Genomic DNA, 121,896 nt, shown 5'->3' with positions numbered 1-121,896 from the left:
TCAAAGAAGACTTTTACAACTCTTGTTTATAGTTTGTCGGGAGTCACCTGACCTTCCAGCAGGACAATGACCCTAAATATAAAACTACAATGGAATGTTTTGTTAAATAAAACAGATTTATATGTTAGAATGGCCCAGTCAAAGTCCAGACTTAAACCCAATCTAGAACCCGTGGTAGGATCTGAAAGCTGCTGTTCACAAACGCTCTCTATCTAATCCTACAGAGCTTGAGCTAAAGAACAATGGGCAAACATTTCAGTCACTAGATGTGCAAAGCTGGTAGAGACATACCCTAAAGGACGTGCAGCTGTAATTGCAGTGAAAGGTGATTCCACAAAGTATTGACTCAGAGGGGCTGAATACTTTTGCGCAATGCCATTTCATTTATTTTGTAAAAAAAAATAAAATATATATCATGTACAAATGTATTTCTACTTCACAATTGTACACCACTTTGTGTTGGTCTTTCACATAAAACTCCAATAAAACATGTCTATGTTTGTGGTTGTAATGTGACAATATGTGGTAAAGTTCAATGGGTGTGAATGATTCTGCAAGTCATTGTATCTATAAAGAAGTGTATGATTTTGAAAAAGTACAAACTGAAACGGATTTACTTGCCAGTGACATTCTAATAGTCTGAGATGGAGTTTCCTACTGGTTAAAGGTTCTCTGCACAAAAAGAGATAATGCTCCTCTCAAATCACCAAAGTGACATCTCCTTTTTCATGGTTCTTCCGGATTTGACATTTGTAAATATGAAATGTTAAACTGTCAATATAGAGCCGGCGGCTAGAATGACGTGACAACACATGTCCACATAATGCCATTAAACTATAAGCGGTCACAATTCTTACGAATCGTAATAATCTCAGTTTAGACACGCATCGCAGGTGATAGATGAGGTGATAGTTCGTTCAATGTTTCATGCATGCCATTAAAGCCCCCAGACAGAGCTGCGTCGCATAGATCAGCTGCTCTCAGCCAAGCGGAGCGCCTCACCTGCGCCGCCTGCCTGCGGTCACGTGGTTACCCGACATGATGACGTGTGCCTGGAAACTTGCTGCCTACATTATGTTCGTCGCTCAGAAACCTCACACATAAATAAATATATAAAAAATACAAGACAAAATGTTTGAATGCGTAAGTCGTAAAGGCTTTATGGAGAGCAGAATAAGACAAACTGAAAAAAAAAAACGCCGCAATTATGCAGCCTTTTTCTCTCCCTGTAAACACAACTGTAGACGTTTGAGTTATGAACTAAACAATTGGCTTTTTATTGAGACTTTTTTTTTCTTTATGTGTTTATTCAAATAGCTGCTAGTCTTCCCCAGTTGTCCCGAACGTGTGTTGGCTGGATAAATGGGCGGAGTCATCACAGTGGGTCCTCTTGTTGACGTTTTCTTTTTTCACATTGGCAATTTATATATTGTTTCCATTGTTTATTACGTTTTTTTTTTTTTTTTTTTTTTTTTTTTTTTTTTGTAAGTAAAAAAAAAAAAAAACTTGTAGTGAAAACGTGTAAACAACTGAATAGGAATATTCATATGTGACTATTCACGGAAAATGGGCAGGAATGTTACTAGAAGTTAAGATAGTGAGCTTTCGTTTTCGTATTTTTTTTTTTGGGAACGCTATCGGAGGTTACTGCCTTCTGTTCTTACAGGTGGCCATGTTGGAGTCAGTAGGGCTCTACCTTTACGGGCAGGTGTGCCGCCTGTGACTCCCCCGGAGGAAGCGCTTCCGATCACCCAGCCCGCTGCAGCTGACCAGTAGAAACACAATGGATGGAACGATGGAAACAGTTTGCCTCGTCATTACCGAAGATATAGTCCGCTAAATTTTTCGGAGCCAGTGGGACTACAAACGGGCCCCGCATAAGGCAGCGTTCTTTTTTTTTTCTTTTCTTTTTTTTTTTGGGTGGCAGACGGACTGACGGAGGGAAGTGCTTCCTGATAATGAGGAGGTGCGTCTTATTTCCATTCCACTGATTGACTGCGCACGGCTTCCACCGCCAAGAGCTGCGGGCATTGACGCATTGTGGAGTCGACAACAGGGAGGGGGCGAGCATCGCAAACCCCCGGCTTCGCCACACATCGGAGGCATCTCTCGGCGTAACCACCGCGATGGCCCTGGTGCAGCTCGAAACGGGGGACCACCAGCCGGAGAACGGCTTCGTGACCCCCGAAACCGCGGCTCCGGAGCTGCTGACGCTCATCGACGCGTCCGTCCTGCCGTTTCTCGGGGGGTTTGGGAAATACCAGAAACATCTGATCATGCTGACATGGCTCCCGGCGTTGTTTATCGGATTCAGCCAGTTCTCCGACAATTTCCTTCTGGCGCAGCCCAACAGCACATGCATCGAGCCCCATGCGAACGCGACTCGGCACACTGCGGATCATTCATCGCTGCTGGACGGCATGAACATGAGCGCCCGGCCAGCTCCTCTGTATGCCGGTGGGAATTACAGCGGTCACAATGACAACGTGCAGTGCAACTGCAGTAAGTGGACATTCGAGCTGCACACAGGACTCGCGGAGAACGTGGTTACCAAGGTAAGCTGTTCTTCTTGAGGATGGGGATCCTCTCTGTGATGCTATTATGCCATGCATCACTGACATCCCACCCTCTTGCTGGGATCGATTTACACTTATGAGCTGAGGGAGCGACATTCTAGCGCCAATTAATGGCAATCATTAATATGCATCCCCCCCCCCCATCAGGCTGCAGCATATGAGCCTTTGACAGTTTCAATGTGGCGCCTATGGCAATGCCTCCGTATTGCCCTTATTTCCTTATGATGCAGCGTGTAGGATCGGTCATTTATTTCACATGTGATGGTATTCGCAGAGGTTCAGAGTACAAGGATTCAGAGCATGTGCCTTGCTGACATTGAGTCATTTCAGCAGCTGACACAATTGATGACCTGAGCCACAGATTCTGTTTGGGCATAGCTGCAGAGGCCTGGTTGAACCTGGTGATTGTAGTAACGGCATCAACAGACAGAGCCTATGATTTGGAGCAAAGGTCGGGAGTGTCTAGAATAATGGAGCTCCAACCCAGGCCAAACATCACCCACCCCGCTGCAACCCCTAACCAAACAGGAGTGAGAGATCCATATCCGTTTTAGTGGGGATAGGCCTAGTTTATTTATTTATTTATTTTATATCTCACACGTACGTGGGGTTGGATGCAGTGATACATTTACATATTTGACATTTATAGGGAACAGCTTGAATTGGGGCCTACTGTAAGATGATCTATTAATGCAACGTTTACATCAGGATTGTCAAGACTCTTCTTCTCTAAACCAGTTTAGGAATAAATTATTAGAGATGCACCAATCCAATTTTTTTTTTTTTTGCCAATACCAAGCTTGATCAGAGCTTAGAATGGTTCAATATTGCCTTGATCGGTGTTAATGGATGATCAGCGGGCCGGATAACGGCTCATATAAAGTTTAGGGATACGTTGATCTGTAATTTGGGATAATCTTTTGATACCTGCATTTAGTTTCATACTATTCATGTGCGTTTCTGTAGCTTAATGAAATTAGTAGAAAAGGCTTTTGTTTATTCTGCACCTTATAATATACTGCAGAATGACTGGAAATTAAGACGCTTCATGTCTTTGAGAGCTTCTAAATTGATACAGAGGAGATTTAAGCTTAATTCCGTCTTATGCACATGTTTTTCTTAGTTTGGTAATTTAAATGTATTTCATGTTCTTATGCCTCTAATGATCCATGTGGGTTTCTTGGCCAAAACTCTCTTTTGAAAATATATAGCTTTTTTAACTTTGGAGGGATCTTCCTTGTAAAATAAAGGTTTAAATAAATCAAAAATATATCTTCTGCATTCAAAACAAGGAACTCTATTGAATCTGTTTCAGCCTGGTAAAGCTTGGTCATATCAATGTGAGGAATTATGGACTAACAAAAAGAAAACAATATACAAACTGATGGTGGAAGCATTTATAAATCAAAAATAATGGGAGGTTTGGGTTTTAATGTATAATGGATTTTTTTCACTATTTGACCTGCTGATTAAAGGAAAATTGTCTGATTTCAAACCCTGGCCATTTGAGTGCCTGGTTCTTTATAAATAGTCAATACAGTTTCTGTGAAAATAATATCCAAGAGAGCAGCATAACGTCTTAACTTGCAAGCTTCTAAGAGTGTGTCGAGCTCCACAGCGGCTCAGCTGTTGCAGCTGATGCCTTCCATCAAGAAGGTCCTGGGTTCAAATCTTTCTGCATGGAGTTTGCATGTTCAACCTATGCATGCTTGGTCCCCCCAGGTACTCCCCAGGTACTCTGGCTTCCTTTCACAGTTCCTGTTAGCTTGAAGGTCTCTTTAAATTGCTCTTAGGTGTGACTGTGGACATTGGGTGATATTGGTTAGAGTCATTATAGGCATGTTTCCTATAATGAGAATAGTTATTACATTCAGTTTAATGTGAACTTGGACTTTGTAGTCTGGGATATAGAAAAGGTCTTCCACCCTCAGTATGTCCTCCTGCCTTTACCTGATAGTGTCATAATAAAGCACATCAAATGCAGATTTGACATTTTAATTTACCTGTAGGCTCTGGCACAGTTTATTAGTTTATTTCATTTACCGTCCACAGGGGACTTTTGCTGCATAGGGATGCATTACTGGCAGGGGTGATAAAGATTTTACAGGGTTTCGTTCTCCTGAGCGAGCATTGATAATGAAGCCATCGGTGAGGTTAATTGATTGAGCGGATCTGTATTGCCGGCAGACATTTTGTTTTATGATGTAAACAAAACGCGGCTCCCCTATGAAGGCTGAGGTATGGAAACATAACTCTAGTGCTTGCTCTGCAACTTGTGGTTACAGACATCTGTCTCGCGTCGGCACTCATTTTATTAATGTCATGTTGACACTACCAACATGGCAGACAGGTGACTGGGCTGAACGGCTTATTAAATCGTCTGGTACTATTGGTGTTCCATGACCCACAGCCTCCACATTCTGAGATCACTGGGCCCGCTGAAACCCAAAACAGGACTGTGCGTGGAAGCAGAGCTGATCGGCAAACATGTCACTGGCCTTGTCTGTTTTGACAACCTGCCCTCCTCCCGCTGTCTCCCGAGATTCCCTTTTTTTCCCACCGCAGCACAGGAACTAGGATGTGACACCAAAGCAGGAAGTGATGACCTGGCTTCCCCCCCCCCCCCCCCCTGTTTGGACTGCATTGGCAAAATTGCACGAGTGGCCTCAGCTCCCTGTGCCACGCGATCCCTGAAAAGCAGAGCGGTGTGCAGTCACTGCTGAAATGTGTCAGTGTGTCTGCGAAAGTGTACCAACACATGTAATATCACAGTGATCTGTTAATCCCACTATGCAACTTCTCTCTTTGCTTTCCTTTGTCCAAGGGTGACACAGAAACGAGGCTGGCACGGAGGCAGCAGAGGTAGAAGTGGTTTGGAAGGATCTGATGTGGTTAATGTGGATACCCATCCTAATTGAGTCAGAGCTCTCCTAGGAGTCCCTCGTAATTGAGCTGCACCTAAGAAATGAGGATTTATCATTACAGAGAGGCAGTCTCTCTGCAGGTGCTGAGCGGCCATTCAGATGGGTAGCAGTTTCCTGAAATAGTGACCCAAGACCCTCTTGGCAGCACGTATTGACCTCCTTCCAAGAATTTACTTTGTGTCTGATGGTCTGATGCGCTTGGCAGCTAAAGTGTTTCACTTGTTTATTTTCTGCTTTTTACACTTTAGCTCATGTAGCTTTTGACATTTTTTAAGGAATGGTACACAGATATGTGTAATGTTGAAATATAGGGGAAAAAATAGTGTTTAGCCTCTAAAATGAAATACGTTTTAAAAAGAAGGCGTCAGAAAGGCATCAAACAGGATCAGTTGTTGCGATTTGGTGACAGTTCTATGATAATTAGCGTTATCTGTTAACTCAAAAGTTGTTTTAATCTTCTTGCAGTTAGTAGAAAAAGGGATATTTGAGTAGAACCAAAAAAAAACTGATTAACTTCATCAGGTGTCGGTGTAAGTATATTAAACATTATTCTATTGTTTAATAGCATGAATGGAGATAAAAAACTTTGATTAATCTATTTTCCCCTTTCTCTTCATTTCACAAAAAGAAATTAAAGAAATTATTTTAAAAATGTGCTTTTATTTCAAGCATTTCATCTGACTTGACCTGAATTCAAAGTGCAACTAAATACAAGCTGTAAAACACGCGTGTAAAACAAGATGGCGGTCCTGCCATTGTAAACAGTGAAAATATAGCAAAATGTTTGCCGCTAGTGGTATTACACTGTGAGCTAAAAATAGGCTTCACTGCGCTTATGTAACTTCAAACTAACTTAAAAAAATTAAGTAAATGAGTAAATTAAAGTGTATCATATTATGGTAATAAAAAAGTTTCCTCTTACAATATATTTTCCTAAACTTATATTCAACATTGCATGCTATTCTCTTCATGGAAGCCCAAAGAGTGCATTTGCAAAATAAAATCCCAATTTTCCAAAAAATGTATCTTAATAAATTGTAAATTCGAATGAATCGATTCAATTGATTTATCTCCCAGGTTTTTCCTAAACATGCAAAGAAAAGTCAGCTGATAGATGCATCACACGTAAGCCTTTCCAAAGTCACGCTGAAAACACTTTTCAGTGTGGATGCTGTGACTAAGGGGAAGATTGATGGTCATTTCCCACCTTTTGTATCTTGCATATTTGGTCTTACTGTACCTGTAATCTTTTTGGAGATACAGATTTCAGTCTGCAGGAGAACCTTTTGTCCATACAAGGTGCAGTTTTGTGTAGTTTACAGTAAGAAAATGTGGGTATAAGACTCCAATAAGTTATAAATGTCAGCAGCATAGATATTGTTCATATGTAATAAGCGCAAGCTTGCCCAAACGATGATCTGAGGCAAAATAAATGGAAGTAGGGTGTGATATGTGTGATGTTTGTTAATGATGGTTTATTTGCTCAAATGGAAGTAAAAATGGATGAAATGTAAATGTGTATTTATGAAATGAGGGTATTATTTACTACAGCCAAGAGGACTCGTAATTATCCATTTTCAGTGTCAGCATGCTGTTTTCAATAAACTCTGAGGAAGTATGGAGATCTTGGAAGAATTTCTTTAAGGTAATTGTGTTTTCTATAACATGTTAAGAAATGTTGGAAGGTGGAAGTGAGCAGGGCTTGAGGCAGTCAATGAGATGACTGAACAGAGTACAAATAATAATGTTCTATTTCATTTCTTTGACTTCTTTTTACCAATGTCTGTCATTGGATTTATAAATACTGGGAGGCTTTGAAAATGGAGTTAAAGGTCTACATTCTCTAGGACTTTGTTTCTCAAAATCTGGCGTGTACACCACAGGTGGTACTTAGGTGTCCTTTACTGACAGTTAAAGTAATTTTACATTGACACACCATAGAAAGATGTTTAGTCAAGGAGGTTGTATTGTGTGACAAAGATTTAAATGGAGATAAGTAGTCTGACGTTAAAGAAAATCTAACAAAAACATCCAACTTTCCCAATAGGTAATGCAACTTCTAGAGACAGAAGAGTACATGTTCTGTCGTGAATCTGTTTTTAAATGTTGTCAGGATGGTGACATTTGGAAAACCTGGTGGTGTTTGTTATTAAATGTTTGAGAACCGCTGTGCTAGGAAATAGCACTGCTGTTTTGTTAATGCTAGCCACGCCAATTGCTAACAATAGATGCTAAAGACAAATTTTAAACTCAATAAAAATATTTATTCGCCGGGATGACAGACTCCATGTTGAATAACCTTATTGTGTTATAGTTCTTTCAAGAGAGAGCGCAATTGCCAAAATTGGTATTTACAAAAAAGTGGAGATCTGAAATTGGTCACATAATACATATTCGTTCACCTTTATTATTTCCTAGTGTTTTTGCTCAATTGCTCCTTTTCACAAATGAAAAGTGGGCTTCGTCTGCATACAGAATCTCAACAAGTTCCTCTCTTGAACATGTTTTTAAAAAAAATGAGTTCTTTGACTAAATATGACATGGAGTGTGTCAACCCGTGAATACATGTGCCTGTTTCTCCGATAGTATTGTATCTATTGGACAGGGCAGATAAGTTGTGAGAGCACACTGGTGGGTACACCCGGCCTCGGTATCACTTTACAGTAGATTGCACACCCATGGTTCTGAAAGATGATACTGTAGGTTGACACCCTCGCTGGCCTCCCTGCTCCGTGTCCCCCACGCTGTTTACCCAGCTGGTTGACTCGTTCAACTGACCCTGGATCAGTGAGGGACCCTTTTTGAAAAAGGGCTCAGCTGTGGAAAGACGATGACCCCGCTGCAGTTACCCGACCAACACACAATGACTGCCTCTCACTGTGTCAGCTGCAGGGGGGGGCGGCGTTTGTGTGACCACAAGATAAAACTCCTGTTGAGGCTCTGGAAGTGTGTGTGACAAGAGTGTGTGCTGCAGGCCTGTTTCTGATAAGTGCTGTTTTGTAACAAGCAGGCCTGAACATTGTGGGGTCTGACCCTTGGCCATGGTTTAGTGTTGTTTTTGAGGATTGTGCAATGGAATTTAGATCAGGTTTGTGAGTCGCTCATGCACAGAAAGTCTTTTTGGTAACAGAGATCGTTTAAGCATACCCGTCATCAGCAGAAGGGTAAGCACACAGGAATGACAAACCAAGGTTTTTTTTTTTTTTTTTTCTTGTTTTGCCACCATCTGTCACAGCTGATAGCAAGAAGATCTAAATGCCGTCAGACAACCAGTTCTCAAACACGTGCCTCATCAAGAGGCTTGTTTTATGACAATCTGACCTCCGGTCGCCTCAAAAGTTAGTACTCTGGAATTTGAATAGCATGATTGCTAATTTTTCCCATATAAACGCAATATGAAAATGTGATCATCTCATAGTCCTATAGTGCCTTGCTAAAGTAGTATTGCCGTTTGGATTCTTCAAACTTCTGTTAATTTTATTGTTTGGTGTGATTATGGCCTACTTTAACAAAACAACATAGTGCATATAGTTGTGAAATGAAAGGAAATGCATTAATATGTTTATTGTAAAATGACGGGCAGGATTTGTATGCAGCTTACTCTGTTACCCCTAAATAAATGTGGTACAACCAACCGTCTTCAGAAGTCACTGAACTAGTGAGTAGTCCACCTGAGTGAAATATAATCTCAGTATAAATACATTTTATTAGGTATTAGCTCATTTGATGCAGTCAAATCTGGCCTTTACGGGGAAATGCCAGTGGCATGCAGGGGGCACAGCACACACGTGGCAGAAGGTGCTCTGTTCAGATAAGACCAGAACTGTACTTGCTGACCTACATTGCAAAGTACTAAGTGTGGCATAAAATAAACGCGTTCTATCACCCTAAAAAAAAAAAAAAAACACTCCCCATGGTGATCCATGGTAGTGGCAACATGATGTTGCCACTACCATGGCCTAAAAAAACCTTTAGAAGCAACAAAAGACTTTAAACTGGGGTAGATATCCACCTTACAGGACAATTGCTTTAAATATAGAGCTAGACTTACAATGGATTGTTTTAGATGGTTAGACTAGTGTTGTACTGGTACTGATACCAGTATGGGACGGGGCCCCAATCCAGCACTAAAATGGTGGTATCGGTATCGGTGAGTACCAACAAATAGGGCACCGATACCATTTTGATGTTTGTATGTCACTTGAACGCAGCCTTCTCTCACCCGACTAGTATTATACATGTTATATAAGTTCATGAAAGTTGCACTATTTTGGCATTTGAGAGCGAAAACTCAGGGTCTAAAAGAGATTATTCAATTATTAATGTAATCTTACTGTTGCACTGTTGCACTACTATTATACATTTTATAATTTCATGAATGTCTATTTTGACCTTTGAGAGCCAAATGTTTATTCAACTATTGTTAACCATTCCAGGTAGGCAACAAAAAGTTCTACTACCCTAAGTAGCATGCAGTTCTTCATATATACACACACACATCATTTTCAAACAGATGGTATCGGTATGGTATCGGTATCAGCCAATACTGCACAGCCAGGTATCGGGTATCGGTATCGGGGCCAAAAAATGGCATCGGCGCGACACTAGTTAGAACCACAAAGTCAGTCATTGATGCATGCCAAAAAAAAATCCTAATAAATTACACTAGCTTGTGGTTTTAATGAGACAAAACACTTTTAAATAACTACACTGCACATATTCTGGCACTGCAATACGGGATTCCAGCCCCTCTGTGGCAGGTGAGCTTAGACCAACACTAGGAAGCAGATGGAGTCAGATAACCTCTGTTGCTAGGCAGTAACTATGCAGCAGCCTCCTCCTTGTGTTTTCTGCCTTTTCCTCACGACTAATTTTAAGCATCCCCTCACTCTCTCTTTTGCAAATTTCTGGAGTCTATTCATCGATTCTTTACATTTTCCTCCTCATCCTTTCACAAGTTTGTTTTAGCCCTAGCTGTGTCTCCTTTCTCCTTCCCTCCCACCCACTATCTATCCAGCTGATCGAGCTCGCTAGATCTATATCTCGAGCTATAGCTCGCTGCTCGCGCGCTTCTTAGATCTCTCGCTCTCTATCTCTCATCTCTCTCGATAGTCTATCTCTCTCTCTCTCTCTCTCTCTCTCTCTCTCTCTCTCTCTCTCTCTCTCCACCCACCACTTTGTAGTTCAACGAGTGCAGAAATGTGCAGCTGTGGCTTCAGAGCGTCTTCTGTCTGAGTTCTGCTGGCGTAGACTTATCGCATCGACGGTCCGCCATTTGAGACGGGTCAAAAAGACTCTCAGGAGAATTTATTTACTCTGCTGTCTTTTATTTTCTTTAAGGTCATAAATTTCTATGCGCCCAACCCTGTTGAAGGCTGTCACTTCTGTTAATGTATGCCCAAATGGACAAGACTATGGAAAGTGATGGATGAGATGTAGGGATATGTCTGTTATGGAATCGTGGCTTTCTAAACCGGTTAGATATTTTCTTTCCCCTAGTTTGGATCCTCATTAAGGCTTTGTATCTGCTGGAGTGTGGGTTTTGCAGAGAAATTTTTTTGATGGTTCAAGCTAATTGGCCGATGCTTATAAACACAGCAAGTTAATGAAGCTCAGCAGTAAAAACCTGCCATACTCTGCTAATCCGGTAGCAGATTTGAAGACCACTTAACACTTGGGAAGAGGGAAATACTGCTGCTCTTAGCGTGCCATGTGACTGAGGATTGCTGGTGCCGGTATTGCGCCTCCTTTGATCATATGTCTGTGGTGTGGAGCACATGTCTGATTTGCACAGTCACCAAACTTTAAGGGAAACAGTGCTGATTCCTGTGCAGTCACGCTCATCATTTCATATGGGTGTATATCAAGAATCAAGAATATTTATTTGTCATTACACATAAGGAAGGCAAAAAACGGACAAACAGACAATGAACAAGGGTTACATTTTTTTTTTTTTTTTTTAGTGATCAGGAAAGTCACAGATGATCTGTTACATAAATATATATGATCTGATAAAGCATCTTAGGTATGAAGCTTCCTTCTTTTTTTTTGTTTTTTTTTGGTCGGCATTCTTGGCTGTCCTGCGATTGCGCAACAGGAACTTGTTTTCCTTGCGTCTTTCTTTTGTTTCAGCTGACATCAAGACTGAAACCGTGAATGAGCAGAATGTCTTGGTCATGTGAGGACTGCTCTGGCCCAGGGGTTATTCCCGAGCATTTCATTCTGTATGTGTCACTGTGCATTTACAGAGAGTGGGAAGTTGTTTCTGAGGGATACAAGGGAACACCATCAACAGACCTCACTTTGTTTGTCAGCGTGCGGTAGAGTTGTTCCGTAAAGTATCTACTGATGTTCAATATCTGCCTATGCTGTTTCTTTATCGTCAGAGTCTGTGGTGGCGAGGCAGGCCTGAGATCTCTGTATGCTAGGCAAACACATAATGAACCTGTTATGGCGACCACGCCCTTGTTTAATTCTGTTTTTATCAGCGTAGACATCTGTGACACCTATGTTACCAGGAACCCTACGTTACACATCCTTTTTGATGTTAGTTAATCACTGTTTTTTTTTTATTTCTTTCTCCTCCAGACAGTCTGCAGGTGCATCTTGATAGATTAGAATATGAATTAAAAGTTGATCTATTTCAGTTATTCAATTAAATGTAAAAAAGCATTTTACACACACACACACACACACACACTTATAAATATGTGTGTGTCAGAAGATTGTTAGGGGGAAAGGACTGGACTGTTATTCAGTGGTTCATAAGCCTCGTTTACACTACCCTTTTTTTAACCGTGCCGAGAACGGTCCGAGCTCGGTAACTGAGATAACTATCGAGCGTAAATGGAATCCAAACTGAACTTGACCGTGCTAGACACAACCGATCCGCGCTAAATCTAGACCAGTTCGATAGGTGGGCTCGACACGGTTTTCCACTGGCTCGGTTCTCTGATAACAAAGAGCGCATGAGCAGACCGCGTCATCTCCTTACAGCCAGCTGACTAATTTTGCGGTTTCAGACATTCATAAAAATACTAGCTTCCCTACCGTGCCACATGATTTCCAATGATGATTCTGTTTAGCAGTGTGATGAACCTTGACGTCTGTCATTGTTTCCTGCGTCTGTAAGCCCTGATTAGACGTTTGTTTCTCTTATCCACTTCCCAAAAGCCGACTCTGTCAAGTAAATTTACCAAAGTTTACCTTCTTCGCCTGACTCTCCACAAAGAACGAAGTATCACAATTAGAACCAAGCATAACTACCTGAATGTAACGGGCGCTGCCATTTCTATTTGCTTGATTCCCTCCTACAATCCTAGAGAGCAGTAGTACCGTAGATTGTCACTAGGAGGTGAGGAACCATGCTAGCGTGATGTGTAAACGGTCGTAAGAACCAAGCTTGGCACGGTTAACTGATCCAAGCTTGGTCTGGACTCGGCATGGATCGGTTAAAAAAGGGTAGTGAAAATGGGGCTATAGTTGTCTTTTCAGATGAAAGTAGACTTTGCTTTTCAAATGGAAGTCAAAGTCCCAGAGTTTGTGAGGAAGGGTGGAAAGGCACACATTCCAAGATCCTTAAGGTTTAGTCAAAGGTTTCCCCAAACAGGGAACATTTGGGGAGCCACATCATCTGCTGGTCTTGGTCGAAAACATTTTGGAGCGCTTCATGCTTCACTCAGTGGACAAGATTTATGGACATATTGGTTTTCAGCACGACTGGGCAGATGCCCATACAGTCAAAAGTACTGATACCTGGCTTGATGAATACTGCCATCAAACCTGAACCCCAAAGAGAATATAAGCGGTGTTCAAAGAGAAGAGGAGAGAGAGAGAGAGAGAGCATATAGAACAATGCAGGCAGGATGAAGTTCAAAACGTTTCACTCAGTTTGATTTGAATATATATGATATAGTAGTTTCACCTTTTAATTAAACTAATGGAATAAATTAACTTTTTAGAATTGTATATTCTAATTTACTGATATGCAGCTGTATCTTTGATGCACTACTTATTATACTAATTCTGCCCTTAAGGTGGTAAGACCTGGGAATGTACAGCATTTCTAACCCTTGTTTTTGTTTAAATAAGTAATTTGATAAATTAAGATGGTGCAAAGAACTGGACAATATATTTTATTGCAAAGTGAGTGTGTGCAGTGTTATTCCAGTGTCAGTGGATTGTACTTTAATAAATTCTATCTGGTATTTATCTAGTTATGAATCTGGAATATTTTAAGTCAAAAATATTAGAGGTCGTGGAGAGTGTTGAAGCATTGTAATGACAAATGAGGCCTGGACAATAGGGGAAAGAAAGTGAATTTAACACAGAAGATTGTAACATTGCAGCATGTAACAATAAGATTACCATTGCAAGGTTTTCTATAACGGAGCTCTTGTGTACAACATTCAGACTTAGTATAAGGTCATATTCAATAAATTACAATATGTGTTGTATGAGGCTTGCTTGTCAGATTGAAAGTACCCTTTGAAAATAACAACCTTAAATCGATAGATTAAACAGACCTTTCATTTAGTTCACATTTCTTTATTGAAAGTAATTCTTTTATAGGTCTGATGCAATATTGTGACCTACAATGTTGTGTTTTAATTAGCTAAAAAACATAATAACGAACAGAAATAATGGCTTGAAAACATCATTCTGTATGTAATTTGTCTATATATGTTTCACAGTTATTTAGATAAGCTTTTTAATAAAAAAATGTTGAATATAAAATCCCATTCAACAAATGTGAATATTAAATAGACAAGAGAAATCTGGCCTTTGATGGAAGTTAAAAATTGGCAATTTTCAGACTGCTTGTTTTGAGCGCAACAACAAGCACCTGCCTGATTGTCTTTTGTATCAGTATTTTTGACAGATATTGTGCAAAAACGAGGATAGTTAGTATGTGATCTAAAATATTTCCAGAGGATGCTTAAATGCACAATATTAAGCATTTTTACTGGGTTACTGAATTAAGAAAGAAATCCTTTTTTATCACCGTGTTTTTAACGGCATATTGTATTTCTGTTGTCAGGACAAGATTATCCTTATAGCTTCACAAATTAAACATAAGTAACCACTTTAATTCCTTGTTTGAATGTGTTTTTAGTGATTATAGTATTTCCTTCTTTTTTCTACAGTGGGATCTGGTGTGTGCCAATGCATGGAACGTCCATATTGCAAAGTTTTCTCTGTTGGTGGGATCCATCTTTGGATATCTCGTATTTGGGATACTGGCTGACTGGTAAGATGTTTGCATTATTTCTTAACGATCAATGATCTTCAGCTGAAGCCATGTTTACATCAAGCAGTAATATTTGTCTTTGTCTTCAGGTTTGGTCGACACCCAGTGCTGATCACATCAGTGCTGTTTACGCTGGTGTTTGGTCTGACAGTGGCCTTCTCTGTCAATGTCAACATGTTCAGCACCTTGCGTTTCTTCGAGGGCTTCTGCCTCGCAGGGATTTTTCTTTCTCTCTATGTCCTGAGTAAGTGATTCAATAGATCTCAACTTAATAACCCAGCGGATCCTTTGTTGGGGTTGGGAGGTCAGTGTGGTCAATGTTTCTTCACAGCCAAAAGGTCATAGATTTAATCTTCGACAAAGCCTTTATATGTGGAGTTAGCATTTTATCCCTCTGCAAGCATGGCTTTACTCTTGTTTCCTCACACAGTCCGGACACATGCACAATTTTGAATTGTGCATGTGTGTTTGAGTAAGTCATTGAATTGGTTGTTTGTCTAGAATGTGTTGATTCTCAGTTAGACCGGTAATCCATCCAGGATGCACCCTGTTTCTTGCTGGATTGGAAAGAGTACTAGCTCACCAGCTAACCTGAATGTGACCGCTGTCTTCTATTGGATTCATGCACAGCATTAGTTCATCTCTATTTCATCTCTAGTTCTTTAAAGTAGAACATGTAAATTTAATATGTCATGATTTTCATAAGTCAGGAAATGGCTACAAGAAAATACCTGCTTTCCAAAACATTATCTACACTGTAACTACAGCCAGAGCCGTAATTAAAAAGTTGAATAAATGTGCTAAAATATTATGTTTTTTTGTAAAGCTTCTAAGACATCTTTGGCAGGGATGCTAATAAATGTGTTGGTTGCCATAGATGATACTAATCAAGGATGGCTAGTGCAAAACAGTTCCTCTTAAAACCTTCTAGAGTAAATATCTCCATGCTAGGCCCACAAAAAAAGCTTTTTGGATATTTAAAAGCATCTCGCCTCACTTGTCGTTCTCTAAAATTGGCACCGCTTTATAATAATTTGGATAGAGGGATGCTGGCATTTGCAGCAAATGTAAGAGCAGCTGCTTATATTTTCATGTTTCCCCCCCCATAAAGATAAAAAATGAAAGAGGCCCAGCCTTTAAAATCCTGTTTATCATAAATTTTGAACTTGCGTCAGTCCTTGTTCTTCATGCGGTGCAATACTGACTCAGTGATGTTAGTTCTGAGTGCACTGGTGGGCCAAAAAAGTGCTGCTCCCATATGGTCCTCGTCTCCGTGTACTGATGATAGAGGGGCGAGCTGGATAATTCAGCTTTTACTTTCATTAGAATTCATGCAGTGTGGTATGCTGTCTGAGAGGCCCCAACCAATTACAGAGTCCAAAATATTCTCAAACTATGATTTGTTCTCAATATTTTTACTGACTTTCCTGTCATATCTCTCACTGACGAAGTTGACAGTACTCAGCCAAATAAATTTGAAAGTTGAAGATGAAACACAACATATATGAACCTAAAGAACATTAAAATGAGCTAGTTTGATTAGGATTAATTAAAGTGACTGGCCTCCCTTTGCTGCCGGCAATATGTTTATATTCAGTATCGAATGGAAGGTAGATGACCTCTAAATATCACTGGTGGCGGCTGGTAAACAATCAGAGTTTAATCTTCTCACCTTCAGACCTTATTCACCTTGATGTTTATTTCCATACATGTTTTCAGGCCTGTTATCAGCACTTACCTTGTGTTCAAACTGATGCCTGAAGGCAATCATGTGTACTCTATCTCCCTTTAGAGCCTGCAGACTGCTGAATTTCACTACTGCTGCCTCGCATGGCAACATGGCAATAACAGTGGACTCTGGGGGGGGGTTCTTGTTAATTGACACGATTGGATGGTTCCAAGGTGGACTACACTGACGTTATCTTATAAAAAATCTGGGAACAATATTGAAGGAAATAAAAAAATGTGTCATAGATAAATAATGTGTTACAGATAATAAATAAGTGCTTACCTGTTTGATATCTATCTATCTATCTATCTATCTATCTATCTATCTATCTATCTATCTATCTATCTATCTATCTATCTATCTATCTATCTATCTATCTATCTATCTATCTATCTATCTATCTATCTATCTATCTATCTATCTATCTATCTATCTATCTATCTAGACAAATTCAAAAGATTTTGGTCAATTAACACTAAATTAATGGCATTTACTTTGATGCACATTATTGAGTTGAAAAAATCTGATAAAAGTTAGAGACTCTGATTCGTATATGAAGATAATGATAGATAATTTCCTCCCATTTTTGATGAATTCCAATTTCAACCTGTTACTTTTCTCTGACTCTTTTTTTATTAGTTGTAGTTTTTGGAAAAAGGCTGAATGAATGATGCAATTCGCACAAACTATGAAAAATACTTGCAGTTAGAAAATGACTGTAGATAAAAAGCCTAAATACAGAGAGGAACCGTAACAGAATAATGCTTACCCGTAGGCTTATGATTTTCCGTTTGTCAAAATGTTTTGGTGTTCGATTTGGCTAAATTTGCAGAAACCAAGAGTGGTTCTTGTCATTTTACATCAACATATTATGTGACAGGGTTCTATTAGAAAGACAGTTAATTTCATATAAAATGAATGGAAGCACTGCAAGGGAATGTACCCCTCCTGTTCCTTCCTTAGATCCCTAAACAGTTGTTCTCTTCATGCATAAACAGTTCTGCAGTAATTCTGGACTCTGAGTGTAGCGTCAGCTCAGCAACAAGTAATGTTGTTCTTGTGACCTCCTAACACTTATTAAAACAGAAGGCCTGTGTTGTGTGCTCTCATTACTGAGATGCTGCCAATCGGTTTACCGTTGAATAAAACTTTTCATTTGAGTCCGCCAGTTTGTTTCATACTGCCATTGTGTTCCTTGTCACTGCTATTCGGTAATCTAATAATGACAGAATTAGCAAGTTTCAGGGATGAAGTAGTAACCAGAGTGCCACCTCTCATTGCCTGAGCCTACTGTAATGTGGGTTCAGATTAACTCACTCTGTTAATGTGACCTTCTGTCGTGACAGAAAAGGTTTAGATGTTGCACAGAAAGGGAGGGGAAGGGACTTGTTGATAGCAACCTTATAATTGCTCTTGCATTTGATGAACATTCTGATCTCGCCGATGGATCCTTAAAAGCCTCTTTGGCCGCAGTAAATGTCCATTGCAGAGAGCGGTTGGGAGAAGTGCGGAGGTGGGGGCGGGGTGTTTAACAAGGACGATATGATGAAGTAAGGGGCCCCCAGAGTCCTTGTCATTCTAATTTACTCCTCACTGTATACCTTGAAAAGCTTTCATGCTCCCCCCCGAAATAGACCAACTGTTAAGCCCGCTCTCAGGACAAAGAAGTGGCGGTGTAGGCAGATGGAGGCAGAAAGAGCTGAGGGGTTAAGTGTAATGTTTCAATAAAATGATCCGGACATCTGCATCTATTGTCTTCACATTAGACTGCAGTTTATGCTTGAGTAAATAAGCTGTTGAAGGTGACAGGGTTTCTTGACTGTGCTGAGGGATCAGCATCTAATACCTTTCAACAAACTACTTTCTGTTTTTCTTTTTACTCGAGAATATACAATATATTTAGTTATTTAAAACATTATAGGCTCATAGACTGTTCTGAGCACTGCATTTGTTAGTTCATTCATCGAAATGAGACTCTCTTGCCTAAAATGTTTCCGTTCATCACCTCACCGTATGTGGCACTTTAACGCAACAGTTCTTCTTGTTATTTTGTGGGTGTAAAGTGCAGATTGTGCCTAAGTAACGGAAAAGTTAACTTTCCAGGTGGTTGAGAGGAAATGGTTAATTTTTCCATTGGAGCTGTACCGAAAAATCTGGTGACCAGGATAGTTGTTGAATCGTCCCTAACTGCTTGAAACAAGACTCAAATGTACCTATTTTCCGTATCACTGAGGTGTTTAATATGCAGTCAGAGGAAGCCTAGAGATGTTAGAAGCTATTTGAGTTTTCTGTGGTTTCTTCAGGCTGCGAGAAAGAGCATTATCTAAAGAGAATAACAGGAAGACGTTTGGACGTAAAGCACAGTTTACCTTTTCTACCTTTCTGAGCTCTCAGTCTCTGCCTATTAAAGAACATGACAGCTTTGGAAATGTTGGTAGCCTTTATACAGTAGAAATCCTATGTAAGGATCCACACTCACTAGGAGATGCACACTGTCACAAATGGGAATTTTTGCAATGTTAGCAAAGCTAACCATGCTAATTGCTAAGATAAGATGCTAAAGACAGATTAAAATGTTCAAAATAATTTTGTCTTTGGTTTAAGATTGATATGTTTTTGGGAACTGCTCTTTCTAAAATGCTGTGGGATGTAGAATCTGCTGGTAAGACAATTAAGGCTAGAAACAAATATTTACATTTCCTGTCTTATTTCTTTTTATATAGTTCTTAAAGACAAGCTAAAACAGTCCAAAATGAGCTTTGGCATGACTGCATTCTAAATTACATTTATATACTTTAAGAAAAATGTTCTGTTTTGCCATGCCCTGCATGGTTCTTTTCCTCTTATGTTTAAACCACCTTATTTCTTTCTCAGTTGTGCTTTCACTTCTTCATTGGCTTGTTCACTCCTGCTTTCATTTCCTTATGCATATATATCAGAATTTTTGTTAACGCCATTGAAAAATGACATTTGCTAAAGTCTACTCTATTTAGCAGACCAACCTTAAAATTCATCAATTGTAAACTCAGCGCTCTAGTTTGCAAACCAGATGTTTCTATGAGGGATTGTTTGATTTTTGTTATGGTCGCGTTCATGTACCGGTTCTGTGGTGAAACACTCGGAGCTCTCGACTTTGAAGTCGACTTTAAAAATACAGAATGCCGGCACATCTGTAGGCCCTCGAGATCGTGCGGGAGTGTTCAGGCTACCACATGAAAGCCTTGAGGTTGGTTTTTAGTATCACTTGCTGTTGGCGGTGATTATTACCATCAGAGTACTGGTTTCCCATTTCTAAATTAAAACAAGTTATTACATGGCTCCAGTTTCCTATTCTTCCAGGGTTTCTAATTTCATACATACATATACATATATTTCCACCAGATAACAGCTTCACTGTTTAAGCAAAATAACTTCCAAAAATCTTGAATCTGTTGTTCTACATTGTATCTCCCCCCCACGTTTGTATTTGAATACTCCCTGATCAAGCAGAGTGTTGCTGCTCGCTGCTTGTTAGGAGTTTCATGCTGGCATGTTGTCGCCCTTATTTTCAACCAGGCGTGACCTCTGCCTTTGTCGCATGATATTTTCCCTGTAGGCTCTGTGTATTGACAAAACTACACTTGTGAACTGCTCCAAGACAGCAGGAACAGAGTGGTCTAATAAGACCTCACTAGAAGCAATCACTTTCATATTTGCGTGGAAATTGCTGGCCACATGAGAGGTTTAGAAAAGTGTGTATTTATGTGTTGATTGTTAAAAACGTGGCCCTCGTATATAGTTTTTTTTTTAAATATGCTTTGTGTTTGCCTGCGTTTAGAACGGAAACTGAGCTAAATCCCTGCTTCAACTGTGTTTGCACTGGAGAAATTACTCTAATCCCTCTCTTTCTTTCCAGTCCATATTCAGTGCAGCTTTACGTCACCAACCCTGAAGACTGCACACCGTTGTATGCCACATTAACCTAATGAACAACTAATATGGGAAACTTTACATAAAATTTTCTCCAAATTTGAAAACTAAATTGTATCAAGTTCAATTTGACTTTGGAAAGTGCCTTGAGATGACATGTTTCATGAATCGGCGCTATATAAATAAAATTGAATTGAATTGAATGCATTAAGGAAACTGAGATTAGGTGACCCTCTCCTCAATCGCCTTCCATTCTATCAGGATGGCCTGACCTACAGATAAATAGTAAAAAAATTATTGCCTGCAAACACAAAAAGTTTTTGGTTAAATAGACATACATTTAATCAAATATTAGTAAGAACTTATATAAGTATAATTTTAAATCTTGCCTGATTATGACCATGTGTAGATTAGGGCATAGCCACAATATATTCCTAGCTTCATGATAACAGTTCTTGTGTTTGAAACTTTGCAATCACTTGTCGATGATTATTTCACTAGTAAAGAGAGGATTTGAATGTGTCTATGATTTTCACAGATGAGTGCATGTGAACTTTTCACTAGTACTACAACACCTGGTTTATATCATACGATTCCGTCACAACAGAATCGCATGCATTCCATGCATAGTTGGCCTTTTTCCGTGGTTTCAGATGATCCAGCACATCCTCATTTGTGTAACAATCTCCACGCAACGCACATGGCACTTGCCAAACAGGAACAGCAACAAGGTAGAGTCTGCAAACATGTCAATTTCCAAAATAAAAAAACAACCCCAGAGGGAGTGGGGGATATTTCATGCAAAACGTTACTTGGACTTCTAAAAATCATTAAAACGTGCCACACACAAGACCATATTTGTAGTTGTATTAGGAATGCACATCCTCTTCAGGCTCTTCTCCTGCATAACAGTCGGTGAATACAGGCAGGTTTTCTACAGCACCGTCGAAAGCTTAAAATAAAAACTGCAGTGAATGCAGTGTGCCTCGAGCAAGGGTATAAAAGTCAAAGGGTGTTCTTCATGTCCAAATTTTCTCGAGACATCTGGTGCATGAAAGTTTACCTGAGGCTTGTCCCCGTTTGGCCTCCTGTGCTGCATTGTGAGTGTTCAATGGAGAAAGTAAAGAATGGGAATGTTGTGTGTGAATGTGTGTGTGTATGGCTTGAAATGTAAGGCGCTCTCAGGGGTCAACAAATGTGTGTATATATATATATACATACATACATATATATATATATATATATATATATATATATATATATATATATATATATATATATATATATATATATATATATATATATATATATATATATATAACATTTGATGTTATTGGACATAACTCCATTATGAACATGCTACTGCTTGCAAATGGAAAAGAGTGCTTTAAGGCGTGTACTTGCATGTAAAACTAACAGATGAAGGGTGAGGGTGGGGGAATCTTTAACGACTTTTGAAATAAACAATCATGAGGCTGCTGAAAACCAAGAGGAGCAATGCCAGTAACAGTTAGCCCATATATATATATACAGTTAGCCCATATATATATATATATATATATATATATATAATATCTCAAGCCATTACCCAGATCAACATACTGTAGATAATAACATGCAGTGTATGTACGTCTGAGTTGTACAGTAGAATAGCTAAGCAAATAGCCATGGGAAGTCATATGACACCAGGCTTCTATTTATACAACAGAGCCCCATCGGTTTGAGTTAACCTGTTTTTTATCGTCACAGCACAAGGCTGACTGCCTGTAAGTCAGGATCATCGCTCAGCCCCCTTTCATTTTTCCGGGTGAACCCCCACTACCCCCCTCCCTGCCACCCACCCACCTATAAACACACTACGTCCACTTTAGTGAGCTGAGTCATGCTATCTGGCTGCGTGAGGTGTTTGTGTGAGGAAATATGTGTCCAGCTCAAGACACAGCGATTGTGCTCCGTGGCAGGCTTCCAGATTCCCTTTCTGAAAGAACTCTTGGTCAAATTGTAGTTTTTCTCATTGGCTTCATGTTTCATGACACTTCAGGCATAATGATATGACATTAGCTGTAAATGTTGTTTAAAAGGTGGGGCGTTTGCTTCGGTTTAACTTGGGGGGGTGGGGGGTAAACGTATTTGAAGTCTTTTCAAGGAGGAGTGCTCAGTGACTGCTCTGTTTTGGATGCGGAACGGCATGCTTCTGCTTGTCATGGGTGTGTTTGACAGAAACCTTGTAGAATGTAAGAAACAGCCGCCATGCAGAGAAATAGAAAAGCATAGAGATGCTCTTTGGTGACAGAGACATGACTCGGGTCTGTAGTTGAGGGGGTTTACAACTATTCTCAGCTAGTTAAAAGTGATAAGCTTTGCCGCATGCTTAGTCAGACAAAGGGTTGCCTGGCAGAGACTATAGTGGGGGTAGGGTGGCATCTGGATTCACTTTGGAGATACTGGAGTTGGGCAAAGGATCAGTTCCAGTTAGCTTAGAACATCAATAAAACCAACAAGTGAATGTTAACCATCATAAAGTGTCCTGCTTTTATCCTTAGTAAGGCTGTTTAATCCGTTTCCGTCAGATATATGATGCTTGTGTGCAATGATGTATTTTGATGCCAGGTTTTAACCGATGAGTTGGAGCTGTCCGTATAATTAGATCGCCTAAGGCAACAGATATGAACACGAGATGGAATATAACCTAACAGGAAAACCAAATATTTGATGGTTCATGTTTGCTCTAGCTCCCTCTTCTTACACATTGAAAGTGCGTATTCTGCAAGGTGTTCTTTCTGTATATAACATTTCAGGTTACCCATTGCAGCTGGGGTACAGGTACATCTGAAAAAAAATTTAAAAGTTCTTTCCACTCATAAATTAATTCCTTGCACATACAGTGAAGTATACTTTTAACCATTTTTTTCTTTTAATTACCATACAGATAAGTCTTACAGATTATGAAACTGCAACATTCAATGTGTCAGCAAAATTAGAATATTACATAATATCAACAAAAAAAATTATTTTAAACCGAAATGTCTGGCCTATGAAATTTTCATTTCTATGAACTCAGTGCTAGATTAGGCCTCCTTTTAAATGAATTTCTGGATCAATTTGGGATTGCATTGTGGGCCTTGGTACTCCTGTGATGTAATTGAAGATCAGAATTATCTGACAGCGGTCTTCAGGTCATCCACACTGTTGGGTTTGATGTCTTTCATCTTCCTGTTGAACATAGAGGTGAGTTTGCTGGCCAAGCAAGTACAGTAAGCAGCTTTGGTACCTTTGGTCATGGGGACAGATGCCAAATCCTGGTGCAAAATGAAATCAGCTTTGCCATAAAGCTTGTCAGCAGCAGGAACAATTAAGTGCTCTCAAGTTTCTGGTAGTTTTCTGGTAGATGGCCCTGTTTAGTGTGACCGTCAGAAAACAGAGACGACCAACACCAGCTCATGACATGGCACCCCAAACAATCACTGGCTGTGGAAACTTTACGCTGGACTTCAAGCAACGTGGAGTCTGTCTCTCCACTCTCCCTCCAGACTTTGTGGCCTTGGTTTCCAAATGAAATGCAAACTTTACTTTTGTCTGAAAAGAGACCTTTGGACCACGTTTTTCTCCTTAGCCCAGATAAGACATCTGTACCTTTTGTGTGAGATTTGCTCACAAAAAACTTTGCATGCAACCAGAGTGAGCTACTGCCATAAATAAATAAAAAAGTCAAATAATGTGGCAATGCACCTTTACTTTTTTTTTTTTTTTTTTGATGCACAAGTAGGGGTAGGTATAAACTGACCAGGTTAAGCATAATCAGACCCTTTCAGTGTCAGCTTAAACTTCAAAAACATTTAAAAAAAGTTACCTGTATGTGCAACAGAATACCTGTGATATAGTTTGAAAACATCATTAATTGTTGTTTCTTATAACATAGTATGAACTAAAGCCATTTGGAGCTGAAGAGACCTTGATTTTCAACAAAATTATAGAAAGTGGTTGTGTTGAATCCAAGCTAAATAATTATTCCTGTTATTCAATTAAATTATATTAATATATTATGTCTTTTCTGAGACAGTCACTGTGAGTCGAGGAGTTTAAATGGAAAGCTATGGACATGTTAGATGATGCCAGGTGAAATAGTGTGATTAAAATAAATAAAAAGGAATTGTTTCTGACACACCTCTTTGCACAGGTGCAAATCCAATAGTGTGTTTCATTATGCTCAGAGAAGGGAGGTACATAAGGTTAGATAAATAGCAATATAGCAATATGCAGGACATATCCATGTACTGCATGGAATTTTATTGAACATTTTTATGCTTGCTAATTTATTTTATTAATGACTTTTCATTTTGGAAGTGATGTTCTATTAGCGTAGACGTAATGTAAATAAAGCATTAAAAAAATCTTGTATATCTAAATAAAAAATGCCAAAGAATGTTGTAGACGTAAAATTTCTAAAAGCCTACTGTTTAAGTAAAATGTACTAAAAGCTTTTGCACATGCATAAAATGGCACCATGTGTGTTTTCTTCTGTGAAACATAAGAACAGACCATGAAAACAGTAATAAAATGCAGTTTTTCTCATATAAAAACATATCGGTTACACACACTGGTTCGGAAAGTTCTATGCTATGATCAAAAATATACTAAGCAGCACAAACTTCATCTTTATCCAAGTTTGCCACCTGCTTATTTCTGGACCGATTCTTGACACTGTTTGTTAAAACTCCATCAGTTTGCTTTTCATGTCACCTCTTTAGGATTTCACAGTTTCAGTCGCTGCTGCAGCTGACTTTTTCAGCTTCAACACGGTGCCGCCTCGCACAGGATGCTTCATACCTGTGCTGACAGCGGACTGTTCAAAGTGATTTTTTTCTAATTCACTCAGTCTACTGCAAGGAAGGCACTGGTTATTGTATTGTTTTAAAATAACCTAATTAACTTTATTTTAAGACAATGGGTTTAAAAAGGGATGGAGGAAAATGCCATTTAAGGGTAATGCAAATCTTCACATAATTATTCAATTATGTGGCATTAAATATGATATTTTATCATTTTTCTGTCAACATAAGTCCATGATACATAAAGTTTTACAGAAGAAAAATTAACAGAGTTACCCAGATTTAAGTATATGGGTACAAAATGGTTTTGTTTATAGGTGTGAAAAGGAACTAGCAGGAGACGAAATGGCAACGTGTTGGTGCAAAGTTGATGTGAAAACTGCTAAACGGGAGGAATGACCCAGACCCTCCTTATCCGGACAAAACGCTCAAATCCCTTCCATCAAATCCAACAGATGTGATAAACTTTCCCCTGTTGTTGCGTCAGCTGGCTGCTGTCCTGTCTGTATGCCAGAATACAGCTGGCACAAAATAGATGAAAGAGTTGGAGAAAAGTATTTCCTCACACTGAGCTCCAGATCCCAAACTGACCGAGCACTCCTCAGATCTCCAAACCCTTGCACTTTCTTTACGGTGTTATTTTTACACTTTCTAAATGTGCTCGCTGGTCACCTGCTTCTCCCTACCACTGGCACAGATTGTATCTGTGCTCACATGCAGAGATTCCTCAATGTGCTTGCATGTTGCGCTGCGAAATAGATCTTCTTTACTGGCTAACACTAGTTTAATTCCATTTAGTAAATGCTGCATTAAAAGCAACATTGGAACGTGCCAAAACAGTAAGGTTTGTATTTTCAAATAAAATTTAAATTAATTTGTAAGCTTAGACAAATTATTTGATTGGAGAAACCCTATTTGGAAATATCTGGCACGCCTCTTTTTAAAAGAGGACCAATTTTATCCCGAAATGCATGAAGAATGCCTTATTTGAATGTGGGCAAATTGCATTGGAACACAGTTAAGCTGTTTGCTTGTCAGGGCTATTTTAAGAGCATATCTGCAGTTACATCTGCTTTCGGTATTCGGTATAACATTTTGCACATTTAGCTGGCAAATAGCTTTAGGAATCTGACGTTACTATTTACTCTTATTACACAAATAGTCCAGAGGTGTTTTAACAACGGATTGCCCCAAATACATCTTGAAACCTTTCCAAATTGTCTGGACGCATATTAAAAGGCAAATTAAAAACCTAGACATTGGCTTCTTTAAAACCAATGAGTGTCCACATCTCTAACCTCTTAGTTTAGAGATTCATTTTGTGAGCCTGGGGTTATAATTTTTTTCTAAGAAAATAAAAAAATCTATCTCACAGTGGAATAAGGCTGTTTTTTTGGGGGGGGTTTTTTTGGTCAAATTTAGATTTTTTTTTTCGTCTTCTGTAGAACCGGTTCAGAGCAAAAGCTGTATTGTGATGCTGTGCTGTCTTGTCAGCTTAGTCTGGTCTCATCTTTTTCTTTATTGACCATAATGAGATGCTTTCTCTCAGGAGTGCTGTCCGCTTACCTCTGCCAGTAATCTATCTGGACACAGGTAAGGCTTGCGTGGCATTGTGGAAAAGTAGAACCTCGATCTCGTTAACCTCTAAATGTCATAATACTCTTCAACAGTCTGAAATACTGCTAAGGCTGCTCGCGTGTTTGCTGCTAATGGTTGCTGTAAATTTGCTCCAACCTTAGTTCATTCTGTGATGACGTGAGTTCAGATTTACTCTTCGGGTTAAAAATAATTTCAAAGTATGGAGGGAGTGATGCATTATCCAAGGAGCCATGGCACATACAGGGCATACTATGTCTAAAAGCGCTTCACCTAAAGTGAAGCATTTTTCCATTGTTCAAGCACACTTCCTCTTCCTGACTGCTCCAACTGTCTGCTGATAAATGGGTTAAGGTGCAGAGTTAGTCTTTTTTTACACTTGGCTGGGTTAAAGTTCTTTTTCTTGCAATGCTTGCATTTTCTGTTGCTCAGCAAATGTCCTCTCCTAAAACACTCTGCGTGTTTTAGTTTTGTTACTCTCATATTCCAATAGCTTTGCTTTGAATGGGAACTTATGTATTGTGTATCTGTGCGAGTGAAATACATAATGACCTAAGCATAAATTATACATTTACCTGCACAAATGCCTAATTAAAGATCTGAGATTTGTTAAAACAGCTTAGCCACCATTGCACTTTCTTCCTATTAGTGTTTCATTTGACAGTTGACAGGATGTGAAATATGTTTTTTTCCTTAGTGTGGATGTCAGCAGTTTATCAGTAACCAGATGGAAACTTCCTGACATTTAATATGTTTGTGCTGCTCTGTCTCTAGGTTGGAGGATGCAGATTCCAGTTGTGGAGTAGGGAAATATTTGGGCCACTAAAACACACTAATAATAATAATAATAATAATAATAATAATAATAATAATAATAATAATAATAATAATAATAATAATAATTTGCTTTCACTAGACTGGTTGGTAAGAATCTGTCCTCAAAATGATCAAAAGAACCAGTTGAAGTTAGCTGAGGTGAACTGTAAATAAGAAACTGATCAATAGTATTGTCTTATTCTGTCCTTTTATCTTTGACAGAATGCAGAAGTAGAGATAACTCAGGGAGTTCCTATATCAGCACTTCAGTCCGTCTTATTCCTTTAACCCATGACTTTTGGACCTGCATTCTTGCACTTAAGCAGTCTCTTACATATGAAATCTGGATAAAAACATGCTAGAACATCAACTTTTACTCTTAGCGGAATAATGTCCTTAAAGGCGCCGCTTGATATTAAAAGTGCCCTTCCTTGGACTTGGGTTCTGTTGTTATTTACAGAAGAAATGTGTACCTCTTTGTTTCAGTCTCAGGGTGATACCTCAAACATGCACCTAAAATAAAAATTGACATTGAAAGGCTAATTTAGTTTAATATTGATCTGCTATTTTCTTTCCTTTTAAATCTTCTAAGAGCACAAAAATTAATTTACTATTTGACTATATGGCTATTTCTCTGTTGGTTCAGAATGCAGTCAAGAACTTATAGACTTGAATATCGTGCACTGATGAATTATTCCCAAGTATGAAAGAACAATAGTTATTTCTAGAATCTAAAATCATTCTTGGTGTGTTCACAGAAGTACTGTTAATCATTTTCAGAAGGTGATATTTCTATTCAGATTCTTGTAGTAGTTGAACCAAAATGCAAGGATTTTCCTCTGTAGGTAAAAGTTTTCAATTGTCACTTATAATTTAGATTCTTTAGCCGAATTTGTCTTAACTTTTCATCTGTTGGTAATAGATGGAAACTGGCCAACCAATTGCTGAACCGGTCCTGTCTGAGTGCATGTTTAACACACATTTGTTGAAACCATTCATTTATTTATTTTTTCCTTTTCACTCAATTTTATTTATTTGTGTGTGGAAAGAATAGCTGGGAGAAGAATGTTATGTGTATAGGTGCCTTTGACAGTGTACAAAGTACTAAATCTACACGGGGAAATATTGTATCTGCAAGTGTGTGGTTTTTGAAACTGTCATAAAGCGACACCACAAAATATAATGGGGATATTTTAGGAAAGGTTGGGCCAAATACAAAATGTTTTTTTTGTAATTTATTTGCTGAAGTAGCTGTAAGTAAATAACAATTTGTCACAAAATCTGTGACTAGACAATAAACTTTCTACCACCACTACAATCCTTCTAAAAGAAATACCATTAACCTTGACTTAATTGACCTGACAAAGGACTTTGACCTTGTCAGTACAAGGACTTTCATGCTCTACCAGTGCACTGGCTTTGTTCCAGGACCTCTCAGGTGGTTATGTTCCACTTGACCTGAAGGGTAACCTTAAAAGCAACGTGTCTTGTACTTTCAGACAATCTTTGCTAACCATGGTTTACATTGTGCTGTGCAGTCACCCTGATACTGTTACAGATCCATCTTCTTTGTAGCTAAAAAGCTACTCATGGTTTTCTGTTTGCCATCACTTAACACACATCAAGCAAAGCACAAAGATCATTGGACCCTAATCAGAGAAACAATGTCATTGAGAGGAAGGATTTTCTTCCATGTATTAGTTTAGTTTGAACGCTTTATGATTTTAATAACATGTTGCGTTCTAGGTATGGTGCAGAGAAGACTGGTATAAGTCACCAAAATAAGTTACCAGAGCCTGTGCACTTAAACAGTGTTAAGTTCATGAGGCTATTTCAATAGGGTAAATAAGAATGGGTCATTGCCACAGTGTGTGTGTGTAAATGAGAGTGTACTGTTTTATATATCTCAGTTGACATGCAGTACAGTATGGTACCCTGGAATGAATAATGTGACACACATGCTTTGACCTTTAAAGGGGCCCGACCAGACATATTGCTTCACTTAAACCTCATTATGGGAAGTGCTTAGAACATTTGAGAATGGCACTAACAATCGACTTTATGGTGTTAAATTCAGTGTTCATCGTCAGCTAGTTTTGTACCTTTTTTACAACCAGAAACAATACTACCAATGCCATAAATACAACTGTCAAATGTTATATGCCTACTTGCTTTGGGATTGCTATATTAATTAGTTAATCATTGCACTTTGCAAGTGGCCTTTCCACCTCCAGAGAAACCCAATTTGGGTAGATGTATTTATTCTAATCTCGCTGCTTGCAGATATCCTTGTGATCTAAGTCAGTTCAGAATTTTATGTAAAGATTGATTGCATTAAAGGGGCCATATCTGCATATATGGGAAGGTGGTGGAGCGTGTGCACAGCATAAAGGTCTTGGGCATTCACATTTCCTCTGACCTCCCCTGCACTGAGGACCTCTGCCACCTAGTGAAGAAAGCCCAACAATGGCTCTTCTTTCTCAGGAAGTTAAAATGGACTGGTCTCTCTATTCAGCTGCTCATAAACTTTAACAGGGCCACTCATCGGGACAGTGTGGTATGGGAGCTGCATGGCACATGAGAGGAAGGATTTAGCATGTGTGGTCAGGACAGCACAGGGGGTTGTGGGACGCCATCTACAAGATCTGGACACGGTTTATGCTGCAGGAGACCAGAAAAGGGCCAGATGTATTGCCACATATCTTATCCACTTGGACCATGCATGCTTTGTCAGATTTCCATCAGGAAAATGATTCAGGAACATTAAATCAAAACCAAATAGACTTTAAAAGAACTTTTTCCCCAAAGCTGCAAAGGCAATCATCCCCTGCTGAAGATCAAATAATCCACAAGCCCAATTCATAGTCTGTTTACAAACATGCTAGTGGTTCCACAGCTTCTTGATCTGACTGAAAATGATTAAACATCTTAAACTATGCTAAGGTCAATTTGCACACTTAAGCTTCTCATGGAGTGTTTGTCTAGTACAGGGGTGTCAAAGTCCAGTCCTCAAGAGCCGGTGTCCAGCAACTTTTAGATGTGTCCCTGGTCCGACACACCTGAGTCAAATAATCAGGTCATTAGCAGGACTCTGGAGAACCTGACTGCATACTGAGGAGCTAATTCAGGCGTTTGATTTAGGCGTTGCAGTTGCAGGACACCAGCCTTTGAGGACTGGAGCTTGACACTCCTGCTCTAGTACACCCATGCAAATTGCACAGTGTGTGCAATTTGTGAATTGACCGCTGCTTCTCTTCTCCTTAACATGAATACCTCATTATTATCTGAATGTGCGCTATTATCTATTTGTAATTGCACAGTATGTTTCCCCTTCTGATAAGTCTTTCTCCTCTGTTGTACAGCTTAATCTTAAATTTAGCTTTTTTTCATATTGTGTTTTTTTTGCATTTCTGAGGGTCTTCTCAAGGAAGGCTCATTATTCATTTTTCAATGGGTAGTTAGGATTTAGTCTCTGTGTTATGTGTGCATTCAAAGCTGACTTCTCAGCAAAACTTCATTATGGCTGCATAATGACAAAAACGATTCTTGATTTAATGCAAACTCAAATTTCTAGCCCTTTAAGATATATAGCCATGTGATATGGTTATAAAAAAGACCAAGAAACATTTGATCATGATAAAATAAGGTTGTATACACAAAGCCTACATCTTGATAGTGTTTTGAGTTTTTTTTGAGCCAAAAATCATTTGCTCTCAGGTGCGATTAACAAATAAACCGACGTGGCGGCATCTAGCGACAGTATCGCAAAACTATCATAATGCCGGTTTGCTTAATTTATAAATCAATTGTAAATAATGCCAGACCAAGCCTGACTTTCTGCAATGCTTTGCAGTAAAGAGGCAGCTTGGCGTGATCGAAGACCAACAATCTACTTTAGAAGCCTCATATCAGAAAATGTGCTTGCGTCAATGAACTCTGCGGTCACATCTGAGCCTTGGCAGTTTTAGTGTTCACTTCAGTGAACACCAACGTTCATACTGTATTCCCAGCAACATTCCAGTCTTTCCCTCTTCAATCATATTTTTTTTAGCTTTTTTTTACTAGATCTTGGACCTTTCTTCATATTATTGCTGGGAGATACTAATAGCAATTACCCGCTTCCTTGATTTAACCCCTGCTACGCATGCACAGTACGTACTTCCGTTAATATAGTAAATAAACCAAAAAGGCTTTATTTACTAACAAATTGAGCAAAAATAAAGCATAAAACACTAAAATAGCAGCTAATAAACCAGCAGGATGTGATAATCTTTCACAAAAATGTTGTGTGCAACCAGAGTGAGCTACTGACGTATGAATAAATAAAAAAGTCAAATAACGTGGCTATGTAACTTTAAATATGTTTTGTTGTGTACCTACAGTCTCTAGGAGTTCAGAAAAGTTGAATGTAGTATCTCAGATATTTTAAAATTTTATTTGGGTAGTACTTTTCAATTTGTTTCAGGTTTCTCTATCCCTTATTTTTTTGAACAATTAAGTCACAGTATTTGTTGCAGAGCAGCTAAAAAAGGTCATGGACATCTGGCTAACTAATTTTGCGAATACGCCATTTTTATTTTTCTCTGTGGTTTTGTGGTCCAAGCTGAAGGACACTGAAGCTACAAGTGGATAAGTGAAAATGTTCAGTTGTTGGGGGTATTAACCCACACAATTCATTACACCATCCCTAGCATACTACAAAAATGGCTCAACGGGGTAGAGTTAGAACACTCTCCGACCTGAAAGGGGACGACGTGTGCAGTGCCTCCTTTGCATTTAAAGAGATCGCACCAAAACGAGTTGCTCTCAGACACGGCTAAGAATAATGAGGAATTCAGACCAAAGCATTGCAGTTCCACTTTATACAGACCACAACTGAATGATTTCAATGTGAAAAGAGAGACCTTAAAAGCATGATAAGCCCCCTTTAGATACCAACTTGAGTGTCATAAGGCCTCAATGACACAACCCTTGCGTTATTTGTTCATGCTGATTTATTTATGGAATGCGGTGGCATTTTGTCTTTGCTCTGTTGTGTCTAATCAGATGCAAGTGATGTTTTGCCTGTGCCATTAGATAAAGTAACTCTCTCTCAACACAAGCAGATACCATACATATTCAAGCTATCACATGTACATCTGTGTCTGTCCACAAAAACAACAACGGTTGATATCTTTGCCATTAGGAATTTCTTTAATGTTCAAATGTGTGCAATCTGTGTTCTATTTTATTTTCCATCTGAAGTCAAAATATAAAAGTTTTACGTTTCCCCTCTAAAGCTTAAATTTAATCTCGAGTTCTCCCCACCCAAACATTTATACTCAACAGCCATGTACTGAATTAATGTCCCTGTACTTTTTATTTTCCCTCTCCTTCAGGTGTGATTGCCTTTCCTGTGTACGTTTGCCTGTTCACTGATGCTGAAACAGTCACTCCTACCTGTGTGTTGTTGCTTCAACTTCTATGATCTAAGGGTATACATTTCTGCCTGCTACAAGAGCAGAACTAAAATAAAATCACTTGTTACTTGGAGAATATTTTGTAAATAGTCAAAGTCTCTTAAAGAAACTTTAACAGCACACAGCAGCACCATTCTATCTTTCAGATGTGGAAAAACATTTAAACTGTACTCATTCTTGAATTAAGTGCGTTAACTTGTTTCTCAGAACATAAATGTTGTAAAATCTTGAAACGTTACTGGTTTAAGTCACTAAAAAAAGTTTCGGTTCATCTGTTACTCCTTCAACCTGAACAGAAATAACACATGTAATGTAATTAATATTTATCTGATTATATTAAACCATTTGAGTGTGAACACTATAAATTACCATGATATTAAATACGGCTGGCTAGATTTGAATGTTTTTGTGCATCCATAAGTACATCAACAGAGTACTGCCTTCCTGTCAAGGCTGTTTTCTAGCGTTATCTTCTGATTTGGCCTTGACTCCTGCAGTGCAAACAAACGGTGTTAAAACACTGGCCCCAGACATGACCCTGGTTCCTACCGTGGATCTAGATATCATCTCATAATCATTAAAAGTCATCATATGTGGAGTAATAAAGTAGATGTTGGAATTTTTTTTATTTCAATTAGTCAGTAGCACACAATGTTTTCTGAGTCCTAGATCCAAGCTTTGCAGCATTAGAAGACTGGCATATAGGAAGACCTATTTGCAGGGCTATTGATTGTGTTTCCATCCATTTGCTGAGGAGATACATTTCCTTTCATTACTGAATTAATCCGGAAAGTGTACGCTCACTCAAATGAGGCTGTGTACCCTTCGTTGTTTAAATTAATATGCATTGTTGAATGAGTCAATTGGATGTGGAACATTTTAGGACAATCATGACAAATACATTTATTTATTGACTTGAATATCGTACTTTGTATTGTATTTATTTTTTTTTTCTGAGCCTTGCAATGAAATTTCACTCAAATGTACATTGTGAACGTGCTACTGAATGGCAGTAAAGTGTGTCTGAGTCTTAACTGTTAACTCCCGGAAAATAGCCAGAACCTATCTGTAAAGTTTATGCAATTGTTACAAGTCGTAAATACTAAATGTACCCTAACAAGTATCTCATATGACCATCTGTTTATCATAAATTGGTAAGCACATAACCAAAATCAGTGGCTTGGTCGGTTAGAGATACCATAGCATAAACTTATGTATGCCTCATGTGACCAGTAAAAGTTCTGAAAGGTCTGTTGGTGCAAAGAGTGATTGCTATCCTCTAGTGGAAATCCAACCTCTTTCATGTTTGACTGAGGACTAGAGGGTTTCATCTGAGGGTGTAGCTCATATTGCTGTATTGGCCAAGTCAGCAAACCAGCCAAAGCTTCTTTGAGGATTATTATTGTTACTAATTGGCTATTGGCCTGAGCATTGAAGATGTTAGTTATCCATGCACAGTTTTCAACATCCCTTTTTTTTAATATATATATATATATATATATATATATATATATATATATATATATATATATATATATATATATATATATATATATATATATATATATATATATATATATATATATATATATAAATAAATAATTATTTGGGGGATGTGGGGTCAGCTTAAATATCTAACTTCTTTTGGGCCTCCATTAACCCTCCATTAACTGTTGGTTTGCAACTTTGGACCGGTATTATCTGGCTTCAGATTAGTTATCGGCAGATTTATGTCATTGGGTAAGTAGGAGCAGCGGAGCGTTAAGGAATGCTGAGCTAGTTATTTGCTATAAGATTAGGGTCACTGGGAGTAAGGAGCTCTGGGCTCCTTTTTTTTTTTTTTTTTTTTTTACAAGCTAAGGTCATCGTGCTCTAATTCCATTTAGCTCAGTCATATTAGTAGGTGACGCATTGAATAAGAAGATCAAAAGAAATATTTCACAGTAAGTTGCTGAGCCCATCTGGGATACCAGAACATTTTCCCAGTTAGGAAGAAGTTGAACTCGTCACAAATCAGCGGGCTTTTCAGCACAGTTCACTTCTGATACAAAGAAACAGTGAACTGGGATGTTTCTCTCACAGCAGCACACAAACTGGAAGCCTCGAGGTTACTTGGTTCACACCCAGCAGGTCTTGCACCCATCGCCCTGCCTTTCACTCATTGGCTTTGTCATTCCAGCTGCGATCGTGTCTGTGAACAGAGAGCATTATTTGTGTCCTCAGAGGGGGCAAATCCTAATTTAAATTCCAGTCTTTCCCACTGGAATGAAGTTGGACCCGAGAACACCAACTGTATTATCCTTGCCCTGTCTTCTTGAAAGGCCCATCTGAGGAGTGTTTCTTGGCAGCACAGGAAACCCATTAGACAAAAAAAAAAAGCCACGTATCAGGAAAGAAAAGGGGAAATGAAGCAGGACAGGATTTAGTGAGAATTGCAGCATTACAGTTGTGCTCATTTTGAGTGGTTTAATGTGGACCTGTCTTCTGTACTGCATTTAAATAAAGGGCTGGACTGTCTGGTGTGGTGTGCATACTAATGGCTGGGTGAATGAATCGCTGGTATTCTGATAGTGAGGAAGTGAGTACAAGGAAACCCTTTCTTGTTACTGCACCCTCACAAAAAGTTTTCTGGTTTCATTTGTCTGCAGCTTCAGAACAACAACTGCACTTTGTCATTTCTTTAGGAGATTAAGAGTTTTTGTGTTGATCAAGCGGTGGGTTTTGTAACAGTAGAAAAATTTTGGAAAATGTGGACAAGAAGCTTAACGTCTATAGCCCTGTTTTTTTTTTTTCTTCCTTTTAACCTAAAATCAGTCCAACATTTTGTGACAGTCACTGTTTAAATGGGCTAATATGAGCTGCTGTAGTTGTCATACTATATGAAGCCTGTGTTGCGTTAGAAAATATAAACCCGTCTTTGTGTATTACTGGCAAGTATCTTGCTCTGGCCTGTCCGTCTCACCTTGTCTGGTGTGTTCTGTCTTGTTGGTTGATTAATCATGTTTAGTCTCTTTGTGTCTGCATCATGAATAATTAGATACTGTTGCTCTCCTTGTGTTCTAAAATCCCCTGACGGCGCTGCGAGTCCAATCACAACCATGTGTGCATGAGGTAAAACAGGAATCCGCTGATCAAACTTACTTGAGCCTTTCTGAATCAGAGGTGATATCATTGTTATAAGAACAAAGTATACTGTGTCGTTTTCATACATATTAAAATGTATTGTCCATTTCTTAGCACAAAGATAGTATTTTTTTCAGTATGTACACGCGTCTGCAGCGTTTTGTCAGATTTTTGCTGGCAAAATTAATTACACTTGAACTAATATGCTGAGAACAGGTTTAAATATTTGTACAATCCATCCACATTCCACACAGCCAAGCTTTAATTCTTGAAATCACAGATCAAATTAACAGGAATCATAGTAACAAAGAAAGCTGCGCTAATCTTGCAGTTTATTTACATAGCGCAGATTTACAACACACGTCATATAAAGGCACTTTAAATGTTGGTGACCCCTGATTTAAATGCTAAATAGCGATTTTCCTAGCATGGAGAAAAAGTGGCTAGGTTTCACTAGTTATAACAAAGCAAAAACAAAACTGTAAACAATTATTTGATTTATTTAATTAAAATTTTAAAATCAGTTTGTTATTATTATACTTCATATTACTTACTGCTGATACAAAACTATGTATAGAATGGACTACTTGTAGATTTTGTGGTAGTAAATATGTGGTTGTAAATCTTTCCAAAAAGCTGAATTTAGGAGCTTTCTTTCAGCCACCAGTGTGCAGCAACAGGCTGGGCCTGGGGGAACCTTGTATAAATTTACACTCCATTCAGCCAGGAAAAACTCTTATCACTTCTGTAATTTCTCTGCAATCTATAAAAAGGATGTTAAACCATTTGAGCATTAGGAGGGAGAATATTTCTGGTGACAGCATGTCTTAATTCCAGTAACCAGCCATTTCCTAATCCTAAACCCGCTGTCACAGTTATCTGTCCTGTAATGTATACTAGAGTAATGGACAGAAGTATGTTATTTGGGTCTAAATGTCTGCAATAGGAGATTTTCTGCAATATTAAGTGCTGTCACATCTTTGAAGTTTATTTTGATGTATTTCCATTCTTAGAAGGTCCTGTATATTGGGATCAAGGGTGTGAAAGTTAGTGTTTTGCTTTAGCAGTGGCTCACTTTTGTTATATACATAGAATATGGAATATGGAACATTTCAACATTTCCAAAACAGCATTCATATCAATCTGGCTCATCTGGGCATGCTATGTTGTCAAATGGTCAGGAAGCAAATGACAAAGAATAAAAAGGTCGTATATACAACATAGTGACAGGGGCTAAAGTATCACAAAAAACTATTAATTTCAGTTGATCATGCTAATTAGTTAAAAAGGTTATTTAGTAACAATATCTAAACTGACATAAAATTAAATTAGTAATCCAACATCCAGATGATATACTAGTTTTCTTACATAACCTCTCTTTTCTGTCTTTTAGGGATTGAGCTGTGCCTGCCAAGATGGCGGTTTTCCATGACCATGGTGGCCAGTTTTGTGGTTTTGGGTGGTCAGCTCCTCATGCCCGGAGTGGCGTACCTCTGTCGCGACTGGCAGGTACTTCAAGCTGTCATCATCTGTCCCCTGCTGCTTATGCTGTCCTACATTTGGTAAGAAAAAAAGAAAACTTAGCAATATGCTCCGGAATGGTACAAAATTCTCTGTTTTTGTATTGCTTTAGGTTTTAAAATACACAGTTTACCACATTATTAGAATTACCAAATAAATTAAGTATTACAACAATATGGGTCGGATTGATTTTTTATTTTTATTTTCATGAGACTTTGCCCCATGTGTCTGTATGTAAAAGCAGCTAGAAATAAAGTACATTGCCTTCCAAAAGTATTCACCACCCAGGGTGGGATTATAGAAGTATATGGAAATGTTTGATGTTCTCCGGGAGCACCATCAAATCCGCAACAAACCCATCACGAGAGGGCCGCCCACCACAGCTCACCGTCTGGGCAAGCAGTGCATTTATCAGAGAGGATTTGCAGAGCTCCTCAGCAGAGAAGGGAGTATCTGTCCATAGGTCCAAAATAAGCCGTACCCTCCATAGTGCTGGAAAAGAAACCATTAATTGGTGTTGAAAATAAGAAGGCATGTTTTGATTTGATTTAGCATGTGGGCAACTCCCCAAATGTGAGAAGGAAGGTGCTCTTGTGAGATTAAACTAAAATATTTTGGCCACCAAGGAAAAACACTATTACTGGTAGTGGCAGCATTTTGTTGTGGGCATGTCCTTTGGCAGCAGGAGTTGGGAAACTGGTCCGTGTTGAGGGAAAGATGTATGATGCTAAGTATGGGGGATATTCTGGAGCAAAACCTGTTCCAGTCTGCCTGTGATTTAAAACTGGGGAGGAGGTTCACCTTCTAGCTGGACAATGACCCGAATCACACTGCTAAAGCAACACTTGAGTAGTTTTAGAGGAAATATTTAAATATGGTGGAATGGTCTAATCAAAGTCCAGACCTCAATTCAATTCAGAATCTCTGGTTAGACTTTAATATCACAGTTCACAAACAAAAACTATCCAACATGAAGGAGCTGGAGCAGTTTTGCCTTGAGCAATGGGGGGAAATAAATCCAAGTTGCAAGATGTGGCGAGTTCATAGAGACTTATACAAAGTGATATACAGCTGTACTGGCTGCAAAGGGTGGCTCTATAAAGTACTGACTTTTCTGAAGTTTTCTGTTATTTTGTCCTATCTCTTGCTTACTTTACAATAGAAAAACAGACACATCTTCAAAGTTGTAGGTATGTTCTGTAAATTAAATGCTACAAACGCTCAAAAATCAATTTTAATACCAAGGTGTGTGGCAACAAAACATGAAAAATGCCAAGGGCAGTGAATACTTTTGCGGGCCGCTATGTTTGCTGTCTTTATCCCGAGTGGTTTATTTATAAGTTTTTGCTATTACATACATCACATAATGCTTTTTATAATTTTGCAAAACTGTCACATGGGCTCTGTGGCTGCCTTTCACCTTCAAGTCTGGTCAGAAGGAAGTTATGAGGAGCATAGTCGATATGTCAACGAATAACTGCTGTAACAATACTATACTGGCAAATCCATTAATATCACATATCTTTTTGTGTAGAAGTCCCTTAAAAAATTAAGACCTAATCATTTATTAGTAATTCTTATATAAGAATTTCCCATCACTGTAAGGCGGGGAGCAGAAGTTACTGGGGTTTCCAGTGGCGAAGTGAAACCTTAAACCTACATGACCATAGCCACCTGTTTACAGCTTTGTTCTGTACTTCTGTTTTCAATTCTGCTGTGGATTTGGCAGCAAAAACTTTGCCAGCACTTGTGTGACTTAGTCATGGTAAAAACGGGACATCTCATGAAAGGATGTTTGTCTGAAATTATTTGGATATAAAGATGCATATAATCAATAGTCAAGTATTGTTACACAAATCAATAAAACAGAAGATTTCTTCAAAGTTCATTTATTTTTTTTTTTTGCCTCCCCTGCATTTAATCCCACCCGTCAGCTGGACATGATTAAAACAATGCTACTCAGCACACTGAAGGGACTTTGGCCTGTTTAAATCTCAGACATTTAGTTTTTTTTTTGTGCCCCTGGCAGCTGAAGTGAGAGCGAACAACGTGGTGGGATTAAAGAGCTCCTTGAGGCCTTCCAAAATAGGATTTTAGCTGCATATGAGTCTGGTCAGGGATTTAGAGGGGTCTCATAATAATGAGTCCAATCGTTCCACTATAATAGTAATAAAATAGTCCACAGTTGGAGGACAATCAAAACAAAAACAAACATGCAAGCTCACGAGGCTTTAAGAAGTCTAAAAAAATGTCATCACAGGACCTACAGTAGATTCCTCCCATAGCTGATATAGAAGAGCATAACTCTGTAGTCAAAAAGAGACTTGTCAAGTTCAGCTTACATGGGAGGTGTATATGTAGAAAACGCTTGCCCTCTTGAAATAAATAAATAAATGCCAGACCAAGGTTGGTTAGAGTGAGCAAAGACCAGGACTGTTATTTTAACAGATACATTTTACAATTGCATTATTTAGAAATTAGAACAAAAGACATGTCTGGCTTAAACCAATTGGAGCATTCTGGGGCTGGAAAAGAACCTTTGTACCATGTGTGAAGCAAAGACCTGAAAGTGTAACGGTTTGGATATTGTGTATCTGAATTCAGCCCAAAAATATTGAGATAATATTTTTGGTCCATATCGCCCAGCCCAAGGGGTGACAGACTGTACCTGCAAGGGTCAGGGTTGATTTTAAAGAGGAGTGTGTCACGCTTTCCACAGAACAATGTCAGAGACTGGTAATTGGTGACCAGAAATATCTCTCTAAAGTTATTTCAGCCAAAGGCGTTGATCTTAGCTTTTGGGGCTATAGTGTCTTTCTCAGACAGATTTTGTTGATATTTTATATTCAGAGATTAAAAATTGCGATCTTTTTTCCAGATTAAAAGTTGCGTTCTTTTTTCCAGATATAAAAAAAATATGATTGTACCACAACCGGATAACATTTACAAGACTCTAAGGTTCAATTTTGTCTTAGTGAAGTCATGTCCTCTTTTGTAAACATCAGAAACAGGTTAGGAGACTTAAGAATGCAAAATTATCAAAAGCGGTCCAGTAAAATAAGACCGCAAATATCTAATCAAGAGGCTGTCAGGCTTTCTTAAGGACATGTAGTAAACTTTAAAACAAAGATTAAAACATTTTTAATTTTTAATAAGTCAACCTTTTGTTGAGAAAACAAGTTTTTTTTTTTTTAACATTGCTATTTGCCAGCTGTGCAAACTGACCTATGCAGCTGACCGGGCAAAAGATCTGAAAGCCGCCTTTGTGCAAACAGTTAATCAATCTGGGGCTAAAAGATTAAAGCTGTGCTTTGCACATGTTAGACGACCGTCCACTGGAAATTCAGCAACAGCAGTCCCATAGCTTTGTTCCTCTGCCATGGTGGGAGCTGTGTGGATGTAAGTCAGCACTGTACTACCCTGCAAAAATTTGCTAACCAAATTTTTTTTTTTGGAACGTGGGGCAAAGATGGGACATGAGGTTTTTGCGCCATGCCGCCCCTCATGAGCATTTTCTAAAGTTCTGAAAGCGGTTCCGTTAGGCCCAAGGTGTTGTTACATCTAATGTTGCTGTTTTTGTGTCAAGATGCAATCGCTCTACTAGCAGACACCAACTTTTGCATATGCATTCGTGCAACATGTAGTAACACAAATATATCAGTTAATGGAGCATATCAGATGACAACAGCTGCAGCAGTAACAATGGTTGTGAGGCAGTACCACCTGTAGGCAGATGATACTGTACTCGCTGGAACAATTCTGGTGGCGTTTGCACAGCACAGTAGTTGACGGAGGGGGGGGGGACGTTTCAACCAGCCTTTAAAGGCAGAAACTTTCTAATTGCATTTACCTTTTGATGTTCTCTAATAACAAAAACTTTCCCCGCCTATTTTACAGGATTTTCCCTGAGTCGTTGCGTTGGCTGCTGGCAACCCAGCAGTACGGACGGTCCAAATGGATCATGGGACACATAGCAAAGAAGAATAATGTGAACACTGACTTTGATGTCGATAACATCCTCACAGGTAAACCGAAAACATTGTTAGTTCATGTTAATGCAGTTTTTTTAGGTGCATTTCCATGAATCGGAATAAGATTAAAAAACTACTTTATTTCAGCAGTTCAGGTAATTGAAAAAAAGTGCCGCTCATTTATAGATTTTTTTTTTTCTTTTTTTACATGCAGTGGAGTATATCAAGTATTTACTTGTTAATTTTGATGATCTTATCTTACAGCGAATGAACACCAACAAATAAGTTTAACATATGTCAAAAAAGATCATTGCTCTAGAAGTTGGCTGGCCACAGAGGGCTGTGTAGGAGCATACGAATAGAAAATTAAGTGGAAGGAAAAATATTTCGGTCTTGTTTCCTACATAGACATTGGCCTAATAAAAAGTGTGTCGATATGCTGTGCAGTATTTGGGGCTATTTTTTTCATGAATTGATGCATTAATGAAGCAAGTTCAGGCTCTGTTGATGACTTAAAAATACATTAAATGTTAAAAAAGGTTTGCTTTACAATCAGCTCAAAGCTGCTGTTATCTATGTTACTTGTTCCCCTTGTTTTAACCACACATTTCCCCTCACTTAACCTTCCATTAATATCCTTTGATACAGCACTCTGTAAAAAGCCAGCTTCTTTAGCAATTATGTTTTGTGGCTTACTTCCTCTGGAGAATGTGAATGACGGTCTGCCGGCTAATTTTACAACCGGCGCTCTTCCCTGTAATTGTGCTGGCCATGAAACAAAATTTCTGTTGTGAAAATCTCCTTAGTAGCTTTAACTTTCTGAACCGGAGTTAGGGTTTTCATCAGCTTTAAACTTTAATCGTGAAAATTAACAGCAATAAAAGTTTATTACTCTGTGTGTAAGGAATCGATACAGGAGTTACACTTTTTGAAGTAGAGATCTGAAACAAATTAACTTTTCAATGCTATTCTGATATAAAGAGATGCACATGTGTAATAAGAGAGATTTTCAACTAATCATTCAGTCAATACATTATATTCATTTCCATCGTTCAAGCTGAAAGTCACTCATTTCTGCAGCTGCGCGTTCCCAAATTAGACAAATTGACAAGGTTATATGGATATCCTGTCTTGTTGCCATAGTAACATGCCACTAAAGAGGTGGCAGCGGGAGCTGACCAATCACATTAGGACACTCTTAAGTGTTTATTAATTTTATTACAGCCTGCACAAGTGAGCATGAGCCCAAGCAAATGGTCAGATGACAGATGGGAGCGGGTCAGGCACTTTGACCGCGGTGTAGCGTGTCTGTTCTCAGGGGACCGGTCAGGACCAAAGCAGAATGAATCGTGCAGATGCAAGGGTACAGAGCATTTGCATCTGTAAAACTGGAATACGGAATAGCAAGCTGTCTTTTTGTAGTAAAAATCAAGAGATGTTTAAAACGTAAATAGATCCATTCCTGGAAAAGAGCCCAAAGAGGAACCATTAAATGTGAAAATAGCAGCCCCCCCCCCCTTTTTAGAACACATTGGATGTGAGCTGATGCAGCAGAAAATACGCTACCATACGCTTAATTTTCCCCCATCTCAGACTAATAGGCTGTCTCAACAGAAGAGGAGTTCCAGCACATCCGCGCATGCATTGGGGCTAATTAGGCCGTCTTTGGAAAATCCGCTCGTGGATTTGCTCAGACGTGAGCCGGAATAACCTTACTCAGTGGTTTGCAGCCCGGCGGGGGAAGTACCGCAAAGCCTGCGAGGCTTCGGTCAGAGACAAGTTTCAGGAGGCGGCGTGGAATGCTGAAAACGTTTCTGTGTCAACATGAAAGTGCCGCGCAACATATCAGAGTTGTGTTTCCGTGGCAACCTTCAATCTGATACCAAAACATCCCCTGTGCGGCGTCACATGTAACAGGGCGTGTTGCTTTCGCAGAAACCTATTCTACTCACAGTATTGTCATCTTAAGGTAACACGAAACCCACACATGTTGAATACAGTGTCGCTTTATAATCAGACCGACGTCAAAAGTTTTTATCGTATTAGAAGACTGATGACAATAAAAAAAACTGTGTTTCAGCATAAGAAATGTTTGTACATGGATCACTGGTCTGCATCTAACAAGCTCAACAAGAGTGTTTTTGTAAGTCTCTTTTTTAGGAAAGAAAATAAGTTTTGTTGTAAATTTACTATCCAAGTGGTTGCACTAGACTGAAGTGCGCACGTGGGTCAGATCCGGGAACCACCCAGAGAAGAATACATGACAGAATGTAAAATATGCGTTTTCGGACACAAACAAAACTGTCACACTACACCCTTACTTACATAAGTTTTAATCTGCAAGTATGAAATTAAATCTACACCAAAACCTCGTCTTCCTGGGGAAATGGAAAAAGATTAGACTGATATATTTTTTTATATATAAATCCTCAATGGTCTGGTTGTTGATATCCATTTGTCCTCTTCATCTATTCACATTTTTGTAAATCTATGGACCTCAGCTCAGTCCAGATGGCCTTGATGTTTTATGGTGCTGCCACCAACTTTTATTTATATAGGCTTTTATTTATTTAGGTAATTTTTTTTTGTTAAAACAATTCCATTTAGATACAGTTAGATTTGTACTTTAAATTACGGGTTATATGAATTAATTGCCACTTCCATCGTGGCAAAAATAAATGTAAATGAAACCCGTATTACTTCATTACTTGTATATGTAAAACCCTGAGTATTCAGAATATCAAATGAGCTGAAAAAACAAAAGCAGACCTTAGATCACGGATGAGTGCAAAAATGTAATAAGACAGACGGCACGTTAAACTTCATGGACTGCATTTAGCCGCTAAAAAAAAAAACGAACTCGGGTTTTTATTATGTTTTAATTGTCGGCTCATCAGTAGCCCAATAGCTGTTGTATTTTAATTTGCTTATCAACGACGCTGCTTGTGTTGCGACAAAACCTCACAGTCTGTCTTTAATATAACTTTTATGAGCCGGCTCATTCGATAACAGAACAGACTTGTGTTTATTTTGAAACTGTAGCTCAGACGTAGCTGAGCAGAGCTGAGCTGAGCGTAGCCCGCAGCCTGCTCAGTTATGCACAAGTACTGCTGTGGGCTAAAGCCATTCACTTTGCTGCTCATACGACAGTTCGCAGGACAACAGTCGCTACATTTAGTAAAATGATAAGAAAACAAACAAAAGAGAAAGGCGTAAAAAGAAACGAAAGTACGTGTTGACTTAAAATACTGATGTCGACTACTTGTTGTGGAAGAGATAAATCCCATCCAACTTATCAACAATCCTTTTAAAAGTTTGCCCTTCCAGATAGTTTAGGGAGGGAGAATATTGCTCAAAGATGTTGCTCCGATCAGAAAGTCTAAACCTTAAACACAAGTTTCTAACTGTAGAAATAGTTTTCTCACTGTTGTCGAACAATTCTAACAATGTGAGGCGTTATATAGGTTATATAGCGCCTGAAATAAACAGGCAGTCGTACGGGCACCACTGAACCACCAGCTACAGCCAGGTTTAAGAGGTGTGATGGGGGAAAATCTAGGCTTAAGTTATGGCTCTCAAAAATATTTATTCATAGAAAATAATGATTTAGTTGAAGAAAACAAAAGAATGCTGCATAATATAGCATAGCAATGTCACAGCCTGTCAAATTACTTATTTTATAGTTCAGTTGGCTCCAAACAACCACCAAAACAGTGCAACTTAAAAAAAAACAAATACTATAAAACAATGTTTGGTCACATTAAGCTTTGCAAACGTTCTCCTAATTTGTTCTCTAACCACGACGGCGTCTTTTAAAACTCACTGGTTCATTTGTTTAATCAATTGAACCGTTGTGATTTCAGCATTGGCCAAATTAATTGTAGTTGTGTTTTGTTTCAGCATAACCAAATAGCTCTAACTGACCTACGTAACAGCGTGTTAATTGCTTTGATGTACAGCCTGGTTTGTTTGTTCCCAGAACTACAAAATGCTCTTCAAAAGAAGCCCAAAAGGACGTGCATCGTGAAAATGGCCGGCACGAGGAACCTGTGGAAGAACATCGTCGTCCTCTGCGTCAACTCGTAAGTGTTACTTGCATGCTGATGCCTGAAGAGACGTCGACGTCTCGGGGTTCTAAAGCAGCTGCGTATGTGGATCTAAGAACAATGAAAGGAGGAGTCGGCGCTCACGTAAACAAGTGTCCGAGGGTGGGGGGGGGGGGGGGGCAGTGCCAGTCAGAGCTGCCATTTGGTGCACTCAAAATGCCAATATAAACCTCCCGGTTCAATACAGCATTGATCTTTAGCTCTGTCTCCTGCATTGCTGCTTCTCCCTGTTTTTATCCCTGATGGGGTTTCCTCGTCTCCCCGTCTCAGATCTCATCTGTAGCTTTAGCCGTCCTTCAGTGGTGCGGTGTCCCTGGCTCCCTCAGTTGGCATAAATTTTACATGAGTTCTGCCTTTAGGAAACATTAGACAGCCAGGAGGGAGGATGGGGATGTTTGGTTTTAATGCGAGCGCCTATGAGCTTTGCTCTTTTGTGTCAGTAAGCCAATGTTTACATTTGTGGGTTTCTTTTTTTTTTTTCTTATTATTTTTGTCAGCAGTATGATATTAAATGTGTTATTTCCCAGTGCACTTTACTAACAGCCTGCTCTTCTGTTTACTCTTTACTCAGGCTAACAGGCTATGGGATCCACCACTGCTTCGCCCGGAGCATGATGGATCCAGACTCTTCAGAAACCACCATTTTCCACGGCTTCTATGCAGACTATTACACTAAGGCAGCTATAGCGATGGCATCGTGCGCAGCGCTGTGCCCGGCAGTGGTCTATATGGGCCGGCGTGGTGGGCTTCTGATGTTCATGATCATCACCGCGCTAGCATCGCTGCTGCAGCTGGGCTTGCTGAACTGTGAGTAGTCCATGGGGCAAAAAGGAAGTTCCTCAATCTATTGTAATGAGTCATTGTTCTCATGTGGTTTACTGAATTTGACCATAAATATGAAGCTCTTAATGTTGAAAAACGTTAAGATATTTCTAATAGCACACTGTCCTCCGCAATTATTGGCACCCTGAGTAAAGAGGAGGGGAAAGCCTTCAAATAAATTCATCTTTCATATCAGTTGCATCATCTGACTGAAAAAAAAATAGCTGCAGTTCTTTCACAGGGATTTCTGGGGGCCTGTTTGACTCCTTCGTCGTGTTTTTTACTGTGCATGGTGATGGGAACAGGCACTGGTTAGGTTTAGCTGCTCTCCGTAGAACAACCCAACATAATTACATGTTTTTAGTCACTGTGTGTCTAACGTCCTCCAGATGATCCAAACTGCACAGCGCTGTTTATTCAGTAACACACAAACTGGCCCTAATGTTTAACTTGAGTCAACATGTCAAGGTTATGCTCATGTTCCATTTGGAGCTGTGTGGGTTGTTAAACTTTTGACATATTTTGCTCGACGTGTCTGCATGTTTCGCTTTTTAATGTTTGACCTGACCTGGTTTTAATTTGTTGTCTGGTTGCTCATGGTGCCCCCCCCCCCCCCCCAGTTTCTCATTAATCCATATCGGTCTTTCTCTTTATGTCTTTCCAGTGCTTTGGAAGTACAGCGAACATCTAAATATAGGTAAGTCTGCCTGCTTATTTCTTGACTTCTTACTTGATGTGTTTGCTGATACAGTGTTGAGGAGTTGTTGGTGACTAAATAACTGCCTCTGCTTGGATCATTTTTAAACATAAAAAAAACATACTGGCATGGGATTTTCCCATTCAGCCAATGTAAAAAAACAAGCAGATCATATAGGTTAATGCATTTTCTCGACCGGTTCTAGAATAAAATTACTGTCTGCACTTTAGTGCACGTGATTGTGGTTATTTTATTACTTATCAGTGTTGGGAGTTAGCACCATTAGTAACTGTGTTATTCTTTTCATCCATCCATCCATCCATCTTCTTCCGCTTATCTTCTTCCGCTTATCTGGGGTCGGGTCGCGGGGGTAGCAGCTTCAGTAGGGAGGCCCAGACGTCCCTCTACCCAGCCACTTGGGCCAGCTCCTCTGGAGGAATCCCAAGGCGTTCCTAGGCCAGCCAAGAGACATAGTCTTTATTCTTTTCAGTAACTCGTAATTTAACAAATTAATTTTCTCATTCTGGGAACACTGTTGCGTTACTTACAAAATAGCGCGGCTCTTTACTACAATTCTATCAGCGTTTTCTTAAGAGCATGCTCTCCGCTGCAGGAGAGATTATTTGTAGCCAGGTAGTAACTATAACTAGTTACTTTTTTTAAGTAACTTGCCCTACACTGTTACTTATTTACTCAATTTGTGCTGTGGGAATTCTTGCTTGTAAACTCTGGTTTCTATCAACTTTGAACCGAAGCTGGAAACAAAAAGATCACGCAACAGTCTTATCTGACCTCCACGCTACCATCTGCATTTCCAGTTTATAACACCCTGCATGTTGCCAGGTTAACGTTTAACTAAAAGACATTTATTTCTGCAGCTTCAAAGTGTTTGTGATTTATTTTTTTATTCATTTTTTTTACCACATTGTAAAATGCAAGATACCAAATGGAACTGCATCCAGTTCCAGACTCTAAAACTTCAGGTTTGCTTGCAGTTGAACCATCAGGTTATGTCCCTGCTGTTATCATAGCCGTGGTATCCCTGGAAGATAAGTTCAGTGACTGCAGACTTATCTTCTTTTTTCTGTGTTTCTCCTCTTACATTCCAAAAAAAGGTAAAAAACAAAGCAACTGGACTTGTTTTCCGTACGGATGTATTTTAGCAGTACGGATGTATTTTAGCAGTACGGAAAACAAGTCCAGTTGCTTTGTTTTTTACCTTTTTTTGGAATGACCATGACCTGGATGACTGAGAATCTTCACCAGCATATTCTCCTCTTACATTCAAATGGTTAATTTTTTTTTCAACAAGTTTATTTTACTGACACACATTCCTGAGTAAAATATGTTGCTTAAAGATGTATATGAATGGATGTTATTTGACTTCCAATTATGCCTTTGCATTCCTTGTATGAACGCTTACGCTTTGAGTTGTCAGCCCCTATTTTGTTCTCTCTGTATATAAGTGAATGCTTGCAATCTATTGCAGAATTACCCTTATTGCAATTAAAATTTAAATTAGTCCTTAAAAAGCCTTAAAACTTTTACACATGCAGTATTATTATCCTTTAACTAATGAACTAATAATAAATTTCATGTGTGTCTCCTGCTTCTTCAGCACAAAGCTCCGATACGCTAAATGAGAAGTTCTCAATCGCCTTCTCCATCATCGGTATGTTCTCCTCCCACGCAGTCAGCCACCTGAGCATCTTCTTCTGTGCTGAGATCACTCCCACTGTGATCAGGTAAATCCACACCAGTATTAACGTCCATCACAGTTTTGAAATCACATTTGCAGAAGTTAAGAAAAGCCTGTTTTTCACCCATCTTATTTCATTTCATCATTTTATTTTCTTATGGTTTTATGAATCTTTTGTAAGACTGAAATGCTGTCAGAATCATTCTTTTGCAGTTTTAGACTTTTTCCGTGTTTTTTAAGCATATTTGAACAATTATTTGGTGCCACTTCTGATCTCTGTTTTCATGGCGTTGTTTAAGAGGTGCTCCATTGAAAATGCATCTGGAGCGCCATCTGGTGCTACATTTGAGCAATGCCACGAGACTGCTCAGAGTTGTATGTTGTGTAGAGGGTGATGTAGCTCTCTCTGCTGCTGGTTGAAAATATAACTCAATGTTCTTCAATGTCAATTCAATTATATTTATATAGCGCCGATTAACAACGCACGTCACCTCAAAGCACTTTACAAAGTCAAATTAAATCAAATCATACAGACAGATTGGTCAAAAGGTTTCCTCTCTAAGCAAACCCAGCAGCTTGCTAAAGGATCAGAAAGATGTATTTTAGCAATGCTAGAATGAATTTCAGCAACATGCAACAATTTCAAGGAATACACAATATTTAAAGGACTAAACTTTATGATAATGTCAGTATTTGTATCAGAATTAAAAATATGATTTTGACCATCCTTTAATATTGTTCATGTCTTCCTCTTAGGGGCGGCGGTGTGGGCCTCGTACTGGCCAGTGCTGGCTTCGGCATGCTCACTGCACCGATCATGGACCTGCACAATCAAAAAGGCTACTTCCTCCACCACATCATTTTTGCCTGTTGCACCCTCATTTGTATCATTTGCATTCTTCTTTTGCCCGAGACCCGTTCCCTGACGCTCCCTGAGACCATTGCCGACGGCGAGAACTACACCCGTCAGTCGATGCTCCTGAGGAGACCGGCAGAACAGCATCATCTGCTCCAACCGCCGGAGGGCAACAGGGACTACCCCAAAGTGCAAGATACACCACTTCACGAGGCGGTCAACGCTGCCTTGTCAACCATTGACTCCACTGCCTCTTCGGCTATTGATTTGCCTACTCTGGCGGCTGGAGACATGTCTGGTCTCGTTAGTGTGAAGGAGCAGCCAGACCACCCTGAGCCACAAGACCCTAGTGGTCTCCCCTCCACTCTTCCACCGCCAGTCTCTGCAGTGGCCCGGGATAACGATGGCAGCATACAAGCTAAAAAAGAGAACCGTCTCTCCTCCAGTCCTTTACGCAAAACCCCGTCCATCACGGATCCACTTTTGGCCGAAGAACTTCTGACGGTTCGGCAATCTGCAGATCCACAAACAGAAAGTATCCATCTTGAAATAAACGACACGGCTCCTTCTCCTAAGAGCGACGATGGCTCTGGAACGGCTGCTCCACCTGGCTCTTCACCCCCTGTCGTCCCCCAAACAGCACCCCCCACCTCGTTGATTTGCACAACGCCCGTCATCGAGCCCCGTCCTGCCTCCACGCTAGAGTCTCCGAGCTTGCTGGACAATGACATCGACGCGACCATCGCAACGTCCGAGCCGTCAGTATTTGAGGAGGCTCCTGGTATTTTAGGAGACTTACTTTCACCGTCTATGCATGACAGCCTTCCTCCACCCCCTGTTCCCTCTCCTGTTCCAGCGACAGACTTGGACACTCCAGTCCAACCTCCGCCCTCCATTTCCCCACACTCTGGTACTCCCCTCCCATTAGAAAAAGTAGATGAAAGTGCTCCTCATATTAGAAACTCACAGCCACCTCTTTTAGATCTGGCACCCTACAATGGTAGAGATTTCTCGTCTCATTCCTCTACTCCTCCCGGTTCATTCCCTGTGTCACCAAGGCGCACACACCCCACACATAGTGACTCAGACCACATACCCTTAGCGGACCTTTCCTCTGTCAACACTACGACAAGAAATCCGCCTGTCCTCCCTGTCACAGACATTGTGAGTAGCTCAACTCCAGAATCAGCCACAAACATTGTACAAGAGTCTGCCATTTCTCAAAACTTAGATTCTGTACAGTCCAATTCTAACGTAGATTTAGGCCCTGTTGAGACAGCCCCCTTCTCTCTCATGGACAGCACCGTGTCCTCCCCCATAGACTCTGGTGTCCTATCTACCATGGAAAGGGAGACCTCCAGCGCAGAAAACACTGTCAACAGTACAACTTCGACATGATTCAGTGTCACAGCCAAAAAAAAAATACGAAAAAAGAAAGAAAATTAAGCTTTACGTGTTGTACCAGGAGGCAGCCACCTACATCCAGACTGTTCCAACTTGGATTGGAGTAAACTTGTCTTACATGAGCTGCTTTATGTTCCTCAGTGCTTCTCCAACCTTCCTCGCATCATTGTGGATTTCGCCAATAAATGAGAACACACGCGTGAGAGATGGTTCGTGACAATGTAGTTGGCAGCAATGGCAATATCTGCTCTTCAGGAACATGACTGGAAATCACCAGCGTATAAAAGTACTTGATTTTTAAGAGAAAGGACAACTTGGGGTGAGAGAAAGGAGGGGAAACCACTGTCATTTCCAATGCCCACGATTACAGAGATGCCATCAGCTCCAGTGAAGAAAAGAAAAGCCAACAACAAAAAGATACCGCTGGTACCTTTGCTTAGATAAAATGTTTTTTTATCCTTGTAGACTAAAGTATAATAACAATTGGCCTCACAAATGGAAAAAGAAATTGGAATTTTACAAACTGCTTTTGTTGCTGTAAATGTAAATTATTTAAATTGGAGACTTTTTTCTGTTTTTTTTTTTTTTTTTTTTTACCAAATACACAAACCAAAAACTGCCCTAACCAAAATGAACGTAGATGTAGTGCCAAAAATATACATAGCAGTACCATGTTTTTCCTGTTGGGGGAGAAATCCATGGGAAAACTCTGAAGAGAATGTGAAGTTGAAATCACGCCTTGTCGGATGCTGGGTGACTGAGTTTGTTTACGTGCCAATTTTCTCACGACTTCTTAGCTCTAAGGCTGTTTTCTAAGCTGGAACCAGACATGTCTCTTCTCAGCCTCATAGTTTCGTGATTCTAATGAGGGTCTTGACCCTAAAATTGTGTCTCAGCAAATTTTGTCTTGGCAAAGTAAATGATAAATATGCCTATCCGCTGCGTTCTATAAACAACCTTTTTTTACGTATCTCCTGCACCATGAAATCCACAGACAACTATATTTAGTTGAAGCTGCTCTAGCTGATATACTTTGTTTAACAAACCAAGAAAAGGGATGGGATTTTGAAGTGAGTCAGGTTTCAGTACAACACTGGCTCCTTTGTTGCCGACTCCCTTATGAGACTTGAGGCAAGTTCATTGGGTTTGACCATATTGCTATTGCTGATGGTTTAACTTGATTTTTTTTTCCTTCTTTGGAGACATTTATTTATCTCTAAGAAATAAATCTACCATCCTCTTCTCTGCAAGATTTGATGGTTTTTACCAACAACTTTGCCAAAGCAATCACAGAAAGGCACAGCTAAAAAAAAAAAAGATTGCATTCCCATCCCAACATGAAAATCCAATTGTGGCGTAACTTCACTATCTTTTTTTTTTTTCCCCCTTCCCCAAAATTCTTCTCAGTTCACTTAATGATTACAGAGGAATACTGCTATGTGTAGAAGTGAGAGAAAACTGAGCGAAACAGCTTATTTTAGCATGTGGTTCAGTAGTTTTTGTGGATCGGGAACAACTTTTGATTTCGGAGTTGTTTCAGCCAGTGAAAATAATTGTATGCAAATGCTTTTTTTTTTTTTCTTTTTTTTTTTTTTCTAGATATGATCATGTTGGTAAATTAGTTATTGAGCTTAACTTGTTTTTTTGTTTTGTTTTATAAACTCCAAAAGTATTATTTTCTAAACTCTCCCTGCTGTGCCCTTAATGTACAGAGCTATACATCCTTATTACAGTATTCGTGACACCTTAATGTGGTGGCACTTTATTATTGTGCAGTGGGGACAAAGCATGAAATTTATTGTGAAAGTGTCAACAAAACTGTTAAATCTTAAAGAAAAAAGAAAAAAAGAAAAAAAAAGAGTTGTCCAAAATGTTTGATGCGATTGCCAATCGTTGCTGCATTGATAACCTAGTGTGTGTGTGTGTGTGTGTGTGTGTGTGTGTGTGTGTTTTTTCCAAATCATGTCCTGGCATTAACATGGTATGTCATTGTTCTCTTGCATACATATTTGCACATACACATGCACAACCTACTCTTAAAACAATACAGTACACTACACAGAATGACATTTTCCAAATTAACTTAAAGATTTTGACAAAATGGAACGTTCTATCTCATGGAAGCGCTTTTCCTTCCAAAGCCCGAGTCCGCATTCGGACGGCAGCCTACTTGACTTAAACATGCGTGTAACTTGACAGTTGTAGTACTTCTTGCTTTTGAAGTTGTAATACTTGTGTACAGGAGGATGTGTGACTGTGGATGTACTACTGTTTACAAGCCTCACAATAATCGTTCAGTAATAATAATAATAATAACAGCAGTAATAGTGCCGTACTGTATAACTTCTAAAGACAGACAATGTCTTGTGATCTGAACCGTGATAAAACTCAGTAGATCAGGGATGTGTGGAGGTGATCTGTTAAGGTTTCATTCAGGATTCAAGTCCTTTACCCGACCTATAAAATGTTCTGTTATCACATGAGAGACCTGTGAAGAGCCTTGCAGACACTTTGCTCACTGCTGCAAATGCTACATATCTTTGGGTGTTTGAATGATTGAGCAAACCTCAAATGTTTCTTAAATGTTCTTTGATGTAGTGAAGAAAAATAAAAAAAAAAGCTCACTCTGATTGATTTGTGGCAGCCTAATCTCAGATTGTTTCATTGTCAATTTACCTGAGATGGTCAAGTGGTTGTTTCATGTCGGATACAAATTGTGTACGCCGTGTTCAATGCTGCTAGACGTCACAAGCACAAGGAGCTGCAATCGTTTATAGATCGGCGTATTTAGACTTTAAGTAAAAGGGAATTTAGATTTGGTTTTGGGAGACGACGTAGGAGCTACTAGTCACACGTTAACTTTTTACAGTAGATTTCCGTGTTTGTGAGCGGGTTGACGCCTCAGTTGGCTCTGAGTCTGCAATGTGTGTGTTAGTATATAGCTTGGTGTGCATCCAAAATGAAACGTCATATACTTGAAACCCAAATGCAAATCCTGAGTACAAACAATAAACGAATAAGAATAATAATCAGTAACACAGCACAACACTGGTACTGTCTCCTCTGACATCTGTTACTTCACTTTCTACCATGCAGCTATCTCAGTGCAGAGAGGATAGATTACATTGCTTTTTTTCCCCCCCTAAAATATGCACCTATATTCCAAATGTGTAATTTTTATTTGCTTTAGTTTACTTTTAATTTCAAGTCCAATGAAAGCAATGCAGAGCAACGACAGCACCAGCGACTATGGTATAGGGCTGACATCTATTGTTGGAAAGATAAGATGAAGGATCACAAATCAATGGAGCGGTGAATTTGTTTTGTACCCAGCTGATAAGCCTCCAGAGGTATGAAGTACCCAGTACATTTCAGGTTTTGCTTCTCTCAGTTGAGCAACTCAAAATCTCTCTGTCGGGAGATTCAAATGAATGTAAAAAAAAAAAAAAAAAAAAAAAAAAAAAAATACCTTGGATTGTACATTTATAAGTATCACTTGTCTGATTTCATTTTGTTATTTTAACAGACATAATGCACTTGTACATAAGCCATACATGTTGTTGAAATAAACCACTATTTATTGATGAAATCTAAACATCGGCTTCTTGTTTATTCTATTTTATTTCGATTTAATTTCTTTAAGAGGAGTAATCCGCGCCTTCTTGTTTTTACCTGAGCTGTAAAGATGACAAGACCCATTTTTTCTTAACCACTCGTTCATCAAAATGGGAATGACGTGAGAAATTCCAAGTAAGCAGAGGAATGTTGATCTTCATTATTAAAGAAATGATCATGAGAAAGCGGCTACTGGCCAAAACCTTCCCATACAATGGCGGTAAAAAACATACACACCTGACAAAATGCCAGGATTTTGAATGCAAAAATTGAAAGATAATTTCCAAACTTTTGCCATAAATAATCTGACATTTGCCTAAGTGTGCAACAACCTTAAACAATTTGTTTAAAAAAAAAATTGTTTTGTATTCGCCAGGAGTCTGTCAGCATCCCACGTCTTGACTTGGAATTGGACTCAGAACTTAAATTGCAGAAGTTCGTCACATCTATCATATTGTTGGGGGGTTTATCTCACTTTAAAATTTCCCCTTGGACTCTGGCTGACCCCCCCCCCCCCAAAGTAATTCTTTCTGCTGATGTGGTTGCATGTTTGCACGCGCTGTGAAGCTGAAAAGTACTGTCCCGCTACATCTTCAGCTTTCTAGCAGAGGATGATGGGAACTGTCTTCCCTGTTTCATTGTGTGAATATGTAACGTAACAAAAAATACAATTGTGTGCAATTGTGCTGACTAAAAAAACCCTCTAAGGATTTTCAACAAATTATTAAATTAAGGCATTTATTCAGTAGAAACCTTTTTTGTACATGTCTGTAATTTTTGTTTTCTGGAGTCCAAAATGTAGAAATCTAATGCTTTTGAATGGTCTTCAAAAGAAGCATCAGGAAAATTTCATCAACCTATTATTAGATGAGTTTCACTGAAAAGCGCTGGTTTCATGAAGCACTCCAGGGTCTGTTTTTCAGCAATTTTAGGCTCTTCGCTTTTGATTACTGTTGTTCCTAATCCATTTTAAAGAGGAAGTATTCAGACTTTAAATTTTATCCTCTGGGGTTTTTGTTGAAGGCACTTATAGAGTGTGTTGATCCATCAAATATGGAGAAGACTTCCTGGAAAACTGCGACGCAGCAGAGCTTTCACAGTTTCTATTCGAATACAGATGTCCTCAGGGCAATGTCCTATGCTTCAGCCCTGGAGTTATTTTCTTTAGCAGTCCTCATAAAGGAACACCGTGTTCCTATGACTGTCAAGTCAAACGAAAACGTAGGAATGTAACTTCTAAACTTTCTACAATCTTTCAGGAAAACAAATCCAGTACATGTCCTTAGACTATGTTAATTAGAAGTCTGGAGTCAGTTAGTGTTTGGTGTGATCTGATTAAAACCCCCTGAGGGATGCCAGATGCTGCAGTGAAGAATGTTATTTGATAATTTTTTTTCTAATAATCAGCTTTTCTGCTGTAACATGGACTTCAACCTGCCTGGGTTTGAATGAGGATCCATCAACTTGAAAAGAGAAAGCTTCAAGCACTGATTAGCTGCATCTCTTCTGAGAAGCATTTTCATAAAAGGAAGGTTTAAAAGTCTCTACATATTTCAGAATTTTGGAGGGTCGTTTAAATTTATTCTCAGGTATGTTTGTGTCATACCTTTCACAACAATGTCTGGAGACTTAAATTAAGGATTTTGGCTGTAATAGAGATGAATACAGCAGGGTTAAAGAGCATCTATGCATCAGCTACAAAAGAAAAAAAATCTAATTTGATACTATCAGCTTGAGAGAAACAGAAATTCAGCTGTATAACAGCCGGCAGTTTTTCCTGCGTCAATGGAGGAAAGTACTACCCTTAATTAACATGGAGATCAGAGATTTTTATTCAATAAGCATTGTATTCATTCTTACAAAAATGAGAAAAGATATCAGATGTGTCACAGGTGTCGCTCAGCATCTGCTCTAACTAGACAAAGAGTCAATACTTTATGCTAGTCGTATTTGTGAGAGCTATCACACACCACAGTATTTCATAAGGAGGCCTGGGAATGTTCAGCTTGGCTCAGACGAGCCTGGTTGTAACTCTTCCAAGGATTGTTGACAACAAAGACTGAACTTCGAACCGAGCAGGGCGTTGCATCCTTATCTGCCTTCCTCCCTAGGTCCAACACCATGAAATATGATGAACTCAAACATAATCTAACTGAGCAGACGGCGTGAATACTTTTATCAGGTTATGCAAAGTGATAGAACAAGGGTCTTGTACACCTGGAGTCTAGAAAAGTGCGTATCTAAATTCACTGAAACCCTCCCAGCGGCAAAACGGGAGGCTAATAACCAGAGTCTGTCTGATGTCAGACTGACACGATGACTCACCTCTGCACCCTCAGAGCACAATGCTTGCTATGAAATGGCAAAGCAAACTCGCAAGAACTCTAAAAATAAAAAAATAAATAAAAATGTTGCAGCAGTTTTAACCGACTGAGTTCCCTTTTCTCTCAATAGGATCTAAAAAAACTGGGCATAAAAAGCAAGCTCTTCCTACTTGGTTGAGTAAACAGTGCAAATAAGAACACTGTTGATGATAATATAAATAAATAGGGATAGCGTTTCATCTTTTGTTAGCTTAAACAGGTTTTCTTTCAGGATTGCACTCTATTTAGCCATTAGTGTTCCCATTAACTCTGTCTGGCTACCATTTTTTGCATAAAGAAAAAATAGTTTTCTTTTTTTGTTTGTCTATGTCAAAACTCTGACCTTTTAAAAACATTGTAAATTATTGTTTTTTTTTTTTTCCCTTTGACAATCTGAAATAATATTTTCTGAATTTAGGAAGTCTGTACTTGACACCTACAGCTGGAGCACCTCCACCATATTAGAGTTCATTTCTTTGCAGGAAATGCGGCAGATGGTGTCCTACAGAGGCATGGTGTTCACATGTGACATCCTCAATTTTCCTGACCTGCATGCCACTTCAGGCAAGAAGAAGAACAAGTCTCTCAGGTGGGGAGGGAGGGTTGAAATGGCAGGAGAGGGCAGATAACCTGAAGTTAAAAACCAGATTCAGGTTATCTGAAGTGGACACTGATATTAGCCTTTTATGCGTTATGCGAGTTGGACTCTATTTGACTTCTGAAGGCATTTGTTTGAGATTAATTTTAATTAGTGGTATCACAGCAAAAGGAACTGCATACAATTATACATGCCTCCAAATAAATACAGCATATGTACCCTCTTATCCATGCAGACGTTTGGGGAGCCAGGTGCCTATCTCCTGCGGTCATAGACAGGTCGCCAGTCCATCACAGAGCAACACACAGAAAACAACCATACACACCCAAGGGCATGTTGAAGAGACCAATTAACCTAGCAGTCATGATTTTGTGGGAGGTGCCACGCATGCACACGCATGAGAGCCCAAGCATGCACAGGGAAAACATGCAAACTCCATGCACACATGCAAACTCCACAACCATCTTACTGCAAGGCAGCAGAGGTACCAACTGCACCACTGTGGAGCCTATTTAAATAAATAGAACTAAATAGAATAAATAAATAAGCATAATTACAATTAAAGGAGAGCTCAGGGGCATAGTAGTGTTAGACATTTTTGGACATGGTGTGCAAAAAAAGCCTTGAGTTGTTCACCTATGCCTGAAGACTTGCAACATATTGTTAGAAAATGGTGCCAGCACACACACAAAAAAAAACAACCTTTATATTAGCATTATATAGTAAGGCAAGTAAAGTATTGTATGTTAAAAAAACATGATTAAAATAAAAACCCTGGTCTGTGGTTGATAATAAAAGAAACAGTAAAAACAATTCAGAATTTAGAGTAATTTGCATTTACTTTAGAAGATTATAAGCCAGTAATTCCAGCCAACTCTGAAACAGCTGCAAAGCAGGAGCTGGTTTTATGTAGTGAATACGTGCTGATGTCCCCCCACACACAGACAAAGATGGCCTGCTACTGTAACCCCTCAGCCCCATCTTTTCGAAATTGAAATCTGTTGTAACACATTATTTACTTTGGGATGTTATCATAACATCCCAAAGTAATTATGTTTGCTTTATTGGACGTTTAAAAATCCCATTATGGGATTTTTAAATGTCCAATAAAGCAAACATAATTTTAGTTGACGCTTTTCTTTTCTTTTCTTCTCTTCTCTTCTCTTTTCTTTATTTTATTTTTTTAACAACAAGCTTAACGTTTCTCCAGCTCATCATGAACGACTCTTGCACACACCGCCATTATTAACAGCCAGGTAAAGCCCCCCCCCCCCCCCCCCCCCCCGACACGGGAAATATTACCCAACCCAGCTGCACAGAACAGCCTAAATCTAGCAAGAAGCAGCAGAATTTTTCCATGCCCGGGACAGGGTGATGTCAGGGAGGGATGATGCAGCAGCAGCATCCCCCCCAGTGCACTGCATCAAACCGGAGCGCTCCTATTGGCTGAGGAGGGATGCTGCGCCGTGCCTAACGTCATCAGAACAGCAACGTGTCCGTCTATCTCGCCGGATCGACGCTCAGGATAGAAATAAAGGCTGCTTTTGAGAAGGACGCCAGAAAGAACAGTGGACAAAGCTTGACTATAGGCTCTCTGCCCGCATCCGCAGCTCACCATGAGGGAAATCGTTCACATCCAGGCTGGACAGTGTGGAAATCAGATCGGGGCAAAGGTATAAACACAATTTATTCGCGATTGTTAGGACTGTGGAAATAAGTTGTCAGGAACGCCACGTGTGTTACCTTGTCAGGATTTATTGATTATTTAGCCAAATAAATAAACGTCCTCTCTCTCTCGGATTTTGGACCTTAAAAAATAGTCAAAGTTGCAATAGCAACTACCAGTAGGACATTTGGGTGTAGGGTGGGGTTCGGGGGCCGCTGCTGAGGGTCATTTTGCCACACCGCAGCCAGTTGCGCAGCGCTAAAACCAGGCCTGACACGCACACGCTCCGAAGTGCGTCTCGCGGCACTTGCTCCCGACATCACGGGAAATGATTTTGTCTTCCTCAGTTCTGGGAGGTGATCAGTGATGAGCACGGCATCGACGCTACGGGCAGTTACCAAGGTGACAGTGACCTGCAGCTGGAGAGGATAAACGTCTACTATAATGAGGCCTCAGGTAAAGATGTTTGCTGTGCACCAAATGCACAAGAACCCCCCCCCCCCCCCCCAAAAAAAACAAACCTGTTTGCATTTCTCATCATCCTTGCATGCATGGCCCTAAGCTGCTCAGACCTCATCTGAATGCAACAAAACACTGTGTCCTCGTCACTAGTTCAGCTGCAGGGGAAAATAGGTTGCACTATGGGTGCAGAGGGGGGAAAAATAGGACAGTGAACCTGCTAAAATGTCTCTCTGTGTCCCTCCCTCCCTCTTCCTCCCCACCCCTCCTTTCTTTTTCTCTCCGCAGGGAAAACAGGTACCTGCAGTCTCTGTATAGCTGACCGCAAGCACACTCTGCCTTACTTCGAGTTTTTTTTTTTTCTTCTTCTTCTGAAGTATCTGTTGTGGCACGTTGAACTTCACCCCAAACACGCCCTATCTGCCTGTTCTCTGCATGCCTCTGTCTGTTTAGCACCGCAACATTAGACGTTCAGGTTGGGGATTTCAGAAAGGGACAAATTAGTCAGCATGTCTTTTCCCGGTGTATTTAGATGAAACTATGATCTTATCTGTTCTAGCTAAAAAAAAAAAAAAAAAGAAAGAAAACAACACGAACAGCTCTGCTATTCCATTTTCTACTAGTGTAACATTATTGATAATTTTGTGTCAGTGTAGCATGCTGTCAGCAGCAGCGCCGGCTTACCGCATTTGAACAAGACATCTGCATGACAGATTGTTTATGGCTGATTAAAAAGTTAAACATTGCAACTCGAGCAATGAGAAAAAGAAGGGAAAAAATCCATACATTTAAAGACCATGGCAAAATCTTGCTCTGAATGGACTCCAGAACTCAGCATACCGAAAACCCTCTTGGTAAGCAGAGCAGCACGCTGCACCATCTTGCTTTCTGGACGTGTCCCAGACAAAGAGGGGTCTTATCAAAAACAGCACTTCAGAAATAATTTTGATAGGCTTGTGGCTTTAACCGATGACACTACAGAATTTTTACAGCTTTTAAGTCAGGGGTGTCCAAACTGCGGCCCGGGGGCCTTTTGTGGCCCCTGGTCTCATTTTGTCCGGCCCCCAATTGCTATTCAAGAATGATTTGGCCCACCAGCAGCTGGTGATTGATGCACGTGGAGACTTTTTTTTTATATCAAAATAGGGTAAAATTGTTACAGACAAGTTAGAATCTTTTAACAAATTGAAAATATGGGACACTGCACAAATATTTATCTTTTAGTAACCACAATTTTACATTCTCTTTAATTACATAGTAAATAGGACTACATCTGTCCAATTACTTTTATTCAGTGGCAGACTTTGGTGCACCAAAATGTGCCTTTAATTAAATTGTTAAAAAGTCCTGTTGCTACTGCTGAGAATAGACTTTTTTTTTAATCGAGCCCAAATGAATTTTGCCAACAGGATGACCGTCTTTTAAGGCAAATGTGCAAAACCATTTTCAAGTGTTGAATCTACAATTATTCACGCTTCCCTTTCCTGCAGAAAATCTGATTAATTTTTAAGAGAGGGTCTAGAACAAATATCACAATATAATATGTTGGTCATTTGTTTTTGTTTTTTTAAATTATATTTTTTGACCCTGGAGTACTTTTGACTTGACACTTCTGGCCCACTTGACAAAAAGTTTGGACACCCCTGTTTTAAGTGAACCGCCAGGTTAAGTCTGAACCGCATTGTGAAAAAGCGTTTGTCCTCTTAAAGATTGTGCGTGTTTTCTGTGTTGTCACACTCCAATGTTTCTGATAAATTTAGATAACCCGAATAATTACGAAGGTGATTGAACTCCAAACCTACCTTGGATGCACCTCGTTTGCTGTAAACGCTGCCACCAAGCGTTTACAGCAACTGGGGTTAAGGCTTTCACGTCACTGTGGAGGAATTTAGGCCCAGTGCTCTTTGCAGATTTTGTTTCCCAATTTAGCCACATGGGAGGGTCTTCCTGCATTCACGGCCTGTTTAAAATCACGTCATAGCATCTCAATTTGATTTACGTTCAAACTTTGAGGCCTTTTTAAGATTTTAGGGTTTTTTTTCTAGAGGGGTACTTGCTAGTAATTAAATGTGCGTGAATCCACAAACTAATGGTCGATTTTCTCATTTAGGATTTTCTGATTCCATCAGTCATGGCAAATCGTCCAGATCAGACAGCAAAGCAGCCCCAGACCATCAAACTACCACCGCCACGTTTGACAGTGGGCATGAAATGCTCTAATAACTCCAAATATAACTGGACCAACTCTTTCAAAAAGTTCTACTTTTGTCTCATTGGTCCACAGAAAATGTTCCATAAGTCAGATAAGTGATAACAGGTGCTCATCTAGGCTCTTTTGAACACTCTTTTATGAGTTGTTGATCAGATCTTGAAATTATTTTGGTAGGTCGGTCACTCCTGTGAAAGTTCACAACTATTCCATGTTTTCTTTGTTTGTGGACAATGGCTTGAACTGTGGTTTGCTAGAGTGCCAAAACCCTAGAAATGGCTATAGAAGCCTTTTCAGATATTAATGACGATATTAATAAGTCAGTTATTAAATTTCTTTGGATAAGGCCAAAAAAAGGTTAAAAACAAAACAACTGGGCTTTAGTTCTTGTAGGTAAACAACAGCTTTCACAATTCAAAGCTAGTGAGGGAGAAGTTCCAAGCTTTTCCGCTGCAGGGTAGTTCTGTTCTGCATATTTAAACTCACATGTAGACTGGCCTCGCCTAACAATAGCCTCACTGAGTCTGTGCACCTGCACCTACACCACAAACTGTCACCTACACCACAGACTGGTATATGCAGCTCATTGCAGCGAGGAATGCCCATACCTCTATGCTGGAGAAACTAAACAACCTCTCCACAGATGCGTGGCTCAGGACAACAGAGGCAGCCCCTCAGGACAAGACTCAGCTGTGCAGCCACATCTCAAGGATAGGGGACACTCTGTGGAAAACCAACATGTTCATATTTTGGTTTGAAAAAGGAGTGAAAGATCCATTTACGTCATAAGAGAAAAAAACAAAAGGAGAAGCTCCAGTTTTCAAAAGCATACAGTCCAGCATTAACCCTGATGCCCAGTCAGTTTCAGAACCATTCACACCTTCTTGCACGTAACCAAACATCCCTTTGTAAGCCGAGCAAACATTTGCTCCGACGACACCTTGTTGTTAGGGAAGGCCAATCTGCATGTGGATTTAGATATGCAGTACGGCACTCCCCTACAGATTAAAAGCTTGGAACCTCACCCTGCCCAGCTTTGAGTCAGAAACCTTGTCAGGTGAAGAGTGAAACGTGTTCGACTCGCAGAACTGAAGTCCTTTTCTTGATTTGCCATGTCCTGGTTGACTGAAAATCTTTACCCACATCTTTAGATCAAGGCCCTGATGTGATGCTTGTTGAGATCTTTTGGACTAATTTGTGTTCACATACAGGTTCTATTCATGTCTTCTTTCCCCTGATCCCACAGGTATTGCAAGGCTAATGAAAACGCAAAAAAAAAAATAGTTTATCACAGTCAATGTATAATTTAACAAAGGTGTGTGTGTGTGTGTGGGGGGGGGGGGGTACTCAGGCATAGTTGTCTGATATATTAGCTGATCTGAAACATTTAAGTGTGACAAAAAATCAACAACACTAAATGGGGGGGGTAAACGGCAAATTCAGCCCTTCACCGTCTAGGATTGTTGAAATCTTACTCCACCCTTATCCCTTGTCCTATTACTTCCCCTTATCCCTTCCCTTCCTCTGGCTTCAAAAGGCAGCAAATACGTGCCACGTGCCATCTTGGTGGACCTGGAGCCCGGAACCATGGACTCTGTTCGCTCTGGTCCGTTTGGACAGCTCTTCAGACCTGACAACTTTGTCTTTGGTAAGTGGACGTTGAATCCAAGTGGCACCACTCAATCTGAGCGAACTAGACAGTATCGTGTCAGCAGCTGCTGTCGCATTCTGTAAAATCTGTGCAGCGTTTCTCCAGGGAGCACCGCAGTGCACAGTTGTGTTAATGAAACCGTGCGCAAAAGCACACTATTTCTGCAGCCTGCCTCTGTGATGTGGAAAACACAAGGCAGCAGTGTGTCAGAGGCAGACAGCCCTTCTGGTGACCAAGCGGAAAACAGGATGCACCGTCCTGGTTACAAATGAAGCTACGGCAGCTGAAACAATGCAGCACAGACGGCCTTTTCATTTCCCCTTCCTTTGAACCAGTCATTCATTAGTAGTAGTCAACAAAAAAGGAAAGGAGAACCTATGTGCCAATGCTAATGCACAATGCGATTACACTGTTGGGATTGTATATGTATATATATATATATATTCATTTTTAAAAGGGGGAATCAAGCCAATTTATTCTTAAAGTTACCTAACACAATCAGATTTAATGAGAGACCTTCTGACACTCACTAGCCACTTTACTAGGCACGCATTACAAGAAGCAGGTTTTGCTTTGGAATGTAAAATGTTGCCCCAAATTGATAGGGTAGCATCCTAAATTTGCTACAGATTTGTCAGCTCTGCATCCTAAGTTTCAATCTCTTGCTCCTCCACATCCCCGAAAGGTGCTCCACTGGATTGTGATCTGCTGACTGTGATGTGATGTCATGGTGGGAGTAGTCACGATAAGATGGGTAAATTGAGGTCGCAAACAGGCTTAAATTGGAGGCAAACTGACTTTCACTCAGTTTTTCTTGAAACGCTTCGACACCTACGCATACATCTATATATCTATATCTATCTCCTATATCTAGGAGTCTTGAGCTCAAGTATGGGCAAGATTCCTGGATAGGTGTCGAAATGTTTTCAGAAGAACGGAGAATAGGTCTGCTTGCCCCCGGTTTAAGCCTGTTTGTGGTTGCCAAGACCCCGGATAACTGAGAATTTGCACAAGCATGTAAATGACAGTCATAAAGGAACAGACATAATCAGAATCAAAGCAGGGACATCAGGAGCCCAAAGTTTGCCAAGGAAAAACCTCTTCTACAGCATTTCTCCAACACCGTTGGCCTGAACTGGGGGCACAAGGCCAAACTTATATCTGCCTATACCATGTTTACGCCAAATTCTGACCCTACCCTCTGAATGTCGCAGCTGAAACGAGACTAATCAGACCAGGAAATGTTTTTCCAGTCTGTTACTGTCCAATTTGGTTAGCTTGTGTCATTTGTAGGCTTAGCAAGTTTTAATATTTAACAACAACAACAACATATTATTATTATTATTGTTGCTATTGTTGTTGTCATTATTATTATTGCATCACTTAATGTAAATATATGTTGTGCAATATAATATAGGGCATCTTCAAGGTTCAACAGTTGTCTTCAGAGATGGTATTTCCCATACCGTCATTGTAACCATTGCCTTTGTCTTCTGTTGACAAAGCATGTTTTTTTTCTTTAACATGGTTGTCGCTCACTAGATATGTTCTGTTTTTTGCACCTTTCTCCGTCAACCATAGAAACTGTGAAAATCCCCAAATCTTCAGCTAAAATAACAGCCTGCCTGACACCAACAATCACGGCATGATTAACGTCACTTAAATCCCCTTTCTGTCCCGTTCTGATGCCTTGTTTAAACTTCAATAAGACATCATTGCCACGTCATGCACTGAGTTGCTGCCGTGGCGTTAGCTGTTCACTGTTTGTATTAACAAGCGGTTGAACAAGCGTTAATTCTTTATGTAATTCTTAGTTAATAATGAACACAGAGCACAAGACGAACGTGTCCAGATGCAACGCTGCCTAGAAAATTCCTCATTAACCAGTTTTGTTTTTCAACAATGTATTTAGAGGTTGGAGGAGCATGTGTTCTTGCGTGGGCTCCTTCAGTGTTCCCTAATCATGAGAATATGGCATTGTTTTAAGTAACTTAATTTTTTATTGTGTTTTTTTACTTGCAATATTCAATTAAACCTTGTACTGTTTTTTTCTAGTGAACTAGTGCTCTTTTAAAATAATGATTTAAAAAAAAATCATACATGTATTTATTATCGTTGAGATGTCATGATAAAGCACAGTATGCGGTATAACCCCTTAGTCCAAGGCAAGATTTCTCCCAAGGGAAACGAATAAAGAGATGTTGACTTTGAGAACATTTCTACATAGGCCTTTGGTCTATGTATAAAGACCAAAGGCCTGGATTAAAACCCGGGACATTCTTTGTGTAAGGCAGTAGTGCTAACACAACTGCCACAGGTTTAAAGAAATCAAATACATTTAAAGCAATACTGGTAAGCTTTGTGTCAACAAGTTTTTATCAACTAGGAGATTTTGAGACACCTCAGGGATTTGTGTCTGCTCTTCCCTTCAAACACTCATTGTTCAGTCGCAGCTTCAGTTGCAAGACTCAGACAAGTGTTTGGTGATGGATATGCTACTTGTATGAGACACATCCATCACCACGTGTTCTTTAAGTAAGAAAGTTTATGATCTTTATCTTATTTAGAAGAAAAATGTTGCCCAACGGGGTCAAACAATGGTATCCATTGTGCTGCTGTCTGAAACAGTTACAGTTCTTGTTTAACCACCACATGGCTGTTCTCAATTGATTGATCCAGCTTCACCAGAGAACAGAGCACAAGTTCTTTGTGTATACCTTTTACAGTGAAAGGCAAGTGTTATTTTTGGGGCGACGGTGGCACAGGTTTGCCAGGAAGGCTAGGCAGTTCGTCCTGTAACTGCTAGGTTGCCGGTTCGAACGCTCGGTCCATCAGTTTCAGTCGTTGTTTCCTTGGGCAAGACACTTCATCCTCTTTGCTTGCTGTCGGTGGTCAGAAGTCAGCTTCGCCTCTGTCAGTCTGGCCCAGGGCAGCTGTGGCTACAATGTTGCTTCCCACCATCTGTGTGTGAATGTGGGAGTGAATGACTGTTGTGTGAAGCGCTTTGGAAACCTCAGACTTGATAAAGTGCTGTAAGTGCAGGCCATTTACGTTTTCTATAGAAGAAAAAATATGTGTATCTGTCTTGTTGGGACTCTAAAGTTGACATTAACAATTTGCATTTAATTACAATTATCTCCTTTTTTTTATTATTTTATCATCAAAGTTGTAAACACATCTAAAAATTGTTTGCTGTAGGACCATACTCTTGGTGTATTTATTTTTTTGCTAATTAGAAGTGTTAAATCATATGAGGGTTTACTGGTTTGAAGAGTTCCAACAGTGTCTTGCTACAGTACTCCTATGCCTTATATCTTTCCACATTTTGTCATGCTACAATCAAAACAAGTTTTTTTTAATTCAATTAAGCTGTTATATTCTACTTTAATGCAAATTAGTACACAATTGTAAAGTGAAAGGCAAAGGATAAGTTATTTACATTTTATATAACAAAAATCTGTAAAGTGTGTCATTCATTTGTATTGAGCATAAATATTCTTATAATCAAACCATTCCATTGAAACTCTGGGTGTATGTCTAATGTTGTTGTTCTGCTGGAATGTGAACCTCCACCTGAGCCGCATGAGCACCCACTCAGAAAGATTCTGGCTCCACCTTTACATTATGCAGGTGGACTCTGGGGGCTAATTAGATGACTTCTGAAGCAAATTTGTGGAACTGAATTTTATTGTGGGGATAATCATTTGTAAAATTACTAAAAAGCCTGTAACCCTTTTCCCACATGTTCTAATTGGTCACTAATTTGTTTTGGTCTATCTCATAATTACAATGAATTACATTGAATTTTGTGGTAATAATGTGGTGGAATGTAAAAAAGTTTAAGTACTGCAAAAAGGGAACTAAAAGTAAGGAAAACATTCTTGAATGCATTTTTCCTTTCATTGCTCACTTTCCTTGATTTGAGAAGGTAAATAAGACTATTTGCCAGTGAAATAAGATTTTTGCACTTAAAATAGAAACAATTCATTTCCACCACCTTATTTCAAGTGCAGGATATCTACATATTTTTATTTTTATTGGCAAATAGTCTTATTTACCTACTCAAATCAAGCAAAGTGAGCACTCGCCAATGAATGTATAAAGAAAGTCCGTGTTGTGAGCTGAAGCATTTGAATTAATGGTTTGAGTTAAGAACAATGTTAAGAGAGGACTCTGTGGCTAATTATCATTTGTCCAAAATGTGCTTGTTTGTTTGTTGTTTCAACAAGAATTTCTCTCAACTTTTTCACCATGCAGGTCAAAGTGGAGCTGGAAATAACTGGGCCAAAGGTCACTACACAGAGGGAGCTGAGCTGGTGGACTCGGTGTTGGATGTGGTGAGAAAGGAGTCTGAAAACTGTGACTGCCTTCAGGGCTTTCAACTCACACACTCCTTAGGTGGAGGCACAGGTTCTGGGATGGGCACATTGCTCATTAGCAAGATCCGTGAGGAGTACCCCGACCGGATCATGAACACCTTCAGTGTCATGCCTTCCCCAAAAGTGTCTGACACAGTGGTGGAGCCCTACAACGCCACCCTTTCTGTCCATCAGCTCGTGGAAAACACAGACGAGACGTTCAGCATTGACAATGAGGCTCTGTATGATATTTGCTTCCGCACCTTGAAGCTGACCACACCAACCTACGGAGACCTAAACCACCTGGTGTCAGCCACCATGAGTGGGGTGACCACCTGTCTCCGCTTCCCTGGTCAACTCAATGCCGATCTCCGCAAGCTGGCTGTCAACATGGTGCCCTTCCCACGCTTGCATTTCTTCATGCCTGGTTTCGCTCCCCTCACGAGCCGGGGCAGCCAGCAGTACCGCGCCCTCTCCGTGCCAGAGCTCACCCAGCAAATGTTTGACGCCAAGAACATGATGGCGGCGTGTGACCCCCGCCACGGGCGCTACCTCACGGTGGCAGCCATCTTTCGTGGGCGTATGTCCATGAAGGAAGTGGATGAGCAGATGCTGAGCGTCCAGAACAAGAACAGCAGCTACTTTGTGGAATGGATTCCCAACAATGTCAAGACAGCCGTTTGCGACATCCCCCCTCGCGGCCTCAAAATGTCCGCCACCTTTATCGGGAACAGCACGGCCATCCAAGAGCTCTTCAGGAGGATCTCGGAGCAGTTCACTGCCATGTTCCGTCGCAAGGCCTTCCTTCACTGGTACACTGGAGAGGGAATGGACGAGATGGAGTTCACTGAGGCTGAGAGCAACATGAACGACCTGGTGTCAGAGTACCAGCAGTACCAGGATGCAACCGCAGATGAAATGGGTGAATATGAGGAAGACGAAATCGAAGATGAGGAGGATGTGCGGCATGACGTTCACCACTGATTAGACGGTGACATTGAACTAGTTCTAGAACATGTGTGGTATGCTAGAGATAAAGATCTTTAATTTAATATTGCAGAGTGCAAATTATAATGAAATCTGTTGCTTCGTCTAAATAACGCTGCTGAAAAACATTGCTGTTGCCAAAGCTAATTAGTCATGTTAGGACCTGACAAAACAAAGGGATAATGCATTTTTTCCCATAATAATGCTTTGCCGATGTCAGAACAAGTGCAGACTTGTGCTTACCATAGTTTTGTAAAAAAAAGCATCAATAATCTATGGTTCATGTGTCCAATAAAATATCCAAACTAAGCTTCTAGTCATGTTTCTTTCTACGTGAATAAAATGTGAGAAAATGTGCTTTTCAGTCACAATGTGCAGAGGTTTGGAGGTTGAACATAAAAACTAAGGCTCGTTTACTTAACTTTGAAATCTGATTCCATGAGTATGTTTTTGCTTTTACTTTGCTGTTGATGGTTGACAGCATTTTTCAGGTTTCACCAGTGATGCTGCTAAAGATGAGGTCGTCTTCTCAGAAATGATTACGTTATAATTTTCCGCTAGGAACCAAATTGTTTTTTTTTTTTAAAGAGGCAGCAGAAGAAGCATAACTTTAGCATTAGTGTTACTTTTTTATTTATTTTTTTAATTAATTAATCCAATAATTCTATACATTTAAAAAAAACTAGAAGAACAAACCATGAAGAAGGAGAATAACTATACACTAATCAGTTGTAACATCACTGAGATCTGAAGTGGATAACACTGACTATCTCTTCGTTTTGGCACCGTTTTCCTCCATAAAAAATATATACTGTGGCAGCGAGTGAACATTCTGTCTTCAAAATCTATGTGTGATTTGGAGAAATGGGCAAGGGTGAGGATTTCAGAAAGTTTGACCAAGTTATAATTACAAGGGTGGGTCAGTAATATCATCTTTATTGTCATTGAAACATACATCACAACTAAATTTGTTCTCTGCTTTTAACCCATCACCCTTGGGGAGCAGTGGGCTGTCATGTGCGGCACCCAGGAAGCGTTCTGGGGTTAAGGGTCTTGCTCAAGGACCCAGAGTGCAGGCACTGGGGATCAAACCGGGTACTTGCATTCTTCTCTGAGTGCAAGCGCACTGCTCTAACCACTAGGCCAACACTCCCCATACACCTAGACACAGCTCAGTAGGCAATTTGGGGTTAAGTGCCTTGCCCAGGGGGGCATCAACATGTGGCAAGGGGAAGCTGGAATCAAACCCACAACCTTCTGATTGCCAGACAACTACTCAACCCATAAAGCCACAGTATATAGTTGGCCTAAATGAAGGAAGACTCATTGATGCACAAGAGAAACAAAAGCTGTCCTGTATGATATGATCCAACAAATGAGTGACTGTCACAGAGAATGCTAAAGGAGTAAGGGTTAGTTAAGAGGAAAAAGTATCAGAAAAAAAACAGCACACATTGTTGCGTATCTCAAAATTGGACTGTGGAGGGTTAAAGAGGAACATTTCGTTTAATTTTACATTTCATTGTTCCATGGTACGTTTATTTATTTAATATTGTCCCCTTTAACCCGCCTTGGTGAACGAGTCAGGGTGCCCATGCTAACCCCTGCTAACTGCAGAGAGAAGCAATAATTATCATGTGAGGATCAGAATGTGAGGCTTTCTGTGAAATCTCGTTTTTCTTTTCATCGCGTGAACAGCGAGTTGTATGTGTGTGTCGCTTACCTGGGATGCACATGCCATCAGGGTAAACAATGAAAAGAAGTCCAGCTCATGGAGGCAGCGTGATGCTTCGGCCAATGCTGACAAAGCTGGTGTCCTGCCATGCATGTGAATGTTGTCTTGACATGTACCACCCACCTACGCGGCGTTGTTGCTGCAGAAGGTGTTCACTGTTTGATTGAAACTACTTTCCCTGAAGGCTGTGGCCTCTTTAAGCATGATCCTAAAAAGTCACCTATTTTTGTTGATCGGTCTATTTTTTTGTCTGATTTGTATAATATATTTTGGCATTGTGTGGTCTTTGCATATAAAAACAGTTGAAACATTAGGAATAAATCGTAAATAATATTTGGTGAATACTATGTGTGTCCTTGGCGAATCTTATGAATCCATGCGTGGTGTCTTGATCCTCAGTTGTTTGTGTTTATGTTCGTTTTTGTGCATATTTAGATTCTCTGTTTTGTGCCTTCCTTGGTTCACTGCCTTTGCTCTGCCCTCCAGCTGATTGGTATTCTCTTGATCATACTCACCTGGTTCTCATGCAGTTGATTATTCACCAGCTGCATTAAAGTCCCCAGTTTCTGTTTCTTCTGTAACGTATTGTTCTGTTGCGTCCTTCCTGGCTCCTGACCCATTTCTGTTTATTCTAAGTTTTGTACTTTTCTACTTAAACCTTATTCTTCAGCATGGCTGTCCCCCGTCTCCGCGTGAAACGTCTGCAACACATGACATGTATAACATTGCAAAAAGGGTGATAATGTATTTAAACCTCTAGTTTGTGCTATGCTTAGAGCTCGGGGCCTTATACAACATACAATGGTAAAAAGCTAGACCACAGAAAATAAGAAGTTGACATTGAGACAAATACTTCTGTCTTTGGATAGTCTTTTTTTAAAAAAAAAACAAATGCAGGCAGTAATTGACAAAACCGGGGCCCTCTTTTAATTTACTGGGATGTGACGAGCCATTGTAGTTTGTCACACCTTTACACACCTTTAATGTCTTGTGAAAGTTTGTCACCTCCTTATGCTGAACAGCAACAACCTTTCTGAGAAACATGTGAAGCGTTCTGGTGCAGTTTTAGCTCTATAATAGCTGATGTGACATCCTGACGTGTTGCATTATTTTGCAAGAGGGTATTAAACTGTCATACATGAGTAACCAGGGAAGAGCCATTAATCATTAACACCATTTACTGAACTTACAGAGAAACTATGACAACACATTAAAAAAAAAATGAGGGTGTTGACAGATTCACTTCTATTATGAACCACACCCAAAAAGGCAAGACGATAGAACTGATATGATCAATCTGGCCTCCTGAGGAGAGGGTGAAGTAACAAAAAACATGCAGCGAGGTAAAGAAAAACAGGCTCCTGAACAGCTGTGGGTACATCAGGCCCCTCCCATAGCTGTGGAGGTATGAGAAACCAATCATTTTTAAGTTGACAGCTGAAAGAATGTGTTCTTTAAAATGAATGATGGCCTGAGGAATGAATTTATGGGAAGACAAAAACAGAGACGAGAGGGAGTGCTTGCTCTCTGTAGGCCAGTGTAACAAAGTCAGAACTGCTTTCTTTTGAGTATGTTGTTATGGGGAAGGACTGACAAAAAACGAATGCAAAAACGCAAGAAAAGACAACAGTACGTGCATCTAAGCATTCCTAGTGCTAAGGCTCTGTAATGGGAGATGCATCTGTGATTTCATTATATGCCAAATAAGGACAATAAAGCTATTTAAGTTCTGAAGTCTTGCTCTGAAAGAATTAGTCAAAGTCATTGTGCAATTGGGGAAGGAAAAGGGTGCGTGATTTTAAAGCATTATTCAGACTCTAATTGAAAGCCAATACTTTGTAGAAGCTCCTCAAATCCTTCTGGGGTATGTCTCGACCAGCTTTGCACTGCCAGAATTTTTTTTTATCTATTATGATTTGCAGAATATGATAGAACACGCTTTTAGGGGGCATTGTCCTGCTGGGAGGTAAACCTTTATCCCAGCCTATAAGAGGTTTTCTTCCAGAAACACCCTGTATTTATCTCCATCCACCATCAGTTCAAACAGCTCCCCACGGCTGTATCTCTGACCCATCGCCAGTGTTTTTTAAATTCAAAGGAAGTCTTCAGGTAATTTGCTGCTTCATGTGAAACCTAGACTGGGAACCTTTTTGAGTGAGCTACCCAACAAAGGGACCTGTTGTTCTACACACACAAATGCTACTGTCTTCTTGGATGAATGTGAAACGTGAACCTTGCTCAGTGGAAGAGGGTTTAAAACAGTTCTTCCCTAGAGTCTGCCCGTATTGGTCCCCAAAAAAACAAAAACAAAAAAAACAACAACAAAGGCTGTGTATTTAACGCTTGAAGCATTCACACTGATATAGACAATGTTTCCAAAACTGAAAAGCCAAACGCCTACCTGAGAAAGGTTCAGGCTGGCGTTAAAAAAAAAAAGTCACACAGACTGTTTTGCATGTAAGCTTCGTAGCCTTTTTCTCCTTACACTTCATAACTCCTCTAAATCTCGCACACCTAAACAGTATAACCAAATCGTATTCACAAAAAAAGACACAAAACTTGACTGCCAAAAACATTTTATTAAGTACAACATTCTGTTGAATGGGATCCAAATCTATCAATTATGTACAATTCCCAAGTTAATTCCCAAGTTTTGGCTTAAAATAGTCCTTGATTTAAATATACCATATATACAACAGTCTTTGATATTGTATCACAAACATGTTTCATAACAATTTTGTTATGGGTAAAAAAAAAGATCATTAGGTTTTAGTGTTTGATTTTATAACAATAACAGGTACAAATAAAACAGAAACACATCTTCATTTTCAAGCCGATTTAGCTACAGTGCTACTATCCAACAGTAAGTGACAAACAAGATCAAAATAAAAGCAGCAACAGCAGTAAAAAAAAAAACCTCATCCTCGACAAATATTTTCACTGGTTTTACATGCAATCCTTGAATATTCTAAGAAATGCTAATTACTTGGTTACATAAATAAAAACAATGAAAACATGTGCACAAAATCAGAATTTATCAAAAAGCCCTGACAGCGCAACACTTTGGAAAAAACAAAAACAAACACAAACCTCCATTCTTAGCAATTTGGCAAGTTTAGCAATTTGGCACATATCGTTTTTAATATACAAAAACCTTTCAACTAACCAACTTGACTTGCAAAGGAAAAACAATATTTATAAAATGTGATTATTAATCGGACATAGATGTTTTGTGACAAGCTGCACTAGAGCCACTTTAATAACCAAGTAAAATGTGTTTTACCCTCAGGGAAAACGAACCTGTGCAACTTTCCTTGATAAACTTGTGCCCAGTCTACTGGAAGGTATGATGGGCCTGATGTCACAAATATAAACTATTTTTATTTCAAATTATTTGCTTTGCCTTGTTTTTTTTCCACCTGAAATAAATCCAGGGTTTTCAGTGCTATCGAAAGAAATAATCAAATCTAATAATCATTATTTCACCAAGACGTGGGAGAAACTCATGTCAGTCAATGCTTTCGTGGAGCATTATGTTTGCTCATGAATCTTGCCAACAATAATACAGAAATGTGTTCATGTGTGAGCCCACTCAGTAACTGAAGAAAGCTGTAGGCCAAGCAATTGAAAGTCTTACTCTTTTTTTTCACTTTAAATCTCTCTCTGTTGTAGTGCTTTTTACTCAAGAATATATACACACGCCATTGCATGTGTGACCTCAGTGGATCAGGGACTAATTTACCTGCTCGACTCGATATTTCTCTCAGTCATTGTGACTTTCTTATGGTGCATAACAACCCTCTGGGCTCCTTGCGACCTGGGTGTGGTTGTCAGTTCAAAGTCCTCCTTTGATCCTGCAGAACCACGTGAGCTGGCAGAAAAGGATTTCCCATGAACACTTTTGCTGCTCACCTCAAAGCCTGCCTCCGAAGACCTCTGCGGTATTTGACCGGAGGTCTGCAGGGTGTGCATACTGTGCTTTTCACCCGCGGACCCATTCTCAACTACGAACACTTTAGTGGATTCAGAGACGGCTCCCTGTGAGAGGCCCTGTGCTACCTGCCCATGCGCTCCTTTCATTTCCACCTGCCCTTCAACCAGCATCATACCCTGAGAACCTTGGAGGCCTCCAACTTGTATTAATCCTTGACTGAGCCCTGCTTGACTCACCTGACCAACCATCTGCTGAGTTCCCCCTGACACTAGCACCATTTGGGGCTGGGACTCAACTACATACATGGGGGTAGCTGCATAGTACATGGTAGGCTGCTGTATGAGCAGTGTTTGGTTAGGGATGAGAACTCTGGGGCTCTCTGGGGCTCTGGGAAGGGTTTCTGAACGCTGGCAATTCTCAGTAATTCGCCCCTCTTGAATGACAGTAGAAGACCCAGATGCTTGGTTGGAAATATTGACGGTGTTGACATTCACATGCTCTCTGTCTTTAATTGTTTCCGTGTGAGTATGGACATGCGTGTGGGCCGAGGTGGAGGGTCTGACTTGGGATACCGATTGGTTTGAGAGATCAAAAGCTCCTGCAACCACTGAAGTGCTCTCCAGGGCTGTTCCCTGGCAGATTTCGGCCAGGGTTTTGAATTTTGGCCCCAGGTCTTCAAGGAAGGCAAAATCTTGTTCAAGTTCAAGGAGGCTGCAACAACCCACTGAACCTGCCAGTGACTCTTCACCCTCGTACTTGTAGTTCACCTCAGTGTCCTTCTCCTGATATTGCTGTGAAAATTTACTTGATTCCTGTAAAGAAATGAGAATACATGAGATAACTTAAACAACCAAGTACAATGCAGTCTCTCAGTATTCTCTACGGAAAACTAGAGATGAAGACACAACTAACATATTTTTCAAGTCAAGTCTATAGTCTTTGATGCTCAGCTCTAAGTCAAGTCTACATTATTTCAGATACAAAGCCAAGGCATGTCTGAACTCTTACAGACACAGATCCAAGTAAAGGTCCAAGTGCTGGTTTCACAAGTCCAAGTAAAGTCTCAGGTCTCTGAGATGCAAGTCCAGGTCAGTTCTCAGTTCCTTAAAGTGAAGGGCTAAGTCACGTGTCAAGCCTCTAATGACTAAATTATATTTACATCACATGAACGATATTTAATCTGCCCAAAACACAGCTTGAATGCTCATGAATTCTAATCATAATATTTTAGCCTAACATAAAACTATATTTTTCAGAACAATAAATTCCATCCATTATCTGTACCCACCCAGGGGGCTGGTTACCTATCTCCAGCCATCATTGGGCAAGAGGCAAGGTGGACAGGTTATTTACCTGCTGTGAATTATTTATCAATGGTTATGGTCTAATATTTACTTCAATAAATATATAAATATATTCACGTTTGAGGAAAATTAATAGTATACAAAGGACTATAATTTAGGTACACATGAAGTAACAAATGATTAAGAATGTTGAATTTTTGAGTATACTTAAGAGGATGGGCTTCTATTTGAAATAACCTGGGGTGTGTTTCTGATGACCTCATCTTAACAGTGTAACAATAAGAGAAAAGGATAAAAATAACATGTAAGACATAATTTCAGTCTATTCTGTCGTTAAATTACCCCAGACCACTTAATAAGGAGTTTAGCTTGTGAGATATCTGTGGTATTATTATGTTGCCATGCAAACATAAACAGATGGTTATGATCCATTATTAGTCCACTTTTGTTTAACTATCTCTGGTAACCTCTAAACAAAATAATATGTACATCCATATGAAAGGTGTGGTTTGTAGTTTACTTATCATAAATGCTAGTTAAACAGCAGCAATAAACAATAAATTAACACAAAGACTAACGTGGAAATTGGATTTAAATTGTTTCACATGTAGACTCAAATTATCCACACTAACAGCCTTATTTTGTACTTTACGTCTGCTTTACATGTGATAAAGATTGTTCACGACACTCGAGTTCCAGAGCTCGAGCCCAATTCAAGTCTCGAGTCTTTAGAACACGACTCTAAGTCAATTTTAAAATCTTCCTTTTTGCAACTTAAGTATAATTTGTCTGAATCATAGGCTTGAGTCTTCATCTCTAGTTAACTCTCAGAAAATATAATAATTCAAAAGAAACTTACAGCTGAAAAGTATTGTCCAAGATACTGGTCTGACAAAGCCATGCCACTGGAGGCTGTAGCTCTGTGTTGAGAGAAGTTCATGTTTTGTCCTGCCATTGCTCCTCCGCCCATAAAATCTATCTGATTCTGGCCTCCGGAGTATTTGTAGTTGTACGTGTTGTACATGTTCATGTCCTCTGCTGTCAAGGTCCCTCCTCCACCCATTGGAGGCTGTGTGCAAACCAAATTGTCCAGGTATGCCTGTCCCCCAGACATGTTAATGTCCCCCATCTTTATTGTGCCACCATCAACCTGCATTGGGACTTGGAAACCAGGCATGTCCTGTGAGTTAGGACAAAAGTAAAAACAGTTCTGTCAGGGCCAACGTTTTTTTTTAAGCAAGCCAATAAAATGTAACCATTGCATGAAATCTCTTTGCACCTTGTCTTCTCCTTGTCCCTCGGTGTGATACGAGATCAGATGTTCTTTTGCCTCAAAGGGAATAGCTTTAAACTCTCTTGCGGCGCTTCCACAGAGGCAGATGAGCAGAAGAAGAGGAACCACTTAAAAAAAAAAAAAAAATCCAGAACAATGTTTAAATTGCGGTTGTGGTTAATAAACAGTTTTCTTTGACCATAGATACTTCCTTTCTTGAACAAACAGATTAGATTACTCAGAAATATAGTAAATTATTCAGTCATAGCTGTGCAATGCATGCAGACGTCATACGCCTCCTCCAAAGCCTGCTAAGACCTACCCTTTTTTTTATCTTTCTGTTCATGTAACAGCTTGTTCTATTAAGCAACGTTGCAATGGAAAGTCAATTTCTCTTATCAGATTTTCCAATCTGAAAGCATCCAAAACAGTGCCTTTACTCACATAGAAGGAGCAGCAGTCCCAGCAGCATGAGCAGGATACCTCCAGCTCCAAAAGTTACTTCGCTTTTACTGCGTGACAAGCAGGCCTTGGTGTTGTCTTGGCATTTGCACACCGTTACGTCGATCATCTGGGGCTCAGAGCAGGACTTTCCCTGCTGGTCCTTGATCTCCACGTGTACTTTGTAGAGGCCTGGCCATATGCTTCCCCGGTGTCTAAGGAGGACTGTGGTTTCTAAAGAAAGACAACACCCGAATGTAAGATTTGCAACCCAATGTGTGAAAGAAAGCTTGTTTTGTGCTGACTTAGTTTTAGCTAGAGCAAAATTATAAAGATTTTTTTTTTGTCAATGTCAATGTCAAATTTATTTATATAGCACTTTAAAACAGGCATAGAACTGCACCAAAGTGCTGTACAAGAGTGACAACAACACAAATGAATAAAAATTAAGTATCAAACACTAGTTTAATTAAATGCCAAAGAATAAAAATAAGTTTTAAGAAGCAATTTAAAATGATCCAGGCTGTGGGCAGATCTAATTTGGAAAGGTAGATTGTTCCATAGAGAAGGAGCAACTTTCTTTGCAACTTTTTTTTGTTTCTGAGACATTTTACAGGCAAGCTTACAAAAACAGACTGGGTAAAATAAACTGAAAGAAAAGAAAGTTTGAGCTTTACATCATTTAGATTATTGTGGAATAATCAAACCCAGGTGTTTTCAATTCCTGTCCTCGGCACCCACTGTCTTGCATGTTTTAGATGTGCCTGCTCATGACCAATTTACTTAAGACATGTGTGTGGAGGCAGGGGAACCCCTAAAACATGCAGGACAGTGGGTCCTCAGGACAGGAATTAAAAAGCACTGATTTAACCTGAACATGAAATCCTTTTTTAGTGTAAACTCGAGACCATTTACCAGACAATTTCGAAAAAAAATATATAAAATCTTACCATTATATGTCTCCAAATCCCACTTCTCTTTGCTGTCCCCTTGAATCACTTCAAAGGTAAATGGTGCAGAGTTGGGGAACCCATCATTGTCCTCTGCTGTGACGTAAACTACATTATCACCAAAGCATACGGTTTGGGTCGTTGAGGTCAGTGTTGGACAGTGGTCGTTGAAATCCTCCACCTGAACGGCTATGGTCCCTGTTGCAGTTTTTGAGGGAATGTCTGAAACCCAGTAAAAGCAGCAGTAAGTAATGCGCTTCTGTGCAACACATCGATTCAGAGAACAAAATTAATCAACGGCACAAGTTAGAGAACTTACCATTGGAGATGCAAATAATTTCAGCATAGTATGTTCCGTTGACCAAATACTCGGACTCTCGGTCAGGATATTTATTCAACTTGATTTCAGCTGTTTTTTCCTCAATAGTAAACCAGTTGTCTTTATCAAACCCCTTTTGATACCTGCAAGTAATAGAGCAAAAGAAAAATCTGTTCAGTTGATTTATATAGTGCCAATCCATCTCGGGGTTATTTCCAAGACCAACAGATTAAGATAATATCTGGTTAAACAGGATGGGCCTATTTTAAATTCACTTCACTCCAATACATTAAAATCACAACGTATCCCTTTGGGTTCTGATCCTTCAACTAACAACCAAAATAATGTTTGATAGTGATAAAATACAATTAAATCAAACTGATCACAAAATGTCATGTAAGAAAAAAAAGTGATTTATTTAAAAACACCCAGCTACAACTGGGGTCTTCATAGCACAGCTCATGGAGATTTTCTTTTATTATTCTTTTGTTGAAGAAGCTTAAAGAGCTATTTCAGAAAATATATTACATTTTACAACTCCTTTTCCCTTGTAGAAGGTGAGTGTTATAGGGTTTACCATTAACCTAAAAATGGTATTATGACGAACCTTTTGCATGAGAACATAGAGATCCAGCCAGTTTTATGCTTTTTTTTAAATAAACTGTAGTCAGAAAAAGGAGTTAAAATACATTTTTGTATATGTATTTCAGTATAGCTAAATAGCTATTGGGCTATAATACCATAGCCATTTTACCAATTTCTCAAAAGTTGTTGTTAGCAACAGTGAAATATTTGTGAAAAATGAAAATAAAAGTTTAAAAAACTCCTTGTTCCAACCTTTCATGATGAAAAATATATTAGAAATGGAGATATATTTTATAAATGTGTTAACAGACTATAATAATAACCCTCAATAGCCTATCAGTTGTATAATAAATGCTATGGTTACATTTATTTATTTATTATACAGTCAAATTCTAATCGGATAGAACTTCAAAGTCAGATCTTTGTAAAACCAGATTGAAAACTAAGTAATGTTTAAATATTGCTATTGTATGAACAAACAACTTAGTTTAATGCAGACTTACAGCAGAACAAGATTATCTGCTATGTGAGAGACATTACCTCACGTCGGTGGCAGTCTTCAGAGTGTCACTGTCAATAGCAGCGTAGGTTGTTATGACTTTTTCCAAAGAGAAGGATGTTTTATCTTCAGAGACAGTCACCACTTTCACACTCGGTTTAAATCGGGCCCCCTCTTTCTGGTTGATGACATTTATGTTGATGGGATACGACTTTGACCCAGAAGCTCCCGTAGCCGACATGCTGCTGCCAAAGTTGTACTCAGCTTCATTTTTAACCTTCACTGCCAAACTTAGCGCCTTTATTTCCTCGTAGTCCAGAGCCTATAGATGATAAGAAAATAATAATCAGGTGACACTGGCTTTCAACCATCAGTTTTAGTCAGAGGTAGGGGTGTTACGCAATGTTGTTCTGCAAAATTCCAGGGTGCTATCCTGGTGCTGTCTGCACCTCTGGTGAAAAAGCTTAAAGCAAATTTTTAGAGCCCTGCATATGTGTGAGAGAAAAAAGTACTTCAATTGCCTTGTGTTGGTAATGCGAACACATAAAACTTTTCCTCAGTCTAGGTCAAAACATTCAGGTACAAAATATTTGAATAAACTTCTAAATCATTAATTTGGCAGTATTTTGACATTTTTTATAGAGTAATTTGTACACAATCTGAGAATACCAACCATTGACTTGTGATGCTAAAGTCAGCTTTTGCTTCATAGCTTTCTATTGGTGCAAAACTAAAGGACAACTTCATAGTTTTTAATGAGTCTGGACTGTAACTGATTAGTTTTAGTTAAAAATTATAAACAACATTTTAATGTCTGTTTTTATTTAATATGAAAACCATTAGATGAGCTTAGAAATGGCAATAACCTAGACTGGAATATTCCTCAGTGATTAAATTATTCACAACACAGTTTGGTCTTTATTCAGTGGGTTAATACAAAGAAAAATTGAATTGTTGCTCTTTCTGCAAGTATTAAATTTTTTTTCTCTCACTCTTGTGAACCAGGTATTGTGTATTTTCTTGTATTGTGAGATGGATGTAACTCTCATACTTTGATGTCTTTTTTAATTATTTCATTTAAACAGACCTTAGTTATGGTGATGACTCCCTCGTTGGTCTTTTTATCAGTTGTGATATTGAAATATCCGCCTTCATTTCCTGAAACGATCTCGTACATGGCGAACCAGTTCTCTGTATTGATCATATCCAGGTCAACTGCTTGTATCCTTAGGACTTCAACACCAACAGTATTCTCCTCCACGCTTCCCTCGTACTAGCAAAGAAAAATAAACCAATAACCATTTACTTTGTGGCATTATTAACAATTTTTTTGTAAAATAAATCAATGGTTGATGTGTCCCATATACCGTTTCTTTTGCCAGAGTTGGAATGTTGTCATTTATGTCTGTGAGTTTAATCTCTATTTCACCAGTTCCTGTGTTTCCTCCTGCTTGGCCGCCCAAGTCAGAAGCAAGAACGATCAACTTGTATGTGTCTTTGGTCTGAAATAAAAAATTTTGGAGAAAAGGAATTTGAGTTTTAAATCACATATAAATCATTGCTCACTAGTAAAGCCCATATCAAGTTCAACAATAAACAGTGACTCACCTCTCTATCTAGAGTGGTCTTTACAACCATGACCTCTCCTGTTTGGGAGTTGATGCTGAACATCCCGCCACTGTTACTTCTCTCATCTATTCTGTAGGAGATCTGGGCGTTGGCAGTGGTGTTATCATCATCATCTGTAGCTATGACTTTCATGACAACAGTACCTAAAACAAACAAATAAAACATAGTTTATAATTATATTGCAGGAAACACATTGTCTTCTAACCCAGATCACATATTGTTTTACAGATCTGTGATACCCGGTTTGCTGTGTTCGCTGACTTGTCCAACTTGCTGGGCCTTGATGACAGGAGTGCAGTCATTAATGTCTAAGACCCTAATTACAAGAGCGATATCCTTTTCAGCACGGCTCCCATTGGGAAACTGTGCCACACCGAAAAGCTAAAAAGAGAAGCAGAATATGTTTTGCCGTTTCATTCACTTTTCACAAAAACAACAAAATAACTTTAAAGTGTGCTTACGTGATATGCTGCAATTTCCTCTCGATCCAGAATGGAATAGACCTTAACAAAGCCAGTGTCTCGATCAACTCCAAATCTGCCCTTTGGATCTTGGTCAACACCAGGACCAGTTAAAGAGTATATTATCTTTTCCTCTGTCACCTTATCTGAGCGAATCTGAAATACAGATGCATTAACTTTAACAAAAAACACATGGAAACCTAGCTTCTTTAAACTGTATAGAAATAAGGACACCTTATTTAAAGTATTTGTGTCTGAAAAGTGGTATTATAAAATATTACTTCTAATTTCATTTAAAATGCAGTATGCTATCAGAGCATTGTGGAGGGTTAAATCTGAACAAAGACAAGATTTATATTTTTTTCTTGCATTCCTTTAGGACAATAACACCTAAAGGCTTTTTGTTGTTGTTGTTTTTTGATGAGTGACGTTCTGTTATTCTCAATAATAGTTCCCTTACCTTTAGTTAACAGTTGTCATAATGTTCCGACTTTGTAGTGAAAGGTGTTATAGGAATTCCTACAACAAAGGCTAACAGGTAGTGGGACAGACCTCCTGCTTTAGTCTATTTTAGGAAAAAAAAGACTGAAACTGAAAATGTTTATGTAAATGAAATACTATATCAGCAGTTGCTGATGTTACCTTTTTATGACACACTGCTAATAAATTTGATGGATTCTTCTAGCATCACAATAAAGTTACGTTTGTTGAAGTTTTCTCAGTTAGAGTTGAGCAAACTTGGATTGTGTGACATGCTGTTAACACATCCATGTTGCATCCTTTGGATATGAACATTTTCAGTTGGAGTTTTTCCAAATGGCTAAAATAAGCAAAAAACAGCTTTTTATCACTTTAAGTATTTTTTCACTTTTCAAAAAACTCTCAGCAATGGCCAGTAAAGCGTTTATATTAAAATTACAACATTTATTTGGGTCAAAGGTGAGTTGCATGATAAAAGCAATTTGAGAGTGAGGCTTGTAGATTGGCATTTTGATAAAGATTTTCAATAGAGCCAGACAAGTACTCACGTGTGCAATAGATTTGGAAGTGGTGTAGTCATGTCCCTCCACAAGGTTCCTGGGAGCGAGGATCCATTCTCTTTTCTGCCTTCTCAGCGATCCATTATGTCCTTCTACGTTCATGGGAACCAGCTTCATGGGAACAAAAAGCAAAAACACGGTGAAACAACTAGAAATATACGTGTAACAGTCACAAAGTCAAATAAATCTCCTTTGCTACTGCTGCATCCAATTGTAAACAGCTATTGAGAAAATTAGGACACCTTCTGCAACCATTCACTGAAATCTCCTCAGCTAATTCATTCCAGTGTCTTTGAAATTCCAGAACAAGTACACATCATTCTGCTTTAGGAGGTATGGACTGGGTTACTGCTTTAATCCAGCAGCGTTGTGAAAGATGGCAAAATACATCCAAACTGGGATTAGGAAGCAGGATTATTCCACCAAATTTAACTCCTAAACTATTCCTAAGGTACATAAATAAATAACAACACATTTACGCATTTTCTCATTTCATCACGTGACCTAAGAAAAAACACAGCATGTGTGGTATTTTAACCAACTGTTATTTTCTGTTCATGCTTGAAATTATTTGTGTTTTGTTGTTATCTGGGAATTTCAGTGTTTTATCCAAAAACTCCACAAAATGTTCCCTTTGCCTTCACCTATAAATAGTGTTAGAGAAAGTGAAACTTTTCAAGTGGTCTCTCACTTACTTTTCCAGAACAAATGACAGATTTGAACCGTTTTCTGTTTTGTTTCCTTAATCTATCTGGACCGTGACAATAGCCGTCCTGGTTAACCGCTGTGGTTAGATTAAAAGATTTTAAAAAATCCAATTTACAGGAAGTATCACTGTGAAATGGCTATACTGGAGAACCAAATGGTTTGGCAGGTCAGAAAACTAGTAGGTTAGGGAAAAAAAGTGAATATCTAAACAGAGAGGTAACGGTGAAAGGCCTTAATCTGTTCTATCGCGGTCTGTTAAAAGTGTCACCTTGCATTCCAAAATGGGACACTCTTAAAAATAACCCATCGTGGTATTCTTCTGCAATAAGACAATGGCTGATTGATAAAGCCTACACATCAAGGATTCTTTTTTCTTTTCTTTTTTTTTCTTTTGAAACATGACACCAGGTCCAGGACCTAATTAAACTTAAAGCAGCTCTAGGTTTTCCACATCCATTTTGTATGAGCTATGGCTGGATTCGAGAGTAACGGGGGGGAGAAACCAGTCCCCTAACAATAAACAAAAAGCAAACAAAAGTGAGAATCTTGGTAAACACAGACGCTTCGCGTTATAATGTTTTTTTTTTACTGAGGCGTACTGGTCGTCTTTACACACTGAGCCACACCTGTTGAAAGATCGCCTTTGCGGGGTTTTTTTTTTTTTTTTTATTATGAAAAAAAAAAGTTTGCCAAAAGAAAGAGATACTGGCCGTTACTCACAGCGATGAAGAATCCCAGGAGAACGAAAATACTGCATCTGAGCAGAAGATCCATCGGTTGGGGGACAAAAAAAAAAAAAGATACAGAAAGTTTTCTCCTCGTTTTGAAGAGAGCTCGCCGCGGTTGTCGGTTCTGGTGAAGGCTTGGTTGCTTCAGACTTTGACCCACAGGAGGAGGAATGCGCTGTATATCAGTACTGGGCGGGTCCTCTTTCGCTGGTACTATTCTCGATAAAGAGTGATATCAGAATCTGTTTTCTACAATTTAGGGGGGGGGAAAAAAAAACAATGTGGGTAAAAGGAAGGGAAAACAAACCAGTTTAGGTTGGGCAACAAAATGAGTCTAGACTAGTCTGCCGTGTCTCATGGATGGAAACAGTTCACGTTTGAAGCAGGGGCGTTCCTCTAGGGTGCCCCTGAGCGACATGCTTGCATGTCATTTGTTCCCTTTCTTCATTCTGCCTCCATCTATGGAACTCCCAGCAATCACGCAGTAATGTCGCTGAACCAGTAACAGCTAGGGTAAAGCTACACTATATAGACACTAATGATCAATAATGACAAAATATGTCCTAAATAAATTCAAATACCCCCCCCCCACACACACACACACACACACACACGTACACACAAAAAGTTTAAGTTTTCTTTTATTAAAGAAACTAACCTGAGACATCCTGGCCCAACATCATGTTGAAACAGAGTTATTTATTTATTATAAAGTGGTACGGTCAGGGCCTGCAGGAGGTAAACGCAAACTTCCCGTCTCCAGAAAATACTTAACTGAAAACGAACGTGATATGTGATTTAAGTATGTGGGGACTGCTGTTTACAGGAAGGAGGAGGGGATGAAGCAGCAATCTGTAGGTACGGAATGGGAGTGTGAACACAACATAAAACTTGGCCATTACAGTAGAGCATAGAATGCATAAAAAAGATAAAGCATGGACAATACAAACTGGAGGTCAGTATGGTGAGTTTAACCGCAAGCTGGGCCCCAGATGAAATCCGCCTTTGGATCCCTTACAATTTTGATAACAAAACATTTATTTATTTTTTCATACCGTTGGGAATGAACAGGAAACTGAGCATTTTGTGTCGTTGCCAATTGTATCCTCTCCCTTTGCTTTCACACATTTGCCTTCATACTTGTTTAGATGACTCTTTGGTACCTGCTTCCTTGCACACAGCAGTCATGTAGCAGTAGAATATTTTAAATTAATCCATTAGAGCTGACCAGAGATTTTTGGAGGCGCTGTAGAAAATTTTGTTTGTGGGGCCCATCTTTCAGGAGTTCCCCCAGCAAGTTCTGTAAAAGCAGGTCAGATGGGGGCTGATAATAACCTGTGTCCGCAGAAAAACCAAAGGCTGTAACAAAATATCAGGACTATTAGGGTTTGTTGCTGTGGCAGAATTTTATCAGCCTTTTTTTTTTTTCTTGTGGCTGCTATAAGTTAATGTTTTCAAATGCCAACATACAAGAATATATCCTCAGAACTGATTGTCAAGAACTTTCATACATTTTTGCTCGTCTAGTTTTTGACTAAAATATGTGATTTAGTGGACGATCTTTTTCGGCTTTAACTTCCGGGAGGATCGTCTTGTCTGTTGGATGTACCACATGCCAATCATTCTGACGCACTCATACAACACCATTGTGCGTGCACGCTCCTTGTTGGTTTCTGCTCACTGGCTGGGCATGCGCTCTTCTAGTGTTTATGCATCCGGTTAGCTTTAGTGTTAGCCGTTCATTGTAGCGCCGCATGCTCTCACCGTATACTTTGAAGATGGCTGAGAGTCACAAGAAGCAAACTGTCTTACAGGTTTGTGAGAAGAAGAAAGAAATGTGGGAGATTTTCTTTACGCGATCCCCCTGAAGAGCGGAAGAACAGGTAGGATGGTCTTATGCATGCGCAGTTATTCAAAAAGTGGACTTGGGTGTTTCTTACCTGCATTCCATGAAAAAAATTGCCCAGTCTACCTTTAATTTTCAAAGCATGATGGTTTCTCAGTCTGTGCAACGAGTGCATTTGGAAAACTGGCAGGCAGGATGATTTACTGGTATTGCTTTGACAAGAAAGAAGTGTTGTAATCTTCTTTTCTACAATCAGAAGAGATTCATTGTGTTGTATTTAATTGGAAACTACCTGGGTAAAATCAGTCTCATAATTCATACGCAAGAAAACTATTTTTCTTATGTAATGGAAAGTAGAATTAAGTCCCAGTTGTCACTTTACATGATGAGCTTAAGGTTAAAAGAAAAGAAAAATACACAACATAGTCCTTGGCCAACCTTTTTGCACCGGTCTGTTAAACTTCGCCAAGCCCCATGAAATTCTAAATATGAGCATCACAGATTGTTGAGTCATCACCCTTGTATGCAGCGGACCAGACAGCGTGCATGTTTTGTCTTTGTGCAGCCGTAGCTTTAGCAAAAGGTTTAGCAAAAGAAGTGGGAGCTTACTCACCAAGCATGACCATACTACTTAAAAACGTACCCTCCTCTAGTAAAATGAGTGAGAAAGGAAATCCAGTATCAGTTTATTTCATTTAATTGAGAATGGAGTTTCTGTAATACATTATGATATAATCCACAGACATTATTTGTTTTAGTCACTTCAAGAAAAAAAATGTTCTTATTGTATTCAGTAATCAAGTTAATCTCTAGTTGAATGGGTGGTTTTGGTGGAGCCAGAATGTGTGAGAACGTTCCAAAACAAAGTGTGAAACAGACACTTTCTTTTAGCATGGGTTAACTGGGGGGCTTATAGTTGCTTTTAAAATCCAGTTCAGCAAGTATATCATATGCTGTAGGTGTGCTCCAAGTATTTCAAGAGGGCCCAAACCACTTAGGGAGAATACAAAAAAAAAAAAAAAAAGGTTTGAACAAAGCTTCCTGGGTTCCAAAGGCACAAACAGTAAGGTCCTAAGATTTTGCTTTAACAGCAGCGTTTCATTTGTGGTTAGGATGAACCCATAAATCTTCACTTGTGGGTTCTGGATGCAGATTTTATGGAGGCCATATTGGTTCCAGTAAACTGATGCTTCAGCATGTGCAAAAACAGGGTGTGACAATTTCTCAACATCCAGAGCAATGTCGGGTTTTGACAAGCAACAGTTCCACTGACTGAGCACATTGCAAAAGTTGATGAATGTCATTAAGACTGTTGTAAAACACAATACCAACATTCTTTAGGTGATCCCAAACCAGTTGGTGAAGATTCAAATGCTGCAGTTCCTTGGTACCTAAGCATTTTGTACCTCATGCACTTGTTTGTATTTGGTTGCGTTAAATCCCAAAACTTTAATGTATGGTTATGGAAGATTATGTGCTAGAGCAACACAAACTAGGGCACAACTGTGCAGTGAAAAGAAAAAGATTGCTTTGGTTTTTGGTAAAAACAATCTGAGAAGTGTGTTCTGTTTTTGCAGAACACCTTTGAATGCAGAATTACACCTCAAGACTAAGAAACAGGTTCCTACAGATCAAAGTCAAAGTATCTTTAATGGTCTCTCTTGAGAGAAATTTGCCTTGGATACAAGGGTCAGCTGCATTGCACTACATGTTCAATCACTAATAAAAGAAGCCTTAGTAAAATAATAATAAATAAATATGCAATAGTAACAACAGTTCATAAATCACAATTCAACTTAAACAATCATCTTTGAACCATGCAAATCAACCTTTAAAAATAGAATAACCACCGGCCTCCCAGTTTGCTGCTGTAGAACAAAAGAGACCATAGATGTGGCTCACTACGTGTCGTAGCACTTCTCTTGTTAATCTCTTTAAAAACCATGTGCTTATTAACAAGTTTTACAGACAATGGGATGAACAAATGTTTAAATCTGTTAAGATGGTGTCTTAACTCATCACACAGCCATCCTACATACTTCTACTGTTTTTTTGCATACCTGATTGCTCTACGGTTTTGCACATTGTAGGTCATGCACAGTACATAATGCTTTTTGAGCCTTTGTGTATTTAACAAGTAATTTTGTTGAAATCTCACCGTACATTTATGTGCATACACATCTATTTAATAGTTTTAAAAATATTTTAGCTATAATGGAGACCTGCATCTTAGTTGCATTGTGCGTTACTGTACACTGACAATAAAGAAATGCAATTCAATTCAGTGTAACTGGTTCGACGTATGTCTCCCCTAGATTTACACTATGCGCAAAATGAATTTCTTGCCCGCCTCTCCTTGCAAAATAACTGGAGCTCATTCACACGGAATGGAGAGCAACTGTGAAGATAAGTATTCAGGTGCTGCCGTAAATTCTCAATTGGATTTCGGTCTGGGCTTTGACTAGGCCATTCTAACCATGAATATACTGTGATCAAAACTGTTTCTTTGTCGTTATGGGTACAGGGTTCAGGGATGTGGTTTTGCTCAAGAGGAAACCTTTAATTTTTGCAGCCACTAACAGATTTTCTTCCAATATTACCTGGTATTTAGTGTCATCCATCTTCAGGTCAGCTGTTTCCAGCTTTCAAATACAGTATCTGGTGAAGAAAAAACATCTCCACAACATGATGTAGCCACCACTGTGTTCACTGTGGGGATGGTATGTTCAGGGCTATGTACAGTGCTAGCTTTTCCTCCACAGTTAGCATTTTGCATGTATCATACGTCACATCTGACTTCCTGTGACCCTTTCAAGAATGGGTTTCTGCCTCTTCATAAATTACATGCAGGTGGACCTTATTTGCTGTACATATGACTCAAACTTTGTATAGGTTAAAATATTTAAAAATTAGGTCTCCTACATGTTCCACTTCACAGCTAACCACTACTTTGTGTTGTTCCATCCAATAAAATCTCAATAAAATACCTTGCAGTTTGTGGTTTGAACATGACGAAATGTGAATATTGCAAGGGGTGTGGAGGCTTTTTGCAAGCTACTGCAGCTCACATACTACAAAAGACTTACAGTACCTAACCCAGAAAAAGGAGGGGAGGGTGGTGTTGTTCTCCGGGCGTATCCAGGAATACGGAACTCGTCAAATGTTACCGCCAGAAATGGTGTCATGATAATAGTCATCATTCATAATTGGGAGAGGTGAGAACATTTTGCCTTCAGGCTTTCTATATGTCACACTGTGTCTGCTGTCACGTTGTGTTCAAAAACAGTGTGTCACAATGCAGGGCTGTCATGCCCACTGAAACAGCAACAGCAGCAATACCTGAACAGGTGTACTAATCAGAATCAAAATGTAAGTGATGACGCATCTTTTTGAATGCTGGGGAAAATTACTCACCTTTAGCCTTCTCTCAACTCTCTCAGAAATTTCATCAACGCTTTGGATTCCTACAAAACGTCAGAACAACATGCCTGGACTTTTCTTTTGTAAGGCTTTATTCCCTCCATGAGTGGGTCAGGTGGAAGAAGACGGAATAAAGCAGACCTATAAGCAGATGATTGTTTGCTTGCTAGACAAGTGATAAAATGAGTGCAGTGAAAACAAACTTTCTTTTTAGCCCGGGGCAGACCCCAGAGAGGATATTTGCTCAGTGTGTTGTGCATTATCCCACAGAATCCCAGCTCCGACTCCTTTCATTATGTCCACACCCATGACTCACAGCAGCACAGTCTTCCGGACATTTTTCTTAGCTTTCCTGTTGAAGCCCCCCCCGCAATGAAGGCTTCTCTGCCCTGTACACTGAACTGACTGGGGATGTTTTCTGTATGTTATGACACAGTCCGCTTAGTTTTATCAGTAGTTTACATAGATAGTGAAATGTGGTGGGAAAATATCCTCCCCCACAAGAGGCTCCATTTAGGTTCACATTCCTGTGGTGTTAAATGAGAAACCCAGCACTCTCTGCCCTGAAAGTTTGAGTGAAGCTGAAAAACAAGAGGAGGAGCAACCAGGGGTCAAGCTTTGTAGCTACAAACCAGGGAGAGGTCTTTTAAAAAAAAAAAAAATAAAGAACAAAACCAAAACTTGAGTAGAAAACAACTATTTACTCTTTCGATATGTCTTCCTTTAGCATCACTGAGTGAAATATAGAAATTCCATAATGGGCTTGTATGAAGTTAAAGATCACCAGTATGTGTTTAGCTTGTTATAATTTCAGCTCAGGCAAAAACATGAGCGATGTCCCCCCCTGCTGGCAATACAAATACAAATAAATAAATAAGAAAACAACAACAACAATGAAAATAATAATAATAAAATGCAAAGACATAAACTAGTTGCAAAATGCAGTTCCACGCTGCCTGGTTCAGCATTACCCCCAGGTGCTGTGTCTCTGAGATTTTTACTTTCTTGCTATCTCTGAGATTGTTTTGTTTCTGGCGTGTGCTTTTGACAAAGCAGAACAGCTCCCCCATCACACCCCTCCCCACCCCCAAACAAAAAGAAAAAAGGAAAAGGAAAAGAGAAGGCTGCTGACAAATTGACTAGAAGCGAGCCATAGGAACATTTGTCCAGGGACAAAGTCTGACTACCCTTTACTCTAAAATGACAAGGGTTTTATTTTAACCTGTTTTCTTGCTGCTGCTAAGTGTTTAAATAGTCTTTCTGAAAACCATTACTTACTTTCAATGCTTATAAATATTGTTTTCAGAGAATGCGATGCACGAAACAAACACGGGTAACCCTTTAGACAGACGAGCCTGTTGAGACAGTGAAAACAACTTTCTTCCCTCCACAGATCCTTTCCTCTGTGGAGTCACCGACTCTCTCCTTCCAGCTGGATACCAGCTCACAAAATGTACCTCTGCTCACAGATTGACTCGTAGAACTTTGGCGTTCCACAATTACAACTACATTAGGGCTGGGTGATATGGAGCAACAATAATATCTCTATATTTTTATGCTGTATGGCGATATACGATATTCATCTCGATATGTTTCTCTTTGTAATTATAAAAATAGGTAGAGCCGGTAAGGGGTTGGGGTTCCTTCTCTGGGTTGGGGGAGGTACTGCAACTAGTGGAGGAGTTTAAGTATATCGGGGTCTTGTTCAAGAATGATGGAATGGTCAATCGCGGATTGGTGCTTCGTCTGCTGTGAAGCTGGCATGGTATCGGTCTGTTGCGGTGAAGTGAGACCTAAGTCAAAAGGCGAAGCTCTCGATTTACTGTTGGATCTCTGTTCCCACGCTCATCTATGGTCATGGGATTTGGGTCGAGATTGAGGATACAAGCGGCCGAAAAGAGCTTTCCCCATAAGGTGTCTGGGCTCTCCCTTCGAGATAGCGTAAGAAGCTCAGTCATCTGAAGAGGACTCAGAGTAGAGCTGCTGCTTCTCCACGTCGAGAGGATCTAGTTGAGGTGGCCTGAATATTTGGTTAGGATGAATCCTGGACGCCTCCCTAGTGAGGTGTTCCGGGCATGTCCCACCAGGAGGAGACTCAGAGGAAGAGCTAGGACACGCTGGAGGGACTATGTCTCTCGGCTGGCCAGGGAACGCTTTGGGATTCCCCCAGAGGAGCTGGCTCAAGTGGCTGGGGAGAGGGACTTCTGGGCCTCCCTACTGAAGCTGGATAAGCGGAAGTTGATGGATGGATGGATGGATGGATGGATGGATGGATGGATGGATGGATGGATGGATGGATGGATGGATGGATGGATGGATGGATGGATGGATGGATGGATGGATGGATGGGCGCCACACTGACGATTTTAGACACAGAAGCAGGATTTCCACAAACTTGTACACATTTGTTTTTCAAAATAATAACCAGGATATGTAGACAGTACTACAAGACAACCATGTTAGCAGTTTATTGGCAAAAAAAGTTGATTTGGGTCGGGGGAGTTACCCTTAAAATGGCAGCAGTAAACATAAATTTACAAAAAAAAGACTAACGTGCAAACTGGCTTTAATTTCTTTTATTGGCATATGTTGAACATGTGGCAGAATTTTATCAGCATAACCTTATCAGTAGAACCTGTGACATACATAGCCATGCATTTATTTATTTACTCAAATGATCCACACTAACAGCCTTATTTTGAACTATACTTATGCTTTACATGTGATAACGATTATTCATGAGACTCGAGTTGAGTTTAAAATCCAAGATAATGTTAATTGTATGTGTTGAAGTTCACGTCTTCTGCTGTGATCTGTGAGCAAACCACATTGTCATGGTATATCTGTCCTCAAGACATGTTAATGTCCCCCATCTTTAATGTGCCACCATCAACCTACATTGGGACTTGGAGACCAGGGATGTCCTGTGAGTTAGAAAAATAAGTAAACGTTCCTTCAGAGGCAACGCTTTTTAAGCAAGCCAATAAATGTAACCATTACATGAAATCTCTTTGCACATTGTCTTCTCCCTCGGTGTGATACGAGATCAGATGCTCTTTTGCCTCGAAGGAAATAGCTTTAAAATCTCTTGCCGTGCTTCGACAGATGAGCAGAAGGAGAGGAAACACTAAAGAGAAAGAAAATCCAGAACAAAGTTTAAATTGCAGCCATGGTTAGTAAACAGTTTTCCTTGACCATAGATACATCCTGTTTTGAACAAATGCATTCAACTAATCAGAAATACAGTAAACTATTGAGTCATAGACAGGCAGACGTCACACTTCTCCTCCAAAGCCAGCTAAGACCTACCCTTTTTTTAATCTTTCTATTCATGTAACAGCTTGTTCTACTAAGCAACGTTGTGATCGAAAGTCAATCTCTCTTATCAGAATTTACAACCTGAAAGCATCCAAAACAGTGCCTTTACTCACATAAAAGGAGCAACAGTCCCAGCAGCATGAGCAGGATACCTCCAGCTCCAAAAGTTACGCTTTCATTGCGTGACAAGCAGGCCTTGGTGCTGTCATGGCATTTGCACACCATTATGCTGATTATCTGAGGATCAGAGCAGGACTTTCCCTGCTGGTCCTCGATCTTCAGGGGTACTTTGTAGAGGCCTGGCCATATGCTTCCTCGGTGTCGAAGAAGGACTGTGGTTTCTAAAGAAAGACGACACCTGAAAGTAAGATTGCAACCAAATATTTGCAATGGAGCTTATTTTGTGCTGACTTAGTTTTAACTTGAGAAAAATCATAAAGTTTAATTGTATTTTTTTAAGGAAATGTCGTGGCTTGTGGTGAAGGACCAAAGCGGCAGCAAGACACCGGCAGGCGCATACTGGAGACAAAATTTAAATGGAGCCAACTCACTGAATAACCCCAATTAAGAACGTGGATGTAAAACAGACGACGTGACCCGGAACTTGAATACAACTGGGAATAAACGGAAATTACCTACAACACAGGTGAGTGGGATTTGCTAATTAAAGCTGGTTCATGCTGAGGGAGAATAATTAAAGGCAGCATGATCCTGGAACATAAAATTAAAAAAAAAAAACACCCAAGGATCATAACAGCACAGTACAGTTATTCTCAAGAATTGTTGTTTCCATTTTCAATCCTGTTTCTGAGACATTTTACAGTTAATCTTAGAAAAACAGACTGGGTGAAATTAACTGAAAGACAAGAAAAATGTAGTATTATATCATCTAAATTATTGTAGAGTAATCTTGCCTGAAGCTGAATTCCTTTTTTTAGTGTAAACACTCAAGAGATCATTTAAAAGAAAGTTTCCAGGAAAAAAAAAAGAAAATTTTACTATTAAATGTCTCCAAATCCCACTTCTCTTTGCTGTCCCCTTGAATCACTTCAAAGGTAAATGGTGCAGAGTTGGGGAACCCATCATTGTCCTCTGCTGTGACGTAAACTACATTATCACCAAAGCATACGGTTTGGGTCGTTGAGGTCAGTGTTGGACAGTGATTGTTGAAATCCTCCACTTGAATGGCTATGGTCCCTGTTGCAGTTTTTGAGGGAATGTCTGAAACCCAGTAAAAGCAGCAGTAAGTTATGCGCTTCTGTGCAACATATCGATTCAGAGAACAAAATTAATCAACGGCACAAGTTAGAGAACTTACCATTGGAGATGCAAATAATTTCAGCATAGTATGTTCCGTTGACCAAATACTTGGACTCTCGGTCAGGATATTTATTCAACCTGATTTCAGCTGTTTTTTCATCAATAGAAAACCAGTTGTCTTTATCAATTAACTTTACATACCTGCAAGTGATAGAGAAAAATCAATTAAATGTCATTATATAAGTGCCAATCTATTTTGGGGTTATTTCCAAGACCAAAAAAAATTAATTCACTTGACTTGACTATATTATAATCACAAGGTATTCCTTTGGATTTAGATTAATCAACAAACACTTACATTGTTTTCTGATACTAATAAAATTAAACTTATCACATAATTTTATTTAATAAAAAAAGTTATCTAATCAAGAACACCCAGGCCCAATTATGGGATTTTCATTGCTCAGCTCATGGGGATTTTTTTTTTTTTAATCAAGATTAATTAAAATTAAAAACTATTTCAGAAAAGATTTCCCTTGTAGAAACATTTCCCTTGTAGTAAGTGAGCCTTACCACTGACTTAAAAATCTTTTTATGTACATTTTCTTGTGTGAGAGAACATAGATCCAGCTAGTTTGACCCTTTTTAAATAAATGTTATTAAAAAAAAAAGGAGTTAAAATTGATTTGCTTGTATATATTTCAGTATAGCTAAAAAGCTATAGGACTATAATATTAAACTTTGCCTATTTCACAAAGATTTTTGTTAGCAACATCTGTGAACTTGAGGCAAGGAGAGTTAGTGCTATTTTTTTTTAAACCTAACTAAACAAATAAAATAATAGAAATTTTAAATAAAAGGTTCAGATGTTATTGCTGCTGACTTTCATTATAAAACATTTGTTACAATAGAGTTAAACTATTTTAAATACAAGTTAACATACTATGTTACTACACCTGTACACCAAATCAAATCTTTGCAAAACCAGATTGAAAACGAAATAATGTTTAAATATTGCTATTGTATGAACAAACAACTTAGTTTATTGCAGGCTTACAGCAGAACAAAATTATCTGCTATGTGAGAGACATTACCTCACGTCGGTGGCAGTCTTCAGAGTGTCACTGTCAATAGCAGCGTAGGTTGTTATGACTTTGTCCAAAGAGAAGGATGTTTTATCTTCAGAGACAGTCACCACTTTCACACTCGGTTTAAATCGGGCCCCCTCTTTCTGGTTGATGACATTTATGTTGATGGGATACGACTTTGACCCAGAAGCTCCCGTAGCCGACATGCTGCTGCCAAAGTTGTACTCAGCTTCATTTTTAACCTTCACTGCCAAATTTAGCACCTTTATTTCCTCGTAGTCCAGAGCCTATATGATAAGCAAATGATTAGCAGGAGACGCTGGCTTTCAACTATCAGTTTAATCAGAGGTAGGGGTGTTACGCAATGTTGTTCTGCAAAAAGCTAATTTTTAGAGCCCTGCATATGTGTGAGAAAAGAGTTCTTGAATTGCCTTTTGTTAGTCATACGAACTAATAAAACTTCTCCTCAGTCTAGGTCAACACATTCAGGTACAAGATTTTTTAATAAGCCTCTATAAATCATTAATGTGACAGTATTTTGAAAGTTTTTTTTTTGTTTGGAGTAATTTGTACACAATCTGAGAATACCAACCATTGACTTGTGATGCTAAAGTCAGCTTTTGCTTCATAGCTTTCTATTGGTGCAAAGCACAACTTCATAGTTGTAATGAGTCTGGACTGTATTTAATTAGTTTTAGTTAAAAATTGATTAGTGACAGAAAAACAACATTTAAATGTCTATTTTTATTTAATATGAAAACCATTAAATGAGCTTAGAAGTGCAATAACTGAACTAGTCAAACCTAGACCGGAATACTCTTCAACAATTAAATTCTTCACAACACAGATTGGTCGTTATTCAGTGGGTTAATACAAGGAAAAAGGGGACTCCTACTTTTTCTGGAAATATTAAAAAAATTCTTCTCTCACTCTTGTGCACCTGGTATTGTGTATTTTTTTGTATTGTGAGATGGATGTAACTCTCGTACTTTGATGTCTTTTTTAATTCTTTCATTTAAACAGACCTTAGTTATGGTGATGACTCCCTCGTTGGTCTTTTTATCAGTTGTGATATTGAAATAACCGCCTTCATTTCCTGAAACGATCTCGTACATGGCGAACCAGTTCTCTGTATTGATCATATCCAGGTCAACTGCTTGTATCCTTAGGACTTCAACACCAACAGTGTTCTCCTCCACGCTTCCCTCGTACTAGCAAAGAAAGATAAACCAAAAACCATTTACTTTGTGGCATTATCAATACATTTTTTTTTTTTGTAAAATAGATCAATGGTTTATGTGCCCCATATACCGTTTCTTTTGCCAGAGTTGGAATGTTGTCATTTATGTCTGTGAGTTTAATCTCTATTTCACCAGTTCCTGTGTTTCCTCCTTCTTGGCCGCCCAAGTCAGAAGCAAGAATGATCAACTTGTATGTGTCATTAGTCTGAAAGAACCAAAATGTTGGAGAAAATTAATTTGAGTTTTAAATCACATATAAATTATTGCTCACTAGTAAAGCCCATGTTAAGTAATAAACAATAAACAGTGACTCACCTCTCTATCTAGAGTGGTCTTTGCAACCATAACCTCTCCTGTTTGGGAGCTGATGTTGAACATCCCGCCACTGTTACTTCTCTCATCTATTCTGTAGGAGATCCAGGCGTTGACAGTGGTGTTATCATCATCATCTGTAGCTATGACTTTCATGACTACAGTACCTAAAACAAACAAATATAATATAGTTTGGAATTATATTGCAGGAAACACATTTTCTTCTAACCAAGATCACATATTGTTTTACAGATCTTTGATACCCGGTTTGCTGTGCTCGCTGACTTGTCCAACTTGCTGGGCCTTGATAACAGGAGTGCAGTCATTAATGTCTAAGACCCAAATTACAAGTTCGATATCCTTTTCAGCAAGGGTCCCATCAGGAAACTTTGCCACACCGAGAAGCTGAAAGAAGAGCAGAAGATGTTTCGCCATTTCATTCATTTCTCAAAAAAACAACAAAAGTACTTTAAAGTGTGCTTACATGATATTCTGCAATTTCCTCTCGGTCCAGAATGGAATGGACCTTAACAATGCCAGTGTTTCGGTCAACTGCAAATCTGCCCTTTGGATCTTGGTCAGCACCAGGACCAGTTAAAGAGTATATTATCTTCTCTTCCTTGTATTGATCTATGCGAATCTAAAATACAGATGCATTATAATGAAAGGTAGACCTTTGACCGAATGAATTAGTGAATGAATGAATGAATTAATCATTTATTTCAGACAATCCAGTGACATAAAACAGTTTAACACATACAAAAACATACAAATTTAACACATACAAACATTATGTATAAATAATTATATATATATATATATATACATATATATATATATATATAAATATATATATATATGTATATATGTAGTTGTATTAAGTGTATAATTTAGTGATTATGTCTGAAAATGGGTATGAAGAACTGAGTTATGTTTGGGAGTTTACCAATGATTTTATTTTTAATAGAAAATTATTTTTTGTTTATACATAATCTGATAACGTCATTGCTGCTGAGAGCTGAGGGAATGGATGGATCAACAGAGCTGTGACTCTGAGTACGTTTGGCAACTGTACTAATGAGAAACCTAGGATTATTTTTATTCTCCTCTATTTATGATGAAAAATATGCTGCTCCAACTCTGCGAAGGGTTGTTTTATACAACAGTAGACTGATTTTCAAAATTAGGTAGGATTCCTCTAGATGTGGAAAAAGCTACGTTAAGGTTATCACATTCAGTGTCAACCTGAATGTTAAAATCCCCTATTATAATGACCATGTCAGTATTTACGCTAAATAAGATAAGTAGTCTGAGAACTGATCTAAAAACTGAGAGAAAATAATTTTAGCTATTCATTGGCCAGGGATTCATTAATTAATCAGACTAAAAGATGTGAAGGTTCAAATAATTAGAAGGAGTTGAATCATGGTCCTCTTCAAGCCAGGTTTCTGTGAGACAAAATAAATTAGTTTGATAATCCGAAATCAATTCATTGTAGAGTGGACTACTTTTCTGGAAATGTAGGTAAACGCCTAAGTCCCTTTTTATTTTATTTATTTTTCTTTTTTTTTTTTTTGGGATTTGTTGCGGCTCTAGTGGCTCGCTTTTTTCGAAAGTAGGCTGACAGGAAGGGGGGTAGAGACTTTTGGCAAAGGACTGCGGGTCGGATTCGAACCCGGGTCGACCGCGTTGAGGACTAAGGCCTCTGTATATGGGTCGCGCTACACGCTGCGCCACATGCGCGCCCCCCTAAGTCCCTTTTTGAATAACTGCACATGCGCAAGACCGTCTTACCCTGGGCTCACACTGACTACAGAAAGGAGGTAGTCATCATTCGGCTTCCTTGCGGCGCCTGCACTGTTTCTGCACCGTGAACCCGTTGTTACCTCATCAGGGGGATCACATAAAAAACATCTCTCAAATACAATCTGGTCTTATTTCAGACCAGTGGCGTCTGTGCCACGATAAGTTAAGTGGGACACAAAAAATTCTCACCTATCAGCAGCAACAATTATTTTTTGTTATACACACATCCTGACTTTGATAAATTTTAAATTAAACAGATAAGTAAGCATTAAACAATGGACAAATAATACATTTTACATAAGCTAAATGTAACTTAATTTTTATACATAAACTTATAAATAAACGCTCATTCATTCATTCATTTATTGAACAGAACAGATTCACAATAATCCTTCAATAAGCTAGCAAGGACAACTAACACTAGAAAAATATTTGCTTTTAGTTTCCATTTTCCTATGTTTTATTTTGTTTACATTTCATTCCAACTGTTTTCTTACTTGCTTTTATTCTATTTTTATTTTCCAATCTATTAATCCTGTAAAGCACTTTGCGTTGTCCTTGTACTGACAAATTGATAAATTTGCCTTTCCTAGATGGCTGCACACTATCCGGCAGAATGTAAACATAACATAAGCAATTCCAGTATTTTGATTGGACGATCCGAGCTTGGGGCCACAGCATTTGTGCCTCACGGCTATCTACTGATTGTGAGTTGGGCATGCGTCCTATGATTTCAGATGTTCATCATTTAACCAATCATTGGTAGGCCGGTGTAGGTACCAGATCTGCTCAGGTGGTCAGATCTGCTCGGGGCCCTGCGCCTCTCGATGACGTCACTATACATGATTGGTTTAACGTTTGCACAATTACGTAAAACATTCTGATTGGTCCGGACAACTTGCTAACGTAAGTTAGTTAAAGGGTTGCGGTTTGTAAACGGACAATTTTTACGAAGAAATTCTCCATGGGCCTGTTGCCTCCCGATAACGTCACAGTATGGCAACTCCAGTCAAACAAACTACATTGAGCCCGCGTTCTGCATTTGTAACGAATGATTTAGTTAATTTAGCGGTTTCTTTTTTCTCAAAAGCTTCGGGCTTAAAGATGAACATTGAAAAATGTGAAATCTTAGCAATTCAAAATAATCAACCCACTTTAATTCATAATATCAAAGTAAAAAATTAGGTCAAATATTTAGGTATAATGATTAACAAGGACCACATTGAAAATGAAAGAACAAATATTCAACCCATTTTACAAAAAAATCAACAAATATTGGACAGTGGCTCCAAAGGAACATTTAAATTTTCGGAAGAATATTGTTAACAAAAATGGAATAGATAGCCATATTAATTTACCCACCATGTACCTTAAATATACCAAATACTACAACAAAAAATTAATCAAATCCATTACAATTTAATCTGGAATAATAAACAACATCTGATCAGAAAGAACGACATTGTAAAATCAGTAGAAAAACGAGGAATACACACAATTGAATTGACAGACTACCACACAAGCATTCCAAAATGATGTTAAAAGTTTTCATGCCTCGATTAAGTTACTGGAAAATAACCGTAAATTAACAAAATGCCACATTGTGACGTCATCGGGAAGCGCAGGCCCCGAGCACATCTGACCACCCGAGCAGATCTATTTGGTACCTACACCGGCCTCAATATGAAGGCGCCTCAAGAGGATTAGCCTACTGAGTTTAGATATAAAGACACAAATGTTTCTCACAGAATTTTACTGATAGGGGAATCAGGTTCTTTTACAATATTGCTCTATAAAGAATGACCATATCCTGCTGATTATTACAAACATAGATCTCCACAGCAACATCTGGTGTGGTCAGGCCCCATTGGCCCCAAATGCAAAGACGCCACAGTTTCAGACAGTTTGCTTCTTGCGACTCTCATCCATTTTCAAAGTATATGGTGAGAGCAGCAGCACTATATTGAATGGCTAACACCGAAGCTCACTGGCCTCATAAGCATTAGAAGTGCACATGTGCAGCCAGCAAGCGGAAACTAACAAGGGTGTCACAATGATTGACATGTGGAACAACCAATAGATAAGGTGATCCCCCCGGAACTCGGAAGCAAAAAAAGATCGTCCACTCTACTTTTAACTAACAATGTCTTTGAAGAGTAGAACCTTATATTCAGTAAATCATATTTAATCATTTTATTTTTGGCTCAAATAGAGTTGTATTAAATTCTGTGAGATTTTCATGGGGCTCACATTGAATACGGTGCAGATACGGTGTGGGTGCCGCAAGGAACCCAAATCATTAAAATCAACTCTCAAATTAGCCACGTGCGGGTGCGGCGCTGCAAAAAAATTTGCAGGAAGAAAATTTGACCAAACAGGAAAAGTCAGGCGCTAGACAGGAGAAGTTTCCAGTGACTTTCAGAATAAAATCACCCCACCAACAGTACACTAATTTGATTAGTATAGACAAAATGACAACACAGAAACATGAGGAAAAAGAAGGGGCTTTGGAGGATGAAATAGAATACTTGTGCACTCTGACAAAAAAGTGTCAAAAAAAAAAAAAAAAAACATGGCTGTTTTTTAATTATTTAAGAGGGACAGCAACAGAAAGAACCATGCGAACTTCTGTTCTCGTGAGCACCCTTTATGCAGCTGGAGTTGCAGCTGGCTGCTATTTCCAAAGGAACAGTGTGAGTGGGGGTTTGTAGCAAGCCCGTGCTGGATGAGGACAGTAACCTGCACCGTAGACATTGTGAGCCCAGGGATACACTTTATCTCTGCTAACAACCCTGGTCTTGACCCAGGGTTGTTAGCATTTTGGAGAACTAATAAATCTGTCCAGATTCCTAGAAAGAAGAGCTGCACCATCCAAAGGGGGATGGATGCTGTCTCTGTGGAGACAGGCTTTCTACAGAAAGTTCACCAATTATCAATGTAGTCCACATAATGTTTAGGACACCACCTGGGTAACCAGCATTCCAATGAAGACATGCAGCAAAATATGTCATCGCTGGTCAGATTAAGGGGGACCAAAAGAAAATTGTTTTAGCAATGTCGGACCGACTCCGTGCACTTCGCTCACACCACCACAACCATTGCAAAGTATGTATACACCCAGGTACAGTGATTTGGAATACCCATTGGTGATCACTGCCCTTCCATCTCATATATTTTTTTAAGAAAACCACTTTGAGGCTTTAACAAAACACTCATTGAAACCTTTCTTCTTTCAACTGCAGAATAAATAACATCTCTTTCAAAGTATTTGGGAAGGGATTCAATTTAATTTTGTAACAATATTGATTGTTTTAAAGTGATTCCAATTAAAAAGCATGGTACTACAGTTATATACTTTTGGAGTAAATCTGAATGGAGACCAGAATTATATTTCTTCTTGCAATCCTGTAAGACAATGGCACCTGAAGCGATTATCTGTTTTTTGTGAGTGAAGTTCTTTGCAGTTAAAGCTATAAATAATAGCTCCTTCAGTTTTAGTAAACAGTTCTCATATTGTAATGATATATATAATATTTATTTGTGTAAAAAATGTGTTGTGCAGCACAATTGTTTATTAAGAGCATTTTGATAAAGATTTCAAGAAAGACAGAACAAATAAATACCCACTGTTGCAACAAAGTCGTAGTTAGTGTAGTCATGTCTCTCTACTAGGGCCCTGCGATTGCGAGGCATGTTAGCCCAATCTCCACTTTCTACCTTCATGGGAGCCAGCTTCAGAGGAACAAAAAGCAAAAACAGTAAATAATAACTAGCAATACATGCGTTATAATCCCAACGTTTAAAAAAACCCTGCTGCTGTTATCCAATTGTAAACAGTTGTTGAGAAAATTGGGACAACTCAGTGTTGTGGTAAATATTGTTGTGTCACCCTGCACTTCACAATGGGAAATTTCTTCCAATAGGTTTAAGAACAATCGATAATGGTAATTTTCTGCAATAAAACAATGGCTATTGAAATATTACCTTTGGGTTGCTATATGTATGTGTATGTATATATATATATATATATATATATATATATATATATATATATATATATATATATATATATATATATATATATATATATAGGAGATATAAGCCGTTACTCACAGTGATAAAGAACCCCAAAAGAACGAAAAGGCTGGATTTGAGCAGAAGATCCATCGGAAAAAAGATACAGAAAGATGTTTCTCCTTGGTTCAAAGACAGATCGCTGGAGTTTTCAGTTCTGGTAAAGCTTTTTTGTTGGTTGCTGCAGGCTCTGACTCGCTGGATGTGCAATGTGCTGTATTATATTACTGGGTGTGTCTTCTCTTTAGTTGGTACTATTCTCGATGAACAGTGATATCAAAAGCACGACTGTTTTCTGAAGTATTAAACAAAAGAAACCTCTTGGGTACAGGAGAAGGAAACCAAACCAGTTCAGGTTGGGCAAGAAAAAAAGTCTAGACTAGTCTGTCACGTCCTCTTTGAATCAAAACAATTAAAGCTGTAGTTGGTAATCCTGTTTACAAACACTTTTTGTTATACTGGGTAAAATGGTCCTTCCATCCTGGAAGTAGTCAACTCAAGACATTATATTTATATATTTATTTATATTTATATTATATTCAGAAAAGGAGGTTAAAAAAATCTGTCTGTGTGGTAGCTTCAGGCCTGTAAAAGCTCTAACCAATCCCTGCCGCTTGGTCCAACGGGCAGTGATTTGTCAGAGTTTTGGTTCTGCCCTCAGCTCCTCTGTCCCTCAAGTTCCAGGGCCTTATCTATACGTTGTCCCACATGCCAATCATTCTGACACGCTCATGTAACGCCAATGTGCGTGCATGTTCCCTATTAGTTTCCACTTGCTGACTGCGCATGCGCACTTCTAGTGTTTATGTATATAGTTAGCTTAGCGGTTAACTTAGCGGTTAGCTTCAGTGCTAGTCATTCATTGTAGCTCCACTGGTCTCACTGTATACTTTGAACACAGCTGACAGTCATAAGTAGCAAACTTTGTACGAGTTTTTGAGAAGAAGAGAAAGGCATCAGTAGAAGGAAATAAGACCAGAGTGGATTTGGGAGATATTTTTCATGCAATCCCCACGAGGAGCACAAGAGCACATGTAAAACAGTCTAGCACATGAGCAGTTATTCAAATAGGGACTCAAAATAGTGATTCAAAAATCACTGACACTAAGTTTATTGTTTGAAGCAGTGTGTGTAGCTACCATCAGAGCCAATGCATATTTAATTATTTTAATATTTAGTTAAAAATGACAGTTTATTCATAATAGTGTTTGAAATGAAACATTTAGTCATAAATAAATAACTGTCAGCAAATTCATGTTGTTAAGGTTGGTTTAGTTTGGTCAAAAAGCAGATTAAAATGTAAGTGGGAACCTATCTTTTGTTCCGCATTTCATGTGTTGTCCATGGTAGAGTTTAATTGACGCAATTAACGAGCATCACTGGACTGTTGTACAAGAAGTTTTCCCCAAAAACATAAGGTTTTGTGGGAACAAGCTGTATGAATAATCTTTATTCCTCTAGAGTTTATGCGGCCAATGAGGTATGGCTTTATTGTTTTGCTTGTCTTTATACATGTAAACCTTTATATTCTAATTCTGGTTTCTGTTTCCTTTCTTAGTTCTGATGGCATTCTGAGGGCATTTTTGAAGGCATGTAAAGACATGTTGTCTGCAATAAATGTCTGTTAAAACCAAATAAACGACATTGAGCCTTGATTAACTCGGGAGGAGTAACAGTGTGTCCCTGCACAACAAATTTCTTTAATTTAATTTATACATTCTCTTAATTCTGCCTCTAACCAGCTCCTTATTTCCAAAAAAATGTAAAACAGATAATTTTAGATCAATATATACCATTAAATTATTTCTGAGATTTGAGTACATTTATGACCCTTTATCTCAATTTCTGAAAATACCTAATTTAAATTATGTGTCAAATACATTGGAACCACTGTGTACAGGAAGGAGGAGAGTATGAAGCAGCAATCCGTAGCTACGGAATTGGAGTGCAATTTGACAAAGGAGAGAACTGAGTCATTTATCTGTTTGTCAGTTGATGGGCATATTACAGCGTTTTCTCCATGCTCCTTTGTGAACGCAACATCAATAGATAAAGTATGGACAATACAAACTGGGGGTTAGCAGTGCTGTCATCAGGGGCGTAGCAGTGGGTGGACCTGGATTGGCTTAGGCCCACCCACTTTGTATGAAGGCCCACCCAATGAAGTGGCTTTTCTTAAAAAAAACATCCATCCATCCATCCATCCATCCATCCATCCATCCATCCATCCATCCATCCATCCATCCATCCATCCATCCATCCATCCATCCATTTAACCGGGGTCGGTCGCAGGGGGTAGCAGCTTTAGTAGGGAAGCCTAGACGTCCCTCTCCCCAGCCACTTGGGCCAGCTCCTCTGGGGGAATCCCAAGGCGTTCCCAGGCCAGCCAAGAGACATAGTCCCTCGGGCGTGTCTTGGGTCTACCCCTGGGTCTCCTACCAGTGGGATGTGCCCGGAACACCTCACCAGGGAGATGTCCAGGAGGCATCCTATCCAGATGCCCGAGCAAACTCAACTGGCTCCTCTCGATGTGGAGGAGCAGCAGCTGTAGTCTGAGTCCTCCCCGGACGACTGAGCTGTTCACCCTGTCTCAAAGAGAGAGCCCAGACACACTACGGAGAAAACTAATTTCAGCCGCTTGTATCCAGAATCTTGTTCTTTTGGCCATGACCCAAAGCTCAAGACCATAGACGAGGGTAGTGTGGAATGTATTAACTTTGATCCGATTTATACACTTTTATGAAGGTTTAACATGTTTTTATATGCTGTTATTTGCTTTTATATGTTTTTATATGCTTCAAAGTAGAATGTGAGTAGATTAGGGTAAAAAGTGTTGTTTGTGAGCACAGATAGCAGAAGAGAGAGTCTCAAGGCCAGGTCAGCAATTAGCAGAACAGAAGGTTTTAACAGAAGAGAAAAATAAATCCATAAAAGGTAAAGTTAGCTGTTAGGGAGTAGAAACCGATACTGTGTAAGTCATTTGCTTGTGTGACTCTGTGAAATCCTCCTTTTATTTGAAATTAATAAAACAAGCCTAAACGGCGGGGGGGCGGGGGAGCAGAGTCAGAGTCGCGGCCCGCAGATGCGGCGAGTGCACCTGCTCTCCCTTTGCAAAGGTGAAACTGAATTCTGTGTCCTGGCTGAGTTTTTGTTTTAAGTCCTGCACAACGAATCAACGAACCCAGAGAAGCAAGACGGCTTCAACACTTGGGGGCTCGTTCCGGGATTCAAGGTGAAAAAAAAAAAAGCGGTTGTATTATGGTGAGATTTGGTTAAATGTTTAGTAAAACATTATGTTAAGCGTAAGAGAAAGGCTAGAAGTTGGGATAAGTTGCTGGATTTTTGGCAGAGAATTAAACATTTATTTGAGACATAAAAAGAGAGCAGAGCTGCATTGCGGGGCGGATCACCACCTACAGATTTTTTAAACACACCCTCTCCGGACTTTATCCAGTCCTGGACGTCTTGGGCGGAGAGTTAACGGTTCCTGGTGACACCCCCAGGAACGACACATTATTAGAAACACCCACCAACCATGCGCGCCATCTGTTACTACACCTACAGCACCAACCTCGCTGAAAACAGCCGAGGATTGGTCACTGATAGTTGATATGTCCTGCCTGCTGCTCAGTGTGCAGCCCTCCCCTCTAGGGACAGACTTTCTGTCTGCAATGACAGACTAAGGGACCGCTCAGGATTATATGTGTTTGAGAGAGAGTAAAAAAATTAATGAACAATACAACTTGTGATTTTATCTAACTGTAAAATGTATTAATGTATATATAAATGCTTAACACCATTATATCTTTGTTTAGGAGTTAAAAATAGTTCAGGATAAAATATTTATTTATTCACACATTTGTTTATACATTGTGTAAACATCAGGGCATTATGATTTGTGATTTAGCTCATTATTGGCTATAGTTTATCATTTTATGGCACCAGGATGTTGTCATTCCAATTCTGAAAAGTGCCTAAAAATGAAAAATATTTTTTTGTACAAGCATCATTTTAACTAGTGTCATTTATTGCAAAAGTGCATATTAAAATTCCCAAATGAACTTTTATACTTTCAGAAATAAAAAGAAAATATGCAATTAATTGCGATTAAAACTTTTAATCAATTGACAGTGTTGATTAGTAGTACTGGCGTAATGGTGTACAACACCTCTGCATCCCTCAGCTCAAATGTTTCCCTTTAAAAGTAAGATAACCCAACGTATAACTAAAACGCTACTGAACCTATGTAAATCTGAAAACATACTAGACCCAATAAAAGTCAGCACCTTTATCCAGTAGGTGTTAGCCTATGATATCTTTGCAACAACCAAGAAACTGTTATATGAGCTAAAGATGACTCTAGGAGTCTTAAACTAGATTAACAAGATGTCTTTTCAGAAATTAATATAACCTGTGAAAGTACTACACCCGGATCAAACCACAGAATAAAGACCAAATTATCATGCAATACATAACCAAGATCCTAAAAGTACTAGTATTTAACATCTTAGGAATATGGAACTTATAAGACAAATGCAGTGATTACAAAATTCCCTTTCTTTTTTACACAATGCATTCAATCGTTGTCATGATGTCTTGTGTCTCAGTGATGTCTTCTTTTCACCCTTAAAGATAATGGGTTACAGAGTCATTGTCCAAACCACAATCTCCACACAGCTGTATGTTAATCTTTTATTAAAAATAAACAACAAAAACAAAATAAACATCCAGCTGCCTCTCCTTGAGTGGCTTGGCGCTTCAAGCTGTTCCGGTGATCTTTCTTTGAACCCTCTGTGGCTGGCATGCTCGGCTCCAACATCTGATGGGCCTCCTGAACCTTGGCCCCCACATCTGTCTTTCGAGGATCTTAGCACACACTTAGTGGATGTCTGGGAGTTGATACACCCTCCTTCACATTCCTGCAATCTCCTGGTTCATGTCTCCAATACAATCTAAAACTTACACAACAATCTTTAGATGTCAAATTTCTGTAAGCCCGGGAGGTTGACGTCGCACTCCGAAAAACTCCTTTCAGTCATATGGAATGTATCCTGTAATGAAATTAACTGAACACTCCAACAAGAAACAAACATCAAAGCTTTACCCCATATCAATTTAGTCTGTGCACAGATTGTTAGACAATTGTTTTCACAGATTCCCATTAATCCTTACCACCTATTTGTCCATCTTCATCCTATCGGGAAACCTATTTTAGAAATGTAATATTTAATGAGACACTTTATCACAGTTTCTCTATGGGTCTCCTTTCACAGGCCTCCGGTCGTCCTGCAAAAGAATCCACGCATGCACAAATACTTTAAACCTCTAATGGGGACCCCCATGTCTGTGGAATCAAAAATTAGTTAATTCGGTTTTGAAATCAATGTACATTTTTCCTGTAAGAATATCAGCACCTTCTTTGGATTAAAGTAACCATGCATCGCACCGCTTTACACAAAACATTTCTGTAACCTCTACTCCCATCCCAGATCTCCCATCCCAGATGTCCTACTCTGTGTGGTTCAGAAAAAGTTCCTGTTTTAATCCTAGAGAAAACGCAAATCTCCATCCGGTCATTTACAGCACCTTTATTCCTCCTGCAATGAATTCCTCTCTCTGTTTACCTTAAATAGACACCATCCTCATGTAAAAAATTCCTGCATCCACCCTTTAGAATCATTTGGCGTGCACTGTTTTTCCAACACATAGTAACCCCCCCTACTATTCACTTATCTTTCTATCAAGTTGTTACAAATCCTATTCCAGTTAACTCCAACACAATATATGCAGCTTTCAATCCTTAACTATCCTGCATGACACAACAACCATCTTTAAAGTACTACTTTTAACAGGGCCTTTAATAGAACTAGCTTAAATCTGCATTAAGTTACCCTCTGTTACCCTCTGTTTTTCTATTTCATCCAGTTTTTTCTATTTTATCTAACATTTACTTATTGTCCCTCTTTCCCGCCACTGGATTCAAAAATTATTTTGTTACAAAAATTTAACTGCAAGTGCTTATCTTTGTTGAAGTAGGAAAAACACTGCCTTATATCCTAAATTCAAATCAAAACATTATTTGAGTTTACCATGCAGTGTATCTGCAAGAGGTCCTTCAAAGGTTGCATAAGATCAATATAAGCATAGTGCAATGACAACTGCTGCCTGATAGTCTCTGTCACACGCAGCAGTTTGACTTTGTAAGGATCCTATATTCGTGACCAGAGGAAATACCAGATATTCCTGCACAGTTAACACAGCCCAGGAAAGGTACATGTTCTGGCAATTTACAATTTATCTATACTGACTTTGAAAAAAAATTATGAATCAGGATGGTGTTGCTGTGCAAAGGACATATAAAACATTGTTTATAACCCAAATAAAAACACCTGGTAATATAACTAATCCTAGTGAATATATTTTCAGCTAATAAGAAATAACCTATCAGATTTGTCTAACCTAAGATGTGTCCCACTGGTAAGGAATGGTATTTTGTTTAAAAACAGGACATCTAACCCAGGGCAATGCTGTGTATTCCAGCGTGAGGCCTTACATCGTAAAAATGTCACCCCGGGAAGTTTGCAACCCCCAGTGCTAAATTTATGACATGCACTTACTTTCCTGAAAGACAACTCACAGAAACCTAAATGTGAATGAATCAATTAACAGAAAAGTGAATAGATATTAGTATATTTTCAAAACCGCAAACCTGTACACTGGTTGATGCTCAATTAGTTGTCTGAGGGAAATGTTTTAACCATCTCCTGATCTATTCACCCAGCAGCTCAAAGATGGAGAGAAAGAAAAATATAAGAACACATGCCATCCAAATCACATCCCATTAAATTTGTTCAGCAGTATATGGCTAGAAATAACTATCTGTGTTTTACCTTAAAGATTGTTGTTACCAGTCTGTATGGTTCCTGTAATAGATTTAGATACATTCTGGCAGATCAGGCAGAAAGGAGATTAGGAGTTTAGACTTGGCATTCAAAGCTTCCATGTGTGAAACTCTGAAATAACACCAGATGCAGCATTTCTTCCCCCACGTGTTGCAATGGCAGACCGCTGTAATGTCTCTGCGAAGCACCTCAGTGATAAAGTCTCAGTCCACAATTCAGAATCTGATGAAATATGTGGCTCCAATGTGTGCAGAAAGTTCATGCAGTCACTTCCCTTGACAGTTTGGGATCTGTGCTGTTCATGCGACCTCAGCCAATCTTTCCAGAATGTGTAAACATTGTTCATGGGAGCGTTATCCCCTTGCTGGGGTACTGACCTTCTGAAGGTTAGGTCATATCAAGATTTGATGACTCGATGCCAGGTCATGACTAGCTGGTCGTGTGAAACAGCCTCTTGCCCAGTGCGCAGCATGAGCAACTGTAGCAAATGTCGATGGGTGCTCCAATAAATTCAACATATCAGCTCTAAATGCTCAGCTGTATTGCTCCAACCTCAGATCGGCACTGATCACCATATTTGTCATCTGCTTCCATGCTTCAGAACCAACAGACCTGCAATGAAATGAAAGACAGAAAACCAGGAGGAGGCAGCCCCCCTCTTTGAATTAAATTAGAGACATTCCTTGGTGCAATCTGCTACTTTCTCTTGCTCCCTTTCTGCTTTGTTTTCAATAACTGTAATTTTAGCATCTTTTAGTAATTAAGAAACTCAATCATTGTCTTTCTTTCCTCCTTTTGAGCCACAGACAATTGGTGTATCAAATGTTTTTCCCAATGAGCGTATCAGGATTTAAGTTCATCAGCTGAGATACTGAAAAGGACACGCTTTTTAACACTATTTCTCTAAATAATTCACCCAAATTGGACTGATTTGTTTGAGGATCCACACCTGTGTGTTTGAACCATTTCTCTTCAGCTTGAGTTATGTAGTCTTTTGGATGCTGTTGTGGGTCCCAGTCGAATGTAGGAAGCTCTGCTGAAGTAGATAAGTGAAAATGCAAGGAAGAAATTATTGAGGACAATAAAATTTCATCAGGCATATGGAACGTTTGAGCAGCATTTTCTACAACAGCTAATATAGACGCAGACACAGAAAATCTTGAAATGGCTCTAAAACCACCAAGAGCCTGTTTTATGCCTTTGGCTAAATTTCGTAATTCAACCAGCTATGATCGACCTCCAGCAGCGATGCTGGGGAGTTTATTCACCAGAAATTGCATATCACCAAATGAACAAATAGAAAAATCTGCTCCTAAATTAACAAGGGCATCCGCATTTTGGTAGAACTTTGAGAATGTGGTTGCATATAATGTGCATAATGGTCCGTCCTGTGATTGTCCTTTAATAGTTTCCGTTCCTGCTTTTTTCTGCCACTCTGCAATATCAGTATCTATAATAAAATGATGCAAGCCAATAACATTTGTCATAGATTCCTCAATATTAGCTGCTTCATTTGAGGATAACTTCAAAACTGACTCATGACTAGATGCAGGGTTAACAAAATCTATCAAATCAGCAGCACTGTCCTTTTGCCAAGCACCAGGGTTAAGCTCCATTTTACCGTTTAACCTTCAACTTTCAATTTGTAGTTCTGCTCACTTGTGTTTTCCCAGATCTGCAATGAGCAGAAACTGTTAATGTGCTGTTTCCTGCTCTCTGTTAATCACCTAGATTTAAGTCAGGTGTATTATATTCATATGTATTATATTCATATATATAATATATATAATGTATTATAACTAGAGCTATCAAACAATGAAAACATCTTAGCAGCATTTGAACCAGCTGCAGACATTTTAGTGAGGACTGAGCGATTCAGAGATACAGAGAATTACACTAATCCAGCAATGATGAATGAAGGCTTGGAGTAGGGTTTCCATATTCTTGCCTTGAAAGAATAGATTTTAACTTTGCTTTGTTCTTTAAATGATAGAAATGACTTAACTGAGGTCCTTTTTTGACTGTCAAGTGATATATATATATATATATATATATATATATATATATATATATATATATATATATATATATATGTAACAGGATCGCCAAACAAACCAACCTGAAGCCAGATGCAAGAACATCAAGATAGAAACTCCTGTGGACATTTCCTCGGTCGGTCCAGAGACAAAGTTCGACTACCTTTACAAGTCTCTGTGGCGTCACCGACTCTCTTATTCCAGCTGGTTACACACACAATGTTCCTCTGCTCACAGATTGACTTGTAGAACTTTGGCTGAGAGGGTTTTAGGATTAACATACACAGTTGGATAAGGCAAGACATTCCTTATCTGGGAGAAGCATTTGTTCTTCCTGTGTGAAGTTAAAACAGTAGAACATCCCTGAAAGCCAATTCTTACAACAGACTAAATGCTTGTAACTTAATGAAAATAAAATGATTACATTCACATTTCTCAAACAATTTCCTTGTGTTTATCATTTTATTTACAACTGAAGCTTAACTTAACCTACCTCAAGTACTCATTTCTTGCAAGCTGCATTTTCAATGAGACTGTCATTTTGTTAAGCATTTAACAAGGTAAAACTTAAACTATGGGCTGCAATTCTTCAAGAGGGATTTGTGAAAGCATTTGATATTGAAAGATTACATTTCATATAGTTTTATCAATCATAGATTTTAGGCATGGGATTACACAAGCAGCAAAAACACTAATAATAATAATAATAATAATAATAATAATAATAATGGGTGTCATTATTTTCAGCAAGGGGTGCCAACAGGATCCTCAAAAGAACCAGGAGAAGAAGTCCATACTTAGAGGAACAGCATCCTGGGACATTGCTTTTTGCAGATTCTTTAAGGCAGACATAGCTTCAGTAACATGATTTTTATTAGCATCAGAAATATATGTACAGCAGGATATTTCAATCATTACACATACGCTGCCTTGACTAGCAGTTAACATGTCCAAAACCATTCTGTTTTGCAGTACCATTAAACGCATTTCACTTAATTGTTCGTTTTGTCCTTTATTCATGTCCATCGTCATGTTTACCAGGGTCTTTACTCTGTAGTCCAATGTCTCGATCATCAGCATAGATTTACCTGAGAAACCTGAGCTGGAGCTGATCTCTCTTCTCCTCCTATTAGAGGAATGATGATCCTTTACAGCCTGAGCTGAGATGATGACGATGTGATCAGAAAGAAACACAGGTGCCTGACCAGTTTACAGGCAACAACTGATAGATGCTGTCTCCCCCACACAGGAACCAGTCACCCTCTGTAGGAAAGTTGACTTGTAGTTTCCAAGTAGAACAGCTAGGGAGGATGCCGCAGACAAAGTCAGAGTAAAGGTCAGTGATGGTACTCTGGCATCCTGTTACATGTCCTACCTTCACTGTATTGTTCCCTCTAGGTGAGCGAATACAGTGGATGTTTCATTCCTTTAGGTATAACAGCCTTCATCTTGGTGGGATAACCTGTAACATTGCTGTTAGAGAACAGTGACGACTTTTCTCCATTGCACAGCTGTTCCATTATAGTCTTCCCAGTCGTGGCGTTCATTAATTGAGCAGGCCTAAACTGGAATGCATATGATGCAAAAAAACAGCCTGTGACATGTTCATGGGGGTTATGTACAAGGTAGGCTGGTTGGTAGATTTAGGCATGACAGAACACACATAGCAATCAGTCTTGTTATGGTACTGGGCTACAGCCCTTGCATAGCTTTCCCATAGGTTTTCAACATGGTGGTTTGGGATATTACCCAGCCAAATCTTAATGGCAGTGGAGTGGATGAACCCAGGCCAGCTGACAGCTTTGCTAAGGTCCGGGACAATGCAGTCTTTTTTAAGATGTGTGAGCGGGTTGGGGCTAGATGCGGCTCTGTTCTTAACCAATTTTAGCTTTTTAAAGTTAAAAGGGTTGCCTTGTTTTTATCAGAGCATTTTAAAGTCATGTGCTTTTTTTTTTTTTACATTACACAGATCCAAAACGTACAATTCTCTGCATTGGCTTTTAGAAGAACCTCTGGTGTGCGGAGCGAGACTGGACCTCTGTGACGGTACTTTACCGGATCTGTCGGAGTCGTTGTGCAGGTCTAGCATGGCGACTGTGAGAAGGCTGGTGGAAGCAGCTGGACCGGATTTCAGCAACATCCAGGCAGTGGGTTCACTGCTGGGGGTCCGGTCTGACAGGCTGATACAGCGCTTCCTCGATCGGGTGAATTGAGAGGTTGACAGCCAAAGAAAGACATCTGCTGCAGCTGCATTCCACTGGACAATGTGAACCTGACCCGACAGACCCGTTTCCAGACGTTCAACTGGACCCTGATTTCACAGAGGACAGCGGCCCTCTCTTATATAACGTGGCCCCCAAGATGACCTTGTGCAGTACGAGCCCACAGATGCTGTACAAGATTAATGTAAAAATTATGAATAAACAGACTTTGAGAAACAGACCTTTCAGCGTGTGGAGAGACAAGCTCGGAGGACAGAGGCCCCAATGGAGAACTCTTTACAAGCCTCCAGTGAGGAAACGGACTGGTGACCTGCAGCGGAGAATCCTCAATGGTGCTATTGCCACAAACTCTTTTTTTATCGGTCATCAGTCCTGGAGTTTTATACGTGTGTCCGTTCTGTAGCTTCTCTGAGAGTGCTCTTCATGTTTTTATGGAATATGTGAGATCGATTTTTTTTTTTAGTTTTTTGATGAGATGTTTCAGCCTTTTTGGTGTGGTTTTTACAAATGCTGTTTTTTATCAATGGTGTGCATTACAGCAGAGCCACTAAGGCAAAATCTCAGATTTTAAACTTTTTAATTGCTGAGGCAAAAATGGCAATCTATATATCTCGGAGGGACAAGTCGCAGGCTGGACACCATCTTGATGATGTGGCTCTGTGGAAGTGCAAAGTTAAAGCCAGGATTAGGCTGGAGTTTCACTTCCACAGAGCCACACAAAACATGGATGATTTTATGCAGTTGTGCGGTTTTAATAAGATTTTATGCGACATGTCTAATGAAGGAGAACTCCAATTTAACAAGCTCCTTATTTAAGCATTTTATATAAATGAGACTTGGTTTTACCAAAATTGTTTTATCTTTTTGATGTCATGTAAATTAAATTTTGTTAAAAGTAAAAAAAAAAAGTCTTCTTCTTCATCTTCGTCTTAAATGAGTCAGACTGAAAGCTTACTAGTGTCACCATCTGGATAAAGTTATCACGTTTATACAATATAAATATTATGTTTATACAATATACTATCACGTTTATACAATATACTATCATGTTTATACAATATAATTATCACGTTTATACAATATAATCATCATGTTTATACAATATATTTATTACGTTTACAAAATAAGTTTGAAAAAAAAATGTTTCAAGTGACAGCAATGGGCTTCCGTACAATCTGCTAGATGCTTGATGCAAGAACATTTGCCATTTGTTTGATCAAGATAGCAACTCCAGTGGACTTTTCCTGAGTTGGAGACAAAGTCCGACTACCCTTTACTCTAAAATGACAAAGATTTTATATCCCGTTTACTTGCTGCTGGTAAGTCTTTAAATAGTCTTTTTTTTTTTTTTTTTCGAAAACCGTTACTTTCTTTCAATGCTTTTCCATTATTGTTTTCTCGCGAATGTGACGCATGTAACGAACACGAGTACCCCTTTAGAGAGACAAGCCTGTTAAGATAGTGAAAACAACTTTCTTCCCTCCTCAGATCCTTTCCTGCGTGGAGTCATGTTCTATCCCCGGCTCTCTCTACGTCCTTTCGCCACAAACCATCCCAGCTGGATACCACCTCACAAAAGGTACCGCTGCTCTCAACTCTCACCTACAGGCGGTCTGTGTTGTACTTCTTTAAATCATCGCATCGGTATGGTTTGGTGTTGTTTGCTTTTTTTAACCCACTTTCTTCCTTTTGGATGTTTTATCTTAGTTGAAGCTGTCGGCTGTGACCCCGATACTCTTCATTTAACTGTGGAGGACCCTAGTTTTACCGTACAGAGCAACGGGGTTGTAGTAGCGCTCAGTCCGGTCTCTGTGGCAACCAGCGGGCGAACATTTTCTGTCAGGGCTCAGGACGGCAGTGGGCCGGCAAGTGAGATGGAAGTTCACCTTGTCTGCGGTACAAAGCAGAAGACCAATGTGAGCGCGCTGAATAACAACGGTTTTAAACAACATCAATACTACTACTACTACTACTACTACTACTACTAATAATAATAATAATAATCTTACGTTATAGGAAAAGGGTCAGGCCATTTTGAAGCGCACTAAAAGACGGTGGAGTCCTCCGCCCATCAACATACTGGAGAATGACGTTGGGCCTTTTCCTAAAGACGTTGAAAGGGTATGTGAAATCTATGAGTTTTTTTTTCTCCACATGGGTCAATGTTTTTGTTCTTCCCTAATTCAAATCTACAACTTTTGTTCTTCCCTAAATTAAATTTATATCTCCTTACTTTGCGCCAAGGCAGCACTTTATTCATCTCAGGGCCCTGAAGGCGTCATAATGTGGAAAACACATTTATAGAACTATTTTTTTATTTCAAGAATATGGGGAAGCTCACTATTTATGACACAGAGCTGGGTAAAAAGCAAATGGTACATGGCCTGTACTTATACACTGCGTGAAGTCCAGAAGACCCCAAAACGCGTATTAAGGGTATTAATGTGTTTCTAGCTGTTGCATGTACGTACAAAGTTATCCAACCTCAAACCACACCAGAGTGCCTCAGAGCAGTGGTGTCAAAACCTTTGCCATGTGGGCCAATGCTGGCACGTTTAAATTAGTCCACCCATCCGTTGTCTACACCTGCTGGTCAATGCCTGGTCGTGGTGTGAGCTGGTGCCCATCTCCAGCAGACATTGGGTAAGAGGCGGGGCACGCCAAGGACAGGTCACCTGTCCAGCACAGTAAAAAGTGGTCACTTTTTCATTTTCACCTGTCCTGCAGTAAACTATATACACAGTGATTAATGAAACAAAGTAGGCTGATCTGTAAACCAGATCTGAAATCTAAAAAAGGTCCAACATGTTTGCATAATTGAATGAAAGCAAAATAATATCCTAATTTTAGGGGTATCAACTTTGTTTTGGTTTTTTATTTTTTTATTTGTATAGAATTTGTTTTGTCTTTTCCCAGCAACAGAGGGATAAACGACACTCGTCATAAACGCTTGATATATTTAACTAAGTTTAAAGCAAGAATTTAATAAACACTGAGTAAAAAAAATCAATAAAGGATTATGTCTGATTTACAATGAAAATAATGTAACCAAAAGATAAATTCTTGTGTTGGATCTAACATTTTTAGTATTTATGGTTTCAATCTGCACTATTAATCCTTGCTAATAGACTGCTTTTTTTATTGTTCTTGAAGTGCTGCCAAGGGCCACACAAAATCATTCCGAGGAACACAAACTGCTTCCTGGCCCTCATGTTGTACATCCCTACCTTACAGAAAAACAAACAGAAAAACATTTGGTTTGTTTTCAAGGTTTTAGCCTCCATCTTGACTTAGAATTTTGTAGCACTTACTGCAGGTAAAAGTGATGACAAAAAACATTTAGTCAATTAGCAAAAATGTTTTTGGATTTAAATCTATAACTATAAACAGTCAAAGATCAATAAACAATGATTGTCTTAATCATGCAAGCTTCTCTACAAGAGTTACATTCAGTAGTGCAGCTGTGCTGGTAAACAGGACATAATGTGCACATTTAAGCAGATTTTAAAATGTAGGTGCAGCATTTATTGAAGCTCTCATTGAATCAACTATGGAAAAAATAGTTTGAACCTCAAAGTTACCCATTTACTCTTAATACCCAGTCGTATTAAGAGTAGTGTGCAAGAGTCACCGATTATAATTAACCTATTATAAATGTATGGCTAATTTTAATCACAATGTTAATTAATGCTTTTGTAAAATTGCTACTTTTTTATGTTTATTTTCGTTTGTCATTTATAGATTGCATCAAATTCAGAAGTCGTAAATGATGTGTACTACACCATTGAAGGACCTGGAGCGAACCAGTACCCCCTCAACATCTTTAGCCTCGACAAAGAAACTGGGGTACTGAAAGTGCACCAGCCATTGGACCGTGAGGAGTTTCCAAAATTCATAGTAGGTTTTCTAGAAAGGAAATTCTCAACCTCCTGTACTAACTTGTTTTGACTCCTTTTTACAATCATTTATTCGCAGTTAATTTACTGGCTAATTGTTTTATTTTAAATGAGATTCTATAAGCAGGACAGTACAACCTAGTTTGCAAAAATGCAAACTAGGTTGTTTCTCCCGTTTTTTTATAGATGAGAATGCAACAATTAAATGTAAGGAATTTACAAGGCAAAAAAAGCCAGCAGTTTCAAAGAGACACTTAAAAGTCTTATTTCGCTGCAGGTTCACGTTTCAAATTTTACAGAGAAACTATATTCTTTATTTGACCATGACCAGATGTAGGGTGAAAAAATATTATTAATAATATTTCATAGCCTCAGTTTTCATTATCAGTTGCGACAGTGGATAATGGAACCTTTTCTGTTTTATAAGACATTTATTGTTTTAATCTGATGCTGAATATTAATTCAGTTAGTAGATGTGCTTTACGCATGATTGTCACTGATATTTGTCAATGTTTCAAAATGTGTGCATTCACAGCTAACGATCAACGCTTTGGACAAAATTAACAATCAGCCTAAAGGCTTACCTTTGGACCTCACTGTATCAGTGGACGATGTAAATGATAATAAGCCAGAGTTTACAGGCCCGCTTATATTTGCTGTGTTCGAGCAAACCACAAGTAAGGAGCAGCGAGCACCCAACCGTCAAGTTGTATGAAAGGCGTACCGAAAGCATCCCCTGAATAAACAAGCTTTTTCCCATAGATTTGGTGGTGGGCAAAGTGGAAGCCATGGACAAAGATGATCCCGACACAGACCACGTGAAGATCAAATACACGCTCAAAGACGGGTTTGAATATTTTGCCATCAACCCAGATACGGGCGTCATCACCACAGTGTCAAATAAACTTGACCGAGAGGTGAGCCCTGCCAACTCTTAACAGATGATTGACTTTGTTTCTTGAAACGTAACAAACTGGTTTATATTCATCTCCTATTTCAACACGTGACCTTTTTCTTCTCATGTTTTATTTCAAGACAAAAGACACACATATGGTGACTATAGAAATCAGAGATTTGAAGGGGGCACCAGATGGTCTTTTTAACACCGCGACGGCCACAATCACCTTGGTCGACATCAATGACAACCCACCAACTTTCAGCCAAACATCCGTAAGTGCTTAGAGGATGAATAAACAAATTAGAAAAGTAATAATGATAATACCTAAATTAATGAACAAATGCATAAATCTGTCTAAGAATGGGCTTTTATGGGATTTTCCCTGCATGGCTACGCAACGTATAAAGGTGCAACACACATATAAAACTTATTTTAAACAATAATTATTTGACCCACCCATTTTATTTTATTTGGCCCGGACAAAAAGCAATTTCTGGCTACGCAACTGGCTGTGATAGATGGTGAGTTTGACTGCAAGTTGTTCCCCGACTGTGTGCCATTGTAGGGTTGAAATCGAGGAGAATAAACCACCCCAAATAAAAAAAAAGAAAAAGAGAGAAGGCTGCCGACAAACCAACCTGAAGCCAGATGCAAGAACATCAAGATAGAAACTCCTGTGGACATTTCCTCAGTCGGTCCAGAGACAAAGTTCGACTACCTTTACAAGTCTCTGTGGAGTCACCGACACCTCATCTCGTCTCATTCCAGCTGGTTACCAGCTCACAAAATGTACCTCTGCTCACATATTGACTTGTAGAACTTTGACTGATAGGGTTATGAAAAATAACCCCTTATTATCCTACAAAGAAAACCACACAAACACAAGTTTATACTTTTTTGCAGAACAGGAGGAAATAGCGCCAGACGGAGAACATGCTCCCTTGAATGTCTGTGCACTGCTCCTGCCGGGACATTTGTCTCCTCTGTCTTTATCATCAAACTTCAAAGAGGGGAAAGGGGGGTTCAGGAGTTCACAACATGGGTGTCGTCACACAGAGGGGTGTAGGATTAACATACACAGCTGGATAAGGTAAGACATTTCTTGTCTGGGAGAAGCATTTGCTCTTCCTGTTTTCAAGTTAAAACAGTAGAACATCCCTAAAAGCCAACTCTTAAAACAGACTAAGTGACTGTAACTTAATGAAAATAAAATGAATATAATAACATTTCACTAATAATTCCCCCCTGTTTATCATTTTATTTACAATTGAAGCTTGACTTAACCTACTTCAAGTACTTATTTCTTGCATGCTGCATTTTTAATGAGACTGTCATTTTGTTAAGCATTTAACAAGGTAAAACATAAACTATGGGCTGTATTTCTTCAGGAGGGATTAGTGAAAGCATTTGATATAGTAAGATTACATTTCATATAGTTTTATCAATCATAGATTTTAGGCATGGGATTACACAAGCATTAAAAACACTAATAATAATAATAATAATAATAATAATAATAATAATAATAATAATAATAATAATAATGGGTGTCAATATTTTCAGCAAGGGGTGCCACCAGGATCCTCAAAAGAACCAGGAGAAGAAATCCATACTTAGAGGAACAGCATCCTGGGACATTGCTTTTTGCAGATTCTTTAAGGCAGACATAGCTTCAGTAACATGATTTTTATTAGCATCAGAAATATATGTACAGCAGGATATTTCAATCATTACGCATACGCTGCCTTGACTAGCAGTTAACATGTTCAAAACCATTCTGTTTTGCAGGACCATTAAACACATTTTACTTAATTGTTTGTTTTGTCCTTTATTCATGTCCATCGTCATGTTTACCAGGGTCTTTACTCTGTAGTCCAATGTCTCGATCATCAGCATAGATTTACCTGAGAAACCTGAGCTGGTGCTGATCTCTCTTCTCCTCCTATTAGAGGAATGATGATCCTTTACAGCCTGAGCTGAGATGATGACGGTGTGATCAGAAAGAAACACAGGTGCCTGACCAGTTTACAGGCAACAACTGATAGATGCTGTCTCCCCCACACAGGAACCAGTCACCCTCTGTAGGAAAGTTGACTTGTAGTTTCCAAGTAGAACAGCTAGGGAGGATGCCGCAGACAAAGTCAGAGTAAAGGTCAGTGATGGTACTCTGGCATCCTGTTACATGTCCTACCTTCACTGTATTGTTTGCTCTAGGTGAGCAAATACACTGGATGTTTCATTCCTTTAGGAATAACAGCCTTCACCTTGGTGGGATAACCTGTAACATTGCTGTTAGAGAACAGTGACGACTTTTCTCCATTGCACAGCTGTTCCATTATAGTCTTCCCAGTCGTGGCGTTCATTAATTGAGCAGGCCTAAACTGGAATGCATATGATGCAAAAAAAACAGCCTGTGACATGTTCATGGGGGTTTTGTACAAGGTAGGCCGGTTGGTAGATTTAGGCATGACAGAACACACATAGCAATCAGTGTTGTTATGGTACTAGGCTACAGCCCTTGCATAGGTTTCCCATAGGTTGTTAACATGGTGGTTTGGGATATTACCCAGCCAAATCTTCATGGCAGTGGAGTGGATGAACCCAGGCCAGCTGACAGCTTTGCTAGGGCCCGGGACAATGCAGTCTTTTGTGCCTTTTAGGGCTCCAGTAACATGATAGATAATATCGACTTTGAAAGTAAACATGAACTGCTGCTGAAGATGACCACTCTTATCTACCTGGATGTTCTCTGGAGGACTGAAACGCCTCTCTGTCTCC

At 39.2% G+C, this 121,896-nt stretch overlaps 5 protein-coding genes across 6 annotated transcripts; 3 read left to right on the top strand and 2 right to left on the bottom strand.

Moving 5' to 3' along the window:
• The first annotated feature begins 1,807 nt into the window (after window positions 1–1,807).
• Window positions 1,808–54,876, top strand: slc22a23 (solute carrier family 22 member 23). The gene is made up of 10 exons (XM_036138225.1): window positions 1,808–2,555; window positions 14,647–14,750; window positions 14,840–14,994; window positions 37,605–37,773; window positions 41,630–41,757; window positions 45,683–45,785; window positions 46,381–46,616; window positions 47,296–47,328; window positions 48,947–49,073; window positions 49,784–54,876. The coding sequence occupies exons 1-10, from the start codon at window positions 2,127–2,129 to the stop codon at window positions 51,279–51,281; spliced, it is 2,982 nt and encodes a 993-aa protein (XP_035994118.1). The 5' UTR covers window positions 1,808–2,126; the 3' UTR covers window positions 51,282–54,876.
• A 4,373-nt stretch (window positions 54,877–59,249) lies between these two features.
• On the top strand, window positions 59,250–69,502 carry LOC105935174 (tubulin beta-2A chain). Of its 2 annotated transcripts, XM_012875461.3 has the most exons (5): window positions 59,251–59,536; window positions 59,877–59,985; window positions 60,277–60,285; window positions 63,735–63,845; window positions 68,106–69,502. In XM_012875461.3, exons 1-5 carry the CDS (start codon window positions 59,480–59,482, stop codon window positions 69,188–69,190), a joined length of 1,371 nt encoding a protein of 456 aa, XP_012730915.1. In that variant the 5' UTR covers window positions 59,251–59,479; the 3' UTR covers window positions 69,191–69,502. The 2 variants fall into 2 exon arrangements, with proteins under 2 accessions (XP_012730923.1, XP_012730915.1); XM_012875469.3 differs by lacking the exon at window positions 60,277–60,285 and having other exon boundaries at window positions 59,250–59,536.
• Window positions 69,503–73,487: 3,985 nt separating this feature from the next.
• LOC105935151 (desmoglein-2) lies at window positions 73,488–85,158 on the bottom strand. The gene is made up of 14 exons (XM_012875431.3): window positions 84,792–85,158; window positions 83,352–83,474; window positions 82,324–82,479; window positions 82,102–82,243; window positions 81,842–82,005; window positions 81,601–81,735; window positions 81,321–81,506; window positions 80,275–80,555; window positions 79,150–79,292; window positions 78,831–79,052; window positions 77,884–78,114; window positions 77,446–77,567; window positions 77,026–77,346; window positions 73,488–75,674 (listed from the first exon to the last, which is right to left on the bottom strand). The coding sequence occupies exons 1-14, from the start codon at window positions 84,843–84,845 to the stop codon at window positions 74,667–74,669; spliced, it is 3,288 nt and encodes a 1,095-aa protein (XP_012730885.3). The 5' UTR covers window positions 84,846–85,158; the 3' UTR covers window positions 73,488–74,666.
• Window positions 85,159–92,626: 7,468 nt separating this feature from the next.
• LOC105934737 (desmoglein-2) lies at window positions 92,627–103,263 on the bottom strand. The gene is made up of 12 exons (XM_036138224.1): window positions 103,204–103,263; window positions 102,718–102,822; window positions 97,548–97,924; window positions 97,288–97,451; window positions 97,043–97,177; window positions 96,757–96,942; window positions 95,738–96,018; window positions 94,702–94,844; window positions 94,383–94,604; window positions 93,497–93,724; window positions 93,066–93,192; window positions 92,627–92,989 (listed from the first exon to the last, which is right to left on the bottom strand). Exons 3-12 carry the CDS (start codon window positions 97,726–97,728, stop codon window positions 92,941–92,943), a joined length of 1,716 nt encoding a protein of 571 aa, XP_035994117.1. The 5' UTR covers window positions 97,729–97,924; window positions 102,718–102,822; window positions 103,204–103,263; the 3' UTR covers window positions 92,627–92,940.
• Window positions 103,264–115,528: 12,265 nt separating this feature from the next.
• Window positions 115,529–119,772, top strand: LOC105934729 (desmocollin-1). Its single transcript, XM_012874854.3, has 9 exons — window positions 115,529–115,643; window positions 115,813–115,903; window positions 116,032–116,240; window positions 116,341–116,445; window positions 118,066–118,221; window positions 118,756–118,897; window positions 118,983–119,137; window positions 119,256–119,390; window positions 119,684–119,772. The coding sequence occupies exons 1-9, from the start codon at window positions 115,608–115,610 to the stop codon at window positions 119,687–119,689; spliced, it is 1,035 nt and encodes a 344-aa protein (XP_012730308.1). The 5' UTR covers window positions 115,529–115,607; the 3' UTR covers window positions 119,690–119,772.
• Window positions 119,773–121,896: the final 2,124 nt, after the last annotated feature.

This window comes from Fundulus heteroclitus, chromosome 6 (assembly GCF_011125445.2).
Source record: "Fundulus heteroclitus isolate FHET01 chromosome 6, MU-UCD_Fhet_4.1, whole genome shotgun sequence".
Taxonomy (NCBI): domain Eukaryota; kingdom Metazoa; phylum Chordata; class Actinopteri; order Cyprinodontiformes; family Fundulidae; genus Fundulus; species Fundulus heteroclitus.
The sequence above is the reverse complement of the archived record's forward strand: the minus strand, read 5'-3'. Positions and strand labels throughout refer to the sequence as shown.

Excerpts from the sequence above, each read along its gene's own strand:
- slc22a23 (XM_036138225.1), top strand. The coding sequence starts at position 2,127 with ATGGCCCTGGTGCAGCTCGAAACGGGGGACCACCAGCCGGAGAACGGC. Across the intron at positions 14,995-37,604 it reads TCTTTCTCTCTATGTCCTGA|GGATTGAGCTGTGCCTGCCA; the intron begins GTAAGTGATTCA and ends TCTGTCTTTTAG. Across the intron at positions 47,329-48,946 it reads CAGCGAACATCTAAATATAG|CACAAAGCTCCGATACGCTA; the intron begins GTAAGTCTGCCT and ends CTGCTTCTTCAG.
- LOC105935174 (XM_012875461.3), top strand. The coding sequence starts at position 59,480 with ATGAGGGAAATCGTTCACATCCAGGCTGGACAGTGTGGAAATCAGATC. Across the intron at positions 59,537-59,876 it reads GAAATCAGATCGGGGCAAAG|TTCTGGGAGGTGATCAGTGA; the intron begins GTATAAACACAA and ends TGTCTTCCTCAG. Across the intron at positions 63,846-68,105 it reads ACCTGACAACTTTGTCTTTG|GTCAAAGTGGAGCTGGAAAT; the intron begins GTAAGTGGACGT and ends TTCACCATGCAG.
- LOC105934737 (XM_036138224.1), bottom strand. The coding sequence starts at position 97,728 with ATGAATGAAATGGCGAAACATCTTCTGCTCTTCTTTCAGCTTCTCGGT. Across the intron at positions 94,605-94,701 it reads AATTATTTGCATCTCCAATG|ACATTCCCTCAAAAACTGCA; the intron begins GTAAGTTCTCTA and ends ACTGGGTTTCAG. Across the intron at positions 93,193-93,496 it reads GGGACTGTTGCTCCTTTTAT|TGTTTCCTCTCCTTCTGCTC; the intron begins GTGAGTAAAGGC and ends CTTTCTCTTTAG.
- LOC105934729 (XM_012874854.3), top strand. The coding sequence starts at position 115,608 with ATGACAAAGATTTTATATCCCGTTTACTTGCTGCTG. Across the intron at positions 115,904-116,031 it reads TGGATACCACCTCACAAAAG|TTGAAGCTGTCGGCTGTGAC; the intron begins GTACCGCTGCTC and ends GTTTTATCTTAG. Across the intron at positions 118,898-118,982 it reads TGTGTTCGAGCAAACCACAA|ATTTGGTGGTGGGCAAAGTG; the intron begins GTAAGGAGCAGC and ends TTTTTCCCATAG.
- LOC105935151 (XM_012875431.3), bottom strand. The coding sequence starts at position 84,845 with ATGGATCTTCTGCTCAGATGCAGTATTTTCGTTCTCCTGGGATTCTTC. Across the intron at positions 82,480-83,351 it reads CTTCCAAATCTATTGCACAC|ATTCGCTCAGATAAGGTGAC; the intron begins GTGAGTACTTGT and ends TCTGTATTTCAG. Across the intron at positions 80,556-81,320 it reads GAGTCATCACCATAACTAAG|GCTCTGGACTACGAGGAAAT; the intron begins GTCTGTTTAAAT and ends TATCATCTATAG.